At 33.4% G+C, this 103734-nt stretch overlaps 2 protein-coding genes across 4 annotated transcripts; both read right to left on the minus strand.

The window, feature by feature from the left end:
- Positions 1-4740: 4740 nt before the first annotated feature.
- syngap1a (synaptic Ras GTPase activating protein 1a) lies at positions 4741-86988 on the minus strand. Of its 3 annotated transcripts, XM_051137437.1 has the most exons (21): positions 86739-86988; positions 77901-78031; positions 75207-75312; positions 44244-44338; positions 31407-31528; positions 31100-31253; positions 30762-30860; positions 29568-29807; positions 27765-28100; positions 25645-25789; positions 25414-25558; positions 22423-22659; positions 19549-19750; positions 19300-19481; positions 19020-19221; positions 15751-16350; positions 12357-12815; positions 10850-11023; positions 10548-10759; positions 10395-10467; positions 4741-7201 (listed from the first exon to the last, which is right to left on the minus strand). In XM_051137437.1, exons 1-21 carry the CDS (start codon positions 86758-86760, stop codon positions 7172-7174), a joined length of 3966 nt encoding a protein of 1321 aa, XP_050993394.1. In that variant the 5' UTR covers positions 86761-86988; the 3' UTR covers positions 4741-7171. The 3 variants fall into 3 exon arrangements, with proteins under 3 accessions (XP_050993394.1, XP_050993395.1, XP_050993396.1); XM_051137438.1 differs by lacking the exon at positions 10395-10467; XM_051137439.1 differs by lacking the exons at positions 75207-75312; positions 77901-78031; positions 86739-86988 and adding an exon at positions 63954-64871.
- Positions 86989-92610: 5622 nt separating this feature from the next.
- On the minus strand, positions 92611-101960 carry scn1bb (sodium channel, voltage-gated, type I, beta b). Its single transcript, XM_051137443.1, has 6 exons — positions 101299-101960; positions 99060-99226; positions 95714-95951; positions 95488-95629; positions 93490-93561; positions 92611-93405 (listed from the first exon to the last, which is right to left on the minus strand). Exons 1-5 carry the CDS (start codon positions 101384-101386, stop codon positions 93495-93497), a joined length of 702 nt encoding a protein of 233 aa, XP_050993400.1. The 5' UTR covers positions 101387-101960; the 3' UTR covers positions 92611-93405; positions 93490-93494.
- Between the last annotated feature and the right edge of the window lie 1774 nt (positions 101961-103734).

A 103734-nucleotide genomic window follows, 5' to 3' on the forward strand; every position in this document is an offset into this window, starting at 1 on the left:
AAGGTTCATAAAACAAGACTGCGAAAGGCAAAACAGCCCAAAATTTTGATTTAATTAGAGCAGTACACCTAAAATGAAGCACTTATGTCCACTTTAATGCATCCTCAAAGGGACTGGAGAAAGGCCGCAGCAAATTGGGCTGATGGTGCAATAAATGCATTATTGTATTGTCATAATCCAAGTTCAAGTGCTCATAAAAAAGGTTGGTAAAATAAAAAATGCCCCAAGTTTTGGACTTTATTAGAGCGGTTGCTCTATTATGACGCACTTATGTCCACTGTAATGGCCCATCAAAACTAAGTGGTGAAAAGTCACCATGAATTTGGTTGATGGTGCAGTAAGTGCATCTGTTCAACAGTCCATAGATAAAGACTAAAAGAGTAAAAATGGTCAAATATTGGGATTTCATTAGAGCTGTTGGCCTAGTATGAAGCTGTTTTGTCTGTTTCAGTGCAACCTCAAAGGGCTTGGAGCAAATTTGCTGCAAAATGGGCTGATGGTGCAATAAGTACCTGTTTATTTTCAAATATGCCAAGTTCAAGAGGCCATAAAAAAGACCGGTGAAGTAAAAACTGCCCAAAAATTGCATTTCATTAGAGCAGTTGCTCTATTGTGAAGCTGTAATGTTCATTTTAACACACCCCTTAAAGAAAACAGAAATGGCTTGCATGGTGCATAAAGCATCTTCTTGCATTGTCAAATATGCCAAGTTCAAGGGGCTGTAAAATGTGACTGAAAAAGTAAAAACAGCCCAAAGTTGGAATTTCCTCAGAGCAGTTGCTCTAGTAGGAAGCATTTACGTCCTCCTTAATGCACCCTAAAAGTTGTTGGAGAAAAGCCGCAGCAAACTGGGCTGATGGTGCAATAAGTGCATCATTGTATTGTCATAATCCAAGTTCAAGGGTCCATAAAAAGGGTGTTAAAGTAAAAACTGCTTTAAATTTGGGATTTTATTAGAGGATTAGCTCTAGTATGAAGCCCTTGTTTCCTTCTTAATGGACAGAAAAGTTAGTGAGTTGGGCCGATAGTGCTGTAAACACCCATGTGTTGTCAAATTGGCAAAGTTTAAGGATTCATAAAAAGGCTGTTAAAGTAAAAACTAGCAAAAAATTTGGATTTTATTAAACCAGTAGCCCTAGTATGAAGACATTATTTCCTCGTTATTAAACCCTGAAAGTGGACAAAGAAAAATCCCTGCAAAGTGGTCTGATGGTGCAATATGTGCCTGAATATCGTTAAACATGCCAAGTTTAAGGGTTCATAAAACAAGACTGAGCAAGTAAAAACAGCCCAAAATGTAGATTTTATTAGAGCAGTAGGCCTAGTATGAAGCACTCATATCCTTGTTGATGCAACCTCAAAGGGTTTGAAGAAAACTGAATGCAAAATGGGCTGATGGTGCAATAAGCACTTGTTTATTTTCAATTATGCCAAGTTCAAGCGGCCATAAAAAACGAGTGATAAAGTAAAAAGTGTCCAAAATTTAGATTTTATTACAGTAGTTAGCCTAATGTCAAGCTTTTGTGTTCTCTTTAACAAATCCTCAAAGAAAATGGAGAAAAGTTGCAGTGAATTGGGCTGATGGTGCAAAAAAGTTCTGTGCATTGTCAAATATGCCATATTCAAGGGGCCATATAAAATGACTTATACATGAAAAACAGCCTAAAATTTGGATTTCATCAGCGCAGTTGTCCTGTTATGAAGCTTCATTATCCTCCTTACCGTACCTTGAAAGGGAACAGAGAAAAGTAACTGCGAAATAGGCTGATGGTGCAGAAAAAACCTCTGTATACTGTCAAATATTTCAAGTTCTCGGGTTCATAAAAAAATATGGTTTGAGTAAACACTGCACAAAATTGTAATTTCTTTAGAGAAACTGGCATAGTATGAAGCCCTTTTGTCTGCGTGAACACTCACAAAGGTGCCGGAGAAAATCAATAAATGCTTGTGCGTTGTAAAATAAAGTTCAATTGCAAAAAGACTGGTAGAGTAAAAACAGCCCAAAATGTGGATAAAGCAGTTGCTCTAGTATGAAGCCCTCATGTCTGCTTTATTGCACCCTCAAAAAGAGCTGAGAAAATTCACTGCAAATTGGGCTGATGGTGCATAAAGTGCCTGTGTATTGTCAATTATGCCAAGTTCAAGTGTTCATAAAACAAGACTGCATGACTAAAAACATCCCAAAATTTGGATTTCATTAGACCAACAGCACTAGTATGAAGCACTTATGTCCACTTTAATGCACCCTCATAGGAAACAGAGAAACACAGCCATGAACGGGGCTGATGGTGCAGTAAATACCAGTCTATATTGTCAAATATTTCAAGTTCATGGGTTCATAAAAAAATTATGGGTTGCGTAAAAACTGCCCAAAATTTGTATTTCTTCAGAGCAATTGCCCTAGTATGAAGCCCTTATGTCTGCTTCACCACACTCTGAAAGATGGCAAAGAAAATCTGCCGCAAATTGGGCTGATCATGCAATAAATGCTCATGTTTTGTAAAATCACAAAATAAAACGAAGTTCCAAAGGCACATAAAACAAGACTGGTAGAGCAAAAACAGCCCAAAAATGTGGATTTTATTAAAGCAGTTGCTCTAGTATGAAGCCCTCATGTCTGCTTTATTGAACCCTCAACAAGAGCTGAGAAAATTCACTGCAAATGATGGTGCATTAAGTGCCTGTGTATTGTCAATTACGCCAAGTTCAAAGGTTCGTAAAACAAGATTGCATGACTAAAAACATCCCAAAATTTGGATTTTATTAGACCAGCAGCACTAGCATGAAGCACTTATGTCCACTTTAATGCACCCTCATAGGAAACAGAGAAACACAGCCATGAATCAGGCTGATGGTGCAATAACTGTCAAATACGCAAAGTTCAAGGGTTCATAAAAAAAGACTGGTAGAGTAAAAACTGTTCAAATTTTGGACCGGGTTAGACCAGTAGCCCTACTACGATGCTCTAATGTGCACTTTAACAAATGCATAAAGAGGGCAGAGAAAGCTCGCCTTGAAATGAGCTGAAAGCACAATATGCAGCTCAGTGTGATCGTCTTCCAATGTGGACCTTCAAAGATCAACTAAAAAAACCTCACAGAATAACAGTTGAGTCAATCTCACGTAATGAATAGCACGTCTCCTGTTAAGCATGTATATATTTATTTATTTGTTTGTTGAAATATTTAAAGTTTTGTAATATTTCCCCAGAAAAATGTAAACTTCTCCATATTCACAAAAAGAAAGACATTTCTGTTTATCAATCATTGTCAATAAAATGAAATTCATAATTACAATAATAATCATATTTGAATATAATATCTTTATAATAATAATAATAATAATAATAATAATATGAACATTCAAAACATCACTCCATATTCAGAGATGCTCCACTCTAGAATCAACAAATCTCTCGCGCATTCGAGAATATTTCCATGGGTAAATATATAAATATATACATCCTACGCTCCTGAATCGGGTCGGAGGGTCGCGGGTCAATGCTATGGCTTGTCCGTGTCTATGGCTAAATTGGCGGCTGGGTCCCGTCGCGAGGACCGTTCGTTTCATCATGAAGACAGAAACTCGTAGCGGTAAGAGCTAGTGTGCTACACAATGGGGAAAAGATACACGATCACGATCCGTCGTAGCATAACCGACCCCTATACACAAACCGCGGGCGGACACGATCGCCAAATCGGGACGTGTCGATACAGAACCGGTCCGCGAACGCCCTCGCCTCCGAAATTTGACCGCTCGACTTCAGCCAATCAGAGCTCGCTATGGGAACTGTAGGCACAGAAACACTGTTCATTATCATTATTTTTTCATAACTATTATTACCTGAAATGCAGACGAAAGTAATACTCCGAACAGAAAAAGTAAATAAAGACGAAAGTAATCGACTAAAGGCCCAGCAAAGCAGCTACTGGCGTATATGAGTATCATCCATCAAACACCAAGAAAAGAGGAAAAACTCAACCGACTTAAAATGAGAGAAACTTTCCATCTGGACTCTATGTACAGAAATCAGCAGCCGACCTCGCCGAATGACGTCAGTGCTCCAGTGTGTGATTGTGTGAGTGTGTGTGTGTGTGTGTGTGTGTGTGTGAATAAAGCACAAGCGCTGTTCTCAAACCTAGTGAGCCGCACTCACGTCCAGATCACCACAGCTCCTCACACGTCACTTCAGCTGTACTCAAATAAGCAGAAAAACACACCAAATATCGGATCAAATAGTCCACCTAACTATTTTATGAAAAAGATTAATAACAGACATTTGTAGGGAAGCACCATTATGGAATTTCTGTCAACATGTCATGCTAACATGGTTAAAAATATAATAATAATAATAATAATAATATAAAATGAGACCGGTCCTGCGAGAACTGCACAAAAAACCCAACAGCACAAATAAATTATCTAATAAGTTAAATCTAATAAATCAATGAAAGGGCCCTATAAAATCTGTTCTATTTTCCCCAAATTCAAATTTTTGTTGTAATTTTTCTGGATTTCATTTTAATGATTAAATGAAAATTTTAATATATTTTTTTAAAAGCTGAATAAAAATGACATTTTTCCATTTCAGTTTAACCTGGTCCTGGTTTTTCTTGGATTCTGTTTAAATGGTGAAATTAAATTTTAGTAATCCAGCAAGTCTAATAATTTGAATTCACAAAACTTTAAACATTTAATAATTTTAACATTTTTTAAAGAATAATAGGGCCTTATGATATGTTTTTTTTTTATTTCCGTAATTTATTTATTTTTTCTGTTTTTATTTTTCCCATTATAAGTCTAATAAATTAATAAAAGGGCCCTATAAAATCAGTTTTATTTTCCCCAAATTCTATCTTTTTTTTTTTTTTTTAATTTGTCTGGATTTCATTTTAATGATTAAATGAAAACTGTAATCATTTTTTAAAAAGTTGAGTAAAAATGACATTTTTCAGTTTTCAGTTTAACCTGGTCCTTTTCATTTTTTCCTGGATTCTGTTTTAATGCTAAAATTAAATTTTAGTGATCAAAAAGCAAGTCTAATAATTTGAAGTTATAAAACTTTAAATATTTAATAATTTTAATATATTTTTTTAAAGAATAATAGGGCCTTATGAAATGTGTGATTTTATTTCTGTAATTTATTTATTTTTTCTGTGTTCATTCTGTCCCACTGTAAGAATTTTATTTTCCGCTAACTCAATATTTTGTTGTCATTTTTCTGCATTGCACTCTGATGATTAAATTAAATTTGTAATCATTTTTAAGAGTTTAGGGCCTTGTGACATCAGTTTAATCTGGTCCTAAATTCTAATTAATTTTTTCCTGTTCAGTATTTTTGGATTCTGTTTTAATGGTGAAATTTAAAAAGGAAGTCTAATCATTTGAATTCATAAAACTTTAAAAATATAACAATTTTTTAATTTTTTTAAGAATAATAGGCCCTTATGAAATTATTTTATTTCTGTAACTCTGTTTTTTTTTTTTTTTTTTTTTTTTTGTTTAAATGTTTTAATTTTTCTAGTTTCATTTTTTTAGCAATCAAAAAGCATGTCTAATTAATTGAAATAATCTAACTTACAAAGTTTGCCAACTATTTATTAAAAGTTTAACAAAATTTTTTTTTTTTTTTTTCCAAATTCTGTTTTTATTTTTTTGGATTCCAAACATTTAAAGATTTAATTAAATTAGAATAATAAAGAAGTCTACTCAACTGAATTAATAAAGCTTCAAAGATTTAATTTTTAAAATAATAGGGCCTTATGAAATGGTTTAATTTTCCCTGTAATTCTGTGGTAATGATTTAATACAAATTTAGCATCTTAAATGGTGGTAATCAAATAAAAATCATAAAACGCTAACAATTCAATTCATCTTTTGAAAAATAATCAAATGAAAATGAACAATTTTTATTTTTTTGGTAAACAAACTACTGCAAATAGAGATTTAACTTTAAAATTAAAGATATATCCTAAAAAATAAAGTTGTAATAATTTCATTATTAATATTATTATTACCTTAAGAAGTAATATTCTATTGTACAATAGTAATATATTCGTCACAATTTCAAGTTAAACCAAACCTGGAGTATATGATCATTTTCCCAGTCCTTAAAGAATAACATATAGGTATTTTACACATTTAGACTCTCATCTTAAAATATGACGTCTGCCGCAATGCATTGTGGGATGTGTGAAGCATTGGAACGGGCGGCTCACTAGGGTCTGAAGAGAGCTTTAGTGGGCGGCTGGATGATTTTAGCTCTAGTCGGACGCCCGTCACCTCGTCACCCGGGCGTTTGGCACAAACACACACCAGCACTAAACGAACACGTCCGCTCGCTCTCCACCATCAAAGCACCACGTCCCACCACCGAAAACCCAGAAAACAGCAAAGCACCAACCGCTCTTCCTTCCCTGGGTCCACGATGCGAAGCGAGCGAGTCACACGGCCGTCTCCGTCAGAGATGAGCAAACGCGTGATCGTGGAACAAAGCGAGTGTCCGACTCACTCGTCGTCAAGTCTTTTTTTGCCCTGTTGTTCTCGATGGAGCTCTTTAGGCACGGAGAGGAAGGGGCGGGATTCTGAGCGGCACGCCGACGTCTGATTGGCTCAGAAAGAATCAAGCCCCTCAAAACATCATTTGAAAAAAACAAGATTCGTTATTGAGTCATTATTAGGAAGTTGAGGCTGCAACTGATCAAACGCACGCACGCGCACGCACACGCTCACGTACACAAACACACTCCTGCAGTAAAGAGAGAGAGAGAGAGAGGCAGGGGATGATGGGAAGAGAATGAGAGCAAATAAAGTCGTCTCTCTCTCTCCGTCCGTCTGTCTGCGACGATTTTCTTTGTGCTATCGGTGTGATTGTTTCGGCCTCAAGATGCTGATTGTCGTCCATTTGGCTCAAAAAATTCAGAAGAAAGAGAGAAAGACAGCAGGAGAGAGAGAGAGAGACACACCTGAGGAATATATAGTTATATAGCAGTTATATACATATATATACTCTCAGCGTGTGTGAGAGAGAGAGAGAGAGAGAGAGAGAGAAAGTTTGTAGAGTTGGTCGTCCTCCTCAGGCTCCGCCTCTCTCTTCTCTCTCAGCCAATCATCAGACACTCCTGGGTTGAGGTTCAACCAATCACATGTCCGCTAGTCCTGCACCGGCCAATCATGTTCCAGAGTGGGCACCATAAATCGGCTGAGGGAGAAACAGAAGCCGAGGTTCAGTGACCGATTCGTTAAAACGCTCAAATTCGTCACAACAGGAGGAATCCAGTCAACAGCGCTCATCGTACATTCAAAAATAAACTCATGACGGTGATCGCATGGAGGAGAGCAGCGTGAACGTTCAGCTAAACATCTCCTGCTGTTCAGCTGAAGAAAGAAAAGTCAGCGGGATTGAATGATGTAAATAAACGATGAGAATTCACATGGAAAGGACGCGACGAGACGAATGGAAACAGACAGAGCAGAAAGAATTCATGTCATTCTCCAGCAGCCAATCACAGGCCCTCTCTCTGAGGACATGCTGTAACTGTCAGCCAATCACAGGCTGTGATCCGTCTTCAGTTCATCACAGACATGCAGTATTCACTGCTGGGGCTGAGCGGCACAACGAAACGCTGCAAAACATTACATGTCATTTCACCGTAAAGACCCATTTACACAAACACTGATAATTACAAAAATGACAGTGAAGTTTTAATACGATAACGACACATGGACGATATCACTACAAACACTTTTAAAGTGATCACTAGCCGATCAGAATTCATCTTGTATTAGAGCTCTAGACCGTATTGTTTTCAGTCTAGTTATTTTTAGTTATCAGTGTATTTATTGCTATAGTTATCGGTGTACATAATGTTATGGTTATCGGTATAGTTATCACTACTGTTATCAGTATATTTATCACTAGTTAGCAGTATAGTTATTATTATAGTGATCTGTATAGTTATCGGTATTGTTATTTTTTATAATTAAAAAATATAATTGGTATTGTTACAGTTATCAGTATAGTTACTGTTAAGAGTTATCGGTATACATAATGTTATGTTTATCAGCATATTTATCACTGTAGTTATCAGTATAGTTATCACTATAATTTTCATTAAAGTGATCTGTTATCATTATAGATATCCTTATTGTATCACTATAGTTATAACTAGTATCAATATAGTAATCACTATAGTTATCATTATAGTCATAATTGAAGTTATTGGTGTAGTTATTGTTACAGTTATCAGTATAGTTTTCGGCATATTAGTCACTGTAGTTATTGGTATAGTTGTCACTATAATTATTGTTATAGTGATCTGTATAGTTATCGGTGCAGTTATTTTTATAGTTTAAAAAAAAGATAATTTAAAAAAATATAATTGGTATTGTTACAGTTACCAGTATAGTTACTGTTAAGAGTTATCGGTATACATAATGTTATGTTTATCAGCATATTTATTACTGTAGTTATCATTATAGTGATCTGTATAGTTCCCAGTCTAGTTATTTTTATAGTTATCAGTATAATTACTGTTATAGTTATCGGTGTACATAATGTCATGTTTATCGGTATAGTTATCACTACTGTTATCAGTTTATTTATCACTAGTTATCAGTACAGTTATTGTCATAGTGATCATAGTTATCATAGTGATGTATAGTTATCAGTACTGTATAGTTATTGGCGTAATTATTATAGTTATCAGTATAATTACTGTTATGTTTATCTGCATATTTATCACTGTAGTTATCACTATAATTATCGTTATAGAGATCTGTATTATTTTCGGTCTAGTTATTTTTAGTTATCAGTTTAGTTATTGTTACAGTTATCGGTGTACATAATGTTATGGTTATCGGTATAGTTATCACTACTGTTATCAGTATAGTTATTGTTATAGTGATCTGTATGGTTATCGGTATTGTTATAGTTATCAACATAGTTATTACAGTTATCAGTATAGTCAGTATTATAGTTATCTGTATATTTATCACTGTAGTTATAGTAATAATTATTGTTATAGTTGACCTGTATAGTTATTAATATAGTTATTTTTTATAATTACTGGTATTGTTACAGTTATCAGTATAGTTACTGTTAAGAGTTATCGGTATACATAATATTATGTTTATTGGCATATTTATCACTGCAGTTATCAGTATAGTTATCACTATAATTTTCATTAAAGTGATCTGTACAGCTACCAGCATAGTTATTTTTATAGTTATCGGTGTAGTTATTGTTATAGTTATCAGTATAATTACTGTTATAGTTATCGGTGTACATAATGTTATGGTTATCGGTATAGTTATCACTATTGTTATCAGTATATTTATCACTAGTTATCAGTATAGTTATTGTTATAGTGATCATAGTTATCAGTACTGTTATAGTTATTGGTGTAATTATTATAGTTATCAGTATAGTTACTGTTATAGTTATCGGTATACATAATGTTATGGTTGTCAGTATAGTTATTGGCATATTTATCACTGTAGTTATCGGTCTATAGTTTTCACTATAATTATCGTTATAGTTATCCATATAGTTATTTTTATAGTTATTGGTATTAGTATTGTTATAGTTATCACTATAATTATCATTCTAGTAATCTGTATAGTTATCAGTCTAGTTATTTTTATAGTTACTGGTGTAGTTATTGTTATAGTTGTCAGTAGGGTTGCTATACTATAACAGTAATTATACTGACAACTAGGGTTGCAAAAAAGTGGAAAATTTCTGGTAAATTTCTGAAAACTTTTCAAAAAACCCTGAAAGTTTCCAAAATTTCTGGAATGTTTCCAAAATTTACTGGGAATTTCCCACTATTTTGCAACCCTAGCTGTCAGTATAATTACTGTTATAGTTATTGGTATACATAATGTCATAATGGTTATCGGTATAGTTATCACTACTGTTATCAGTTTATTTACCACTGAATTTATTGTTATAGTTATCTGTATAGATACATGTATAGTTTTTGGTATAGTTATCATAACATTAATCACTATATTTATCGTAATGTTAATCACAGTCAAATTGATGTTAGTAAACAGATTTCGACTCCAGCTTCTGACGATGAGACACATTCAGAACCACTGAGAAACGAGACACACAGCAGATCAATTCTAGATGAATGTCACATTACTGCAAAGAAACCACAGGAACTGTGTCTATTTCTGACACAAGCTGCACAGAATCACGTTCTTTATGATCAGCGACGTCGTCTACACAGAAATGTTTCGTTTCGGATCACGCGGTTCATACCGCACAGCCCCGCTCGCTACACCTCATCACCATCACGCACACACACGACAGATGTGATGATGTCACACACGAACTCAAAGTCATGTAGGTTACAGATGGTTTTCCCGGTGTGCGTGTGACAGACCTGTTCTGTGAATATTCTGGTTTTGAGGTCAGGCATTCCACTTCCCCTCAGCTCATCCTCTACCACCATCAACCTGCAACACACACACACACATTCCCAGGATGCTCTGGTAATCGCAGGGACAAAGTTGCGAGTGCGCAGCACGCGTCTGACCTGTTGATGATGCCCTTGATCTGCGAGTCTTTCTCCATCTGCTGCTGCCGCAGGCGTCTCTCGCTGTCGTCCAGCCGGCTCTGGTACTGCAGCAGGATCTTACTGGTCTGCTGCTCCTGCGACTGCAGCCGCCGCTCGTACTCCTCCAGCTTACGGTGGGACATCATCAGACGCTCCTTCAGAGAGTGGATCTCCTCCTCGTACTCGCGCACCTGCGCGGACAACAACACAGAGCCGTGCGTTTAACAACAACGTGTGTTTCAGACACGCGTTACGGTGACTGCCGTGACGCCAGTACTGACCCGGTCCAGACGGGACTCGTCCATGCTCTTAGAGTGTTCCTTCAGTTTGAAGTCCTCACGATCCACACGCAGACTCTCGATGTCCGCAGACAGGTGCGGCATGTTGGACACCCAGGCCACCGTACGCTCAGATGCAGCTGAGGGAGGATTGAGAGTGGACGGAGACTTTGAGCCCTGAAACACACAAACCCAGAGAAAACATGACGCTCATCTCACACACCGACGACATGAGAACATATCTGGAGATTACAGCTTAATCTGAGAATATATGAGGAAATACACTACTGGACACAAGTTTGGGGTCAGAAAAATTAAAAAAGAAAAGAAGAAAGAAATTACTACATTTATTTCACAAGGACGCATTAAACTGAAGCTGAATTTCAAATAAATGCTGTTCTTTTGAAATTTCTATTCATTTAAATCTTGGAAAATAAAATGTATGATGATTTCCACAAAAATCCTGGACAGCACAACTGTTTTCAACACTGATAATAATCAGAAAGGTTTGCTGAGCAGCAAATCAGCATATTAGAATGATTTCTAAAGGATCATGTGACACTGAAGACTGGAGTAATGATGCTGAAAATACAGCTGCGCATCACAGAAATAAATTACAGTTTAACACATATTCACATAGAAAACAGCTGTTTGAAATGACAAAAATATTACACAATTTTTATAATTATTCCAAGGATTTGACTGGTACTGAAGGACAATTCAAATAAATTCAAATGTTGGCAATTCATTCTGGAAAGTAAAGTGCCCTTTCAAGTGATGTATGGTTTGTTAGGATAGGACAATATTTGGCTGAGATACAACTATTTGAATATATGGAATCTGAGGGTGCAAAAAAATCTAAATATTAAGAAAATCACCTCTAAAGTTGTCCAAATGAAGTTGTTAGCAATGCATATTAGTAATTTAAAAATTAAGTTTTGATATATTTAAGCAGGAATTTTACTAAATATCTTCATGGAACATGATCTTTACTTAATTTCCTAATGCTTTTTGGCATAAAAGAAAAATCAATAACTTTGACCCATACAATGTATTTTTGGCTATTGCTACAAATAAACCCCAGCGACCCCAGAGACTGGTTTTGTGGTCCAGAGTCACATATTACAAAATATATGTTTCTAAAAAGTAACCAAATTTACCTTCCATTTTAATTTTATATTCTTACATTCAAATTTGAATTGCAATCTTGCATCATCTTTGCAACCTCAATTCAAATCAGGATCTGCATTTATAAAATGCTCTGTCAGTTCAGTTCTGAATGGTGCAGTTCTGCTGTAAATGAGTATTCTGTGCACTCTGGCAATACTAGTTATTCTAGGAAGTGACCCACAAACAGGATTTACAGACGTCATTTTTCCCTATTTTGCCTTCAATTTTAATTACCCTAGATGAATAAAGCCCCAGATTACTGACGGGACTCACACCTGTGCAGACACACCGGTGCTGTGGATAAAAGCGTCTGTGTGTGTCTGTGTGTGTGTGTGTTCACCTGTTTGTTCATGGTTGGTTTGAGCAGGTGCTGTTGGTTGGTTTGCTGTGCGGGTTTTGCTGGTTGGTTGCTCGGTGTGTTTTCTGTGCTCTCACTAGCTCCGCCCTGAGGGGCGGGATTCTCCGCGGCCGTGCTGGACTGATGCGGCAGGCCGGGGGCGGGGCTATCCTTCACCGACAGCTGCTGCCTCGGCAACTGCCTCCCCCCGAAACTGGAGTCGGGCGACTGGAGGAGGTTCCCGCTCTGTGGGCGGGTCTTGGGGGGCGTGGAGTTGACGGCCGAGCTGACGGACAGCTGGTGGGAGGGCTGAGGCTTCATGCGCTGAGGGGGAGGCGGGGCCATGGAGGCCTGACGGACAGGATGGATGGTGGTGGGGGGAGTGGCCAGAGAAGCGGGCGTCCCGGTGCCTGTGGCTGTCTGCGGGGCGATGCCCATCAGAACCTGCTGCTGAAGATTCTCCTGATGACACACACAGAATGTGGTGACTGACCAATCAGAATCAAGGATTCTATGTAGCCGTGCAATAAATATCAATATTACTATGGAATCGGGCGAAATGTGATTGGGTGTGCATCAGATTACCTGCACCGAGAGCTGTCTGCAGACTAACTATAACTATTGTTATAGTTATTGGCACAGGTATTACAGTTAGCGTTACTGTTATAGTTATCGGTATACATAATGTTATGTCATCACTATAGTTATCGGCATATTTATCACTCCAGTTATCGGTGTATTTATTACTATAATTACCATTATAGTGATCTGTATAGTTATCGGTGTAGTTATTGTTATTGCTATAGTTATCTGCACACAATGTCATGGTTATTATTATAGTTATCGCTACTGTTATCAGTATATTTATCACTAGTTATCAATACAGTTATTGTTATAGTGATCTGTATAGTTATCGGTATTGTTATAGTTATTGGCATAGTTATAGTTAGCATTATTGTTACAGTTATCAGTATACATAATGTTATGGTTATCAGTAAAGTTATCTTCATATTTATCACTGTAATTATCGTTATAGTGATCTGTATAGTTATCGGTATTGTTATAGTTATTGGTATAGTTATTATAGTTATCCACATACATAATATTAAGGTTATCGTTATAGTTATTACTATGATTATCGTTATAGTTATCAGTATAGTTATTGTTATAGTAATCAACATACATAATTGTCATGTGCCTGGTCTTTGTCTTCTGTATTCGTGTTTAAGGACTTTTATTTTGTAGTTTTTGTGTCTTATTGTTCCCTGCTTCCCTGTACCTCTGTTCCCTTGTTTGTTGCCATGGATCTTCATTGAACCACACCCACTCCCTCATCAGTTACCCCGGTTACCAATTAGATCATTACCTCACCCTGTGTATAAATAGTCCTTGTCTTTCCCCTGTATTTTGTCAGTTGTTTAATGTCTGTGATGGTTGCTCCCTGTTCTTGCCTGGATTCTAAGGGTTCCCCGTTCTGGATAATTTGTTGTTTTCTTTGGATGTACAATAAACTCTTGCACATAGATCCTCGTCTCATCTCCGCTTCGTTACAGAACAACTGACCAACTATGGATCTAGCAGGAGTTTATCGCGACCCTCTGAGCACTCTTTGCTCAATTTTTCAAAACGGCCGACCGATCGAATATTATGTGGAGGAGTTCCTTTATTACAGCCAGCTAGTGCCTGGAGATGACACCAAAATAAAGGACTGTTTCTGGAGTGGACTCGATCCAGAGGTTAGTTTAAACTTACCGGATGAGGACCCCAGCTGGACCCTGTCACAGTATATAGACTTTGTTTTGCTGTTCTGTGAATCCCCTTTTTCTGTTAAGGAAGTAGAAAGGGTAATTCACAGCATGGTCGCCACTCCTGAGCCTCCTGCTCCGCCCTGCTGGGTACCGCCTGCTCCGCCGTGGAGGTCTTCTCTCATGATCTGGTGGTCCTCAGCTCCTCCCATCTGGCCGACTCCACCCTGGCCTCTTGCTCTGCTTCAGTCCCTTGTTTATCTCCCCTTACATGGACCTGGCCCTCCATCCCTTCCCCAGTTCTGCCTGAGCTCCTCCCCCTTCCTGGACTGGTATTTCTGTTTGGAGCGTCTGGAAGCCACTCTTTTGAGGGGGGGTTATGTCATGTGCCTGGTCTTTGTCTTCTGTATTCGTGTTTAAGGACTTTTATTTTGTAGTTTTTGTGTCTTATTGTTCCCTGCTTCCCTGTACCTCTGTTCCCTTGTTTGTTGCCATGGATCTTCATTGAACCACACCCACTCCCTCATCAGTTACCCCGGTTACCAATTAGATCATTACCTCACCCTGTGTATAAATAGTCCTTGTCTTTCCCCTGTATTTTGTCAGTTGTTTAATGTCTGTGATGGTTGCTCCCTGTTCTTGCCTGGATTCTAAGGGTTCCCCGTTCTGGATAATTTGTTGTTTTCTTTGGATGTACAATAAACTCTTGCACATAGATCCTCGTCTCATCTCCGCTTCGTTACAATAATGTTGTGGCTATCGGTATAGTAACCACTACTGTTACCAGTATATTTATCACAAGTAATCGATATAGCTATTGTTATAGTGATCTGTATAGTTATCGTTATAGTTATTTTTATAGTTATGGGCGTAGTTATTGTTATAGTTATCAACATACACAATGTTATGGTTATCGGTATAGTTTTTGTCATATTGATCTGTATAGTTATCGGTATTATTATAGTATAATGGTATTACGTAGTTATTAGCGTTATTGTTAAAGTTATCGGTATACATAATATTATGGTTATCAGTATAATTATCGGCATATTTATCACTGTAGTTACTGGTATAGTTATTACTATAATTATCATTATAGTGATCTGTATAGTTATCCATATAGTTATTTTTACAGTTATCAGTGGAATTATTGTTATAGTTATTAGTATAGTTATTGTAATAGTTTACAGTGTACATAATATTATGGTTATCGGTATAATTAGCACTACTGTAATCAGTATATTTATCACTGTAGGTATCAGTATAGGTATTGTTATAGTGATCTGTATAGTTATCAGTATTGTTATAGTTATTGGCGTAGTTATTACAGTTAACGCTATTGTTATAGTAATCGGTATACATAATGTTATGCTAATCAGCATAGTTATTATATCTACAGTTATAGTTATCACTGTAGTTATTAGGATAGTTATCGCTATAATTATTGTTATAGTGATCTGTAGTTATTTTTATAGTTATCAGTGTAGTTATTGTTATAGTTATCCACATACATAATGTTATGGTTATCGGTATAGTTATCATTACTGTTATCGGTATAGTTATTGTTATAATAATCGGTATATAATGTTATAGTTAAATATCAATATCACTATGGAATCGGGTGAAAAGCGACTGGGTGTGCGTCAGATTACCTGCACCTGCAGCGAGAGCTGTCTGCGGGCGTAGTCGGCCTGGTTGTGGCGCGTGAAGTCGTCGCTGTAGCTGTGCGAGTGGACGATGTTGGGCTGCACCAGGCTGTTCTGCGTCCGCAGGGCCGACAGGTCCTCGCTGCGGGAGAAGCCGCTGTGTCCGAACGTCGGCACGCCGAAGCCCATGTGGCCGTTCTCCGGCTCGGGCGCCAGCAGCAGCGGCGGTGGGGCGGCGGCGGGGGCGTGGGGCGGCGTGTGGTACTGCGGCCCGTCGGACGCCAGGTGGAACAGAGGGTTCTGGAAGGACAGAGGCACGTGCATGGCGGCCGCCTGCTGCTGCTGCTGCTGGGACAGCGAATCCGTCGTCAGGCCGCCCGAGTGGCTCAGACGCAAACCGCCCGACATGCTGGAGCCGCCCGAGCCTGCCGAAACGCGACCTCCGGCCCTGAGAGGGGCGCCGCCCAGCGGACCGAAGCCGGCCAGCCCGGCGAGAGACCCCTGAGAGGAGTTCAGCAGATCGTTGACCGAATGCAGGTTCGACACGCTGTTAATGCGAGAATCCTGCAGGTCCATCATAGAAACACTCTTATTCACACTGAGAACCTGACGAGACACACACGAGACGAGCACAACATGAGAAACACACTGAAGAATCTGGGGTTTTGAAGCTGTGAAATACTGGAGTCTTCGGGAGCTAAAAATTGCAAATTGTTATATTTTAATATATTTTTGAAAATAAATCTTTATGAATAATAAATAAATAAACAATTTATTCTGAAAAATGTTATAATTAATAATAATAATTATCAGGGGTGCAAATAATGCGATCAAAATAAGAAATGTGCTGCGTAAGTAAGTTCAGAGCGCGCATTTGCGTACCGACAACGTTGACAGCTGTTAATGCACAATTACTATTTTAGATCAACAAACTGTAATACTCTATTCGATTTCTATTTTAACTGAAAACATAATTCTCTTTAGTCAGAAGCGCTAAACTCAGGAGCTTGCTAATTTGGGTTTGAAAATGTTCATGTAAAAAAGTAGCATTTTATTATATAAGTTTACTATAAAATAATTGCATTTTTATTTAACACTCCCTTTTTTTAATATAATACTATCACCATACTTTTTTTTTTTTTTATTAAAAAAGTAACCTCAATAAATATAGTCCAATGTTATTATTCTCACTATTATTATTTTTTTTTACCCTAATTTTTATTCTTTAAAAACCTAAAATGAGCTGGCGGGTTGCCGGCAAGTAGGTATATACATTGCTGGGTTTAGTGCGGCTGATTGTAGAGTTTCAGTCAAGTCACCTTTATTTATATAGCACTTTTAACAATACAGATTGTGTCAAAGCAGCTTTACATTATTAAAGGTGAAGTCCACTTCCAGAACAACAGTTCACAGATAATGGTCTCACCCCCTTGTCATCCAAGATGTTCATGTCTTTCTTTCTTCAGTCGATAAGAAATTATGTTTTTTGAGGAAAACATTTCAGGATTTTTCTCCATATAGTGGACTGATATGGTGCCCCGATTTTGAACTTCCAAAATGCAGTTTAAATGCAGCTTCAAACGATCACAAATGTGTTTGTAAATGATCCCAGTCGAGGAAGAAGGGTCTTATCTAGCCTAACGATCGGTTATTTACATAAAAATAATACAATGTAAATACCAGTGTTGGGGAAAGTTACTTTTAAAAGTAATGCATTACAGTTTTCCGTTACTCCCTTAAAAAGTAACTAATTACGTTAAAGTAATGCGTTATGTTACTTTTGCTTTACTTTTTAAATCTGGGCAGGGTTTGCTTCTTTTTTTAATATAAAACAATTCTAATGTAAAAGCCCTTTTACACCAAAAGTGAAATGAATTCACCTCAGGCTGAAAGAAAAGTACATTTATGCAGGAGATCACTCTTCAGATATAAAAAAAAATGAAGCACATATGTTAGTTTATCTAAAGTCATTTTTGCTTAAGAATTGGATCATCGAAGGTCAACAGCAAAGACACTGGTTAATAAAATGGGACTAAATACATAAAGGATAGTTGTATTATTTAACATATTTAATTATTGCAGGGTTGTGTCATATTCAGAGTTTGCATTTCACTGTTTTTATTCATTTTGAGGAATACTGAATCTGTTTTCTGTGAGTGAGATGAATTAATGCATGTTCACTTTTAGTCTAGAATACAGTAACATCATGTTTACTCCCAATTTCCCGACAGAAAACTTGTCAATCAATAAATGGGGAAAAACGTAACTGGCGTTACTTATTTAAAAAAGTAACTCAAGATATTTTCTTAGAAATTCAAAAGTAATGCGTTACCCCCAACACTGTTAAATACTTTTTAATGTCAAACGCTCGTCTTGTCTTTCTCTCCCTGAACTCTGTGTATTCGGACTCAAGACAGTTAGTGTATGTCGAAAAACAATCATATTTTCTTCCTCAACTTCAAAAATCATTTCAGAATCATCCTACATCACTGCAGAAGAACAGACACAGTGTTTACAAAGAAGATCAAACACCCTTAACAAAAAAGGTAAAACAGTGATATAGGACGATTTTGAAGTGTTTGACATTAAAAAGTATATAAACTGTATTATTTTTATGTAAATAACCGATCGTTACACTAGATAAGACCCTTCTTCCTCAACTGGGATCATTTACAAACACATTTGTGATCATTTGAAGCTGCATTTCAACTGCATTTTGGAAGTTCAAACTCGGGGCACCATATCAGTCCATTATATGGAGAAAAATCCTGAAATGTTTTCCTCAAAAAACATAATTTCTTTACGACTGAAAAAGAAAGACATGAACATCTTGGATGACAAGGGGGTGAGTACATTATCTGTACATTTTTGTTCCGGAAGTGAACTTCTCCTTTAAATAAGAAAATAGTGCAAATAATGCAAAAGGACAACAGTAAACACTCAATATCAGGCAGTTCATAAAGTCACATTTTTGCAGTGTGCATTGAAAACAGACCATTTATGTGATTATGTTTATTATACTGATTATTATTAATTTAAATAACAACATTAAAATTGTAAATAATTCCCAAAATGTTTAATAAAAACAACAATAATATTACAATACTGATAATACACATTTATTAATATGAATATTATTTTTTATACTAATACATAATCATACTGAAATTTCAGGTCACTAACAGTAAATCGACAGTAGTAGTGATGTTTGACTTAACTGACATCACTAATGCATAGAGCAGAGTGTGTGTGTGTGTGTGTGTGTGTGTGTGTACCTTGGGGTCTGGTTCAGTGATGTCAGAGCTGCTAGTGCAGTAGGCGGGGCTTGATCGTGCGAGAGGTGGGCGTGTCACGTAGAACACGTCTTTGTTGCCACGAGGATCTCGCTCGGAGAACGCAGCCATTCCAGGGTGAGAGAGAACGCCGCTGCCGGACAAACCGGCCGTTGGAGACGGCAGACGAGAGATATCTATAGAGCTACACACACACACAGAGACATCAGTGTGATGAATCCACAGCCGCAGATACAGAGTGAACAGACAGACGGACAGTCACCTGTTGAGGTCTCTCATCATGAGGCTCTGGAAGTCGTTGGTGGCGAGGCGGCTGAACGCGGGGCGGGACAGGTGGCGTTCGGGCGGCTGGTGACTGGCCTGACGGTGCAGCTGCGGGTTCCTCAGCGCAACACTGATGTCGTTCAGTAACCGCGGCAACGGCCCCAGCTTCAGTATGGCGTCCTGAAGAAACACAGATACTTGAGCGCTCTGGAACTCACACACGCACCTGAAGACGAACGGGCCGTACCTTACTCAGCTGGGCCATGACCTCCCACAGGAGGCTGTGCAGGATGGAGAGCTCGCGGCCCAGGTCGATGTAACCCTCGAACGCCCCGGCGTTGCTCACGCACTCCAGATTAGAGATCTCGTACAGGAACTGCTGCATGGAGCCCCACTCCATCTCCAGAAACTCATTCATGAAGCCCAGATAGTCCTCCTTCCCACTGAACCTGCAGAGAACACACAGACAGCAGTGTGGGAGAGACAGACAGACAGAGACAGAGACAGAGACAGAGAGAGACAGGACAGATTGATGGAGGAGAGAGAGAGAGAGAGAGAGAGAGTGATGGGCGACACAAAGAAAGAGACACAGATGATAAGAGACGAGTCAACACACTGAAGATCAACTCTAGACACCGAGCACCGTGAGACGCCGCGAGAACACATGAGACGCACACAGAAACCCGGAGACACACGGAGACACACAGCAGGAGCCCACCAGAGTTATCAGCACTAACTAACACTAAATATCTTACAAATACTTAAAATGAAATACATCAAATAAAACTGAAAAAAATATTTCAGAATGTTGCCAAAGCAACACTGCTCATGCTTGTTTAGTTTAAGTACTAAAAAACTGAAACGGAAATAAAATTAATAAAACTATAAAGACATCAAACACTAAACACTATAAAATTAACAAAAATTTTAAGTGAAATTAAAATGAACAGAAATATCAAAATAAAAACATAGTAACTGATAATAAAAACTATACACATTTTGTTTAAAAATGTAGCTAAAATTATAAATAAAATAAAAATAAAACCCACAACCTTAATCTGAACTGTAAATTAAACTGCAATAAATATATATATATATATATTTTTTAAACATACAAACATTTAAAAAATCTAATTAAAACGACAAACAGAACAAAAAATCTTTAAAATAAAAAGAGAAATATGACAACAAAAAATAATTCTAAATATTATCCAAGACTATAATATTACTTTAAAACTGTAATAAAACTTTCAAATTAAAATGAAAAAGTATTAAAATAAACATTAATTTGAAATATTAACTAGAAAAAAAAAAACAAAGCAAAAAAACAGCAAAGATACTAAAACGTTAATTCAAAATATTAACTAAAACTATAACAGTAAAATGATAAAAACTTATTTTTATCATTTTTGTGCATATTTCACAAACATTTTACTACTTGAAATGAAATATATCAAATAAAACAGGAAAAAAAATATTTCAGAATGTTGCCAAAGCAACACTGCTCATGCTTGTTTAGTTTAAGTACTAAAAAACTGAAACGGAAATAAAATTAATAAAACTATAAAGACATCAAACACTAAACACCGTGAAATTAAAATAAAAAAACAGAAATATCAAAATAAAAACATTAAAAATATTAACTGATAATAAATACTATACACATTTAAAAAAAAAAAAAAAATGACAATGTTTAACAAAATTACTAAAACTTTAGCTAAAATTATAAACAAAAATAAAAACGGACAATCTTAAAATAAAAAAATTAAAAACATTAATCAGAACTATAATAGTAAAACCGCAATAAAATACATTTAAAAAAAATATTAGGGCTGTCAAATGATTAACTGCAATTAATCACATACAAAATAAAAGTTTTTGAGTTTGCCTGATATATGTCTGTGTACTGTGTGTAATTATTATGTGTATATAAACACAAACATATTCATGTATATATTTGAGAAATATTTACAAGTAAATGTATTTAATATAATTTTATATAATTTATATTATACATAAAAAAAATATTTTGTACATAAATAACATATTTCTCTTAAATATATACATTAATTTGTGTGTATTTATAAAAAACATAATAATTATACACAACACACACACACACAAATATTAGGCAAACTCAAACTTTTTTGCATGCAATTAATCCCAATTAAGCATTTAATAAAAATGACAGAACAAAAAAAAACTTTAAATATGACAACAAAAAATAATTTTAAATATTATACAGAACTATACTATTAAAACTCATAAAACCTTCAAAATAAAATGAAAAAAGTATTAAAATAAAAATTAACAAAAATAAATAAAAAAATACTAAAACTTTAACTAAAAATAAAATTCAAAATATGAACTAAAACTATAATTGTAAAATTATACAAATTATAAAAAATGACAGAAATGTCTACAAATTATACAGACATTAAAAAAAGAAAAAATAATATTTACTACCAAAACTAGCTAAAAATAAAATGAAAAATAATTATAAACTAGAATAGTAACGCTGTAACAAAAAGGGTTAGCTCACGCAAAAATGTAATTCCCTCATGTCGTTTCAAACCCATAAGACCTCCGTTCATCTTCAGAACACAAATTTAGATATTTTTGATGAAATCCAAGAGCTCTCTGACCCTCCATAGACAGCGAGGCTCCTTCCACGTTCAAGGCCCAGAAAGGTACGAAGAACATCGACAAAAGAGTCCATGTGACAAGGTAAGGATAATGATATCCTTACTTAAACATGGAAGGAGCCTTGCTGTCTATGGAGGATCAGAAAGCTCTTGGATTTCATCAAAAATATCTTAATTTGTGTTACAAACATACAAACGTCTTATGGGTTTGGAGTGACACGAGGGTGAGTAAATAAAATGAAAATAAAAATGGAAAATATAACAATCAAAAAGACATTCTAGAACTATAATAGTAAGACCGTGACAGTACATTACCGGTACTAAAATAACACTGGTGTCGACGCCTAAATGGGAATGAGAAATGAGGGTGGGCGTGTCAGTGAGGGTCATGTGACGCGTGCGGACGGACGGATGGACGGATGGGCGGATGGATGGAGGATCGCGCGTCTGAATGACGGTGGACTCTAGTGACTGACTTTGAAAAGCTGGCCAGGCTCTGCACCACCTTGGCGATGAGCGTGAGCGTTCGTGAGGTGCGTTCGGACGGATACTCCTGCGTCAGGTTGAACAGAGACGGAGACATGATGGCCGGACACAGGAAGCGCAGGAAGAGAGAGGAGCTGATGAGGCGGTCGGCGATGTCCTCGCGCCCGCGTTCAGCGCAGCGCACGCGCCACGACGCGAACACCTCCTTCAGCTCACGAGGAAACACGCTGCGGAGAGAGAGAGAGAGAGACGACATCCCATCATGCACTGCGGTCTTGTCCATACTGAACAGTAAATCAGAGCTCAACACTAAGGCTTTTTCCACCATATGGTTTGCTCTACTAAAAATGTAATGATAAAATCATTTATTATCAGTAATTGTCTAAAAACTAAAATAAAAACTAATAAAAAATAAAAATAAAAATGACAAAAATGCACAATAAAATTACTAAAACTTAAACTAGAATGTAAACAAAAACAGAAAATCTAAAAATAAAAATCAATTTCAAAATTTTGTGGACAGTGGTCAACTGATGTATCAGCTGATATTTGACATTTCTGTTGAACAATAATTTTATTTTGACAGCGGGACGAACTTACAAACTTGCTGGACTGTACTGAGTGCACTGTTAGTTACAGTGTTACTTCCTTTTTATTCAAATTTTTAACAATGCCTACAAAATACTATAAAAATTTGATACTATATTCTATTCTATGATTTTTTTCATGTTAATGCCTTCTCATTGCGAGGTGATATTTGACTCCTTAAAGTGATTTACAGAAATACAGAAGTAAATGTCATTTTTTTTTTACTTTTCTAATTAAAACAACAGAATAAGAACAAGAAGAATGAAAATAAGTTACCAATCAAATTAAATCACTATTAACAAAATTAATTTGGTGTATTTTCATAAGTTTAAAGAGGCTCAGAGGCGGCATGAGTGCAATCATATTCATAAACTCATGTTTAGATTAATGTTTTGAATCTAAAATTTTGAATCTAGAAATATTAAATGATTTAAACAACTGAAAAAATACTTTAAAAATGAAACTGAATCTGCCAGTAGGTGGCGGCAACTCACTGATTTAATTACTGAATCATTCATTCATTTGATTCGTTCAAACGGCTGATTCATTCAGGAATAAAGCAAGTGACTCTTTATGAATGGAAAACTGAATCATTGACTCACTAGATTCGTTTAAAAACACACTTCTTTCTTCAGTCGTAAAGAAATTATGTTTTTTGAGGAAAACATTTCAGGATTTTTCTCCATATAATGGACTGATATGGTGCCCCGAGTTTGAACTTCCAAAATGCAGTTTAAATGCGGCTCCAAATGATCACAAATGTAGTTGTAAACGATCCCAGCCGAGGAAGAAGGGTCTTATCTAGCAAAAAAATCAGTTATTTTAATAAAAATAATACAATTTATATAGTTTTTAATGTCAAACGCTCGTCTCACTCTGCCTGAACTCTGTTTTTGTTCCGGTTCATGTCAGTTAGTGTATGTTGAAAAACTCCCATCTCATGTTCTCCCTCAACTTCACAATCGTCCTATATCACTGTTTTACCTTTTTTGTTAAGGGTGTTTGATCTTCTTTGCATGTTCACTATGTAAACACTGTGTCTGTTCTTCTGCAGTGATGTAGGATGATTTTGAAATGATTTTTGAAGTTGAGGGAGAAAATACGATTGGAGTTTTTCAACATACACTAACTGTCTTGAGTCAGAATACACAGAGTTCAGGCAGAGAAAGACAAGACGAGCGTTTGAGATTAAAAAGTATTTAAATGATATATATTTTTAATGAAAATAACTGATCGTTTCACTAGATAAAACCCTTCTTCCTCAGCTTCCTCATTTGTGATCGTTTGAAGCCGCATTTAAACTACATTTTGGAAGTTCAAAATCGGGGCACCATATCAGTCCATTATATGGAGAAAAATCCTGAAATGTTTTCTTCAATAAACATAATTTCTTTACGACTGAAGAAAGAAAGACATGAACATCTTGGATGACAAGGGGGTGAGTACAGTATCTGTGAATTGTTGTTCTGGAAGTGAACTTCTTCTTTAAAGCTGTCACTCATCTTAGTTCATCAGAATCTCACAAAGCTCCATTATAATCAACGAAGCTCTTGTTAGAAGGGAAGTGAACAAACTACATAGTGTTCACTGTATAAACATGGATTTAACCCTTACTAAAGTTATTCAGTCAAGAACAATTACAAATGCCAATAAAATAAATAAATGAAAACACACTTTAAATGTGAAATTAAAACCGCCAGTAGGCGGCAACAAGTCACTGTTAACAAGTGAGTCATTGCGATTCAATTGATTCAGTCAAATGGATGATTCATTCAGGAGCGAAGCATTTGAATAACTTAATAAGTGAGTTGATTCAACCGATTCACTAAAAAATCTAATTCCTAAAAAAATTCCTAATTTAGTAGGAAACAGTGTCAAGTGTTGCTCAGAGATGCAAAACATTGTCTGTATCTTTGTTTGGAGCTATTTTTGTTGGCAAAATAGAACAAAAATGGATAATACAGCATCTAAAACGTAAGTGTCTTAATATTAACTTCTTGTTTGTTGAACTGTTGTGTGAATTCAATTTCACATTTGTGACCTTGCTGATATTTGGATAAAAACAGTATTCTTCATGTGATTTTTGGTTATGTCATTTATATCCAAATAGGGGCATTTTTGCCCTGATTTAGAATTTTGGGGGTATTATAAATGCATTTTAACAGACTAAATCACACCGTGAAACGCACACGCACAAGTTTAACCTACTACTTCATCACATAATGGGTGTGTTTTTGTTTGCTGTTCATAAATTTAAGCACAGGGCCCCAGCATCGTTCACGTGTAAACAGCGTCATAATGAGTCCTTCAGCTCCCCCTGCTGGACAAAAGCAGCTCAAACGAACAAAAGTGTGAAAGTGCATCATGTTAAAATCAAAAACGGAATAACTGACCAGTGCGAGTTGATGATCTTGCAGAGCGCCAGTTCGCAGCACATGCGCAGGTTTGCCTGATGGTCCGGCAGCACCGACGGAGGCGTTCGCATCGGATCCACCTCACAGTTCTCCTCCGACTCGTACAGCGCACGGATGAACTCTCCTGCAGAGCACGGCATCACCGTCAGCTTCATCATCATCATCATCATCCTCACACACACACACACACGCACACACGCCTGCGCTCACCGATGGTGTCTTTGAGATAGCGATGCGCGATGAGCTTCAGGAACTCCTCGATGGCTTTGGTGGCCAGTGTGTTTTCTCTGAAGATCAGATGCTCGCGGTCGATGAAGCGATCCACCTCACACATGGCCATGTCAGACAGGAAGTCCTGAAACACACACACGTCTGACATCAGCTCACCAGGCCCCTTCACAGGGCTCTCAACAGCAATATTTAAAGAGTTTATATGCAAAAACCGATAAATGTCACTTTTAAAAAAAAATGTGCTGACTGCCGTGCATTATTCTCCACGTGTAGCGCGATCTGAACCCTAAATACGTTTTGTCAGAAAAGCCGGTATTGTCCATTTCCAAGGCCTCGCGATTTCAGCTTTTACTGCAGAAGCCGACAAGCGCCCTTGTTGTTTGTGACCAGAAGCCGATTAGTCCATTTTAGCGAATCAGCGCACTGTTTTCAGGTCAGGTGACAAGGCTACTTTCACTCTGAAAAGACGCTAGCTGAGAGGAGTTTGAGACGCAATTTTGACAAACTTGATAAACGTGCGATATCTTCTTCAGGGTGTAAAGGAAAATAAAAGACGAGTGCTTTTTAAACTCTAAAACATGAAATGTGGAGTTTTCTGCTTTTGCTATAAAACTAACTTTTAATATGTAAAAAACATACTTTCAATGAACTTTAATTTTGTAAATGACCTGTATTTATTTAGGTTTTTATTACTTAATCAAAACAACCCAACTGCAGTTTGATTAATATTACTCAGAATGCGCAATAAAAAAAAAAAAAGTGATTTATAAAAAAAAAAAAAAAGTAAAATAAATAAAGAAATGGAGTTATTGGTTTTTGCAAATGAACCATCATTGTAGTTTTCGTTAACAGTTTGAATGTTTTTTAGTTTTAAATTTTTGTTAAAGTTTTAGTAATTTTTTTGTGTTTTTGTCATTTTTATTATTATTATTATTATTATTAGTGCTGTCGAATTTAATCGCAATTAATCACTTCCAAAATAAAGGTTTTTGTTTGCATAATATTTGTGTGTGTGTACTATTTATGTATAAATACACACACTTGAATGTATATATTTAAAAAAAAAAGTTTAGTTATATTAAAAAACGCATAACGTCAATTATATAAATATAAATACATACATGTAAATATTTAAAAAAATATAAGCTGTATGTGTGTGCATATGTACCTAATAAATATACACAGTATACATACACACATTATGCAAACAAAAACTTATTTTGGATGTGATTAATTGCGATTAATCATTTGACAGCACTAATTATTATTATTATTATTACTATTATTATTTCAAATAGGTTTGTATTGTTAAACTACAAGAAAATGAGAAGTGTTGGCTAAAACTACAAGCTAAAAAATAAAGCATGTTTGTTTTTAAATATTATATTTCAGTTAATGCTTATTTTATTGTATTTTTAATCACAATTTTTTATGCTTTTAGTAACTGTAATATCCCTGTTTCCTACACATTTTCAACATAGAACTTACTCTTCTAGACTCATATTTCCAGATTTTTCCTGTAGATCTGATACATGCAGCATTTTATTAAAAGTCTAATGCTAAAATATAGTATCACGTTTGCCACAGTTTCCCACATTTTAAATATTTTACATTTATTTTATAACTTATATATATATATATATATATATGTTAAATTAATATTGACACTGATTATATTTATTTTAAAAATAATATATTTTGAATAAATGCTATCCAGTATATTGTTTGCTCTACTAAGAATGTAATGATAAAATCATTTATTATCAGCCATTATCTAAAAACTTAAATAAAAACAAATAAAATAAAATAAAATAAAAATGACAAAAATGCACAATAAAATTACTAAAACTTAAACTAAAATGTAAACGAAGACCAAAAATCAAACTAAAAATTTTGTGGACCGTGGTCAACTGATATATCAGCTGATATTTGGCATTTCTGTTTGACCAATATGTTGGACGCTGGAGTTTTTTAACTTACCGGACTGTTCTGAGAGCACTATCAGTTACAGTGCTACTTCCTTTTTATTTCCACTATTTTAATAATTTCTTTATTTGTGAAGAACCCTGCCAAAAATACTGGCGCGTCTGTCAGCTGACCTTGGCCTTGCCGGTGCTCTGCAGGATGTGCACCAGCGCGCACGCCACCTCCTCCTTGCTCTTGGCGCTCAGCAGCGGCTCCAGGACGCCGCACAGCGTTCGGTAGTTGTTGGTCACGTACTCGGCGAACTCCTTGTACAGCTCCATGGGCAGGATGTTCATGGTCTGGTAGCGGGACTTGAGGCGCAGCGAGGCGTTGATGATCTTCCCGCTGCCCACGCCGCCGCCTTTAGCCAGAACGCTGGGCTGGATGACCGGATACCACTGCTCCACGAAATGACGGCCCGTTATACTGGGGATCGGGATGCTGACCAGACCCAGGTACGTGCTCTTCTCCTGCGTCACACACACACACACCTGACAATTACATGTGAACACACAGACCTGATGAAGGTCACAACTCAGGTCCAAACTTCATCACAAATTAGCAGCCATGAAATTGTATGATCAATTATTTTTATTAAACATGCACTGTAAAATTTGGAGGCTTATTTAGACGTCTTTTTCTAGCAAAACAGCAACTATGAAATATAAAAAATATTTTTGTTTTGTGGTTTTGTGCATTTTTAATATAGTATCACTACTTTATTTTATATATTTTTTAAATATTTTATATCATAATTTTGTCTTGTTTTTTGTCACTTTTACTATTTTTTTCTTTTTTTTTAACACAATAAATTACTATCTAGTTGTTAATTATTATTTTTTTATTTTAGTTTTAGTTTAAGTTATTTTAGTGCATCAAGTTGAACTAAATAATAAAATAAAAAAGGAATTATTATTTAATTAAATTTGAAAAGATCAATTAAATTAAGTTTATGCATTTATTTGCGTTTGTTTATGCATATTTCCATTTTTGCATTTTTAAACAGAAATTCTTAAAAAAAAAAAAAATAAAATCACAGTGCTCTATTATTGTTAAAATGTTAATAAATTCTTAAACTGTTAAAGTTTATGAATTTAATTGATTAGAAGTGCTATTTGATTATTAAAATTTTATTAAACCATTAAATGAAAAATTAAAAAGGAAATCAGGAAAAAATAAAACTGATATCATATTTATTACTATTAAAATTGTAATAAATTATTAAAGTTTATGAATTCAACTGATTAGACACGCTTTTTGATTACTGAAATTTAATGAAAGTATTAAAATGTAATTCAGAAAACTTTAAATGAAAAACAGAATTTGGGAAAAAATAAAATTGACTTTTTTTGAGGGGGATAAATCTTGTTATTTTTTGTTAAAACTGCAATAAATTATCAAATTGTTATACGTTTATTATTTATTATTCAAATTTAATTTAAGCATTAAAACAGAATCCCCAAAAATGAATGTAACACATGGAATTTGGGAAAAAATAAAATGGATTTAATAAAATTTCCCTATTATTGTTAAAATTGCAAGAAATCATAAAATTGTATGCATTCAATTGATAAGATTTAATAAAACCATTAAAACGTAATTCAGAAAAATTTAAATGGGAAACAGAATTTGTAAAAAAAATAAATAACTAAGGAAAACTAAGTCTTCTATTTTTGTTAACATTGCAATAAATTAATAAATTGTCGTAAGTTTTTTTAATACGTTTAAGTCAGTTGTGTTTTGAATATTAACATTTTATCAAAACATTAAAACAGAATCCCAAAATAATTATGTAATACATGAAATTTGGGGAAAAGTAAAATGGATTTAATAAATGAATAAAGCATCCTCTTCTCTTCTCTTCTGTTATGTTTCAGTACAGATCTTAAATCTAGTTTAGTAGTTCGTAGTGTAAACTGCTTTATGTATGAACCGACCTTGCGTCTCTTCTTGTCCGTCTCCTTGTACAGGTGCAGTCTGAGGCTGCGTATGGCCGGCAGGTTGTTGAACTCGAAGTGTTCGCCCCAGAACACGGTGTCGGTGCGCGGTTTGCTGGTGGTTCGCGCGTACAGCATGTCGTCCAGGCATAGCTCGCAGTAATAGCGCTTCTTCGGAGGAAGATCACGGGCCTCGATGATCCACAGCTTCAGCACGTTATCAACACGACGACTGTTATCCTACAACAACACAGAAATGTAAAAACTAAATCCAGACGCATTTAACAACAATGCTTGAAAAAGGTGCATGTACTATAGCAGGACTAGCACTAAAACTACTAAAAATCTGTTAACTAGAATAAAGCTGATATAAAATAATATGTGAAAAAATTTGAAACACTGCCTTGAGTAACTGAAAAAGTTTTAAATGTAGGCAGCTGCGCTCATAACAGAAGCAACGCGGTTGCGACGCGCTCGGTTTTTCCAGGCGCGATCCATATAATAAATGCATGTTCTCTAGTGAACTCGCGCAGCACGCTAATGCCGCGATTCAAAGGAGTCACGCTGTTTTGTTCTGCTTTTGGAATATATCGAACATTTATTGAACTCTTCATATCGTTTCTTCTAGGAAAATTATATCGCCATAATTATCATTATCGAAGTATCACCCAGCCCTAATCCGAACTCAAGCTACTATCAAATGTGACAAAAAATATACATTATTATTAATATTATCAGGTAACACAGACCTGTTTTTTTATTTGAAACAATATTACTCATTAAAAGATGTAAAGCTAAAAAAAATTTTTTTTTCAGTTAAGACATTTATTTTGTTAAGAAAAAAAATGACTGGAAAAAGTGTGGTGAAGAATAATAAAAAAAAAGTGCTCGTGATATTTTAAAGCCACTTTTAACCGTCTGGTTTTTACAACTTTCACATTGTAGCAAAAATCTGCCTTTAAACTTGCAAGAAATAAAAAAAAATGACATTTATCGTGACAACTGTTTATATCGCCTGATATCGTTATCATTTTTTGGCCATATCACCCAGCCCTGTCAACACTGTGCACACATGGGTTTATATAAACAGCCGTCCCATCAAACGCTCTCTGAATAATATCAGCTCTAACTGACCCTCGTGACTGACTCGGTGATGTAAAATCATCATGTCAACGGGTCAGAGAGCTCAGGTACCTTGTTGGGTTTGACGGCTCGCTGCAGGTTCTCGATCCATTTGTCCCTCTCGGCTGCAGAGCGGCACGCAAAACACTTGGTGCCCGATGCAGTCGTCACCTGAAGCACAGAACACAAATCAAGTGTGTGAACCAGTGTATTTCATTGCAGCTATACTCCGAACTGTTACCCAGTCATTTATGTCCCGTGGCCTCAAATGGCCACTGATGTAGTTTGCACATTGGGTTATTCTCTAACAGTCTGGATGGTGGTGACACTTTGGCTCGCAGGCCAAGATCTGATGATCTCAGGTGTGAACTGATTGTCATGCTCAGAAAGCATCAAACACACAGACAGACCTCGAAGCAGTACTCCTGCCCGAGGATGCTGGAGTGGACGGGTTTGATGATGGCATCCTCGTCCAGCGTGAGGTCCAGAGCCTCGGCCGCGCTGCTGGGAGACAGCAGGGACTCGTGCGAGTGAGACTCCTTGAAACTCTGCATGAGACGCGTCCTGCGCACAGACAGACGGACACGCAGACAATCTATATGTGCTGTACATCTGTGTGACTCACAATGGGAGAGTGAGTCACTGCATGCATTGCAGCAGCGTGTGTGTGTGTGTGTGTGTGTGTATGTGTGTGTGTGTGTGTGTGTGTGTGTGTACCTCTCCTGGTCAGCACTGCGGAATCGTGGGAGGATCATGTGGCGAAAGCTTCCTGTGCGGTCGAGTTTGGGTTGGCTTTTTGCTCGTTTAATTGATCCTTTCAGGCGGCGACTTAGAAAACTCTGTGAACACAAACACACACAGAGTCATTGTTAGTGCAGGATGATCCTGGTGCAGGTGTGTGATGGCAGAGTTTCCCCAGCAGAGGGCGCAGTGAGTCAGCGATGCCGTTCCTGGACTGTGAGTCACTGCAGCTGCTGCCCACGCGACGCTCGCTCTACATGTGTGTGTGTGTGAGTCAGTGATCGCTTCACTTTTAGCACACGCTCAAACTGATATTAAAGTCGGCGTGAAACAGAACTCGAGACCGACTTACTAGCATATTTTAGGTAGTGCAGAACATTAGCTGATTAGATGATTAGGAATGAAGCCAAAAATGAAATCGTTCAGCTGAAGATGCTCACCCTCAGACCATCCAAAATTAGGATGAGCTTGTTTCTTCATCAGATTTGCAGTGAATGGGTGCCGTCAGAATGAGAGTCCAAACAGCTGATAAAAACATCACAATAATCCACAAGTAATCCACACCACTCCAGTCCATCAGTTCACATCTTGAGAAGACAAAAGGCAACGTTTAGAGCTGTTTTGGCTTGTAAACGGTGCTTGATCTGTGCAGATTTCTCTCCTGATTCAGACCAGACCACTTTTTCACTGGAGGAAGCGTTATTATGTTAAAAATGTCTCTTTATGATGGATTTGTTTCAGCTTTTATCTTCTCAAGATGTGAACTGATGGACTGGAGTGGTGTGGATTACTTGTGGATTATTGTGATGTTTTTATCAGCTGTTTGGACTCTCATTCTGACGGCACCCATTCACATCCATTGGTGAGACAGTGATGGAATGATGCATTTCTTCAAATCTGATGAATAAACTAAATCATTCTAATCTTGTATCACTAACGATCTGAAAAGGTGAAAAGAAATGTGTCGTTCCATCACTGTCTCACCAATGGATGTGAATGGGTGCCGTCAGAATGAGAGTCCAAACAGCTGATAAAAACATCACAATAATCCACAAGTAATCCACACCACTCCAGTCCATCAGTTCACATCTTGAGAAGACAAAAGGCAACGTTTAGAGCTGTTTTGGCTTGTAAACGGTGCTTGATCTGTGCAGATTTCTCTCCTGATTCAGACCAGACCACTTTTTCACTGGAGGAAGCATTATTATGTTAAAAATGTCTCTTTATGATGGATTTGTTTCAGCTTTTATCTTCTCAAGATGTGAACTGATGGACTGGAGTGGTGTGGATTACTTGTGGATTATTGTGATGTTTTTATCAGCTGTTTGGACTCTCATTCTGACGGCACCCATTCACATCCATTGGTGAGACAGTGATGGAATGATGCATTTCTTCAAATCTGATGAATAAACTAAATCATTCTAATCTTGTATCACTAATGATCTAAAAAGATGAAAAGAAATGTGTCGTTCCATCACTGTCTCACCAATGGATGTGAATGGGTGCCGTCAGAATGAGAGTCCAAACAGCTGATAAAAACATCACAATAATCCACAAGTAATCCACACCACTGCAGTCCATCAGTTCACATCTTGAGAAGACAAAAGCTGAAACAAATCAAGACGTTTTTAACTAAAATGAGTCCATAATCCATAATAACGCTTCCTAAACTTGTGGTCTGGTCTGAATCAGGAGAGAAATCTGCACCGTTTACAAACTAAAACAGATCTAAACAAATATGTGGCTGGATTTTGATGTAAGAGACAACAGGAGATGGACTTTATCACTGGATGGTTATTATTATCCTGCCACATATTTGTTTAGAGCTGATTTTGCTTGTAAACGGTGTTTGATCTGTGCAGATTTCTCTCCTGATTCAGACCAGACCACTTTTTTACTGGAGGAAGCGTTATTACGGATTATGGACTCTGATTTGGGTTAAAAACATCTTAATGTTGGATTACTTGTGGATTATTGTGATGTTTTTATCAGCTGTTTGGACTCTCGTTCTGACGGCACCCATTCACTGCAGAGGATCCACTGGCGAGACAGTGATGGAATCACACATTTGTACAAATCTGATAAAGAAACAAACTCATTCTAATCTTGGATGGTTTGAGGGTGAGCACATGTTGATTTTTTGGGTGAACTACTTCTTTAAAACACTTTGATCAAAGACTTTATAAATAATCATAGAGATGAATCGTTCAGAATAGTCAGGTCTCTACGCTTACTTTTCTTTTTAGGAGGACTTGTGCTCATAATTTAAAAAATTTAGGAGCACAGTCAAAATTAGGAGCACCTTCTAATCAATAATAATAAAAAACTGATCAAAAATTAGCATTATTATTACAAAGTGATATTTGACTCAAAGTAATTTACAGGGGATTTTTGTTGTTACCTTTGTAATTTGTAATTTTTTTTTACTTTATTAGAAGTATGTCATCTTTAATGTCAAATTTTTCAAAAAACATATTTTTTAAGCTTTTTAAAATTTATAATTAAAATGACAGAATAAGAATAAGTTAGCAATCAAATGAAATCAGTATTAGCAAAATTAATTTGTTCTACAGAGGTGCACAGAAGAACACAAAAGTGTGTTGCAGGTGTATTTTCATGTTTATTGAGGCTCAGAGGCGGCATGAGTGCAATCAAATTCATAAACTCATGTTTAGATTAATGTTTTAAATATAAAATTTTGAATCTAGAAATATTAAATGATTTAAATAACTAAAAATATACTTTAAAAATAAAACAAAATCTGCCAGTAGGTGGCGGCAAGTCACTGATTTAATTACTGAATCATTCATTCATTTGATTCGTTCAAACGGCTGATTCATTCAGGAATAAAGCAAGTGACTCTTTATGAATGGAAAACGAATCAGTGATTCACTAGATTCGTTTAAAAACATACGCTCATTCATAAACCAAACGCCGCTGTGTTTGAATGGAGATGTGCAGCGGCTCAGTTGTGACTATTTTTAACAACAAAACAGAGCAAATAGTGTTATAGTCAGACAATGTAAGTAACTTAATATTAACTTCTTGTTTATTTAACTGTTGTATTAATATCTTATTTACAACCCCTCTTTAAAAATCATTTAAAGCTGTCACTCATCTTCATCGCAATCTCAAAGTTCCAATATAATCAACGAAGCTCTTTAAACTGTGTGAATGGAGTTGAATGGAAACTGCAACGTGTAGAATTTCTGTTCTCATTTGCAGCAAAAGAATAACAGCTATGATATCATTTCTATGCCTTTCCAAAAAAAAAATATTGAGAGATTAATTACGTCAGTCAGAAGAGAGAAAGATGTCAAATTAGCTGTCACTCTTTTAGCAGCGTTAACCAGTTCTCTGTAATTTAATGCCAGAATATTACAACACAAAAAATGCTAATATAAAAAATCTGCCAGTTTTACGTCTCATCACAGTCTGTGAAAAGACTCCATACAACCAGCAGCGTGCAATCAGAAAATAAACAGGGTCAGTTTTGATTTCATGCTACTTTTAAAGGAATATAATCCACTCAAAAACAGCTCGTTCACTCTGATCTGCTGAAAAAGAGCAGCGGGAACATTCTGACAAACATCTGCTTTTGTGTTTCACCAAATACAGGTCTGAACATCAGTAAAAGATCACAGAATAATGTTTTTTGAGTGAACTAGTTTAAGTCTGGTTTGAAAACTTCAGTGCTGACGTTTCCTCCAACGTTGCCAAGTCTGTGGTTTTCCCGCAGAATTTGGCTACTTTAACACTGTTGCCGTGGGCTGAATTGACTCCAATTACGTGATATTTAGCCCCTGGAATGCACATTTTACCAGAAGAACCCTGACAAAAAAAAAAGAAGTGTATTTTACCCCCCACAACGCGGCTACTTTTGGGCTAGTTTTGAGTAGCAATTGGGGGGGTTTGTTGTAAAAACCTGGCAACCCTGGTTTCCTGCTGGGAAGTTTCTGATTATGAGTTTCTGGTTGGAACAAAACGGACACATTTAGCAATTTCATACTCCATTCTCTCTTGTCGTGTTTTCTGGTAGGATTTACCGCCACTCTTCATCAGCCCAATTGTACAATTATCAAACCTAATTGGCATGAACAGCAATTAGCTTCAGCCATGATTCTTGAATTGACGTCGGAGCTGAAATAAAAGTTTCCCGCTGGTAATCTGACACCGATGCGCCTCGTGATGTTCCCGTCTCATCAACACCGTCGTCCTCACGTAACTCGGTATCTGATTTCGGCACGGAGAAAAGAATGATGGGAGATTTTTTAAATGGCAAAATGGCTTCAATTACTGCAGAAAATTCCTGCTTTACACATCTGAAGTTGTGATTATGAACTTGCTGCAATCGAGTGCTTTGTTGTCGGGAAGAATAGGAATCACAAAGGACACCGGGTTCATTCTTGCTGGGGTTTTTTTGGTAGAAATCTTATTAGAAGCCACAATGTGTAGAAGATCAATATCCAATGGATTTTAAATAAAATGTAGCGTGATTCATGGAATTTCTTTGTATATTACATTTCAGAATGTTAGAATTAGATTAAATTAGTAAATAAAAAAATATTACTGGAATGTTTTACAAAAAATAACATTCAAAATTTAGAATTTTTACAATTATTAAATTACATTTTTCAAGAAATTACTATCTCTATTTTTCTAATTTCATGTTTAATTAATTGCCATTTCTTTGTAATTATTTGTGAAATTCACTAGGAATTTCTTTTTTTACACAAGTTTTTCAGTGTAAATACACATAATCATAACAGGAAACACTGAAATAAGTCAAGCAGAATTTAGTTCAAAGCTAGGAATCAATTGTCAAATTACCAGTAAATCTGACAAAATATTACAAAAGAAATGGCACGTAACACACTGACTTAAAGATGAAATTCTAAAGTAGACAAACTGGTATTTTCTTGTAAAATGCACTCTAATTGTCTTTTCTTATTTACAGCTTAGAAATATCATTTTAGCATATATATTGAGGGAAAATTAATTCAACTTGACAGTCACTTTAATTAATTATGGTGGAAGAGTTAGTACAACTCTAGATTTTGTACTGCAAAAACTGATTTTTATAAAATGGCTAATGAAGTACGTTTTACAAGAAAATACTATTTCAGTGTTCTAAATTTCATATTTAATTTAACATGTTACTTGGCATTACCTTGTAATTATTTGTAAAATTTACTAGCAATCTCTCACCAAAAAAAGTTTTTTCCCACCAATTTTTTCCAGTTTACACAACAGGGTTATTATTGTTAACTAAAACTTTTAAAACACTAATAAAAACATTCAAATTAAGCTGAATTAAAATCTAATATAAATATTAGATTTAAAAAAAACTTAAAATAAACAAAAATGTTAAATGTTGCTATGCAGCTAACTAAAATAAGTTTAAGCAAAAACACTAAAAGTACTAATAAGAAACAAAATGAAACCTAAATAATATTACTAATGAAAATATTTATAATTGAAATAATAAAAACTTAAAACATGACAAAAGCACAAAACAAAATAACTGAAAAATGAATTATAAAAACTATGAAAGCATACAAATGTATTTTAACTGCACTCAACACAAAGTATTGAGTATGAGATGAAATTCTGAAGCAAACTAGTATTTTCTTGTAAAATGCATTCTAATAGTCTTTTTTTAACTTACAACTTAGAAATATCATTAGAAATATCATTACAGCAATATGGCCTTCTTCTATATTTATGTATTATATTGTATAAAATATACAATATATTGTATAAAAACTTGTATATTTATATATTTGTATTTAATATTTATTATTGCTTTTATTCATTTTCTGTCAGCATACACTGTAAATTCAATCAATTTAGCAGAACTCAAAACATTTGCGGTAACTGAGTTAATAAACTATGGTAGAAGAGTTATAAAATGGTTACTGAAGTACATTATACAAGAAAATACTATTTCAGTCTTTCTACTTCTAAATTTAACATTTAATTTAACATGTTACTTTGCATTACCTTGTTATTATTTGTAAAATTCACAAGCAATTTCTCAGCAAAATGTTTCAAGTTAAAGTTTTTTCCCACCAATTTTTGCCAGTTCACACAACAGGGTTATTATTGTTAACTAAAACTTTTAAAACACTTTTGTTCATTCAAATTAAGCTGCCTAAATGTTGCCTTGTATCTAACTAAAATAAGTTTAAGCAAAAACACCACTGATCTATATATAATGACTGGATCGCTCACTGCGTTCTAAACTGCCGTCAGGCAGTGAAGCCACCGGAAGTGTTCGATCCGCCATCTTACTATTCCCTACCGGCAGAGAGCACCATTGACTCACAGCTAAACCGCTGACCTAAAACCACCCGATTTTAAGCGTATCAGTCACACAGGACTAGTTTTTAGGATATATGTAAATTATTTTTACTTAAAATGTTATGTGCAGTGTTTATCGTCTTTTCGAGCAGGATAAGTGATGTTTTCCAGTCGTTCAGGTGGGTGTGTCAGCTGAGCACTTGCCGACACAGTTAACTGATCCGACACAAAATATATTTATTTACGTAAGGAATTATGCAGGAAATATTAAACATGAACATATATGTGGTATTAGTATCTGAAATTGATTCAAATATACAATAATACAACACAAGCCTCTGTTACTATATTGCTCTGTTGTATTGAAATTCAAATATTGGAAATAAAACTTGATGTCTTTAAATCCGTACCATTATGAAATTAGTCAGCGTTTTTTTCTCCAGGTTATGATTGAGCAACTTCTATTTCAAACTCTTAAAGATCGCACAAATTCTATTATATTAAGTGCCTTAAATTACATTATCGTTAATGAATAATAATATTAATTTCGTCAATGAAAATAGTCTGAAACAAAGTCACAGCTGAGCCGCATCTCTATTCAAACACAGCTGTGTTTGTTTATGAATGAACGTGCGTTTTTAAACAAATCTGAGTCACTGATTCAGCTACACATTCGGAGTCACTTGCTTCATTCCTGAATGAATGATTCAGTGTTAAAATCAGTGACAGTTTTAGTTTCATTTTTAAAGTTTCATTTTATCTTTTTAGTTATTTAAATCGTTTGATATTTCTATATTCAAAATGTTTAATCTTTTTGCATTAATAACGTTTATTATAACCATTTATCTCAGCATGAGTGTTATGTAGGCTGAATTAACAAACGTTTAAATCATTACCTGCTTCAAAATGATGTGAACGAAATCATTGTTGAAACATGCATCCTGTACGAATAAAAACACTAACAAAACAGCATAAACAGTGATTAACTGTACAAGGCAAATAATATGTATACAATGCATAAATGTTTATTTAGATTTCAGAATGAGCATTTTGTCATTTGAAAACATGGTGAACATCCGATGTTTATCATGTTCATCTGATGTTCGCTCCTGTAATGTATATGAATGTAACTTTTCAATAAGCAGAAGGAATTCCAGGCATTAAACAAATACATGTATAAATGCTTAGGACGTTTGCGTTGCGAGAACGTACAGTGAGACGTCAGATATGAAAACGCTGACTTGTTACGCGATGTTTTCTCATTACAGAACGTTTGCGAGTACTAGGGAATAGCAGTATGGCGGCGCAGTGGCTTCACTTTTATGACGTCATGAGCAATCCAGTTCTCTATTATAGATCAGTGAAAAACACTAAAAGTACTAATTATAAACTAAAACTAAAATTAAACACTAAAACAAAAAAATAAATGAAACCTAAATAAATATTTATCATTTGAATAATAAAAAAACTTGACAAAAGCACATAGCAAAATAACTGAAAAATGAATTATAAAAACTATAAAAGCATACAAATGTATTTTAACTGCAGTATTGGGTATGAGATGAAATTCTGAAGCAGACAAACTAGCATTTTCTTGTAAAATGCACTCTAATTGTCTTTTTTTTAATTTACAACTTAGAAATATCATTTTTACAGCGTATATATTGAGGAAAAAATGAATAAAGCTGGACAGTCACTACTGTAATATGGCCCTTCTAACTTGTAAATCTGATTATCAAAATCTTGACAATCATAAAAATGGCTTGAGAAGTCAACTTCTGACTACGAAACGCATATTTATGATAAATCCGACAGCAAGCGAAGGCAGCGTGAATATTTCTACTGTTGGGATATTCATAGTGATTTTAGCATAAATATTTAGGCAGCTCTTTCCCCTCGAGGGCTCCATTACAGAGCGCTTTAGAGTAAAAGAAAGCGATCGAATGAACGTTCACAAGGTCGAGTGCCTGCGCTCGTGTCATTGGTCCGAGGCGTTGCCGTGACGACACTCGTGATCTTTCCCCCGCAAAACCCACGAGACGCCCTGACACGGACCCGCGGCCGCATGGAGACTCGTTGACATGAGCTCAAATTAAACACGGAGAACCGGAGACCAGCGCTTCTGCATTCGACAGCACTTCACCGCTCTAATGTCTGACATGATTGACTTACTGTGAAACACATCAGCACACACACACACACACACACACACACACACACACACATTAAATAAAAACTAGTTGAAAAACTGGAATGGTGCAAAAAAATCTAAATATTGAGAAAATCACTTTTAAAGTTGTCCAAATGAAGTTCTTAGCAATGCATATTACTAATCAAAAATTAAGTTTTGATATATTTACGGTAGGAAATTTACAAAATATCTTCATGGAACATGATCTTTACTTAATATATTAATGATTTTTGGCATAAAAGAAAATTTTGACCCATACAATGTATTTTTGGCTACTGCTACAAATATACCCGTGATACTTAAGACTAGTTTTGTGGTTCAGGGTCACATTTAGCTCAACATTTTAGTTCAGCGTGTCTTTGTAATGATTATAGAACAGATTCATATATTGGACCAGACAGAAAATTTGAGTCATAAATAATTAAGAGTTTATGCATCTAAACTGTGGTTTCATCTATTAAAACTAAAATCTGCTACATTTCTATTACAGTACACTTTTATTAATTCTATGACTGAAGGATGAATGGATTATTGATTATATCAGATGTTTCTATTGTATAATCTCAAATGCATATCTTTACTATTTGCATCTTTCTAATTTTAAATACTATTATTAGTTATGAAATTCACACATGCTTTGCAACATTTCTGTAGAAGGAGTGAACTAAAAACAACCCACACAAAACACGACTAAAACATCAACCCGAAAATACATGCCAAATCCTCTGCTGAAACACGTGCTCAACACACACACGTATACATTAAAAACACACACACACACACACACACGCACACACACGCACAAACATGCATCTCAGACATCTCTACAGGGACTTTTGTCAGATTTAGTTCACTTCTGGAGACAAATATGACCCAAAACTACAGCTAGTCAGTAAACACACACACACACACACACACACACACACACCATTTACCTGTACACAAACACAGCCTAACTAAACTAAACACATGAACATGAATGTCATCTAATTTATTATTACTTTTAGTCATTTTCTGTCAGTATACTCTGTAAAAATTGTATTAATTTAGTAGAACTCAAAACATCTGAGTTAATAAAATGTGACAGAACTCCAGATTTTTAATTAAGAAAAAATATTACTGAATACATTTTACAAAAAAATACTTTTATTTTTTGTTCTTCTACTTCTAAATGTCATATTTAATTCAACATGTTACTTGTTTTTTGAAAATTATTTGTGAAATTCACCAATTTCAGTGAAAAATGTCAGATTAAAGTTTCTTGTGCCAATTTTTTTTTCCAGTTTACACAACAGGGTTGTTATTATTAACTAAACCTAAAACTACTAAAACCACTTTTGTTTATTTAAAAAAAACCTGAAATAAAATAAAATATACATATTAGATTAAAAAAAAACTTAAAATTAACAAAGATTATAAATGTTGCCTTGCAACTAACTAAAATAGGTTTAAGGCACAACACTAAAAGTACTAATTAGAAACTAAAACTAAAATTGAAATAAAAATAAATGAAAGCTAAATAATATCAATACTAATATTTAAATAATAAAAAATGTAAAAAAGCACAAAGCTAAATAACTGAAAATCTATAAAAATGTCATTCAAAATAATTATAAAAAATATAAAAGCATATAAATGTTACAATAATGTCGCAATATAAAGTTCACAATATGATATTTATTGCAATATTATTTTAAAAAAGAAACAAAAAATAAATTATTAAAATTACAATTTTGTACATTTTAAAGTTAAATTATTCTAGTTTATTCGAGTTTAAAATGAAGAGCTCAAACCCATGTTCTTTAAGTAAACTTAAGTCAGAAAAAAGTTAGTGAATTGACTTGTACCTGTATTTTAAAGGGGACTCAACCCTTTTTTTATTTGTGATTTACTGTCTCAGTCTAAATTACATTCACACTGGTGTTTTAGGAAGCCAAACTAATTAGAATATAATAATAGCAACAACAACAATAACAGTAATAGCCATATATTCTAAAACAACTGCATTGTAAAATAAACGAAAATGAATATTTCATACGTATATTATTTTTGCTTTACACTATAGTAGGGAAATTACAATACTTCTTTCCTAAGTTCTACTAAAAGAGACATTTTGAATTTGGACTGGATTTAGCTGTAAGCTAAATTTGCACGCTTTTATTTTGATGGAAATGACAGTAAAGCTTTTATTTTGAAGGAAAACTCCAGCTTCAGTGAAAACAGGCTTACAAAAAACGCTTCTCACTACAAATGTAGTGAAATGTTGTAATCATCTGTTGTAAAAAATAAAACATAACAGGTGGTCGTTGTGTCTCCAAACACGTGTTTAACTCACAGCACATGCAATAACGGAGTTCACTGCATTCATTCACTGTGAACGGAGCCGTTCTGAGGTGCAGAAAACACCGGGTCACGAGCTGATCGCCTGAGCAAAGTTTGCGCTTTTCTTTGAAATGCACAGTGAAAACTTGATGAAGGAATTAGAGGAGAAGTCCACTTCCAGAACGACAATTCACAAGTCGTGAAGAAATTATGGTTTTGAGGAAAACATTTCAGGATTTTTCTCCATATAATGGACTTCAATTGTGCCCCCGATTTTGAACTTCCAAAATGTAGTTTAAATGCAGCTTTAAAGGCTCTAAACGATCCCAGCCGAGGAAGAAGGGTCTTATCTAGCGAAACAATCAGTCATTGTTTTCGTAAAATAATTTTTTTAATACTTTTTAAGCACAAAAGCTGGTGTGGCACAGGTTCTGGGATGCACCTTCATGACGCTACGTACTATTGAATCACGTCGAAAGGTCACGCTGAACTACAGCCCCAGTGTTTACAAAGCGAACGCACAAAGACTAAGAAAGTGCAAGTAAGTCAAACGCTGTTTACAAACAAAAAGCTACAACGATGTCGGAGGATTCTGAAGTTGTAGGAGAAAATAAGATGGAGTTTTTCTCCATACTCAGTACACAGACGATGAACTTACACGTGATTTGTAGTAATGATGGGAAGTTCGGATCATTTTACCAACTCGGACCTTTGAGTCTCGATCAGCAAAATGAACAAATCTTTTCAATGAGTCATTTTATAATTTTCAAAATATAATTAAAATGTTACGTGTTACTTCCCTAACACATCTACTGCTTACACAAATGTTGATCACACTACAAACAAGACAAAACTATAATGCTATAAGAAACAGAAAAGATTCATTCATTGTTCACCTGGGTCTTTAGTCTATGATTAGTTCACCTCACCTCTTATCTGACAAGTTTTCGGGTTTGAGTCGTTCGTTCATCACGTGACAGCCCCATAAGATGAATGAACCACTCGAAAAACAGGTGAACTAATTCCAGTACAGAACCTAACAGGATGTTGTGCATGCGCCACTGAACGAATCACTCCGCGAGACGACTCGTTCTTTGTGAGTCACATTAAAGATTCGTTCAAAATGAACGAATCATTTAAGAACGTGCACCCCAGAGCCTGTGCTACACCAGCTTTTGTGCTTAAAAAGTACACACATTTTTATTTTCCAAAAAAAATAACCAATCGTTTCGCTAGATAAGACCCTTCTTCCTCGGCTGGGATCATTCAGAGCCTTTGAAGCTGCATTTAAACTACATTTTGGAAGTTCAAAATCAGGGCACAACTGAAATCCATTATATGAAGAAAAATCCTCAAAAAGCATAATTTCTTCACGACTGAAGACAGAAAGACATGAACATCTTGGATGACAAGGGGGTGAGTGCATTATTTGTAAATTGTTGTTCTGGAAGTGGACTTCTCCTTTAAGCCATATTGCACTGTCGGTTTTAGTTTGACAGATGCTGTGAAAGCATAACGGCCAAAAGCACAACTTTTATGTTAGAATAAGAAGTTTAAATATATTTTAAAAACTGCACTTTTTGCTCAGAAGAACTGGTTCATATCGTCATGTGACCGCGATAATATTGAGACAGTTTTGATATTGTGATATCACAATTAACTTAACATGACATTAAATAAGCTAACTTAATCAACTTGACTGAATATCTTCTCAGCACACGTACACTGTATCCCACAATGCACTGTGTTCCGCCTGAGTGTCTGTGAGACGAATGCAGTGGCGATAACACGCGCTGAGACAAAACTTACAACGTTTTTAAACTAACCTGGATTAAAAATGCAAATGAACTGTCAGAGATGATAAATGGAGGACGGGCGCTGCATTAAACACGCAGCGTAATGAGGTCGTGTGGCGCGACGCTGCCGTACGGCTGTGTGCTAGCTTCATGAAGGGTGCAGTGCGCTAGGCGTCCGTTCGGGACGCGTCCGGTACTCACAGGTTGTCGGAATGGCTGTGTAGGGGCAGTGGGCGGAGTTTCCATGCTTCTCTGCCGCGACGTGGCAAAGCTCTTCCTGCGAGCACGAGCGTGCTCTGAAACACACACAGAGAAAAAGATCATTATTCGCTTAGAGTCCACAGAAATGCACACACACATACAGGGCTGTCTCTCTCCGGGCTGTTGTCAGTGTTTTGTCTTGTTTTGTGGTGATTCATCCCTCAGGACAGCAAACCTTTACAGAACTTACATTCCTGCTGCTATAAATACACGCACGCAGCCTCCATCTCTCCCTCTCTCAGTCCCACATATTCAGTATAATCGCAGCAGAAATAAAGCCAGAGGGTTCACGAAAACACAACTTCACCGACGAGGATTGATTAGTTTCGCTCTCCATCTACCGTCGAAATCTCCGCCCGCTCCACTCAGACGGTGAGGACGTCAATAATACCTGGAGATACTTTCTCGCTGAAAGTACTTGACCTGCCACTTCCAGATATGACACTCAGATACAGAAACATTTCAGTGTCAATCACCCGAGCCGTAAATAACCGGATAAATGGAGCCATTTAGCTGCATCCACCTAATCGGTTGGTCTCCGCCCACACACTTAGACCCCGCCCACTCAGCGCAGTCTCATATGGTGAGACACTGCAGGTGAATGGGGTAAAAAAAAATTGATTACATTAATAATTGCACATTTTTTTTCTAAAATGTTAATTTAAATATGCAAATTAGGCATTGTTTAATGAAATATGCACTAATTTGCATACATTTCTAGTAAAAAAAAAAAAAATGTAAACACTAGATGAAGTCAGTTTCAAAATTCTTGTTTATTTTTTTTTTTTTTTTTGACATATTAGAGTCAATTTTTTTAGGGGGATTTTTGGGCATGTCATTTCTGTCACTCCATAATTCAGAAAATGATATATTTTTTCACAATTTTGGGTGGAATAAAATGTTGTATATAATTAAGCAAATTATATATGAACAAATCCCTCTGTAAAAACCTTCAGGATATAGACAGGAATAAAAATGTTTGGTGTGGTGTGTGTAAGTGCTGCTGAAGTGGTGATTTATGGCTCAGTGTAGGAGAAAAAACTCATTTTGAGAAAACGGTCTTTAAAAATACGGATTTCTTAATTGAAATCTATTGACACAGATAGATAAAGTGCTGTAAAAGAAACACTTAACTGTGTCGTTTGTGTTTTTGATTGCAGTGTCTCCCCTTAAAGCGTTTGAAAGCAAAAATGTAAACTAATAAATACCATCACACTTTCCTAGTTGATTAATCACAGTACATTAAGACTATTCATAATATGTTTATATGCAAATTAAGCATTATCTAAGTAAATATGCACTCATTTGCATAAATGTCCATGTTGTGATATTAAAGTTCAAGGTTTTTCCAGAGGGGGTTTGGATTTCTTGTTTTATCACTGTATAAATCATAAAATACTGTCAGCAGACAGAAAACAAACATGTTTTAGGAGTAAAATGTTGTATAAATCAGTGTGAATGAAATCTGAACAAGCCCTCAGTAAAAACCTTGAGAACAGAGATAGGAATAAATCGTTAGATTTTGGAGTATGTAAGTGCTGCTGAAGTGGAAGGGAACTTTTACAGATATGGATTGGAATTGAAATCTACAGACGCAAATAGATAAAGTCTGTTGGCTCAATTTATCAAACATTAAAGCAGCAATAATGACTACATTAAAAAGTTTGTCAGAACAAACTCTGAAGTTGGCTTGAGGAAGCCTGGTGAGACAGTTTAAACATTTTTTTTTTTCATTTTTTAAAAGATTTTAAAAGTTTTGAGTTCAACAGGTTTTCATCTGAAAAAGATTGGTTTAAAGTAGTTTTAAAGCTTAAACTTTAAATGTTTTGAATGCAATACAGTCTGTCAAATAGATAAACAGATAGATAGATAGATAGATAGATAGATGATGGATATATACCAGGGGTGTAACAATACATGTATTCGTACCGAACCGTCACGGTACGGGCATCTCGGTTTGGTGCATGAGGCCTTACAACGAATACAGGCAATTCACCACCACAAAGCCCACTAGACAGTGACCATGTGCTGATTCTGATCGCGTCTCTCACTGACACAGGAGTATAACGTTACTTTAAAGCTTTGTGCTCTTAACTGTCTGTGAAATGGAGCTTTGTGCTCTCGTATCCACCTCTGTCATTCGGCACAAATCCAAATATTACATAATAATTCCATAATTGCGTTGCATAATATGCTAAACTCTTATTTCTAATGGAAATTATAGACTTTGTACTTCAGTCACGTTCTAACGGGGACACAGTGAGGCGGGCGCTGATGTTTGGTTTACTGTGTTTTATTTTGATAAAATACCAACTGCGTTGTCAAGTTAGCAACGCTAGACGCCTGGAACTGATATGTTTTGTGTTTGTGTGCACTGGCACCATTACTTCAACTTTCCTCACACCAGCAAAATCAACTGAAAAAACAAATAGAATGTCACTTTCTGCCATTTGAGTTTCAACACAAAACTGAACTGAAACTCAAACTTGGTAGCATGTTGTTAGTATGTTAACATGATTAACATGTTTCTAGCATGATTAGCAAGTTACTAGCATATTTCAAACAAGATTAACAAGTTACTGGCATATTGCTAACATGTTTTTAACATGATTGGCATGTTGTTAGCATGTTTCTAGCATGAAAAGCAAGTTGCTAGCCTGTTGCTAACATGTTTCTAACATGATTAACAAGTTACTAGAATGTTACTAGCATGTTTCTAGCATGATTACATGTTAGCTTGTTTTTAATATGATTAGCATATTGCTAGCATGTTTTCTAACATGATTAACAAGTTACTAGCATGTTGTTAGCATGTTTAACATGTTATTAGCATGTTTTAGCATCAGTAGGAAGTTACTAGCAATTTGTTAACATATCTCTATCATGATTAACATGTTGCCAGCCTGTTTCTAGTATGATTTACATGTTACTAGCATGTTGTTAGCATGTTTATAGCATAATCAGCATGTTATTAGCATGTTGCTATCATGATTAGCATTACTAGTGTTGCCAGATTAGCCTGTTTCTAGTATGATAAACATGTTATTAGCATGTTGTTAGCATGATTATCAAGTTATTAGCATGTTTCTAGCATAATTAGCATGTAATTAGCATTTTGCTAGCGTGATTAGCACATTTAAACCAGCTAAAACCAGTTAATTCAGCTAAAAAACAGCTAAACCCAGCCTAGAATGGTTGTCTAGTCTTAGCAGGTTTAAGCTGAAAATAGCTGGTTTAAGCATGGTTGGTTTTTTAACAAGTCTCTCAGCCTGACCAGCTAAAAATTGGCTGAAACCATATTAAACCACTTTAAAACCAGCCTGGGAGACCAGTCAAAGCAGCCCATCGGCTTAGGCTGGTTAGTGTTTTTTTTTTTCAGTGGTAAGTTGTTAAGCTTTGCTATAAACATTTTAAATACGCCACGACACTCACTGTACAACAGTTTTCACCCCCTCAATGTAAGTCTATGGGATTTGTGGTGGGTTTGATAGTCTGGTTTACAAAAACCATAAGACAGATCAGTTAGAATTGATATAGCAACCCGAGTCAGACCAGTCTGAAGGTCTGGGCCGAGTTTGGTGGTTGTGGCTTAAAAGCTCTAGGAGGAGAAACACTTTAAAATGTAGCCTCAGAAGAAGAAGGAGTTTATATATGGTAACAGTAAGCTGGTGTTCTCAAGCCAATTTAATGAGTCCAATACAAACAGCCCGTGTGTGTGTATTAGAGCTGAAGATCTTTGCCCGAACCCGATGAAACCCGACGGGACCCGACGTGTTCGGTCGGGCTCGGGCTTAATTTATATCATTTTACACGGGATCGGGCTTGCGCTCCGGCTTGCGCGGTAAATGAGCGGTCATGTGATGCGTTTCGATTAGCGCGAGAAAGATGCGAAAAGGGATGCTGAAGAGGTGAAACGGAGGCTTGCCTCTGGTGATTACGTTTTGGCAAAATTAGCCAGATCAGTACTCTGCATCCCGGACAGTCGCAGCAGCAGTAAAAGGGTGTTCGGTGCCGCTGGACGCACCATCAGTGAGCGCAGGACCGCGCTGAAACTACAGTGGATTCAATAATTTTCCTCCATAAAAATATGTAGCCTAATCTTGTTGAGTAAAGGTTTTTTAATTATAACTAAATACTAACTGGGTCTTGAATGCATAATGTAGACAGAGTATGTAGGCTAATGTTGGCATTATTCTCTTATTACATTTCAGCTGCTACCGTCGCGTTGAGGCCGGATTGTGGAGAGAAGTGGCAAATCCCTCGGAGCCTTTATCTCAGTTTCGTTATTGCCAAAACCCATCTTAATTTAGAACTTATCTTAATTTAATTTAAGAAAGAGTCATTTTTATTGGCGCGTTGGCCTGTTTATAGGCTAAGTGTTCGCCTATTTAGAGTGCTGAGATGTTACGATGTTACAGAGGACTTATTTTATTTCTTTGTTCCAACTTCCAAGTGGCCTATAGCCTACGTTAGTCATTAATAAATTATGTTAAAACATGTATAAATGACTTATTCTTGACAAAAGGCAAAAGAGCTGTGTGCTTCCGCATATTTGAATAATGTCGGGCTGTAAACGGGTTCGGGCTTTTAAAAAGCTGCCAATCAAAATATACTTGTCGGGCTCGGGCCGAATTCTGTCGGGCCTAACTTTTAAGGCCCGATTACAGCTCTAGTGTGTATTCTCCGTCCGTCATCACACGCACACAGTGCATTATTTGTATTTTCAACGTGTGCTGTTCATAAACATGAGTCTTTTATAAGAACAGACACTTTCTACTCTCAGGCCGTTTTTGCCTTTTATTACCCATTTCGTGGGTTTTAAATATTTATCTTAACATTTAAGCTCAGCTCAGAGACGTAAGTGACTAATGACTCCTCTCGGCGTAACATCTTAAAGCCGCGCCGTGTTTTACATTCACCTCTGTGTCCAAGAGTTTCGTAAAATTACTTCTACTCCTCAAAAATGTGTTTTTTTCTTCAGTCAGATGTTCAACACAAACACACATCTCTCATTTAACAGCCCTGTAAGCGATCAGACCCTCACACCACTTCACCTGACCTCAACACGCAAATGTTCTCAGCGCCGCTCGATTAGGGCTATAAATAGCTGTGAGTGTGTCGCTCCTCAGTCAGATCTGAACTCTTGGTGCTGGAGTGTTTAGGACAGGGCTCTCGCAGAGTTTAGCTCCAACGTCCATGCCTGGAAGTTTCTAGTTTGCCTAGTAAGAGCTTGATGAGCTGGTTCAGGTGTGTTTAATTGGGGTTGGAGCTAAACTACGCTGGACACCGGATCTCCAGGAGCAGGACTGGACATCTCTGCTTTAGGAAACCTGTCAGAAAACAATCATTAGGGGTGTAAGTAAGGCCCTATGATTTCAGTGATGCGGAAAACGCAGATGGAATCACGAAATCCAGTCATAAAAACTGAATTTACTCTATATCACAGAATGTCATGGAATTTGTCAACTTTGAATGAATTAATCAAAAGCTTCATTACACTTCAATCAAACTGCGATATGGACTAGTATATGTGAATATTAAGCACAAAATTACTATTTAAATATGAATCCGGCATTTCTGCATGAATGAATGGTGCGAATGCTCTGGGAGTCACTTTATGAGCATTTTACTGCTTCTATTGAAAGAAACTATCATCATATCATATACACACAGAAATGTAAAGGTATTCACAGCAACCTGTCAAAATAAAAGTTTGGTTTAACTTGAAGACATTGTGCCAGAAATATATCACTATTGTTCAGTAGAATATACATACTACTACTACAATTATTAAAAATTATTTTTTAAGGAATAATCACACAATATTTCTTCCATGTTTTAATTTTAAATAAAATAAAGTTTGTTTAATTTTCAGTGATGAATGAAAATGAAATGAATGTTTTATGCTTTCATTTGATAACCAGAAAAATTTAAATACACAACAGAATTTCTGAGGGGGAAAAAAGGCTATTTTAAGAATAAAGTTTAATAAATTAAGTTGGTTTTATGCATTCAAATAATTAGACATTCTAAAACAAAAAATATGGTAGCAATAAAACATATGGTGAGAAAAAAATAGAAAACAAATTCATAGCGCCCTAAAGTCATTTTTGTTATACTTTTAATAAACTGATGTGAAATTGTGTTTGAGTTTCATGATTTTAATTAATTAAACATGCTTTTTGAATAATAATATTTAATTTAGCCATGTTATTTTTATTTAATTTAGCCATGAGTAAAGAAAAATTAAAAAGGAAAAGCCAGAGAAACTAAAACAGAAAAAACGGAACTTGGGAAAACATAAAACAGATTTCATAGGGCCCTATGTGTAAATCATCACTACTACTAGTCATAAAACATGAAACATCAAAGTGTAAGTCTTTAGACTTGATCCAGTTAAAAAAAAAAAAAAAACCTTTCAACCACCAAAAGCAGCCTTTCTGACTAGCTATTTTTTTGTTTTTGTTTAAAGGATTAGTACAGTCAAAAATGAAAATCTGCTTAAAATGTGCTCATCTTCAGATCATCTGAGATGTAGATGAGCTTGTTCATCAGATTCGTAGAAATCTCACCAATGGATCCTCTGCATTGAATGGGTGCCGTCAGAATGAGAGTCCAAACAGCTGATAAAAACATCACAATAATCCACAAGTAATCAAATTTAAACAAGTCCATAAAATCCGAGTCCATAATCCATAATAACGCTTCCACCAGTAAAAAAGTGGTCTGGTCTGAATCAGGAGAGAAATCTGCACAGATCAAACACCGTTTACAAAACAGCTCTAAACGTTGCCTTTTGTCTTCTCAAGATGTGAACTGATGGACTGGAGTGTTGTGGATTACTTGTGGATTATTGTGATGTTATTAATCAGCTTTTTGGACTCTCATTCTGACGGCACCCATTCACATCCATTGGTGAGACAGTGATGGAATTACACATTTCTTTTGCTATGAAATATCATCTATTCAGATCATTAGTGATACAAGATTAGAATGAGTTAGTTTGTTCATCGGATTTGTAGAAATGTGTCATTGTCACCAATGGATGTGAATGGGTGCCGTCAGAATGAGAGTCCAAACAGCTGATAAAAAAACATCACAATAATCCACAAGTGATCTGATTTAAACGAAAAAAAACCCCAAACATTTTAAATTAAAATCCAAGTCCATAATCCATAATAACGCTTCCTCCAGTAAAAAAAGTGGTTTGGTCTGAATCAGGAGAGAAATCTGCACAGATCAAACACCGTTTACAAGCCAAAACAGCTGTAAACATTGCCTTTTGTCTTCTCAAGATGTGAACTGATGGACTGGAGTGGTGTGGATTACTTGTGGATTATTGTGATGATTTTATCTGTTGTTTGGACTCTCATTCTGACGGCACCCATTCACATCCATTGGTGAGACAGTGATGGAATGACACATTTGTACAAATCTGATAAACAAACTCATCCTAATCTTGTATCACTAATGATCTGAAAAGATGATATTTCATAGCAAAAGAAATGTGTCATTCCATTACTGTCTCACCAATGGATGTGAATGGGTGCCGTCAGAATGAGAGTCCAAACAGCTGATTAAAAACATCACAATAATCCACAAGTAATCCACACCACTCCAGTCCATCAGTTCACATCTTGAGAAGACAAAAGCTGATTACTTGTGGATTATTGTGATGTTTTTATCAGCTGTTTGGACTCTCATTCTGACGGCACCCATTCACATCCATTGGTGAGACAGTGATGAAATGACATTTCTTTTACTATAAAATGTCATCTTTGCAGATCATTAGTGACACAAGATTAGGATGAGTTAGTTTGTTCATCAGATTTGTAGAAATGTGTGATTCCATTACTGTCTCACCAATGGATGTGAATGGGTGCCGTCAGAATGAGAGTCCAAACACCTAATAAAAACATCACAATAATCCACAAGTAATCCACACCACTCCAGTCCATCAGTTCACATCTTGAGAAGACAAAAGCTGATTACTTGTGGATTATTGTGATGTTTTTATCAGCTGTTTAGACTCTCATTCTGACGGCACCCATTCACTGCAGAGGATCCAGTAATGGAATGACACATTTCTACAAATCTGATGAACAAACTCTACATCTCAGATGATCTGAAGGTGAGCACATTTTCAGCTAATTTTTTGGAGAACACTTCCTTTAAAGTCTCAGAAATGACACCGTTAACTGACCCTGAGGTAAACGAGTGAAGCACACAGCTGCCGTTCATGTTTTTTTTGCCGCTGCTGAATCAGGACAACAGTCTGACAGCGAAGTGACGTCCGTGTGCTTTACAGTCTTAATAATCCGTTATGAGTTTATGACAGGTCTCTTCTCCTCTCCGGGCCGGGTTATGACGGCTGACGGGGTTTTTACAGGATTATGAGATTTGCGCGAGCAGGAATAGTTTTGGGAATATCAGCCGCGCGCTGCCGTGCGATCTATAAACACGAGCGTTAATCATCAGCGTCTGATCTGATTCCAGCCTGCATCAATTACACAATGACACTAAAAATATAACACAAACATGAAATCACCGCAGATGTTTCATCAAGACTGCAAGAAAACACGGAGATCGTTTGAAACATCTCATAAGACGATCACAGTCAGTAATCCAGGAATATGAGGCTTCCACGAGCTTCTGACACTCACAAAACCACATACGCAGCGCTCTAAATCTGCTTTATTTCTTCTATTTTTAATTCCATGTTTTCCATTTTCATTTTTCTGGATTCCGTTTTGATGGATTAATTACATTTTAATAATCAGAAGCATGTCTAATCAATTGAACAATTTCATAATATTTCAAGTAAAACTGCCCTATAAAATGTTTTATTTTTAAAGTTTTAATGGATTTAGTATTTAATACATATTTACTATCAAAAATACTGGTAATCAAATTTTTTTCAAATGTAATCAAATGAAATTTTAACAATGACTTTTATTTTTTTAGTTCATTTTTATAGTATTAATTTATAATATATAGTAGAATATTTTATAGTAGTATATTCTTTGAAAAATAATGTTTTATAATGTTACAAATAGTTTTTTTTTAATATTATTAAATTGAGAAGCATAATCTACTATACAAAAGTAATTTTTTAAAATGCAATCAATTAAAAAAATTTTTTTTACTGTAACAACAACAATTTGAACAAAAATAATACTAATTAATATTTTTTAAAATAATTTTTAGTTTGCATGTCAAATTTTTCTGGGTTCAGTTTTAAATCCAAAAGCTTATCTAAACAATTTTACAATTTATTTATTTATTTTTTTTTTTTTCATTTTTGCAATAATACGGCCTTATAAATGTTTTATTTTTAATGTTTTAATAAATTGTTTGATGATAAAATGGAATCAAATGATTACAGATCAGATTTTTTTGGCAAGCAAAGTGCTGCACGATTGAGGTTTACTGTGAAAAATTAACATTGAAGAAAAAATAATAATCATTAAGATTTTTAAAAATTATTTTAAATTATTTTCAGAAGTACATTTTAATGTACAATAGTTATACATTTCAAATAATAATTATTAATACATTTAAAATAATTGTAAATTATTTTCAGAAGTACATTCTAATATACAATAGTAAAATATTTAAAATAATAATTATTAATAATTTTAAAATATGTTTTAATTATTTTCAGAAGTACATTTAATGTACAACAGTAATGTTTTTAAAAAAATATTGAAATATAAATATTATTTTAATCATTTTCAGAAGTACATTCTAATGTACAATAGTAATATAGTTCAAATAATAATTATTATTTGTTAAATAATTAAAAATTATTTTAATGGGTACATTCTAAAGTACAATAGTAAAATATTTCAAATACTAATTATTAATCATTTTAAATTATTTTCAGTAGTACATTCTAATGTACAATAGTAATATATTTCAAATAATAATTATTAACAATTAAAAATATATATATTTTTTCAGAAGTACATTCTAATGTACAACAGTAATATACTTCAAATAATAATTATTAATAATTTACAATTTTTAAAATTATTTTTAGAAGTACATTCTAATGTACAATAGTAATATATTTCAAATAATAATTATTAATAATTTACAAATATATGTAATTATTTTTAGAAGTACATTCAAATGTACAATAGTAATATATCTGTGTTATAATTTCGTTGTTGTAAAAGGCTGTTGTAAAGACTGAGTTTTTGTGAGCATCTCATGACAGTTTTATCAAATTACATTGTGAAACAAACGCCTGCAAACACACAGACGTCATATTTCAAAAGCAGTCTTTTGCATTTTAATGTTCACAAACGTAATTTGATTTGCGTGTACAGCCCTACTTTTGATTTATTCATCCAAAATTAGCCAAATTCCATGACGTTCTGTGTTATACAGTAAATTCCATTATTATGCCTGCATTATGAGTCATAAAAAGCATAATGAGCTTATACTTTCAAAAATAACAGCATCATGAGTGCGGATGAGATTAATTAGGACTGAAAATCTGGATGCGTTTCTGCAAGTGACTTTCTGTTGCTAGGGTGTTCTGGGTCGTTGCCAGGGTGTTGCCAAGCAGTTGCCATGAAGCTGCTCCTTCTTTACTGAAAACAAACTGAGTGAAAACGGGTCACTTCTGGATCACACATACGAAGAGGAATCGGCGTTCAACTTTTAGTAGTGGCGTTTTCTGACGTAAAGTTTCCTCTCGCTCTCGTTTTGTCCTTCTGTTTCTTGAAGTTTTGTTCTGAATTCGAGGTCTTTGTTTGGTCGTCATGGAAACTGCCTCCGTTTAAGCAAAAAAGACACACGGAGCTCAGCGCGCGCAGAACACACAAGCTTCATGCATACAAGCGCAGAAAGACTTTAATTAGTCATAAAACCGCCGAGCCGCTCCGATTGTAAATTACACTTTCAATTCGCCCGGGTGCGATCGGGTCGCCACGAAACACACACACAAACACACCCACGCACGCCCAACGCCATTCTGGATGTTAATGCAATGTCAGGCTGAAGAGTGTGTGTGTGTGTGTGTGTGTGTGTGTGTGTGTGTGTGTGTGTGTGGGTGGGAATCGCTGAGAGCATCGCTGATACATGTATCACACACACACACACACACGCTTGAGGAAGGGTCTCTGTGTGGGCGCATTCGAGCAGCAGCATCTCACCGGAGAGAAAACACAGAACATGAGCCTCCGTCCATCATCATCATCATCATCATCATCATCATATATATGTGCCTCAGCTCACAAACAGCAGCAACAACAGCTTCATTAACACTCATTGCATATCTGCCATTATTTACTCACCCACATCTACTGTTGCTATGCAGGGTTTGCACTGCTGACTAAAACTATTCAAAACAAGCATCTGAACCTGACTAAAACATCACGATACTACCGAACCGATACTATGAAAAAACAGGAAAAGTAACTGAATAATAGATGATCCGAACGGAGATGATAGTTATTTTACCTATTAAAACAAAGCATTTCAACCCACCTTTAAAAAATAAATAAATAAAATAATAATCACATGGCAGCGCCACTACACAGGATTATGGTGAACAACTACCGAGTCTACAGGTGTGTAGAGATCTTTGCTATATTGGTAAGTTTGCTTAAAGGATAAAGACAAATCTTATGTCATGATACAGTCATTTTATTTCACAACAACAATTTATATCATGACACAGTCATTTTTTGTTATTTTATCTTTGTTATTAATAACAAGAACCTAGAAGCAAGAAACAAACTAAAGGACAACTACAATAAAACAAAGACACAAATGAATTAAAAGAGGGCCCTATGAAATGTTTTATTTTTTCCTAAATTCCATTTTAATTTTTCTAGACTCTATTTTAACAGTTACATTTAAAAAAATAAATAAATAAATAAATAAATAAATAAATAAAAAAATATATATATATATATATATATATTTTTTTTTTTTCAAAAAGCATGTCTAATTAATTGAAATCATGAAACTTGCAGAATTTAACAGCAATTTATTAAAAGTTGAAAAAAAATGACATGTTTTTAAGGCCCTAGAAATACATTTTATTATTTTTCTCAAATTCAGTTTTGTTTGTGAATTTTTGTTTTCATTAATTTTCTGGTTCTATTTTAATCGTTTCATTACATTTTAATAATCAAAAGCATGTCTAATGAATTAGATTTGATAAAGAACTAATTTATTATAGGCTATTTATGTCTTTTTTCTTTTTTTTCAGAAACACCGGGTTGTGTATTTACAATTTTCTGGTAAATAAATTCTGGTTAATATTTTTTTCTAGTAAATATTCCTTAAACATTGTTTTAATAATATTTATTATTAGTAGTAGTACTATATTAATATATTTCAGACTGTCAAGTTAAACCGAACTTTTATTTTGACGGGTTGCTGTGCAAACCTGTGGGATCTTCATTATATGACGATAGTTTAAAATGCTGATGAAGTGAGTCTCAGATCAGTTCTAGAGATGATGTTCATGTGTTCATGTTCTCATATATTGAAGCGGCAGAGGCTGAAAACACCGCGAGCGTCAGCGTTTGTGTGTAGTGAACAAAACTGTGTGTCTGCGTCATTCACTAACACAGACACGCAGAAATACGGCTCTTATTAAAACACATTCTTGAAGTACCGGTACTAGTAAAATGCAGAATCGTACCGTTTTTAAAAGGAGGGTACTGCGATACTTTTTAAGTACCGGTATATCATGCAACACTACTAGGGGCCCAATAAAACACGGATGGAATCATGGAATCCAGTTATAAAAACAGAATTTACTGTGTAACACGGAATGTCACGGAATTTTTCAAACTTTGAATGAATTAATCAAAAGTAGGTCATTACACTTAAATCAAATCACAATATGGACTAGTAAATATTAAGTTGCAAAAAGAATATTTAAATATGAATGGGGACATAAATACAACAACATCTCCAGAACTGCTCTGAGTATTTTGAGTAAAACTACAGTCAAATTTAAAGGTAACCTGTCAAAATAAAAGTTCTGAGAAATATATGACTATTGTTCAGTAGAATGTAAAATTATTAAAACTTTATTTTTTAAGGAATAATTACACAACATTTCTTCCAGATTTAATTGTAACATTAACTCACCTTCGTTTGCCAAAAAAACAGTTTGTTTCATTTTCAGTAATTAAAAGATAAATTAAATTAATGTTTTATGCCTTCATTTGATAACCAGAAAAATGTGAACACACAACACAGAATTACAAAGGGGAATTCATAAGGCAATTTTAAGAATAAATTTGAATAATTAAGTTGTTTTTATGCATTTAAATAATTAGACATGCTACAACACAGAATTTGGTAACAATAAAACATACTGCGAAAAAGTAAAACGTTTCATAGGGTCCTAAACATGTCGTTTTTGTTAAACATTTAAATAAAATAAATACATAAACCTTTAATAAATTGATGTGAATTGTATAAGTTTCTTGATTTTAATTAATTAGACAAGCTTTTTGATTAATAAAATTTAATTTAACCATTAAAAAGGGGTCCAGAAAAATGTAAACAGAAAAAAAATAAAAATCAAAAAAATCAAATGAAATTTGGGAAAAAAGTCAAATGGATTTCAAAAGCCTCTATAGTACAAATGTAAATGTTGCCTTGGTTACTAACTTAAAGTGCTAAAATTACTGGAAATAAACTGGAAAATGGAAATAACTAACCTAAAATTGAGCTAAAACGAATAAAATAATTTGTTTCAATTGAAATAAACGTAAATGAACATCAGAAGCATTGCATCGTCTACTAGCAAAAGTTGAATCAAACTGACTAAAAATAAAAATTAACTAAAACTGAACAAAAACAAAATGCATTAAAACTTTTATTATAAATGAAATAAAGCTACAATAAAATACAAATATTAAATTAAAAACCTAAAGTAAACGTAAATTAGAAATACACTGCATTGGCAACTAACTGAGATAAGCTGCAGTTGAAGCACTACATTTATTGGAAATAAACTAGAAAATAGAAATAAAACTTAACTAAAACTGAAAAAAAAAAATACATTATTTAATATATAATATTAAAAAATAAATAAAAGTAACAATACGACAAATAAACGGTTATTCATAAAATGAATAAGAACTATAATAGCAGTATAAGTAACACAAATACTGGACAAAAATAAAATTGTTTCTATGAATATCCTCATAACGCATTAGACAGAAAGGTTTTGAGAGTTTCTAGCAGTTTTAGTTGATAATACTAATTGTGTGCTTTATTAAGTGTTCTTCTAACATTTATATTTATGCATCTGTCAGACACTTTTATCCAGAATGACTTACACTGCATTCAAGCTATTCGAGTTATAACATCATGAATACCCTGGAAATCAAACCCAACACTAAAGTAAGTTTAAGTGAAACCGCTTACAGTAAAATCTTTCCTTTCACTGAAGCTCCAACATGAAATCTGAACGTTTTGCATCATGGTGTTTGTTTACGAGACTCTAGAGAATGAATGACTTTTGATATTTAAGTCGAGTGAATAATCACCTACATTTCACACAAACATCTTCAGGAGACACAGAATACACCAGGAGTTACTCTGACTGTTTTGCAGCTTTTTGTTGTTTTTTGGCACGAGATGAAATAAGGACAGGGTGTTTCTTTTGGTGAACTATCACTTTAAGCCGACGGCTGATCTGGAGTCAGTAAAGAGCATGTATGAATAATATATCAGTCGTCGGTGTGGATCTCAGCTGGAGGAGATCACATCGCATTCATCTCTTCATCAAATCAATGCGACAGACTCGACCGAAACATAAACTGATCAGCTGTTTCACATCTGCCTTTACTGTACGTTTGCCCATCAACACCACTGTCTGTGAAATGATCCAGAACATACACTCATTGATCATATGCTGCTTTTAACAGCCTGAACAAGTGTTTCCCAAATTTTTTTGCACTATAAAAATTCAGTTAAACGCTTTTGAATTATAATTTTGCATGATGTATTATATACCTTGCGCAAAATTAATTCTTTGCATTGTAGTTTTGCCATATATATAATATACTGTTCCACTATAGGGATTCAGTTGAATGCATTATAAGCTTTGCAGTGTATTATTTGCTTTTTTATGCATTATATATTTTGGCACTACAAGCATTACATTTAATGCAGGGATGAGTGTCAGCTTTTAATGATTTTAAGGGAGTTTGTAAATGAGATATTGATTTAATACAACAGTTAAACAAAGTTAATATTAAGTGACTTACATTGTCTGACTATATTTCATCGGCTGTTTTGTTTATGAATGAACGTGCGTTTTTAAACGAATCTAGTGAGTCAATGATTCAATGATTCAAGAGTCACTTTTATTTATTCCTGAATGCATCAGCTGTTCAAACAAATCAAATGAATGAATGATTCAGTAATTAAATCAGTGAGTTGCCGCCACCCACTGGCAGTTTTATTTTCATTTTTAAAGTATCTTTCAGTTATTTAAATCATTTCATATTTCTATATTCAAAATTTTATATTTAAAACATTAATTTCAACATGAGTTTATGATTGCACTCATGCCGCCTCTGAGCCTCATTAAACAGGTGAAAATACACCTTTTGTGTTCTTCTGTGCACCTTTGTAGTGCAAATTAATTTTGCTAATACCGATTTCATTTGATCGGTAACTTATTCTTATTCTGCTGTTTTAATTAGAAATTTTAAAAAGCTTATAAAATATAATTTTGAAAAAACTGGACATAAAAGATGACATACCTTTAATAAGTTAGAAAAATGACACTGCAAAGATAAAAACAAAATTCCCCTGTAAATCACTTTAAGGTTTTTTGATTATTGATTAGAAGGCGCTCCTAAAATTTTGACCGTGCTCCTACATTTTCAGAGCTCCTAAAAAGCAAAGTAAGTGTAGAGACCTGTAATGCATGATATACTTTGCAGTAAATGTAATTCTTTGCATTATATTTTTGCTTTATATATTACATAAGTTTGCACTTTATTTGTGCACAGCACAAACTCACTTTAATGCATCATATATAAATAAACAAATCCTGTCTAATGCTGATGTATTGCACACCCACACTAATGCACTGATTGTTTTCAGCCGTGACTGATACACCAGCTCAGATACCAGATATCAGACACGACTGAGCTCACCTCACTAGAGTAAAACACACCTGATCAATAACCCAACCAGCTGCAGTCACCCTACACCAGCATTTCAACCACAACACTGCAGAACATGAGGAGTGCGTGTGTGTGAGAGAGAGATCAGAGCATTATTGCAGCGCTGGAATGTAATAAAAGTGTTTCCAGTAGAGAAATCCACTCAATATCAGCAAAACTCCAGAGATCTACAGCGACAGAACCAAACCAGCACTAAAAACACCACGGTAAATCCAGCACAATGCCACAGCACAATGGATTCACTCTACAGCCACTGCCACTCGTTCCTCAACTTTCTGACGCTCTCGCCGCTCAATCCCACAGGAGCCTGTCGCCCATACACAAAGACTGGAAGTCAGTCTATCAGGTGTACAGAAAACACGTGAGCAGAATATTACAGACCATAATATCACTGAGACTGGAACACCCTGGCAACTGCATAGCAACAACCTGGCAACCGTGCACAGCAAACACAGCTCACAATTCCCGAACGTGGCCATCCAGTTTAATTCAATGTATGTTAGAGATTACAGTGCTTTTATTAATCATACGAATGTTTAACACATTCCACCATATTTAACCCACAGAACAAAATGTCAAAAAAAAGTGCAGATTCTGTGTGGGCCGATGGAAAAGTGTTTTCGGCAGAGATCCACGAGCTACAGCAGCTATGCTGGGAATTAAAGACTAGGAAATAAAGTATGCAGTATGCATACCAACTATCAGTCTGAATATATACAGTATAGTACCTACAGTTTTTATAAACGAGTATGTGAAACACTATGCAGTGTGCATACCGTCTGCATCTTTCTAAATATATTTGATATCCTGTGTACTTTTATAAAATAACACATGAAACAGTATGCAATGTGCATACCATCTAAGTATTTTTGAAAATACCATGATATGCTGTGTACCATTTTTACAAAATAGTATATGAAAGAGTATGCAATACGCATAGCATCTAAATATGCATGGTACACTGTATACTACTAACAGTACGCAGTATGCATTCCATCCAAATTTTTCTATACATGATGTAAAGCATACTACTTTAATAAAATACTATGTAAAACGTTATGCATGCTATCTAAATATTTCTGAATATATGATATACTGTGTACCATTTTAAAAAATTATATATGAAATAGTACGCAGTATGTATACCAACTATCCATCAGAATATATACAGTACAGTGCCTACTAATTTTATAAACAAGTATGTGAAACAGTATGCAGTGTGCATACCATCTAAATATTTTTGAATATACCGTAATATACTGCATACCATTTTTATAAAATAGCACATGAAAGAGTATGCACTATGCATAGCACTAAGTATGCATGGTACACTGTATACTATTTTTAAAAAAAAAAACTATGTACAACAGTATCCATACCATTTAAATAATTCTGAACATACACAATATACTGCACACTATTTCTATAAAACTGTATGTAAAACTGCACTCACGCCATCTAAATACTTCTGAATATACGATATACTGCGTACCATTTAAAAAAGAAAATAACATATGCAACAGTATGCAGTATGGATACTATCTAAATATTTCTGAATATACATTATATACTGCATACTATTTAATTAAAATGCAGTGTTCAGTATGCAGTGTTCATACCATCTAGACCTAAAGATACATAATATACTGTATACTATTTTTATAAAAAAGAATGTGAAACAGTATGCAGTGTGCATACCATCTACAACTTTCTAAATATACTGTGTACTTTAATAAAATAATATGTGAAACAGTGTGCAGAAGTACCATCTAAATCTTTTTGAACATACCCTAATATACTGCATACCATTTTATAAAATAGTATATGAAAGAGTATGCAATATGCATAGCTTTGAAATTTTTCTACATATGCAGGATACACTGCATTTTTTTTATAAAATAGTATACAAAACACTATGCAGTATGCATACCATCCAAATATTTTTGACTACACATTATAGTATACTATTTTAATAAAATACTATATAAATAATATGCATACTATCTAAATATTTCTAAATAAACAATATACTGCATACCATTTTATAAAAATCTATGAAACAGTATGCAATATGCATTACATCTAAATATTTCTAAATATGCATGTTACAGTGCATACTATTTTTCTAAAACAGTATGTAACACACTACACAATATGCATACTATCCAAATATTTCTGACTATACTCGATGTAAAGCATACTATTTTAATAAAATACTATGTAAAACGGTATGCATACTATTTATATTAAATAGTACATGACATAGTATGCATTGTGCATACAATCTACATCTCTCTAAATATACTTTATATGCTGTGTACTTTCACAAAATAATACATAAAACAGTATGCAGTATGCATACCATCTAAATATTTTTGAATATACCATGATTTACTGCACACCATTTTTATAAAATAGTATATAATAAAGTATGCAATATGCATAGCATCTAAACGCATGGTACACAGCATACTATTTTTATAAAACAGCATGTAAAACACTATGCAGTATGCATATCATCCAAATATGTCTGACTATACTGACTATACTATTTTAATAAAATACGACGTAAAACAGTATGCACACTATCTAAATATTTTTGAATAGACAACATACTGTATGCCATTCTAAAAAAATAATATATGCAACAGTATGCAGTGTGCACACCATCTAAACATCTGTGAATATAGTATATAGTATGAAATACTGCATACTATTTTATTAACATAGTATGTGAAACAGTATACAGTGTGCATACCATGTATGCCCTTTCTAAAGATCATACTATTTTTATAAGCGTATGTATACAGTATGTGTTCCGTCTAAACATTTCTGATTATTTAAAAAAAAACAGTATGCACAGATCAGTATTTCACTGCTACATTGTTGCTTTTGTTGCATTGTCTTCACAGACATCACAACTGAACGCAGTTTTTGTGAAAAAATTTTTTAAATTTTGTCAGTATGATTTAATAATAAGTCAAGCAAGAAGTTAAAATCACATCATTATGCTTCCAGTAGAAATGTCGGTTCAAGTGCAGCCCACTGCATTGTGGCATACAGCATTTCTTGCAGTGTGCACTATATGCATAGTGCATACTCAAAGTCCAAGTGTGCAAGACATACAGTGCAGCAACAGCATATGCCAGGAACAGTAAGTGGTATTCTAGTGCACTACTGTAAACACACACACACACACACAGTGTGAGATCATGTGAGGTGGAGGTGTGTGTTGAGCCGGTCTGTAGGGGGCAGCAGTGAGTGCAGTGGGGTGGGACACACAACAATTTACAGTTAATCAGGAGCACTGCAATGATAACACACTACTGTACATGAGCACATACACCTGTCTATAATCACGGAAAGGAGATGTTACACCATTATGAGCTGCACTAAAGATCCACTTCCAGCGCATTAGTCCTTGAACTGCACAGCGGAGTGTAGTTTGCGAGTTCTGACTTACCGGAGAAGAGAGACCGGAGGCGTCGGGCCTCAGCGCGTCTCTCCGTCCGTCTGTCTCTCTGTCTGTCTGTCCGGTCCAGTAACTATCATTGAAATGTTCAGAGGCAGAGCGTCCCTCCGTCATCGGTCATTCTCACTGTCCTCAGATCAGTTCTGTCACGCGGGAGAATCACTGTCCAACTCTGTCCTCACACGAGCCAGTGATGCAGTCAAGTTTGCTGTGGACATGTGAGGTGCTCTTCATCACCGTCTTCATCACAAACGGCGAAATTCCGCCCTCGTTCATCGATATCTGACGCGTAACGAGCGCACGGTTCTCTCCGGTCAGACCGCAGCTGTGCGACTCCGGCTGCGCTCCGCGTCCTGCGGCGGCTGCTCCTCTGTCTTCAGTCCGGCTGTCGCTGCACTCCGCTCGGCCCGCGCTCGCTCGAGTCTCCGGCGCTCCGCTGCCGTTTCCAGGGTAACGCGCAGATTCCCGCCGGCGCTCATCGTTCGCTCCGCGGTGAATGCGGCTGGCGCTCGCGCGGCGGGTTTGTCATATCGCCGATGTGCGAGCGATCACTCGCGATCTTCATCCCGTTACTCCCGCACCATCGTCTTCATCGTCACCGTCGAAAAATAAATGTGATATTAAGCGCGACGGTTAGACGCGAGCCAGGAATGATCCTGCGTGGGCGGACCGCGCGCGCATCATCCTCCTCATCTTCATCTTCATCTCACACTGACAGAAAAAAAAAAAAAAAATCATGCAGCCCTACAGCGCGCGTCTGACAGACTGAAGCAGAGATCTGCTACTACCTCTAATAACGGTCGCTCGGTGTTTAAATTGAAACGTCTTTAACGTGCAACCGTCACGTTAAACATTTAAACTTCAGCAACTGTCAGATTTAACCGTCTGTCAGGATGAGCGGTGGGAGTGGCGCGCTTCTTACAGAACGACCCGGGTTCGATTCCCGCGCTGGAAGAGATCAATTATATTGTAAATTGATCAAGCAAAATGATCTGTTTGTCAGAAGATATAAGTGTAAGATGACCAGATTTCTGAAATGAAAACCGGGGACATTTCCTAGTTCAGTGGTCAAAATATCACTGAAATCACCATTATCTCCCAATTAAAAAACGGGCACAATATGTTTTTATTTAATTGTTATGGGTTCCATATAATAATGTCATAATTGATCAAACTTGATGCAACAATAAATAGTAACTATTGCAAATAGCAAACATATTTAGACAGTAGTATTATAACAAAATGATGGTTTTAGATAAACATTAAAAATAAAACTATACATATGGGAACATATTATAAATAAAACTGTGTTTAACAAATATGTTTTTTTCAAACTGTATTTCACAAATGTGATCTGCTGCTAATACCTCTACACGCGCTAATAACGGTCGCTCAGTGTTTAAACTGAAACGTCTTTAACGTGCAACCGTCAAGTCAAACATTTAAACTTCAGCAACTGTCAGATTTAACCGTCTGTCAGGATGAGCGGTGGGAGTGGCGCGCTTTTTACAGAACGACTCGGGTTCGATTCCCGCGCTGGAAGAGATCAATTATATTGTAAACTGACCAAGCAAAATGATCTGTTTGTCAGAAGATATTACTGTAAGGTGACCAGATTTATGAAATGAAACCCGGGGACATTTTCTTAGTTCAGTGGTCAAAATATCACTGAAATTACATATGCCATTATCTCCCAATTAAAAAACGGGGACAATATGTTTTTATTTAATTGTTATGGGTTCCATATTATTATATAACTTGATGCAACAATAAATAGTAACTATTGCAAATAGCAAACATATCTAAACAGTAGTATTATAACAAAATTATGGCTTTAGATAAACATTAAAAATAAAACAATACATATGGGAACATATTATAAATAAAACTGTTTAACAAATATGTTTTTTTTAAACTGTATTTCACATTTTGACAAATGTGATCTGCTGCTACTACCTCTACACGCGCTAGTAACGGTCGCTAAGTGTTTAAATTGAAACGTCTTTAATGTGCAACCGTTAAAAACCATTAAAAAATTAAACGTCAGCAACTGTCAGATTTAACCGTCCGTCAGGATGAGCGGTGGGAGTGGCGCGCTTCTTACAGAACGACCACGGTTCGATTCCCGCGCTGGAAGAGATCAATTATATTGTAAATTGATCAAGCAAAATGATCTGTTTGTCAGAACAGAAGATGTTTTTGTTGTTTAATTGTTGTGGTTTACATATATTAGTGTCATAAACGATCAAACTTAATACAATAGTAAATAGTAGCTATTGCAAATGCATACATAACAAAACAGTAGTATAACAAAATTATTGCTTTAGAAAAACATTAAAAATAAAACAAATAGGGGAACATATGATAAATAAGACTGTATTTAACGAATATGTTATTTCCAAACTGTATTTAAAAAAATTTCACAGCTGTGAGTACAGAACAACTTTTTACACTTCATGTTTATGCTTTTGTAAATGTATCTCTTCCATCCCTAATTAGGCTTATTATTTTGCATTTTAGGCTAATTTTGACCACAAAGTATGTGCTTTTTGCAAATGTCATTGTGCGAGTGTAACACTGTGTCCTAACTAGAAGCAATGTGATGTTAAAAATGTTAAAAAGGTTTAATATTTATGAATTAGGCTATAAACAACCATTTCGTTGGGAGTGCAGTGCACTTCTGAATGGCTGTGCTATTTCAGTGATTCTGTCACGTCGCGCCGTCAATATATTTGTGGGTTGTTTTGAACGTGCTGTAAAACGGGGACAGGACACCAAAAACCAGGACTCCCCCGGAAAACTGGGATGTCTGGTCACCCTATATTAGTGATTAGTTAGTAGCTTCATTCCAATGGTTGTACTGCTGTATTTTAAGCGAATCTGAGAAATAAAGTTAATTTTATTCTTAAAACACACAAGATAACTTACTCTTAACGTGATGCTGTCAAGACCCATTCTGCAAATGCTTCACATTATACACGTCAGCAAATCTTTTGAATCAGTAATGAAGGATTTCATCAAGTTTTTACATTTAGAACAGAACCTATCAAAACTGTGAATAACACACACGCACACCAGAGACGAGCCCGAACTCGGGTCACACACCCACTCAGAACTCCGCTCGCGATGGTTCGGTCCGCAGCCGCTCTACACAACGCAGCACGGAACAATCCAACGGGCGCACGAGGGGGGGGAGAGTTGGCTGGTGGCACAACGACTTACAGTTTCCATGACAACACAAGCCTTCAATCTGTGGATGGCCGTCCTCCATATTAAATAAGAACGAGTTTAAAGCAAAAGGAAAAATAAAGAGAGAGAGAGAAAGATGGTCGGCCAAAGTGCTTTCGCTCCCCCGAGCCATCGCTTAACACACAGCTACAGCGATCTGTAATTATTGTCATGGTTACCAGCAGAAAGGCTGTGTGTGCGTGTGTGTGTGTATGTGTGTGCGTGTGTGTGTGTGTGTGTGTGAGAGTGTGTGTTTCGGCTCCTGAAATACAATCACATGTGTCTGTGTTAAACAAACAGCACTCAAAATGGTATACAGTAACAGTATGTGTGTCAGTTTTGCATGTTTGTGTGTTTGAGTATGAATATAAATATATGAATATGTAAATATGGCACCAGGACCTCCTGCCACGCATGAACAGGCTGGCATTCACACATGTAGGTTTGCATACACAAAGAAACGTACAACATCAACATACTGGCAGCATCTAAACATCAACCCTTTTATACTGTATATGACTTTTGGAGATGTGCCAATGGTTACGAATACTTTCAGATTAATAAAACATTACATTCACAGAGACTTTTGCTAATTACTTTTAATAAGTAGTAGCTTAAGGGCCCACAGCTCACATCAGGAATGACATTTATAACGATAACTATAAATGCTCATACCAAGAACGATAACTATAACGATAAAAGCTGAAGATCCAACATCAATAACTACAGCAATAAACATTAATGTTGAAGTCATGTTGACAACAAAATGACAACTATAATAATAGACATTAATGGTAAAGCTATGTTGGCACCAAGAACGATAACTATAACAACAAATGTTAACATTAAAGGCTTGCTGACAGCAAGAATGATAAGTATAACATTAATGATAACTATAACAATAAACGTTAACGTTAAAGGCACGCTGACACCAAGAACGATAACTATAACGACAAACGTTTACGTTAAAGGCATGTTGATATCAAGAATGATAATTACAACGAGAAACGTTAAAGGCACACTGACACCAAAAACACTAACTGTAACAGTAACGATAACTATAACAATAAAAGCTGAAGATCCAACATAAATAACTACAGCAATAAACGTTAATGTTAAAGTCATGTTGACACCAAAATAATGACAAACGTTAACATTAAAGGCTTGTTGATACCAAGAATGATAAGTATAACATTAACGATAACTATAACAATAAATGTTAACATTAAAGCACACTGACACCAAAAATGATAACTATAACGATAAAAGCTGAAGATCCAACATCAGTAACTACAGCAATAAACGTAAAAGTTGAAGTCATGTTGACACCAAGACAGCAACTAAAATGAAAAATTTACGTTAAAGGCACGTCGACATCAACAACGATAACTATAATGAGAAACATTAACGTTAAAGGCCTGTCAACACCAAGATCGACAACTATGACAAGAAACGTTCATGTTAATGTTTACACCAAGATTGATAACTAAAATGAGAAACGCTAATGTTGGATGTTAGTTGGTAACGTTGGACCAAGAATGATAAGTATAACATTAACGACAACTATAACAATAAACGTTAATGTTAAAGGCACGCTGACACCAAGAACGATAACTGTAACAACAAACGTTTACGGTAAAGGCACACTGACACCAAGAATGATAACTATAACGAGAAACTGTAATATTAAAAGCATGCTGACAACAAGAACGATATCTATAACGATAAATGTTAAAGTTAAAGGCACACTGACACCAAGAACGATAACTATAACTAAAAAAAGTTGAAGAACCAACACGAATAACTATAGCAGTAAACGTTAATGTTAAAGTCATGTTGACACCAAGAACGATAACTATAACGACAAACGTTAACATTAAAGGCTTGCTGACAGCAAGAATGATAAGTATAACATTAATGATAACTATAACAATAAACGTTAACGTTAAAGGCACGCTGACACCAAGAACGATAACTGTAACGACAAACGTTTACGTTAAAGGCATGTTGATATCAAGAATGATAATTACAACGAGAAACGTTAAAGGCACACTGACACCAAAAACGCTAACTGTAACAGTAACGATAACTATAACAATAAAAGCTGAAGATCCAACATAAATAACTACAGCAATAAACGTTAATGTTAAAGTCATGTTGACACCAAAATAATGACAAACGTTAACATTAAAGGCTTGTTGATACCAAGAATGATAAGTATAACATTAACGATAACTATAACAATAAATGTTAACATTAAAGCACACTGACACCAAAAATGATAACTATAACGATAAAAGCTGAAGATCCAACATCAGTAACTACAGCAATAAACGTAAAAGTTGAAGTCATGTTGACACCAAGACAGCAACTAAAATGAAAAATTTACGTTAAAGGCACGTCGACATCAACAACGATAACTATAATGAGAAACATTAACGTTTAAGGCCTGTCAACACCAAGATCGACAACTATGACAAGAAACGTTCATGTTAATGTTTACACCAAGATTGATAACTAAAATGAGAAACGCTAATGTTGGATGTTAGTTGGTAACGTTGGACCAAGAATGATAAGTATAACATTAACGACAACTATAACAATAAATGTTAACGTTAAAGGCACACTGACACCAAGAGCGATAACTGTAACAACAAACGTTTACGGTAAAGGCACACTGACACCAAGAACGATAACTATAACTAAAAAAAGTTGAAGAACCAACACGAATAACTATAGCAGTAAACGTTAAAGTTAAAGTCATGTTGACACCAAGAAAGATAAGTATGACATTAATGATAACTATAACGACAAACGTTTACGTTAAAGGCACTTTGACACCAAGAATGATAACTATAACGATGAAAGTTGAAGAACCAACATCAATAACTACAGCAATAAACATTAATCTTAAAAGTCATGTTGACACCAAAACGACAACTATAATAATTGACATAACGGTAAAGCTATGAAAACACCAAGAACGATAACTATAACAACAAATGTTAACATTAAAGGCTTGTTGACACGAAGAATGATAAGTATAACATTAACGATAACTATAACAATGAACGTTAATGTTAAAGGCACGCTGACACCAAGAACGATAACTATAACGACAAACATTCATGCTAAACTATGAGAAACATTAAGATTAAAAGCATGTTGACTGATAACTAAAATTAGAAACGGTAACATTGGATGTTGACACCAAGAACGATAACTATAACGATAAAAGTTGAAGAACAAACACGAATAACCATACCAGTAAACGTTAATGTTAAAATCATGTTGACACCAAGAACGATAAGAATAACATTAACGATAACTATAACGACAAACGTTTACGTTAAAGGCACTTTGACACCAAGAATGATAACTATAACGATGAAAGTTGAAGAACCAACATAAATAACTACAGCAATAAACATTAATCTTAAAGTCATGTTGACAACAAAACGACAACTATAATAATTGACATAACGGTAAAGCTATGAAAACACCAAGAACGATAACTATAACGATAAAAGTTGAAGACTTGTAGAACTACAGCGATAAACGTTAACGTTAAAGTCATGTCGACACCAAGAACGATAACTAAAACAACAAATGTTAAGGTTAAAGGCACGTTAACACCAAGAATGATAAGTAAAATAAGAAACATTAACGCTAAAGGGATGTGGACACCAAGAACGATAACTATAACGATAAAAGTTCAAACATCAATAATCACAGTGATAAACGTTAATGTTAAAGTCATGTTGAAACCAAGAACGATAATTAAAATGAGAAAACTTAAAGTTAAAGCTTCCTACACATTTCCCATTTTAAAATTCCATGCTTTTTCAGACTCAATTTTCCAAACCTCTCTGTAGATTTTCAGACAACATTTAACATAAATGGTTCATAGAGCATTGTTTTTAGCTTCATATTTGGTATAGAGTCATCTGTAAATATTTTTATTTTCACAGATTTTCTCAAAGTGAGAAACTTTTTTGTGCCCTCAAGAAACTATTCACATGCGCATGGAAATTTTTGGCATGCTTATGCATTACAATTTCTAGTTTTATATAACCTATTTCCTTTGTGCATCACTGCCATCTTACTACAAATAAAACAAGAGCATGGATGCACATGAATTAACAGAGATCTGCTTGCTCAAAATTTGGCTTTTCTTATGTGAGTACATCTAATATCAAGACCAAATGTCCAATTTAACATCCTCTGTGGTGGCGGAGAAACCATGACACAAAATGGGCAGATGGCATAAAATTTGCCAAATTCAAGGATCTATAAAAAAGATATTGTAAGGTACTGTAAAAAGTGTTTAAAATGTGGCTTTCGTTAGGGCAGTATGGCATATTTCAAGGCCTTAGGTCTCTTTAACGCATAGTCTGTGGTGGCCAAGAATCCACACCACAAAACGGGCTGATGGCACAACAGGCGGATCAGTGTGTATTGTCGTATATGCTTAGTTTAATGCTTTCTTGTGTGCACATAAACGTCTGTATGTTTTTTGATTTTGCAAAGGTCCTTGAGGCTATGTAATACTGTGTTAAGAATACAGTGAGAGAAGAACCAAAATGCTTATAACCTATATTTTGCATAATAAAAGGGCACCTTGAACTCATTCAGTTGTACTTGACAATCACTAAAGAATCACTCAACAGCTGTTATGAAACCTCGCTTCTTGTACGATAAATTTATTTTCAATAAATTCGTAATATTTTCTATTATAAAACACTTAATTGGGCAAAAGTCCATACTCTGCTTTCTTTTTTCAATAGTTTTCCAGACCTGGAAAATACTTATATCAAATTCCATACTTTTCCAAACCCCGTAGGAACCCTGTTAAAAACACGTTGACACCAAGAATGATAACTATAATAATAAAAATTGAACATCCAACATGAATAACTACAGTGATAAACGTTAATGTTAAAGGAGAAGTCCACTCCAGAACAACAATTCACAAATAATGTACTCTCCTCCTTGTCATCCAAGATGTTCATGTCTTTCTGTCTTCAGTCATAAAGAAATTATGTTTTTTGAGGAAAACATTTCAGGATTTTTCTCCATATAATGGTCTTCATTGGTGCCCTGATTTTGAACTTCCAAAATGTAGTTTAAATGCGGCTTCAAAGGCTCTAAACGATCCCAGAAGAGGAAGAAGGGTCTTATCTAGCGAAACGATTGGTCATTTTAAAAATGTGTATACTTTTTAAGCACAAAACCTGGTGTAGCAGGTTCTGGGATGCGCGTTCATGTACTATTGAATCATGTCGAAAGGACACGTGGAACGCAGGCCAAACTACACACCCAGTGCAAGTAAGTCAAGCGTTGTTTACGAACAAAAAGCTACAACGATGTCGGACGATTCTGAAGTTGTAGGAGAAAATAAGATGGAGTTTTTCTCCATACTCAGTACACAGACGATGAACTTACACGTGATTCGTAGTAGTGATGGGAAGTTCGGATCATTTTACCGACTCGGACCTTTGAGTCTCGTTCAGCAAAATGAACGAAGTCATTTTATTCATTTTAACAAAATATAATTAAAACGTTACGTGTTCGTTCCCTAACACATCTACTGCTTACACAAATGTTGATCACACTACAAACAAGACAAAACTATAATGCTATAAGAAACAGAAAAGATTCATTCATTGTTTACCTGGGTCTTTAGTCTATGATTAGTTCACCTCACCTCTTATCTGACAAGTTTTCGGGTTTGAGTCTTTTGTTCATCAAGTGACGCCCCATAAGATGAATGAACCACTCGAAAAACAGGTGAACTAATTCCAGTACAGAACCTAACAGGATGTTGTGCATACGCAACTGAACGAATCACTCCCGAGACGACTCGTTCTTCCCGAGTCACATTAAAGATTCGTTCAAAATGAATAAATCATTCATGAACGCGCATCCCAGAGCCTCTGCTACACCAGCTTTTGTGCTTAAAAAGTATACAAAATTTTATTTTTAGAAAAAAAATGAGCGATCGTTTTGCTAGATAAGACCCTTCTTCCTCTTCTGGGATCGTTTAGCTTTGAAGCTGCATTTAAACTACATTTTGGAAGTTCAAAATCGGGACACCAATGAAGTCCATTATATGGAGAAAAATCCTGAAATGTTTTCCTCAAAAAACATAATTTCTTTATGACTGAAGAAAGAAAGACATGAACATCTTGGATGACAAAGGGGTGAGTACATTATCTGTGAATTGTTGTTCTGGAAGTGAACTTCTCCTTTAAAGTCATGTTGACACCAAGAATGGTAATTAAAACGACAAACGTTAAAGTTATAGGCACACTGACACCAAGAATTATAACTTACAGGCTTGCTGACACCAAGAATGATAAGTGTAACATTAATGTTAACAATATCAATAAACATTAATGTTAAAGGCACCAAGAATTATAACTATAATAATAAATGCTAAAGTTAAATGCCTACTGACACCAAGAACGGTAACTATAATGACAAATGTTTACGTTAAAGGTACGCTGACACCAAGAATGATAAGTATTAGGGATGCATGTTGTTGGATTTTTGCAGACATCCGATATGCCGATATTTTTCATCCCTTTTTTGGCTGATACCGATACCAATATACATCCTTTTGTTTGGAAAGTTAGTTTTCAACAAGAACTTATTTGTTAGGATTAAATAAACAGTAATGAGTGGTTACTATTCAACCCGTTTTTTTTTCATCAGTAGACTAGTATTATTTATGATTTGAATTTTGTGAATGAGGTTTATTTTGCTGTTATAAGCCGAGCTTCAGATGCTTTCACTTTTGAATTTGCAATCTTGTCACGTTTTACAAGAAAATTGTCTGTTTTGCTTACATCTTTTAAGACTAAAGCATTGGATTAATGGATTAATTGTTATTCCTAATTTAAAAGCAAAACAACAATAAAACAGTGCTACAATGACAAACTAGCTTACATAACATTAATTAACAAAAACAAATAAAACCAGACATGGTATACACCACATGCTGTATTATATACTGACTAATAAATAACAGAACATTTAGCAAACACATGAGGAATGAAATTAAAAAATTAAAAAATTAAAAGAAAGCTGCTATAGCGAAGGTAAACAGCAAAGATAACAAGCTTTTCGAAATGAAAACAAAAAGAAAGCACTGTGACGGTGCTTTGCATGTTTTTTTGTTTGTTTTTTTGCACAAGAATACCAGGACACGAACGGGATATAATTCATTCCTACAACTTGTTAATTCGTTCCTACAATTTATTCATGTGCACATGTGAGTTAACATATTCCTCTTACTGGCAAGACACATCAGCATAATATTTCATATCGGGCCGATGCCAATATTTACATTTAAAGCCATTATCGTCCGATTCCGATATTAGTCCGATAATATCGTGCACCCCAAATAAGTGTAACTTTAACAATAACTATAACAATAAACATTAACGTTAAAGGCATATTGGCACGAAGAATGATAACCAACTAACATTAAAACTTCATCAACTGGGATAAAACACTCTGATTTAGATTCCAACAATACAGCTCCTCTGTGCTCATGTGAATTTTTTTTAAATGTAGAATGATTTTTAACAATTTTTTTTACAGTTATCATCATAGTTATCATTGGTGTGAATGGGCCTTGAGAGTGATTATTAAAACTTCATCATTAGCGTTTTCATCCTTTGTATAAACAGGCCTTTAAAGCAAATATTAAACTTTATCGTCCTTGGTGTAAAAGAGTCTTTCGCATGCTTGGAAACTCATGCAAGGTTGCTGGATGACGTATTGCACTAATTAACTTATCCATGATGCCACTGTGTTTGCATTCTGCATAGTGTCAGTTACACAACGTCATCAGAGAGAATCACTGGGAACTTTTTAGCGAAAAAAACTACTTATATTAGAAAAGCTGTGCTCTTACTATTCTTACAACGAACTGTACATTATCTGTGCTGTATGCATACTGTAGTGTACATGTCAAAACTGCAGTATATTGAGTGTGTGAGTGTGTACCTGACTCAGGATGTGGTCTGCTATCTGCAGGTACGCTGACGGTCCTGCGCAGCAGTTTGTGTCGGTGTGAGACGGGACGATGATCATTCATCAGCAATGGATGAACCTGAAAACACACAAACACAAACACCATCATGTGGTTGGTGTTCCTTCACTTTGATTATAGTTAAAGAACTAATTAACGTGAGCTTTTACATTTTTTTTATTGCAAAATCCGTCCTAATACATTATAAAACAGGGTTCATTATAGATGGTGTAAAATGAAATTCCAGGACTTTTAAGGACTTTTCAAGCTCTTTCAATTTTTATAGAAGATATAAATGTACACATTAAAATCAAGGGCGTAGGGAGGCACTGGTGGGAACATAACGCCATATCACAGTTATAGCTAGGGACAATTTAGTAGTGTGTGTGTGTGTGTGTGTGTGTGTGTGTGTGTGTATTGTTAGGGACATGTCATAGCATCTCTACTAAATTCTACAGCCTTGAAAATCATGACGAGTGATGTTTGACTTTGAAAACTATAATTCTCTTCTTAAATATGAAGAAATCAAACAACAGATTCATGAGTTCATCCAAACGTCACAAAAGCTTATGGACGTAATTCTAAGTCTGACACTGAAGTGAGTTGTTGTTTTTGTCATTCACTTGTTTGCCAATGAACCACACAGAGACACTCTGTAAGCGACTTTTCTTTGTTTTAAAGATGTTTTTTTTGGATTGTTTGACTACTTGAAAGAGAATATGTAGGATTCATTCATTTGTGTTTCCTGGTAGCTAAATTTCACATAAAACATGGTTACTACACTTTTACTATAGTAAAACTGCAGTTAATTTTCTTAAAGGATTTGTATTTGTGAATGCTGTCAGTTCTGTTTTATTTTATTAACTCTACTGAATTAAAGGTTTGATGTTTTCTACTTTTTAATTAAAAAATAAGTTAGAAAAAAGATTTGCGATTGCCGAACTGAATCAAATTATTCGTGAACCCGCACCGAAGTCCAGAAATGAATCAAATGATTCGCGATCCCGCACCGAAGTCCCGAAATGAATCAAATGATTCGCGAACCCGCACCGAAGTCCCGAAATGAATCAAATGATTCGTGAACCCGCACCGAAGTCCCGAAATGAATCAAATGATTCGCGAACCCCCAGCAAAATCCCGAACTGAATCAAATGATTCGTGAACCCCCAGCAAAATCCCGAACTGAATCAAATGATTCACGAACCCCCAGCAAAATCCCGAAATGAATCAAATGATTCGCGAACCCCCAGCAAAATCCCGAAATGAATCAAATGATTCGCGAACCCGCAGCAAAATCCCGAACTGAATCAAATGATTCGCGAACCCGCACCGAAGTCCCGAACTGAATCAAATGATTCGCGAACCCGCACCGAAGTCCCGAATTGAATCAACTGATTCGCGAACCCGCACCGAAGTCCCAAACTGAATCAAATGATTCGTGATTCTGCATCTAAATCAATTGATTTTTGGTCTGAGTCTGAAGTTCCGATCTGAATAATAATTTATGAACAGTGCAGATCGCAAATCATTCAATTTGTGTGATGATTTGCACAACGTGATTTAAAATCCCGACCTAAATAAAATGATTCACGTTCCAACCGGAGCGCTTTGAAACAGTGAATCGTTTTGTGACGCAAAACAAAAAAGTTTAACTGATTCAGAGTTTTAAAAAGCTCAGTTTCTCTCACTGTATGTGCTTTGTTAAAAATTCGAAAATGAATGGCTCTTTGAATTTGATCTGTTTTTGGCTAGTGAATCCCTTGAAAATGACTCACTCAATTGATTCAGATCATCTGTTCCTCATTTTGCATCTTCAACATTTATCTTGGTAATTTTATGACATTAACTGAAATAAGTGAAAAATGTATTATGTGTTAAATTACTGAATTTTGCGCTAAAAGATATGTGCTTATTGAAGAAATTAAACACTTATTTCATAGATACGTTGTCTTTTAATAATTTTAAGAGTTTTTCAGGCCTTACATTTCAAAAAGTCAAATTCCAGCACTTTCAGCACCTTAAACAAACCCTGATAAAACCTTGAGGACTACAGCAGCGAACATGAAAAATAATTAAATGCATCAAATGAAAATATTTGCAATAATGATTTTTTTATATTAAAATATTTCCAAATACATTGTAATATTAATATTATACTAGAAAAATAGCAGATTTACATTCAGGTTATACATTTGGCAGACGCTTTTATCTGAGGCGACTTTCAGCGCATGCAGTTCAAGCATTGTTTGCCTAGAAAATGAAGTTATAGTCATATTATTTGATATATATAATGCAAAATAAAAATATTACTTTGCTAACACTTCATTTAAAGCCTTTGTGTATAGGGTATTGATAATATTTGTTATAATGCATTTAATGCAATTATGCAAAAATGCAATGGCATTTCATAAATAATTGCAACATATTCCTCATTACATCTGAAAATCTTATTTAATGCATTTATATCTTCCAAAGATATGTTTGTAGGCACCAGGGTCTGAAAGCAGCTTCTGAACACTGAGGCTGATGAAGCAGGAGAGTGTGACTCTCGTCAAAGGCAGCAGCTCCCTCTAGTGTTCACATCTGTGAGTGTGTGTGTGTGTGTGTGTGTGTGTGTGTGTGTGTGTGTGTGTGTGTGTGTGTGTGTGTGTGTGTGTGTGTGTGATCACCTCCTCTTGATCCAGCAGGTAGAACTGGTCTCCATCTCTGACGCGGAGCTGGCGGCTCCAGCCGGGGGAGTCGTGTGCGTGGCCATTCAGAGGAGTGTGAGGCCGAGAACATGGAGACACACACCTTCCATCTGCACACACACACACACACACACACACACACATCAGCATAAGCATAATACAACTCCAGCATAACAAACAGCAACACTTACTTCACACAACATTATAAAAAATTCACTTAATGCACATTTCTGTGATTTTTGTGACCCTGTAAGAAAGGCTTATCTCAAAATAATATCCTTTAAATGAAATATAAATTAATGTATCCATTAAAAATGTTACATTTAAGTAGTTTGGGAAGTAGTTTATAGTTGATCAGTGAGAGTAATGCTGCTAATGTTGCTATTTTCATAAAGGCAGAAAGCAGGTGTGACACATTATATTTTTACTACAATGAACAGAACAGAACAGATGCAGTGAAAACACTGATGTATGACTGAATCCGGCTCAGAGCTCAAGACCTGCAGGCCAACATGGGATTCATGACTCAAACACTTCAGAAAACAGTACGAGGAAACAACATGAACTATTTCTGGAAACCACCACATCGGACGAATCTCGTCCAGAGAGAGGAGCATCACAAAGACTCAATAATCCTGAACACACTGTATACGGCCCAACACACACACATTTATGTTGAAATATAGTGTAAAACCTGGTTTGTGCAACATTATTTGATAAAAAAAAATAATAAAAGAGAAAAATTAACAAACATAAATGTTATCATTTAAATAATTCTTAAAATAAACTAAAATAAAGCAACAAAACATAAAATACTGTATCACTTGGATCATATTTTAAATAAACTAAAATGTTGTTTTATAAGCAATACAAATATTAAATAAATTAAATCTATTAATGAACTACTTATATAAAGTAATAAATAAATGATGTTATAATCAATAAAATAAATTAAATCAAAGATATCAATTTATTAATATTTAAAATAAACCAAAAAAATTAATTATTAATTATAGCAATGAAAATAAAAATAAATGCATCATGAAACAAAATTCATTTGTGAAATTGTGACTTAATATATTTATATATGATATAAATTCTATCAATATAAATATATACATGTAAATATTTTTAATTTTTTTCTAATTATTATTTAAATATTTCTAATATATGTCATATATATATATATATATATGATGTTTATATATATAATGACATGTTATAAGCAACTAAAATATAAATTATCAATTGCAAAATATTTAAAATAAACAGAAAATAAATGATTTTATTATCAATAAAATACATAAAGAAATTAAATCAAGGGTATTAATTTAATAATAAAAAAATACATTAAATTTTAATTAACAATATTTATATATATATATATTAATTATTTTTACAAGAATTAAAATATAAATTAACTATATTAATCAAATACTTTAAACTATAAACTAATAAATAAATGATTTAATAATTAACAAAATAAACTAAATCAAAGGTATAAATTTAATAATATTTAAAATAAACAAAAAAATTAAATCATCTTTCACAAGCAATGAAAATAAAGATTAAATGTATCAATCAAAATACAGTATAAAACTCTGGTTTGTGTGACTTTATTTAATAACAATAATATACATATATATATATATATTTAGTATTTAAAATAAAAAATATATAAGCAATAAAATATAAATTAAATGTAAAAAATTAACATTTTACAAGCAACAAAAATATAAAATATCAATTGCATACTATTTAAAATAAACTAAAAATTCTGTTTTATAAGAAATAAAATAAATAAATAAATAAACTAAAAATAACTGATTTTATAATAAACCAAACAAATAAATTACATCAAAGGTGTCAATTAAATAACAAAAAAAAAAAAAATTTAATGTCAAATTTAATAAAAAAAAACATTATTTTTAAAAGCAATGAAAATATAAATTTAATGTATCAATATGTAAATATATATATATATATATATATATATATATTTTCTAAGCAATTAAAAAATATAAAATCAATTTAATTAAATGTATGAATTAAGCCATTTAAAAAATTTAAAAAAAAGCAAAATGAACTTCAGAATGGGTTACAAGACTGCAGATTTATCCTAAACAGAGCAGCGCTAACCAAATGTGAACGCTGACGTGTGATTGGACGGAGCGAGAGGTCGAGACCTGCAGGCCAACATGGGATTGATGACTCAAACACTTGAGAAACACTGAGCGAACTATTTCTGGAAAACGGATCACGTCCAGCGAGAAACGCAAACACAGGACGAATGTAAAACTCATCCTGACACCGGCTTTTGTGTCCCGATCGCCCCCACAGCGCGAGAGAGAGAGAGAGGGAGAGAGAGGAAGATGGGTTAGAGCCCGAGAGATGTCACTTCCGTGACGCCCACTCTCTCACACGCGCTCGCTCGCCCGCCCGCCCGCACACCCCCAGCCCGTTACCATGGAGACCGGGCTAAAAAACGACTTAAAGCGACCGATATAGCGCACGAGAGAGAGAGGGAGAGAGAGAGAGAGGGATTATGCGGAGAGGTGGGTGTCAGATGGAAGTGTTTGAGCGCAGCGATGCTGGGATGAGAGAAGAGCACAACTATTCTGGAAGAGGAGCCAACTCTGCGTTACTATGGCGACCAGCGGGATGTGATCCCTCTCTCTCTCTCTCAGTGTGTCTGTAGGTGGGAGTCTCTCTCTCTCTCTCTCTCTCTCTCTCTCTCTCTCTCTGGCAGCTGGACGCTGTTAAACACTGGCATTGGCTGCATCACTAACACAGATCCATACTCTCACATACCATCATCATCATCATCATCATCATCATCACACTCAAACCATGCAGCATTAATCACAAACACGCTTAAAGATCAGTGGTTGGCTATGCAAATAATGTTAAAGATGACATAACACATTACAGACTGATTTTGGTTGACATAATATTTATTAAAATATTTCATAATAATATTTAGTCCTATTAATAGCTGGGATACTGATTTAGGTTGACAATATTTTGTTAAAACAGTTTAAATAATATTTTAGAATAATATTTAGCTCTATTAATAGCCAAGATACTGATTTAGGTTGACAGTATTTTGTTAAAACTGTTACATAATATTAAAAATATATTTTATGATATTTAAGTTGACATAAAATTTGATTAAAATACTTAATATAATATTTAAATGATTTTTTTATAATATTATTTGAGTCGTTTAATAGCCTGAATTCTGATTAAGGTTGACATTTTTTATTAAAAGATATAAATGTATTATAAATAATATTTTTAAATCATATTTAGCACTATTAATAGCCGGGATACTGATTTAGGTTGATAATATTTTGTTAAAACAGTTAAATAATATTTAAATGATATTTTATAATATTATTTGAGTCCTTTAATAGCCTGAATTCTGATTAAGGTTGATATAATATTTTATTAAAAGACATAAATATATTTTAAATAATATTTTAGAATAATATTTAGCTCTATTAATAACCGGGATACTGATTTAGGTTGATAATATTTTGTTAAAACTATTACATAATATTTAAAATATATTTTATAATATTTAAGTTGACATAAAATTTGATCAAAATACTTAATATAATATTTAAATGATTTTTATAATATTATTTGAGTCATTTAATAGCCTGAATTCAGATTAAGGTTGACATAATATTTTATTAAAAGACATAAATAAAATTTACATAATATTTTATAATAATAATTAGTGCTACTAATAGCCAGGATACTGATTTAGGTTGATAATATTTCATTAAAACAGTTTATTTTATTATAATAATTATATTTTATATTTAAGTTGACAAAATTTGATTAAAATACTTCATTAGTATTTAAACAATATATTTTCATATTATTTGAGTCGTTTAATTGCTTGAATTCTGATTAAGGTTGACATAATATTTTATTAAAATACATAAATACAATTTAAATAACAATATTTAATGCTATTAAAAGCCGGGATACTGATTTAGGTTGACATAATATATAAAACAGTTACATAATATTTAAATGATATTTTATAATATTAAAGTTGACAATAAATTTGATTGAAATACTTAATCTTTAAACAATATTTTATAATACTGAGTCGATATTATTATAATATTATTTAAGGCTGACATATTTTATTAAAAGACATAAATAATATCTCAATTATATTATATAATACTGAGGTTGACATGACATGTTATTCAAATCATTAAATAATATTTTATAATAATGTTCAAATCTTTTAATAAAATATTAAATCATCGTAAATTGGGCACAATATATAATTTGATTCTAAATCCTATTTTTAGTAAACACAATATTTTATTAAAATTATTAATTAACATTTAAATAATATTTTACAATATTTAGGTTGACATAACATTTTATTAAAATATTTATTTAATATTTTAATTATACTTTATAATATTATGTGTCTTTTAATAGCCTGAATTCTGATCCAGGTTAACATAATATTTAATTAAAATACATAAATAACATCTAAACTATATTTTATAATATTAAGGTTGACATGAAATGTTATTAAAATACTTTAAATAATATTTTATGATAATATTCAAGTCTTTTTATAAACATTACATCAACGTAAATTGGGAACAATATATAATTTGACTATGTATCCTGATTTCAGCTGACACAATATTTTATTAAAACACTTAAATAATATTTAAATATCAATTTTAATAAATAAAATAATAAAAATATAATACAATACAATTTTACATTAATTTTATAATATAATTTGTCTTTTAATAACCTGGATCCTGATTTATGCTGACACAGTCTTGTACTAAATGACTTTAATAATATTTAAATTATATTTTGTAATATTATTTAAGCCTTTTAATAAAATACTATTTAAGTATTATTAAAGTCATTTAATAAAGCACTGTTTCTAGGATCTAGGTTATCAAAAGGCTGAAATAATATTGCAAAATACTAAGACAACCTAAGTTTGGTACAAAATACAATTTGACTCAGGATCCTGATTTCGGTTGACACAATATTTTATTAAAAGATTTAATTAGTATCTAAATAATACAATTTGACCTTGAAACCTGATTTAGGATGACAAGATATTTTATTAAAAGACTTTTAATAATCTTAAAAGTCTTTTAATAACCTGGATCCTGATTTAGGTTGACATATTATTTTTACTAAAAGACTTAATATTTTTAAACAATCTTTCAAATTTTAAGTCCAGAATCATGTATCATAAACAAGAACATTTGAGCCGGACCAATCAGAATCAAGGATTCAAATACGCAGAGTCTGTTCACCAACGGTAAAGCAGACAGTCATCGAGACCAAAATACTGAAACCAAAGGTCAAAGGTCAACCGAGCGGACAGAGAGGCAGATTTGCATATATTAGCATGAGGTCTCATCAGAAGAGCTTCAGGACGACCAGAGAGACTTGATCTCACACTAAACGTCACATTTATACCAAAGCACATGAATAAAACACATGCTGTAAGAAACGAAATCAGCCCTCGCTCTGACCACCATTATCATTTCATCATTGACTCCTCAACCTCAACAAGTTCATTCACATCATCTTCCATTAGACGGATGAAGTGTGAGTGTGTCGCGGGTCAAACGTGATTTTTGTCTTGATTCGTAAGTGATTTTCTGAAGTCCGCGGCTGCATGAAACGAGCTTTATTAATGAACGCGGATCCGCAGCAGATGAAGCGCTCGTGTGATTGATGCGCTGAATGTGTGATTCTTACATAAACGCTCGGGCCTGATCCGCACGGCTCACCAGAACACACAGCACAACCTCAAACCACATCAACAGACTCCTCAAATCAGGATCTGAACAACTCCGTCAGACACAATGAAACATTTACTGTGTAATGTACAGTATTATATAACATATTTACTGTACTTTATAATGATGTCTAAATTACATTGTATTTCACTTTAGAAATATATATAATATATATATACACACACACACACACACAAAATTAATTTGAAAAAATAAAAATAAAAATATATATACACACATATATACATACATATATATATATATACTTGACTTTTTATTTTATTTTATTAATGTAATATTTTAGTGCAATTCTATGTAAAATCTATATATTTTTAAATATTTATTTAGAATATTTAAATGGTATTATTTATACGTTTATATATATATATATATACACACACACACATATTAGATATATTAGATATATGATCATATATATTAAGTTTATTTGTACTGCTACTAAAAATAACGTTTCGCAGTAGAATGAAATAGATGGAATAAATAGAAAATAAAAATAAAATAAAACTTTTAGTGGACGACACAATCGTGATCTGATCAGTATTTGCGCCGCACGCTTCTGGCAAAGGTTGCATCTCGTTTGATGTTGTAATTTTAATTATTATTTTTAATTAATCAAATTTAGATTCCAAAATTCTTGAGGCAACTGCATGTCAACTCAGCTTTTAAAACAAACTGTTCCTGAAAGATTTGATTTGTGTTTTACAGTAAATCAGCACTGAACCGCATGAATAACTAATGCTGAAACGAAAGACTCAATTACATAAACATTGTCGTTATAATCAACAATGCAGCTACAGCACACAATTAATAACAGATAAACGCAATGAATCGCATGCAAAATAAAAGTTTTTGTTTACATAATATATGTGTGTGCTGTTAATATTTATTATGTATATATAAACACACATACAGTATATATTTTTATTTATATAATTAATTTTATAAAGACATATATTTAATATATAAACATAACATATTTCTCTTAAATATATCCATGCATGTGTGTGTACTTATATATTATATAAACAAAAACATTTATTTTGCATGCAATTAATTGCAATTAATCATTTCACAGCACTAAAACAAACATTTTTCAAAGTTGTAAATAAAACAAAGATTACTGGAGTGTGTTATAGAAAAATAGATTTCAGTATTTCGACTTCACAATTTCTCATTTAATTCGGTACGTGACATGACGTTTATGCTTATTTGTACAATTTATGACTGTTAAACAATTTTTAAGTGTACAAGAATGTGCAAACATAATTTACTATTTACAGAATAATAGTACATCTCTAAAACTACATCTAAATTATATTAGATTTTGTATTATGTGAATTTACAACTGTAAAATAAAATAAAATTAAATTGCATTTCTATTACATTTAAATAAATACGTACGGGTCAAAGATGTTCAGATGTCCACATCAAAATAAATGTACAAAAGTGATTTTATATCCATAAAAAAACACATTAAATGTAGGTAAAGTGTCTACTTTTAAGGTTTCAAATAAGTTTTTGGAGAATAAAATATTACAATTCGGCATTCAGTGTAACAATATATAAAAAACATGTTTATTCTGACTTGTACATATTAAAACGTATAAAAGAATAAGGAGCATAGTACATTTTATTGCGTTTTAAATTAGTCAAAAAATCTTACTGACAAATGGGCAAAACCAAGGATAGTGGCACATTTTAAAGTAATTAGTATTTGGGGTGAAAGTAATTCATATTTTAATATGTCATAAATTGATTTTTGTTGTAAATATGCTGTTACACTGAATGACATTTTAATGGGCGTCTTCTGTAAATTAGGGGAAAATGTATGATATTTATTTTTTGCTTAGAGAAACAAAAACAAAAATGCAATTAAATGAAACAGAAAACTTTTGTTTTTAAAACACCAACGATTTAAAGCAGTATTACACTTACTGTTTTCATGCTTAAACCTGTTTTCATCTTTGACCCGTATATATTTTAATAAAAGATTATATATTAGACATATTTAAAATATTAGTTATAAATTTACAAACATAAAATTGTTGTAAAATGTAAAAGAACAAGTACAAAAACATTCACAATTTCTATACATTTACAAAACTACATCTGAATTAGATTTTGTACTATACGCTGTTACATTTAGTATATACGCATTTTATATATTTAAAAACAATTGATATAAAACGGACCGTTTAAATACATTTACAAATGTTTTTCAACACCATTTTTAAGTGTAAAGAGACGTACAGGTACTTATGCACTCATACAATCTCAAATGTAATATATATGTACAAATTCGATTAATAAACAACTTAAACGGTTTCGACAACATTCCAGTAAGTGTACAAACAACACTTAGGACTGTAAAATGACATCTAAATAACAAATTTGCGTTCTGAATTACATTTATATGACATTTAGTTGTGTGTGCGTGTGCATAAATCAGCTGTGATATATATAGTCAGCTATGTAAAATGCACAATTTCTATAAAATGCATGTGCTTTATTCCGCGAAAGCGCATGAAAGCAGTGACCAACAGCATCACACACTCACAGCCGCTGTTCTCCAAAGCGCAAACACGGCTGGATCTCCAGAGCTCGAGGACGGATGTGGTTTGTCTGGTCTGACATTTAGAAGCTGTGCCCGACTCAGTGTAAAAGAGCTCTCGAGATCACAACGAGTGTCACAGCCGCTTCACTCGCTCACGACACGAGCCTCATCACATCTGCTCACAGCACGCTACCGCGATCAATAGCGCGCGCACCGATCAATGAGTCGACCGATCGATCGGCTATTAGAGCGCGGGCCGCGCGCGTCTCTCGGAAGCGCTCGTGCGCGGGCCGCTGCCGACTCGGTTCGGTTCGGGATCTATAAATAAACCGCGCGGCCCTCGACGCACATCTGCTGTTACCGAGCGGCTCTGCCGTTCCTGCGCTCACGTCGGCGTTATCGATGAGCGCGAATCGCTCTTACCTTGTGAAGACACATAGGACATGATCCTCCGGCACCGACCGTGATCAGCTCGCTCTGTGAGGATCCATCATCGCTCCTCCAGCGCGACAACATTCAAAAATAACGGAGCAGAATGACGCGACGCTCTCTCACACACGCGAGCCGTGGAGTCGGGGCGGGCGCGCGCACGGCCAGGCGCGCTCACGCGAGGTGCTATTATCGATCGGAACGCCGATCGAACTGATCCGCCGATCGCTTAACGCTTGCCGTCACCGAACGCGGGCGCGCACTCGCACGCACGCATGCGGGGACGCGCACCGGCGCGCTCGCTCAGCCGGCACCGCGCGGTCCAATGAGTGCGCTCGTCCGTACTCGAACGCAAGTTCGGTTCCCTGGATATCGGATATCACCGGACACCACCACGCTGTTCCAAGTTGGTTAATCACGGTACATTAAGACTGTACTGTATTGCTTGACAAGTTTTCTGAGATGTTAAGTTTAAATACGCAATCGAGGCTTATTAAACACGCACTGATTTGCATAAGTTTGGAACTGAAGTGTGAATCCAGGTTCGGACTTCTTGTGAGATTTTGTTGTCATTCTGGATTTCTCTTTTTATCACTCCATAAATCAGAAAATACTGACAACGGACAGAAAACGCATGCACTGTCACCATGTTTTAGGAGTAAAATGTTGTAAATCAGTGTGAATTAAATCTTCAGAAGAAATAAATCTGTAAAGTTTGGTGCATGTAGGATTTTTAAAGGTATTGGAATTTATAAAGAAAGAAAGATGACTAGAAACGTTACAAATGTGAGTATTTTATTGGTTGAAACTAATTTGATTGGAAAATATTTTTATTTCATTATTCATTATTTATAATTCATTATAGAGCCCTCAAGAGTATTAGTTATTGAAACTGATTTTTGGAATTTAATTATTTTATTTCAATATTATTATAATGAATTAGTTTTGGGCAATGATTAATTACATCCAAAATAAAAGTTATATGAAAGTTATAAATATAATGTGTGTACTGTGTATATTTATTCTGTATATATAAATACGCACAGATGCATGTATAGATTTCAAAATATGTTGTTTATATATATATATACATATATATATATATACACTACCGTTCAAAAGTTTGGGGTCAGTACATTTTTATTGTTTCTTTTTTCTTTTCTTTTTTTTTTAAGAAATTAATACTTTTATTCACCAAAGATGTATTAAGTTAATAATTAAAAGCTTATTAAAAGTTAATAATAAATAATTTACATTGTTATAAAATATTTATATTTTGAATAAACACTGTACTTTTTAAACTTGTTATTCATGAAAGAATCCTGAAAAAAAAAAAAAAAAATTACAGGTTCAAAAAATATTTGGCAGCACAACTGTTGATATTATCCAACATTGATCATTCTAATAATAAATCCGCATATTAGAATGATTTCTGAAGGATCATGTGACACTTAAGACTGGAGTAACAGCTGATAAAAATTCAGCTTTTCATCACAGGAATAAATTCTATTTTAAAGTATGTTAAAATAAAAAACATTATTTTATATTGTAAAAACATTTTGCAATATTACTGTTTTTTTCTATATTTTTAATCAAATAAATGCAGCCTTGATGAGCATAAGAGACTTCTTTAAAGACTATTACAAGTCTTACTGACCCCAAACTTTTGAACGGTAGTGTATATATACATACACACACACATATATATGTGTGTGTGTGTAATTATATGAATATAAATACATAAATCTAAATATATGTAAAATATATAATGTATGTGTGCCTTATATATGTGTGTATATATATATATACACACACACACACACACAGAGGGATGCATGTATATAAGAAAAATGTTGTTTATATATTTAATATATTTATATATGATATAAATTATTTTAATATAAATACATATACGTAAATATAATAAAAATTACCAAATATATAAAAATATATAAATCTAAAAATGATATGGGTCAAAGACCAAAAAGGGTTTAAGCATAAAAACTAAGTGTAGTACGGTTTTAAATTTTTGTTGTTTTTCAAAAAAAAATAAATAAATAAATAAATTACACATTTTCTGTTTAATTGAATTTCTGTTTTTGTTTTTCCTAAACCAAAAAAAAAAAAAAAAACCCATCATTTTCCTCGTATTTACAGAAGACACCCACTAAAATGTAACTCACAGTGTAACAATCTTGTCAGGCATATTTACAACAAAAATCAATTTATGATGAATTAAAAAAAAAAGATGAATTACTTTCACCCCAAATACGAATTAGTTGTAATTCTATATTTTAAATGTGCCACTATCCTAGGTTTTGCCCATTTGTCAGTAAGAATTTTTTACTCATTTTTACTGATTACTCAACACAATAAAATGTAATACGCTCCATTATTCTTTTATACAATTTAATATGTACAAGTCAGAATAAACATGTTTGAATTTTTACATAAATATTGTTACACTGAATGACAATGTAACATTATCTCAACCAAACTTTGACATTTTATTCTCCAAAAACTTATTTGAAACCTTAAAAGTAGACACTTTACCTACATTTAATGTGCTTTCTACTTCTTTTGATGTGGACATCTGAACCTCTTTGACCCTCATATATATATATATATATACACACACACACAAAAACGTTTATTTGGGATGCGATCAATTGCGATTAATCATTTGAACAATATATGATAAATATTTTTTTAAAAATCATATATAAATAATTAAAGTAAATTCAAATGCATCTCAGAGTTCGTGTGAATAACACTGTGCTAAAGCAGCAGATATATTCGAGGTCATCAGATATTGTTTTTGGCGGTGAGGGGCTCAGAGTCCTGACGTCTGAAACACCTTCATTCTGTGCTTTAGTTTGACTCAAATGATCATGAATTGAGCTGCTAATTAAACAAACACAAATGTCCCAGAATTCATCACATGAAACTCAAGTAGAAAAACTGAAATGCTATTTGTGTGGACAATATACTACAATACTCTTTATTTACACCTTAAAAATATTTGATAGTGTGTTCTGAATACTAGCAGGACACAGTATGTACGGTTCAAAAACAGCATGATTCATTTATCATGTGGAGTCTGATGATTATTACTGAAAAACAATGCTTTTGCTTTTTCAGCACAGTTTTGTGTAACAAATCACGACTCTAATTACCTGTTCATTCATCACACTGGAAATGGAAGCTCAATTCGAGTGCATTGCATCATGGGCCGGTGTATTACGTCATCAGACGGTTTCATACTTACAGAAAATACGCATTCGGTGCTCTGCAAAAATACATCAAATAAAACCAGCAATAATATAATGCTTCACTTTTGCCAGCAAAACTGTGCACTGTTCATTAATATTATTAAATTATGCTAAAAGAATATTATGTTGACATGTTTGGATCCTTCGTCATGTTCTATATTGTATTTATATTTATATTTGAGTTTTTAATCTTACTTTCCTAAGTTTTTTTTTCCTCAAAATTGTCTCTCTTATAACAGCAGTATATTTATGAGTTGCTGTAAAAGCAGACTTTAAATGTAATATTTTAAATATAATGTACATTTTTATTTGATAAAGTCAGAAATGCAAGAAAAAAAGTCTGAATTGTGAGATTTTTTATCCTGTGGCAGAAACACGTTTCTTAAGTAATAACTGTATTATACTGCATTATGAACTGTTCAACCATTAATTTAACAACAGAGAGTTCATGAAACAAATGTTTTTACAGCATAAATGTGCTGTTCTTTAAGAGCTGAACACATGAGTTCATTTAGTCTTAAATCTATACAGAGGAATTGCATTATATCATCTACTTGTTTTCAATGATATTATATTATATAATGATTATTCACCATTAATCGCGTTCAAAATAAACGTTTTTGTTTGTATAATATATGTGTGTGTACTGTGTAGATTTATTATGTACACCGGTATATAAAGACAAACACATACAGAATATATTTTGAAAATATTTACATGTATATATTTATATTCATATAATGTCTATTTTACATACATATATTTAATATATAAATACAACATATTTTTCTTAAATATATACATGCATTCATATATACATAATAATTATATATATAGTACACAAAAATATATTATTTTGGATGCAATTAATTGCAAATAATTGTTGCTCAGCACTACAATTTTTAAAGCTTAATTTTTTAAGTATTTAGATGACAATTTTAATAATCTGTAATGGCTATTTTATTTTATTTTTAAAATATTGTTAATTTTGTGTGCTTATGATTATTTTATAATTACGTTTTTATTTTTGTCTGAATCATGTTATGATAATTTTTATATATTGTTATTTTTTTCTTCATCGTCTGTAATGTTATGATTATTTTATGAATATTTTACATACTCTTAATTCTGTCTTCATTAACAGTTATGATAATTTTTTATTATTTTTAAATACTGTTAATTTTGTGAACTTATCATCTGTTAAGTTTATTTTATGAATATTTATATACTGTCAATTTTATCTGGACCATCTGTTATGATTATTTTATAATTATTTTTATATTTTTGTCTACATTTTGTAAAAAAAAAAATTTTTATTTATTTTTAAATAATGTTAATTTTGTGGTTATCATGTGTTATGATCATTTTATATATATTTATATACTGTTAATTTTGTCTTTATCTGTTATGGTTATTTTATAATTATTTTATATTTTTGTCTGAATCATGTTATGACATTGTTTTATGTATTGTACATTATTTATTTTGAAATACTGCCAAAAATACTTTTGTGTTTATCATGTGTTATGATTTATGGTTTTATGGTGTTATGGTTTTATGAATATTTTATATACTGTTCATTTTGTCTGAATTGTGTTAGGATTATTTTTAGATATTGTAATTTTTTTCTTAATCATCTGTAACAATTATTTTATACTTATTTTTAAATACTGTTTGATTTTTAAATACTATATTTTTAAATGAATCATATTTTTAAATACTGATCATCTGCTATGATTATTTTATAAATATTTATAATGTCAATTTTGTCTTAATTAGCCGTTATGATTATTTAAAAATTATTTTTATATTTTTGTCTGAATCATTTCATGATTGTTTTTATATACTGTAAATGTTTTATTTCATTTATTTTTAAATACTGTTAATTTTCTGTGTTAATTATCAGTTATATTATTTTATAATTATTTTTATATTTTTTATTTTATTTTATTTATTTTTAAATAATATTAATTTTGTGTTTAGCATGTGTTATGATAATTTTACAAATATTTATATACTGTTAATTTTGTCTTTATCTGCTGTGATTATTTTATAATTATTTTATATTTTTGACTGAATCATGTTGTGATTATTTTTATGTACTGTACATTTATTTATTTTGAAATACTGCCAGTTTTGTGTTATGATTTATGGTTATGGTTTTATGAATATTTATACACTGTCAATTTTGTCTTAATTATCTGTTATGATTATTTTAGAATTATATTTGTCTGAATCATGCTATAATTATTTTCCTACACTGTTACTTTTTTCTTAAGAAGTTATGATTGTTTTTAAATACTGTTAATTTTGTGTTTATTATCGGTTATGTTATTTTATAATTATTTTTATATTTTGTAATTTTATTTATTTTTAAATACTGTTAATTTGTATTTTTAAATATTTTATTATTTTTAAATGTTATAGGCATTTTTAAATTTTATTCAAATGAGCGTAAGTCTCTGGTAATGACCGTTGTGTGTATAAATAAACTGTTAGTTGTTATTTGTGGTCAGTGACTGTCTTAACTAACGTAAGCAAACACAAAGCAGCATCCACACGCTTCCGCTCACAAATGAAGGAGTCCACAGAAATCATTTGAACTCATTTAATTTGCACATTTCTCTCTCTCTCTCTCGCGTTCTCGGCACTTCCGCCCACCAGCCCCGCGTTTCCCAGCATTCACTTCTGCGTTTCCCACAGATCATCACCATCATCACATTATATCACGCGCATCTGACAGAAAAAGGGCCTATCTGGGGCGAGTAGGTTTGTTCCTGGATCCTGGCACGGACGGTCTGCAGTGTGGGCATGCATTAAAACGGCACACGGCGGGACGGGGACGAGCTATCGGGTGTCTTAATGCGCTTACCCACAATGCATGAGGAACATTCTGCGAGCGCCTGCTACATTCAAGAGCTAGAGTTCGATTCTCGTATTGCACTTGGATTATACGACTAAGAGGACTTTGTTCGAAGTGTCTAGGATGAGTTTCCTCCCGCCGTACAAACGTATAGAAATCGCATTTGCATTCACATTCACGTTTAGCTCATGCAACCGCGGCATTGCATGGCGTGTGGCTTTCGGATGCTCTTACGCTATGTGTAGGATATAGATATAGATACTGTACGACCTCCATATGTGGCGAGATCAACAAAGACGGCTCGCTCTTTACTGATCTCTAGTGCAAAATCAGCGTATTGCGTTTCTACGGAGCGCTGCGCTCCACCGTGACGGTTTATCCATGCATAGCAAGAAGGACATGCGGAGGAGATCGGGTCAACAGGTAAGAAAAGCTTATAAAAATAGGAGGAGGAAGAGGAGGAGGAGGAGGAGACAGTGACAGCAGTTCAGAAGGAAGAGGTTTCGGAAAGAGCGTCCTGGAAAACCTGCAGACGGGAAACAAGAAAGTGGTTGGAAAGAGAGACACGTCCGGGAAAACCGGGACTAGTTAAGACCGATGCGCAACTCACCTGTGCTATTCCGCTACCTGCACGCCCGCGCAGTTGTCTTTGCTCTCGGACGCGATCGCCAGATACTCCGCGCTGGAACACACAAAACAAACGCTCGTTCGTCTGCACTTCCTCAAGCAAATTCAATTCCTGTAAAATCACTGCAAAACTGCAACATATTACAACTTTAATAAATGTTTACTTCAGTGTTATTTTAGTATTATTCAGACGCTGCTGTGTTTTTAAAGCAGTTTTTATTTTTATATTGTCATTTACATTAGTTAAGGTTTTTTCTTAATAGTTTTATACATGTCTATATATAGTTTTATACATTTTTATTTCAGTTTTAGTTATTTTAGTAGACAAAGCTTGGTTTGTTTGTATTATTTTATTCAGTCTGAAGTAACAAATTTGTGTTTTTTTATTGTTTTTATTTTAATTTGGACCATTGAACATTATTTTGTATCAGGTTTTTTTTTATATATATATATATATATTTCATTTTATTTTAATATTTATTTATTTTGTTAATACTTTTGTTTTATGTTTTTGCCATTTTTACTAGTTTTTGGGGTTTTTTACATATGTATATATATATATATATATATATACATTTTTCATTTTAATTTCAATATTAGTTTAGTTATTTTAGTACTTCAAGTCAAATTAAAATTAAACTGAGAAATGTTGCTTTTAAAGTTTTTAATATATTATTTGATTTTATTTCAAGTTTTTTTTTTAATGGTTTTAATTTTAATTGTATTAAACAATGAGTGAACAACCTGTAAAATTGAATAATCAAATAATCCAAATAATGACTAAACTATATTTTCTGTCCTGTAAAATTGAATTTAATCATTATAAACAGTCAAGATAATAAGTAAACAATATTTTTGGTCCTGTAAAATTTAATTTAATAATTAAAAATAGTTAAAATAATGAGGACACAACATTTTTTGGTCCTGTAAAATTAAATTTGATAATTATAAACAGTGAAACTAATAAGTAAACAGTATTTTCAGTGCTGTGAAACTAAATTTAATAATTAAAAATACTCAAAATAATAAGTAAACAATATTTTCGTCCTGTAAATTGAATCTAACAATTATAAATAGTCAAGATAATGAGTAAACTATATTTTTTGGTCCTGTACAATTAAATGTAATTATTATAAATACTTAAGACAGTGAGTAAACAATATATTTTGGTCCTATAAAACTGAATTTAATAATTCTAAATATTCAAAATAAGTAGTAAACAATATTTTCAGTCTTGTAAAACTGAATTTAATAATCAAAAATAGTCAAAATAATAATTAAACAATATTTTCGGTCCTGTAAAATTTAATTTAATAATTAAAAATAGTTAAGATAATAAGTAAACAATATTTGTGGTCCTGTAAAATTGAATTTAATAATTAAAAATAGCCTAAATAATAATTAAACATTATTTGTGGTCCTGTAAAATTGAATTTGATCATTATAAATAGTCAAAATAATAAGTAAACGATATTTTCAGTCCTGTAAAATTTAATTTAATAATTAAAAATAGTCAAGATAATAAGTAAACAATATTTTCAGTCCTGTAAAATTTAATTTAATAATTAAAAATAATCAAAATAATGAATGAACATGTTCGGTCCTGTAAAACTGAATATGATCATTAAAAACAGTTAATAGTAAGACAATGAGTAAACAATACCCTCAGTCCTATTAAATGTAAGTATTTAGTAATAACTTATTGATGCTAAATAATGAAAATGATTGGCATCACACAATAATTTTAGTTTTGGATAATTGACAATAGACGTGATTTTAGGTTAAAATGTGTATCTGAGATCCTATTATTATTTACATTCATATACTGAATTTCAGTTTTAGTTATTGTACTAGACCAATTGTTTTAGTTAAATATAATAACACTTAATTGTTGATAAAGTCTAAGTACCGTTCAGCGTGTGACGAGTGAGTTTTTCTGTCATCTAGTGTGTGTGTGTTGTGTTTGCGGTGCGTTACTGACGCGCTGGCTCTGAGCGCTTCCTCTCCGGCGGCCGCGATCTTCCTGTAGCAGTAGATCATCTCCACCAACAGCCAGAGCTGCAGACCGATGATGGACACGTACATCATCACCTCCGACACGATGGACGCCGTCCCGCGCGTGGCTGAAACGAAACGGCGACCGGCGATCAGACGACGCTCAAGAACCAGAACGACTCTTTATAAATCAGCGTTTTCATTCGTGATACCTTTGGCCACCACGGTGAGGTGAACCTCTTTACTGGCGATGTCGGTGTGGTCGTAGTGCCCGTAGGTGAGGACCCGGTTGAAGACGCAGCGGTAGACGCCGGAGTCGTTGAAGGTGACGTTAAGGAGGTCCACGGACGCGTCCTGAAGGTCCAAGGTGTTCTTGCTGCCGTGCCACTCCACGCGATCCAGAAAGCGCTCGTCGATGATGCTGGCCACCTCGCCGTCGTAGCTGTAAATCTGCCCACGAGACGCAAACCGTCAGACAGAACAAACACCAGACATCCCATCATTCCCCAAACCCGCACGACTTCACGAAGATGATGATGGAGACCGTGGCCCTCAAACGTCAAAGAGGACATGCTGTATTTTTTATTCTAATTGAATTTATTCTCATTATTTTATTATTTAGTTAGTTACTTAAATCAATTTTCATCTATTTGTTTGAATTATTTTTTTAACACTGATTTTAGTTTTAGTTCTTTTTTTTTTGTTTACATCAAATCTGCCTTGTTTTAATATTTTACTTTAAATAACTGTATTTATTTTGTTGTATTTATTTTAGTCAAATGCTTTTAATTGTTTATTCAGTTATTTAAACCCATTTTTATGTAATTGTTTTAATTATTTTTTTTAACACTGATTTTTAGTTTTAGTTTTATTTTAATTAACTGTATTTTTTAATGATTTATTTATTTTAGTCAAATGCTTTTCATTATTTAAATCAATTTTTTATGTATTTATTTTAGTAACTTTTAATACTGATTTTTAGTTTTAGTTCTTTATTTCTTTTTATTTTGCATCGAATCTGCTCCGTTTTAATATTTAATTTTAATTGACAGTATTTATTTTAGAATTTTTTATTTTAGTCAAATTCTTCAAATTATTTATTTGTTTATTTTAAATGTATTTATTTATTTTATGTATTTATTTTAATAATGTTTTAACACTGATTTTTAGTTTTAGTTCTTTATTTTTTTATTTTGCATCAAATCTGCTTTGTTTTATTGCTTTATTTTAAATAACTATTTATTTGGTTGTATTTATTTTAGTCAAATGCTTTTCATTATTTAAATCAATTTTTTATGTATTTATTTTAGTAATTTTTAATACTGATTTTTAGTTTTAGTTCTTTATTTCTTTTTATTTTGCATCGAATCTGCTCCGTTTTAATATTTAATTTTAATTGACAGTATTTATTTTATAATTTTTTATTTTAGTCAAATTCTTTAAATTATTTATTTGTTTATTTTAAATGTATTTATTTATTTTATGTATTTATTTCAATAATGTTTTAACACTGATTTTAGTTTTAATTCTTTTTTTTTTACATCAAATCTGCTTTGTTTTATTGCTTTATTTTAAATAACTATTTATTTTGTTGTATTTATTTTAGTCAAATGCTTTTAATTGTTTATTTAGTTATTTAAATCCATTTTTATGTAATTGTTTTACTTTTTTTTAACACTGATTTTTAGTTTTAGTTTTATTTTAATTAACTGTATTTATTTTTAAATGTTTTATTTATTTTAGTCAAATGCTTTTCATTATTTAAATTAATTTTTTATGTATTTATTTTAGTAACTTTTAATACTGATTTTTAGTTTTAGTTCTTTATTCCTTTTTATTTTGCATCAAATCTGCTTCGTTTTAAAATTTAATTTTAATTGACAGTATTTATTTTATAATTTTTTATTTTAGTCAAATTCTTTAATTTTTTTTTGTTTATTTTAAGTGTATTTATTTATTTTATGTATTTATTTTAATAATGTTTTAACACTGATTTTTAGTTTTAGTTCTTTATTTTTTTTTTTATTTTGCATCAAATCTGCTTTGTTTTAATATTTTATTTTAAATAACTGTATTTATTTTATAATGTTTTATTTATTTTACTCAAATGCAATTAATTATGTAAATCAATTGTTTCTGTGTTTACTTTAATAACTTTAAATACTGATTTTTAGTTTTTTTTTTTAATTTACATCAAATTTGCTCCGTTTTAATATTTAATTCTAATTAACTGTATTTATTTGATAATTTTTTATTTTAGTCTGATGCTTTAAATTATTTGTTTATTTAAATCAATTTTTATGTATATATTTTAATAATGTTTTAACACTGCATCAAGTCTGCTTCGTTTTAATATTTTATTTTAAATAACTGTATTTATTTTATGTTTTATTTATTTTAGTCAAATGCATTTAATCGTTCATTTACTCATTTCTTTAAATCAATTTTCATCTAATAAATTTCATTTTAATAATTTTTTACACTGATTTTTAGTTTTAGTTCTTTATTTTTTTTAATTTACAAAAAATTGTCTTCGTTTTACTATTTTATTTTAATTAACTATTTATTTTATAACGTTTTATTTATTTTAGTCGAATGCTTTTGCTTATTTATTTAGTTGTTCAGTGTTTTTTTTTGTTTGTTTGTTTGTTTGTTTTTTTTACATCAAATTTGCTTCGGTTTAATATTTTTTTAATTAACTGCATTTATTTTGTTCAATTTATTTTATATTTTAGTAAAATGCTTTTAATTGTTTATTTAGTTATTTAAATAAATTTTTATGCATTTATTTTAATAATTGTTTAACACTGATTTTTACTTTTAGTTCTTTATTTTTTATGAGGTCAAATTTGCTTTGTTTTAATATTTTATTTCAATTAACTGTATTCAGTTTTTTTTTTTTTTATTTTAGTCAAACGCTTTTATCTGTTTATTTGTTTAAATCAGTTTTTATGTATTTATTTAGTTTTAGTTTTTTAGTTTTTATTTAAATACTTTTTTTATTTAAATCAATATTTTAATGAAATTTATTTATTTAAAAAATGTTTTGTTTACTTTTAATCAAATGCTTTTTTGTGTTTATTTAGTCATTCATGTTTTATGTTTTAAAATTTGATTTATTTTAATCAACATTTTATTCTAATCAAATGTATTTATTTTAACATTTTATTTAGTCATTCATTATTATTTGCATCAGATTTATTTTGTATGAATGTACTTATTGTAATCAGAAGATTATTTATTTATTTCAATGAATTTCAATTCAAAATCACCATTAAAGTCTCATAAACGCAGAAGTGTTTTGAAGAACAGAGCCAAATTTAGCAGCACGACTTTGTCCGTTCCTCACGTAAACCTCAGAAGAGTTGGAATATGGTTCACGAGTCACGTGACCCGCCGTTCTGATTGGTTTATGGTGCTTTTATGGAGCCTGAGAGCCGTATTGACCCTCCACTTTCATTTAGCGGATGCCGAGCGTCTCGTTTTTCATTTTTGCGCTCCGGCGAGGAGCTTCTTCGTCATCGTCACCATCATCATCAGTCCTGCGTCAGAACTCACGTGCGCGAACTCGGCCTCTCCTCGCGCCCTGAACATCCAGTCGACGGTGGCCGTGGCCTCCACCTCCCCTCGCTTCTTACAGGAAATGCATCCCAGCTTGAAGCTCTGTCCCGCCACGGCCTCGGTGTCCGAATCCACCTCGGCACACGCGCCGCTGCACAGAGACACTGCGGACGCGCAAAAAACACACACGTGATCACACGCCACCATAGTCACACTCAAACGCAAGAAACACATGAAGACCTCATTAATACTGAATGATCATGTATAAAATATTAATTGGAAATTATTTCGTTTCTGTTCCACTACTGCACTCTTTCCCACTCGCTGTAGTACTGCACCGCTGGACGTATTGTTTATTTATTTATTTTAAATCATTTATTCAAATCAAGTGTTATTTATCAACTAAATTTATTTATTTAAATAATGTTTTTATTTATTTACATCAAACTTTATTTATTTTAACCAATTATTTATTTGAATCAAATTTATTTGTTTTAGTCATTTTATTTTACTTTTAATCAATGTATTTATTTTAAATCAAATATATTAACTTATTCATTTATTTATATCAATGTATATGTATTTCTTTTAACTCTTTGTGATCTTAATCCAATGCATTTACTTAAATCATGTTTTGTTTCATTTCTAATCACATTACTGCATTATTTTCTACTCATTATATTCAATCAATTTTTATTTATTTTCTTTATTTTTATCCATTTATTTGAGTTTTGATTATTCATTTATTTACATCAAATTTAAGATAAAAAGTATACATTTCTTGATTTTTATTTAAATCCATTTTTAACATTTGTTTTAAACGTATTTGTCTTTTGTTTATTTTAATAAAATTTCTTTATTTATTTACATTACTGTATTATTTTCTACTCATTATAGTAAAGAAATTATTTATTTTCTTTTTTTTATTCATTTATTTTAATCAAACTGTTTGCTTATTCATTTACATCAAATTTACAATAAATGTATACATTTCTCGATTATTTATTTAAAATTTTATCCAACTTAATTATCTTTTGTTTATTTTAATAAAATGTTTTTGCTTATTTATTTATTTATGTTACTCATTATATACTCATTATAGTAAATCAAGTTATCCATTTATCTTAATCAGATGTTTTTTATTCCTTTATTTACATCAAATTTAAAATGCATTTGTACATTTCTCGCATAATATTTATAAATCCATTTTCTCATTTTTAAATCAAAGGCATTTATCTTTTGCTCATTTTAATATAATGTTTTTGCTTATTTATTTACATTGCATTACTGCATTATTTTCTACTCATTATAGTAAATTAATTTGTATTTTTTTTTATCCGTTTATTTCAATCAAATGATTTTATTTAAATCCATTTTTTTTAATCAAACTTATTTATCTTTTGTTTATTTTAATAAAATGTTTTTGTTTAGTTATTTTATTTGTTTACATTACTGCATTATTGTCTACTCAATATAATAAATCAATTTTTTTTTTTTTTTATCCATTTATTTTATCAAATGGTTTTATTTATTTACATAAAATTTAAAAATAAATGTATACATTTCTTGATTATTTAAAATTTTATCAAACTTAATTATCTTTGGTTTATTTTAATACAATGTTTTTGCTTATTTATTTATTTACATTATTGCAGTATTTTTACTCATTATAGTAAATCAATTTATTCATTTATCTTAATCAGATGATTTTTATTCCTTTATTTACATCAAATTTAAAATACATTTGTACATTTCTTGATTCTATATTTAAATCCATTTTTGAATTTTTAATCAAACTTATTTAATTATCTTTTTTTTCATTTTAATAAAATGTTTTTGCTTATTTATTTTATCTTCTACTTATTATAGTAAATTAATTAGTATTTTTTTAATCCATTTATTTCAATCAAATGGTTTTGTTTTATTTATTTAAATCCATTTTTAATATTTTTTTAATCAAACTTATTTATCTTTTGTTTATTTCACTAAAATGTTTTTGTTGATTTATTTTATTTGATGTATTTACATTATTCAACTTATGAATTTTAATCAAATGTATTAATTAAATTTCTATGAATTTAAATCCATTTTAAAATCTTCTTTCCTCAATTTTAATACAATTTATTTATTTCGTTTGACCTTATTTTTTTATGAAGTATCCTAGCACTCCCATGCGGGCCCCTGAGGGTCCCGGGACCCCTGTTTGCAAACCCCGTGTTGTGACGCTGAGACTCACCGGACAGCGCGCAGAACACACACAGGAGCAGCAGACGTCTCACACTCACGTCCGCCATCTTCATCTTCATCATCATCATCATCATCATCGCAGGAGTGTGTATTTGTGTCTAGTGTCCACAGCGCCGGATCTTCATGTCCCGCTCAGGAGAGGCTCAGAAGCATCATGTGATCAACCCAGACGACTAGACCAGCAGCATCTGAGGGTTCTGTTTTTTTGCTTAGAAAGATGTTTGGTGTGCAAAACGAGGCCAGCGGCTCCTGATTCAGCGAAGGGCCCCGGTTCTTTGGCTCTGCTGCAGCTCTCACTCACAGTCTTATTGCTTTGAGTCTTTGAAACCAAATCGGCGCTCAGACAATCATCAGAAATCTTCAGACCTGAGATCAGTTGAGATCATCTGTGCATCTCTGACACGAATGAATATGTAAATGAAGCGCGCTCCGCGTTCACGTTCACTCATATGTTCAGATAAAGCGCGTCGGTCACTCGCCTCCGTGACTGAATCCTCAAGCATCAGCCTGACGCGTGCGATCGGGAAGCGGAGATGTGTCGTGTTTTAACGCCATCCTGAGCGGCTCGCTCGCGCGTCCGGTGCGTTGTGTGGTTCCCGGTGACGCTCGGACTGATGCATTGCGGTAAAAATCCCGGGCCGCGCGCGCAGCGCAACCGAACCCGCGGTGACGTCACGACGCTGACGGCAGGTGCAGCCCCTTCAAAACTTTCTGAAAAAGAAAACACTAGCGTTTCAATGAAATTAACGATCGTTAACTCTAATAAATGCGGGGGGTTTTCTCACAAACTACCTTCCGTCTCAAACCACATCAAGTTTTCGAGCATGTGGTTAAGAGAAAATATATAATTATATAGTTTTATCTATAGTCCCAGGGCAGGTTGATATTAAAAAAAAATTAATAATAATAATAATAAAAATAGCTGTTGTTAAATCTCCCAGATCAGTTATTCAGAGAGATTCAGTTAATTAACATTATTTTATTTATCTAATTAAGGTTTATGTATATATAAATATATATTTATTTATTTATTTTTTTTTGCAAGACCTAAATAATACAATAATATTTATTCATTAGTATTAATAATATTAAATAATATAATAATTAAGTAACATTATTATTATTATTAAATAAAAATAATCAACAAATTAATAATATTTCAATGTCTTGTTAAAATTGAAAACTGAAGTTGTTTCAAGACCTAAATAATACAGCAGTATTTTATATTTATTAATAATGAATAATGTTAAATAATATAACAATTAATTATTATTATTATTAAATAAAAATAATTATATTTCAATCTCATGTTGAAATTATTTTTATTTTTTTTCCAAGACCTAAGCAGTGTTGGGAAGGTTATTTCGGAAATGTTATAGATTATAGATTACAAGTTACTCAATTTAAAATGTAATAAGTAGTGTAACTTTTCAATTATTTTATTAATGTAACTTATTACTTTTGATTACTTTTTGATTACTTTTCTAAATTTCTAATATTTTCAACTGTTAATCATTTTGAAACATTTAAACCAGGCAGAGTGAACCTTACAGCAGCACTCAACACTGATTACTGTCAGACCTTCAAAATCCTTCATCACTTGAATTAAATTTAAAATAAGTAAGGAATAATACACATCTTTATTTTGCAATAACAAATGGCTGGATGTACATTATCCCATTTATTACACAGCTGCTTGCCACAAAAACAAATGATTAGACATGAAACACTGATCTGTTTGAAATATCTGAACACAAAGCAAAACAAAATGGCAGCAGCTGCTTTAAAAAAAAAAAAAAAAAAAAAAAAAAAAAAAAAAAATGAGTCCACGAAACCAGGATAACATAATTACTGTACTGTACACATAATACTGAATTGAGTTTTAATATTTTATTAGCTAACCAAATGCAAAGTTTCCACTAAGGAAAACTATCAAACGTATAGTGCCGACTTAAGTTTCCCAAATGAGTCTGTGTTATTTGCTTTTACCAGTTGTTATCAGGAATAACACACCTTGGAATGTCGTGACTGACCAATCAGAATCAAGCATTCCACAGAGCCGTGTAATAATTTAATTTAAAGCACAGCCACCACAAATTCAGACTTGACACCTCTTATTTACTTGTTTTTAGATCATTTTGAGGTTAAATTCAGATTTGAAATCTTAAGAAATAGTTTAATAGCTATGATACTTGTTTTGAAATCAAATGTTTGCATAGTTATGACAGGAAACATTGGCATCTAGCAATGCCTTGGAAAAATCTTAAAAACTAAAGTATGTGCATAAACCAGTAAATAAAACAGTTATCGAATAAGCATGTGTCCTATTCTGTGTCCTAAACTCCTGAAGCATTCGTGTCTCATTTTAGAGCAATCAATGCAGTTTATAAAATAAGTCAATTAAAACTCTATGTGGGTGTTTGTG

Source organism: Labeo rohita, chromosome 19 (genome assembly GCF_022985175.1).
Source record: "Labeo rohita strain BAU-BD-2019 chromosome 19, IGBB_LRoh.1.0, whole genome shotgun sequence".
NCBI classification, from domain to species: domain Eukaryota; kingdom Metazoa; phylum Chordata; class Actinopteri; order Cypriniformes; family Cyprinidae; genus Labeo; species Labeo rohita.

What these genes read in the sequence shown, in the direction of transcription:
- syngap1a (XM_051137437.1), bottom strand. Translation starts at nt 86,760, where the DNA reads ATGTCCTATGTGTCTTCACAAG. An exon ending in TCACTGAACCAGACCCCAAG is followed by an intron (nt 16,351 to 19,019) that starts GTACACACACAC and finishes GTGTCTCGTCAG; the next exon opens with GTTCTCAGTGTGAATAAGAG. An exon ending in ACGAGTCCCGTCTGGACCGG is followed by an intron (nt 10,760 to 10,849) that starts GTCAGTACTGGC and finishes TTGTCCGCGCAG; the next exon opens with GTGCGCGAGTACGAGGAGGA.
- scn1bb (XM_051137443.1), bottom strand. Translation starts at nt 101,386, where the DNA reads ATGATGATGATGATGATGATGAAGATGAAGATGGCGGACGTGAGTGTG. An exon ending in TGTGTTCTGCGCGCTGTCCG is followed by an intron (nt 99,227 to 101,298) that starts GTGAGTCTCAGC and finishes GCGCGTCCGCAG; the next exon opens with TGTCTCTGTGCAGCGGCGCG. An exon ending in GAGAGGCCGAGTTCGCGCAC is followed by an intron (nt 95,952 to 99,059) that starts GTGAGTTCTGAC and finishes TCTCGTGGGCAG; the next exon opens with ATTTACAGCTACGACGGCGA.